General features: G+C 46.6%; 1 protein-coding gene, 3 long non-coding RNA genes and 1 pseudogene across 5 annotated transcripts in view; 4 read left to right on the top strand and 1 right to left on the bottom strand.

The window, feature by feature from the left end:
- Positions 1–43,132: 43,132 nt before the first annotated feature.
- Positions 43,133–44,154, bottom strand: LOC144134576 (uncharacterized). Its single transcript, XR_013315153.1, has 3 exons — positions 43,974–44,154; positions 43,723–43,902; positions 43,133–43,639 (listed from the first exon to the last, which is right to left on the bottom strand). It is a non-coding gene; the product is annotated as an uncharacterized LOC144134576 (long non-coding RNA).
- A 2,885-nt stretch (positions 44,155–47,039) lies between these two features.
- LOC144132297 (uncharacterized) lies at positions 47,040–133,740 on the top strand. Its single transcript, XR_013314764.1, has 3 exons — positions 47,040–48,474; positions 114,605–114,683; positions 133,359–133,740. It is a non-coding gene; the product is annotated as an uncharacterized LOC144132297 (long non-coding RNA).
- LOC144133421 (uncharacterized) lies at positions 62,959–82,705 on the top strand. The gene is made up of 4 exons (XM_077666511.1): positions 62,959–63,137; positions 63,890–63,983; positions 65,244–66,153; positions 82,687–82,705. The coding sequence occupies exons 1-4, from the start codon at positions 62,985–62,987 to the stop codon at positions 82,703–82,705; spliced, it is 1,176 nt and encodes a 391-aa protein (XP_077522637.1). The 5' UTR covers positions 62,959–62,984.
- Positions 101,242–112,013, top strand: LOC144133419 (uncharacterized; annotated as a pseudogene).
- Positions 133,741–139,471: 5,731 nt separating the features above from the next.
- LOC144132296 (uncharacterized) overlaps positions 139,472–144,179 on the top strand; it is a 4,920-nt gene continuing 212 nt past the window's right edge. The window contains exons 1-4 of one of the 2 annotated variants that reach the window (XR_013314763.1): positions 139,472–141,634; positions 142,616–142,717; positions 142,802–142,974; positions 143,106–144,179. The exon at positions 143,106–144,179 is cut by the window's right edge and continues 212 nt beyond it. This is a non-coding gene — a long non-coding RNA (uncharacterized LOC144132296). Of the gene's footprint in view, positions 141,635–142,615; positions 142,975–143,105 lie in introns of both variants that reach the window. The other variant, XR_013314762.1, reaches the window with a different exon arrangement.

The raw sequence follows: 144,179 nt of genomic DNA, 5'->3' as shown, positions 1-144,179 counted from the left end.
TGCATTTTAAATTGACAAAGAACCCGTGCCAGAGCGAATGGTTGTGCAGTGCTTCCTTAAAACCTTGTAGCTTTCTAAGCCGTTAAGCAACATCTCGGGTTATTACACTGCACATAATAAACAAGACGGACTGCAAAACAAAATTCTTTTATTTTTGCTTGAAGGTTTAGTTATCTTAAAGTTTTTTTCTGTTTTGCAACTATAGTCGGATGCAATTTAAGTCTGCAGTGAAGCTCGCCCCCATTCAGGACCGCCTCATGTGACAAAAAAGTAGCCCAGTACTAAACTTTTCTTGCTCCCTAAACAAAAGGCTAATCCCAGCTACAAAAAAAAATTAGCTCTAGAATTGCGATGTCTGGCTTGCTTATGTGGTCAAGCAATAACAAGCTGATTTCGTCAACCATTGTGACTGGCCAGTGCAGTAATACATTACGCCGTGGACAATGGCCCAGTGTTAGTAACTGCAGTTTTTTTTAAGTTTTATCCTACTGTAGTAGTTTCTCACATGGTTTAACCATGCTTTCTGAGCATTTCTTTAAATGTATTTAAAAACGTAGACTGCCACTATACTGCTAGTGGCTTGCGTGGCAATGCCAGCACTGCAGCCGACAAAAGCAGTTCCTGGTACCTGCCTTAACGTGATATTTTACTGACAGTACTCTCAAAACCGCCTTAGCATTCTCAACTCTAGTTTTAATAAAAACCTATGCATCGCGGTTAATTTCACACTCAATATTGCTACTGCATGGCACCTAGGCAGTGTGGCAGTGGTTGCATTCATAAAAGGGTTTGCAGACTGCAATCGCTAGGAAAAAGTGCTGGTTTATGATTTCTGGGGGTCTAACATGCCAAAGCGACTCAGGCTACGAGGGACGCCGCAGTGGAGGGCTCCAGAAATTTCGACAATCTGGGGTTCTTTAACGTGCACTGACATCGCACAGTACACGAGCCGTCGTGGCGGAGTGGAAGCAGAAGCATCCCTGTCTCGAACGAGAAAGTGAGACTACCGTACGGAAAAATTAGGTGTTAAATTGTTCTGATTTTTGTTTAGTGGAGAAAGTAGCCCTTGATTGCTGCTAAAAAAACGTAATCTGCAAAAGTCAGTACATTGTTCCTTTAAATCAGCTTAGCCTCGAGTCATAACAATAGGATGCACACCATAAGATAAAGAGCAAGGGAGAGGGGCAGACCTTGTCTGAAGTGACAAGATCAGCAGTTTAAGGTACAATTTAGGTAGCTTTACATGAGAAAGTAATGCCTTAATAGATATAAATTTCTCACTTCCGGGACAAAGATCAGTGGCTCCGTTACAGTTGGATTAATCTGAGTGTACTAGATATATAAGGTAAGGTTTTTTAAGGCTTACTGCATTACAGTAGCAAAATATACTTGTCACAGTAAAGCAGCAGTGATAAATTCCCAGGGGACCACAGGAAAAGCGTACACCATAAACATAAGCAAAACATACACCAAAAACACATGATGTAATTGTATTCAGGAGAGCTTTACGTAGTCGTGCTCTCTAAAAATGTGGATACATGGATCATAATTCGCGATGCGGATACGTGGACCATGTTGACATTCAAGCTGTTGTCTCACATGCTCCCCTTGAGAACATGTTCCAGCTGATGTAGAAGCGGTGGCATTGCTGCGTTTGGGCCAATACCTTGACTGCTTTTCTAGTCGCTTATTGGCGTGAGGTGGCCTATGCTGAGGTGGTTCGTCCTCTTTGTCGGTACACCCCCTGACAACCTGCGCAAGTTTGCCAAAGTATTCACGCACCAATGCCCCCACTTTTGGGTCAGTTGATGTTTTTTACTGAATTTGCGTGTAAGAGCAGCAAGCTGAATGTCAAAACCTGCAAGCACATTTGAGTCTTGTGACCGAATCATGTCACCTTCAATGCTCTCAAATAGTGCTGCAGGATCATCCACTGGGAATGAATCATTTGCAGATGTGTCCTCACTGACTGACTCGTGAACAGGAGGTTCATTCAGTGAGAATGAATGATCGTCTGCAGATGCCAAAACAGAAGATGGATCCTCAATGATCGGATTGTGAACAGTTGCATTCCTTCTCCACAGCTCCCACTGCACAACTGCATGGATATGGTGACACATTTTCATGCACAGATAAAAATACCTACAGCTGCACTGGAACCTGTGGAAACAAGTGTTACATTCAGGGCAGCTAAGAATGCACCCTTGGCACTGTGTGTCCTTCCTGACAACAGTGTTGTCAGGACGTTCTTCAGATCGCGACTGCACAGACCACTCTCCATCAGAAAGTCTGGTCACGCCAGACTTGGAGACTTCCACTCCTGCAGCATGCTTCTTGAAGCAGTCTTCTGTGCGATGATCTGCCCTGCGCTTCACTTGACAGATCAGCTGTTTCATTACCCAGTCAGTGGACAATTTCATCAAAGACATCAGCAGCCTGTGGGACCGCCAGTTCTGAAACCCTCCCAAAAAACTTTTCTTGAGCTCGTTATGCATTGACTCAAGACGGTTGTTAGTAATCAATCCGGTGTCCTGCCTGTAGAAAAGAGCCCACTGTTTTGGACGCTTAGCATATACTCTCCCAATGTACTCAACGAACTTAACGCACTCAACAAACTCCTTTAAAGTACGGAACTCTGACAGCTCCTTGTGAAAGTCCTCTTTGCTTCTGCTGGTCCACAATGCATTCAACTTCTCCTGCACAACTTCTCGGCTTTGGCTGTCAGTTACCTTGGTCATGTTGCACTTCCAGTTCCGTCTGACGTGCCACACACACAACAGGCGTTTCACAGGGTTCCCTATGACCCTCCCCATGCATTTGCATATGCTGGTGCATCATCTGACATGAATGCACCACAGCTAACTCGTTTGTCAAGCCTCTCCCTGATAGCAGCAAAAAATCTTATCATGACATCCTCAGACACACTACAAGAGAGGAGGAAGGCACACGGAATGCCTGACCCATCATTTCCTATCACCATCACAGTTGTAAGTTGGTGCTTATAGCGATTTGTGCCATGAGTTGAATCAACACACACTGCTCTCTGACTATGCTTTAGCAGCATGTCACCCTGGGTAGTGTTCATCATTGCCATCACAAACTCGCCAATGCCTTCTTCTGTCAGTTTGTCTGCCTCTGCGTACAACAAAGCACCATGATCCTGTAGCTCGACGATCCATTTCTGTGTACTGACATAGTCATCATGATCTTTCTCCACTTCACTGCCAATATTAAACTTCATCTTTATGTTTTGAACCTCTGATGAGGTCAAAAGGTGAAGCCTGTCCAGTGGAGCTCTGGCAGGCGAACGTGCATCTGAAAGAATAACCCTACGAGGGACCTGCAGCTTCAGCTTGCATGCAATGTCTTTCTGGTCAGCAATTGACAAGGGCTTGCAACGTAGCTCTTTCTCATGGCCGTATTGTTCAGCTTGATAGTCTACTACCACATTTCCATTTTGTTCAATGACATCCATTGTCGCCAAGCAGTTCCTCTCACATTTCACACTACCATAAACCTTTTATTTGCGCTTACTTCTTCCTGTCTTCACATATAACCCTGAGCGATGACAAACCAGATACTTCTTTGTCCCTCCAGATGCCAGATGTTTTGTACCACCTGACAAAACAAAGTGGACAAGCTGTCTTTTCCTCATGATCCTTCCAGCTTTCAAAATCTGCGAAAAAGGAACAGGCATCAATATGAGTTAAGCTACAGCAAGCAATCCCCAGAACTGCAAGTAAATTACTGCAAATTGATTGCAGCAATGTTACCTCCTGGCACTGAATGATGTTTCACTTTTTTTTCATATGCGTGCATTCCTTATTCTGGAAGGCTTATTCTCAGCTGACACATATCCCAAATAATGCAGACAGGTTTTCCTTGTTGCCATATTTACTTCCAGCCACCTGAAGGTGCTCCCATACCTATCTCGGTTCATTTCGCAACTGTTTAACGATATAAGCCATGTGTATGCACACCTTATAACATGTCACAGCGTAAAACAGAAAGTGCGCGTAATCTGGCCCGAACTGCTACACAAAAAGGGTGAAGTGCTTCAAAAGGCTGTTGTGCCACGAACCAACATTAATTCGATAGAGGCAAAATCCTAGAGGCTCGTGTGCTGTGTAATGTCAGTGCACATGAAAGAATCCCTGGTGGTCGAAATTTCCAGAGTCTTTCACTACGGCGTATCTGATAGCCTGAGTCGCTTTGGGACGTTAAACCCCATAAACTAAACTAAACTTATAAGCAGGCTATTTCATTACGGTAATCTTTTGATTCTGGTTCATTGCAGACAGAAGGCTTGCATGCCCTGGCATCAAAAAACGAAATAAGGTGCCTGAAGTTACGGAACACTCAATGACATAACTGCTGCTACAGTTCTGTTCAAACACAGCACTTCAGCATTGCAGTTCCATCCTTAACAGACCCTGCATTCCTTTCCGGAGCAACCCCTGGCATCAAATTTTTCCATCATGTTTTAATCGCAATAACACCTGTAGAAACTAGTGAAATTTGATGGTTATCGCCCCTGTTCCACCTAACACGAACCAATAAATTTTTTCTGTCATGATGGGCACTTGGTGCGCAACAAAAGTGATTACAGGATATAGAAAACTTGCAGTGCACACTTAGGCTCCGCCTTAAGAGTGTGATGCAATAGCTGCGATGTGTACCATATGTGCGGAATTCATCATTCTTGACTTCACATTCATCCGTGGACTTCATACCACACCTGGCACAGTGGTGCAGCATTTAAGCGATGTGCCACTGACCTGCGATGGCAGGTGCTGTCACAGGTGAGGTGGCGGGCCTTGTGCACCGGTGGGGGTTGCCCTTCCTGAGCAACTCCTCACAATCAATAATTTACCCCGCCACAGTAACACTGTTGCATTAAAGGCATTGGCTAGCTACGTTCATATCGTGGTTGCATCCTTCTTTCGAATAAAAATATCGTGTTAGGTCGGTTAATCCAAGCTGATAAAGCCTAAACAGATCACCTCCAAATCGCAGTAGCCTGTACATATAATATCACAGCACGTACTGTCGGGGCCAAAATTGCCCAGGACATGCGATTGTTATCAAAAGCATATAGCTTTGTTTTAGCCAGTGGTTGGAAATCACGCTTGTGGAGATGAAACTAGGTGTTGGAATGTATAATGTGTGTTAGTGAAATAAGGCAAACAATAGCACACTTCACACCTATAAGCCGAAATCATCAGTCGCGCGTCCTGGAAAATTTTGTCCTCAACAGCACAACAGTATATTGGTGAGTAGTGTGTTTTGAAGCACTTTTCATGTAAAGCAGTTAGGCTTGTTTTCATTAGTTTACGATAGGTTACAGAACTCAAGTGGCAGTTGTTCTTCCTGGACATAACTCCAAGAGCAGCTAATTCTTTTCAAAATGCCTAGCTCCACCCAGGCGGAACAAAATAGTTCTGCCATATGTACTAGCGCATAGCATCACAAAACATCCAAATGCAGAGAAAGTTTCCGAGATGCGTTATTTCAACTTGTGTGGCTTCCCTATAGGAGGTGTTCACATGACGCCATCCGCAAGGGGCACTAGCGGCCGGCGTGGCATTTGCCATGTTGGTGGTCGCACGCGCGGCAGCCACAGCATTTACCTCGCTTGTGATGTGTGAAATGTGAGTGTATTTAGCGTCTCGCCGCAGATCATCTCTGTCCGCCCCGTAACACTGGGTGCCTTAGTGAATACGCCGTGAACTGTGCGAAGCAGAAAAGAGCGGGCACACTGAAAAGGTTAGACTTCATGAAAACGTCGACCCGTAGGAATCTGCAGGCGCCGGCGTGGTGTGTTACGTACTACAGGACAGCTGTCGTGCGTTGAATTCACCGATAATGAGGCCCGCCTTGTGCACGGCGTAAGTTTGCCGACATGCCAACGAATAAAGCATGCAAATCTATGAGACGGTGAAATTGCTTGACAAGTGGGCGAGCCGAAGATCCGTGCTTAGGGTGCCGACGGCCGAAGTGCCGTTTTTGGAGAGGTGAGTAGTTAAACGTGTTTGTTCGTTTAGCTAGCCTAACTTTTCATCTCTGTCTGCTGAAAGTGACATGTTACTACTGAATGTAGCGGAATTGCTGCGCATCGCGCTGCTGCGAACCGTCCTATAGATTCCATGTCTTGTGCACTGGAAGCAACGCTACGTTTCTCCATTCAAACCTGCAAAACATTCTCGCTATGTCTGCCATTCGTGCTGCGACTGCATGACAGTATTTTCTCGACCATTTTGTCGCGTAAATAAAGCAGCTATGACGCAATTTGCCTTTCTGCTGAAACAATGAGGCTTCGGCAGTTCGTGGACTACAGCCGCTGGCAATGAGTTTCTGCAGCGTCTGTTTTGGAATATGGGTGATTAATCATGTGCTGTGTTATCCACGATGTGTCCTGCACGAGTAGCTGACTGTTATGAACTTATATTAAAAGCTGCAAGTCGTGTACGTTCTTGCGTGCAATGCAGCCGGCCACTATTGCTGTCGAGTCGCGGCAGGCAGCTCGGTAAAATCACGGTACAGAATTCTGCTGCAAACTTTATGCACAATAAGCGTCCCGCAAAGAAGAGTGGACGTTGACGCATTTAACAACGTGCAAAGATGTTACGGATCACTAACAATTCAGGCCGGATATCTCAAGGCGTACCGTGACACTGCGCGAGCTGGCGCTAAACGACCACAAGCATGGCGCGTTCGCCGCGGCGACGCACGCGCCGTCTGGTAGTGCGGCCTCAGTGAATACCTCCTATACTGCAACCCCATGACAGAAAACGGTGCCTGCATAATATGCGGATCTCGTTTATACTTCACCTGTTAAGGAAGAGAACTCAAGCCTGATGCGCCTCGGCACAAACCCGTGGACCTCTTCGTGGTGCCGCAAGAGGCCACCAAGGTGGGGAAACGCAACATTACACCAAACATCACATTCAAACAAAGCACTGCAATTGGGAACCAACGAGTCGGTGACAACAGGGTGCTGTTTTCGTACGTGCCGCCTCCGTGCACTTTCAAATGTGAACGCAGCATTGCACACCGGACACAGATTCTTATCTCGTTCAGCGGATCCCGCAGCAAGGCATTCCGCGCTGCTTGAACTTTGGTTTTCCATCTTGGCGATGGAAACAGCAACCGGGTAAGAGAAAATCTGCTCAGGGAGATCGTTCGGTGACCAGCTAGGATCAATGGCGATGAGCCAAGGCCTTGACAAGGCAATTGAGCATGGTCACGTGATAAACGCATTTACCACCGCGCTGTTGCAAATGGGTTGCAAGCCCCAAGGGTAGCGTTGGCCTGGCGGCCTGGGGCACAGCTGGAAACATCCGAAGGTCCCGGCAAAGGATGAGTCGACTGGCAACAGAACAACTTCTTTATTCTGGCTTCGCAAAAGAGCAGCCGGTCAGGGCGACCACGTTACTCGAAGGAAGAAATCGAAGTCTCTCTTTGGCGTCCGGGGCAGCGGCTTTTATACCCTCGGAGTCGAGGGCAAGAAGGAACGGCTTGGGATGAGTCGCACGAGACGGCGACGCACGGACATGTTGAGACGTAAAGTGACGCGTCCGCCGGGCCGGCGCCGGTCAGACCTCCTCGCCTCCCAGTTGGGGAGCTCCTCTCCCCGGCTGCCGCGCTTTGACAAGCGTGGGAACCAACATGCACACACACACACACGCACACACGACGACACGTGGCATTGAAACCTGCCTGGACGCGCTTGGCGGGAGGCGTTACGGCAGCACTGAACGGGCCCAAAATGACCGCCCCTTTGAACGAAGCCCCGGCGTCCGTTGCATCCGCGCCGGCTATACCGCGCGTCGTAGGCGAAACGTAACAGACCGCCCCGCCGGGAGAAGGAGATCCCGATGGTCAGGGGACTGCATCCGCTGTCCAGAGGGATGTCGCTCGATGATGCTCGTAATCGAAACCGGTCGTCCCTCGACGTTGCTTGAGCGCAGCGCACAGAGAAGGCCTCGTTCTGTTCAGGATCACACAGGACACTGCAAAGTGACTTCGGGAGAGTTGCCATTTTTGTGCTCGTTCCCAGCAAGCGTTAGAACTACGCCGAAACGCAACCGCTCAGTCAGCAAGCACGAGACAACCCTCACTAAGCTATGCCAGGCTCTTTCCCCTTTTATACTACTGCCTACTTCCTTACAGTAGTCAAGCAGCACTCAGAACGCGTGCACAAATTGGAAAATTGCACTAGAAAGCACATAATCACTTTGAAACACTAAACAAAAGCAATATGTTAAAAATACTGCCTCAGGAAGAAAACATCAGTAACAAGCAACTTTGAGGCGGATTCCTACGTTAGGGGCTTCGACTTAAGCCATCGGCGTTACCGTTGAGACTCCCCTTTTTGTAACGCACCTCAAAGGAATATTGTTGCAAAGCGAGGCTCCAGCGCAGGAGGCGGCCATTTTTGGGAGAGATGGTCTGCAGCCATTGGAGAGGGCAGTGATCCGTCTCAATGATAAACCTCGAGCCGGCTAGGTAGCATGACAATTTCTGAACGGCCCACACGAGACACGCACACTCTTTCTCGGTGGCGCTGTACGCCTGCTCACGACAGGTCAGCTTACGACTAGCATAAAGGACGGGGTGTTCCACTTCTCCATTTGCCCGTTGGCACAGTACAACGCCCATGCCTCGCTCACTAGCATCGCACTGAACAACGAACCCTTTTGTGTAGTCTGGCGATCGTAGCACAGGCTGGCTTGTTAGGGCGCTCTTTAGGGCGCTAAAAGCTCTTTCCTTTGTCTCGCTCCAGACGACTGTTTGGGGCTCTGTTTTTCTTAGAGCATCCGTCAGGGGAGCCGCGATATCGGAGTACCTGGGGATGTACCTCTGATAGTAGCCGGCGACACCTAAGAACGACCGAATATCGGTCTTCGTGCGCGGTTGCGGGAAGTCTCGCACAGCGGCCACCTTTATTTCAGAGGGGCAGCGACGACCCTGTCCAATCACGTGACCGAGGTAGACAACCTCGGCCTGTGCTAATTGGCACTTGGGAGCCTTGACTGTCAAGCCCGCTTCGCGCAGGCGGGTTAGCACTGCCCGCAAGTGTGCCATATGCTCAGACCAGGATGCGGAGAATATCGCTACTTCGTCTAAATACGGTAAAGCGAATTCTTCCTGTCCCCGCAACACTTTGTCCATGAGGCTTGAAAAGCAGTATGGCGCGTTCTTCAAACCAAAACTCAAAACTTTAGGACGGAATGTTCCCATTGGTGAAATGAACGCCGCATATCTACTAGCCTCTTCTATAAGTGGAACCTGCCAATAACCCCTGACAAGATCTAGGGTGGAAATAAACTGAGCGCTACTAACTTTCTCAAGGCGCTCCTCGATGTTAGGGATCGGATAAATTTGATCCTTAGTGATGGAATTAAGCCTGCGGTAGTCGACGCAAGGACGAGGTTCCTTGCCCGGTACCTCAACTAAAATCAAAGGAGAGGTATAATCACTCTCACCCGCCTCAATAACACCGAGCTGTAGCATTTTCTTTACCTCAGCCTCCATAATATCGCGCTGGCGGGGTGACACCCGGTACGCCTTGGATCGTACTGGCTCTGGGGAGGTAAGTTCTATATCATGAGTAAGGACAGAAGTCCTACCAGGCCTCTCAGAGAACTGACCTTGAAACTCTTGTAAGAGTTGGTGTAGTTCGGTTTTCTGCTCAGCCGACAGCGGTGCTTTAATGATTAAGTCACTAATGACCTGATCAGTGTCTTCCCTGTTCGTCACTGAGCTTAGTCCCGGAAGCTCGACCGGAAGCTCTTCTAACTTTCCCGTGTCGGGCATTTCCTTTCCAGTACCTGGTGCCTTCAACGCTACAGGCTCAATTTTATCCAGTTCGGACGTGCTCTGAGTATCAGCTTGCTGCGCCTCCGACCCTTTCTCATTGTTCGACAACGTCGGCCCCGCAACTACCGCCTTTGCAGCGAGCTCCCGAACTCTCGATCTGGTTAAGGCCTGAACGCTACCCTCACCAAACAAAAGCCCCTTCTCGCGCAGGAGGTGATCGGACCTGTTCGAAAATAGGTACGGGTACTGACTGGGGGGGCAGCATAGATGACACCGCGGCCTCCGTCTCAAGTGCTCCGAAAGGTCCTTCAATAAGCACTTTTGCTACGGGCAGACACACGCTATGAGCTTCCACGGCTTGCTTGATCCATGCGCACTCGCCCGTGAACATATCGGGTTCTACGTAAGAGGGGTGAACTACATCCAATGTAGCTGCGGAATCACGAAGCACTCGGCACTCTTTCCCGTTCACGAGGAAGTCTCGCATGTAAGGCTCGAGAAGCTTCATGTTCTCGTCAGTGCTACATAATGACAAACACACGACTTCTCTTTTTGTTTCTGGACACTGCGCCGAAAAGTGACCCGGCTTCTGGCAAGTATAACGCACGCGCGCTTGCCTCCTCTCGAACCGCTTTCTGCGTTCGGCTTCGGCTGCCGCCGTCTCCTTACGTTCGGTAGGACTGCTTTCACTCGCATCCGCACTACGTGTGTACCCCCTTGCTCTCATGGGTGTGAACTTCGGCCTCTCAGACTTGGAGCCAAATTCACCCTTTTGACCGTCCTTAGCTCCGCGAGCCCGACGCGTCACAAACTCCTCGGCTAGCTCGGCGGCTTTAGCCACTGTACTAACGTCTGGCCTATCCAAGACCCAGTACCGCACGTTCTCAGGTAACCGACTATAAAACTGTTCCAGCCCGAAACACTGCAGAATTTTCTCGTGGTCACCAAACGCTTTCTCTTCTTTGAGCCACTCCTGCATGTTTGACATAAGCCTGTAGGCAAACTCTGTATATGACTCGCTCCTGCCTTTTTCATTTTCCCGAAACTTCCGACGGAACGCCTCCGCTGACAGCCTGTACTTTTTTAGCAGACTCGATTTCACTTGGTCGAAATCCTCTGCCTCCTCTCTCTTCAAGCGAGCGACTACGTCGGCCACCTCGCCGGGTAACAAAGTGAGCAAGCGCTGTGGCCACGTTTCCCGAGAGAACCCCTGCTTCTCGCACGTTCGCTCAAAGTTAACCAGGAACAAACCAATGTCCTCTCCAAGCTTAAACGGCCGCATCAGGTCAGTCATTTTGAACGATACCCGCTCTCCTGCACCGTGTGCCTGACTTCCATTACGAGCGCGTTCCATCTCTACCTCGAGACGCTTCATTTCCAAAGCGTGTTGACGGTCGCGCTCTTTCTCTTCTTGCTCTTTACGTTCGCGCTCCTCTTTTTGCTCTTTACGTTCGCGCTCGTCTTTCTGCTCCCTCTCCTCAATGGTCTCAAGGCATTCCGACAGCTCGTCATCCTCAGCCTCCAACTCAAGAATAGCCCTTAGCAGTTCTGGTTTTCTGAGTTTGTCTGAGACATCCAGACCCAACTCTCTTGCAAGCTCCAGCAATTTCGGTTTGCGCAACGACTTCAAATCCATGGCTGCTCCGAATGCTGCTTTCTCTACTGCCTACTATTGTGTTGCCGCAAACTAACCCGGCAGCAACGACAACCACAATTACCAGCTCTGTTTCTGACACTAACAAAAGCCTGGCAAAACTCAGAAGAAGAAAGTCCCGCACTCACCAAACCTCGCAGCCAAGAATTCAGCGCAGTCGTTCCGCTGCAGGCAACCAGTCATCACACAGGGCTCGTTGCACTGCTCCCGGATGGTCGTTGTGCTGCTCAGCATACAGTTGACCGCATATCTTCGCTGCTGGCCTCCGTTGTCGCGATCCCACCGCTGGCAACCAGTTGTTGCAAATGGGTTGCAAGCCCCAAGGGTAGCGTTGGCCTGGCGGCCTGGGGCACAGCTGGAAACATCCGAAGGTCCCGGCAAAGGATGAGTCGACTGGCAACAGAACAACTTGTTTATTCTGGCTTCGCAAAAGAGCAGCCGGTCAGGGCGACCACGTTACTCGATGGAAGAAATCGAAGTCTCTCTTTGGCGTCCGGGGCAGCGGCTTTTATACCCTCGGAGTCGAGGGCAAGAAGGAACGGCTTGGGATGAGTCGCACGAGACGGCGACGCACGGACATGTTGAGACGTAAAGTGACGCGTCCGCCGGGCCGGCGCCGGTCAGACCTCCTCGCCTCCCAGTTGGGGAGCTCCTCTCCCCGGCTGCCGCGCTTTGACAAGCGTGGGAACCAACATGCACACACACACACACGCACACACGACGACACGTGGCATTGAAACCTGCCTGGACGCGCTTGGCGGGAGGCGTTACGGCAGCACGGAACGGGCCCAAAATGACCGCCCCTTTGAACGAAGCCCCGGCGTCCGTTGCATCCGCGCCGGCTATACCGCGCGTCGTAGGCGAAACGTAACAGCGCCGACGGTAAATGTAATTGAATGTAAAAAAATAACTAAATGTTGAAATAAGGTTGAAATAAGGTTTAAAAGTTTATAATTAGGCACGTTTGTGGAAGCTTATTATTAAGCAAAACACAACAGGCACAAAAAAACCGGGATGGTTAGGGATATCCCCGACCGAGCCGAACCTAGGAATTCTTCAGCAGCCGTGGGGAAAGATGGCGGAGCCTCGCGGGTTCAGCTCGGTTTTTAATACGCCCCTGAGCGGCGTAAGTAATGGAAACGCTGATTGGTCAAAGAAATTGACGTCACGCATGTAACGTCATGGTCACGTGAATTTTAATGACGTCATGTCCGTTTGAGGACAGACACATTTTCTCAAGATTTTTCTCGGATTTCCCCATGTTTTTGACAGCGCGCGCGGGATAAAAAAAGCGCATCTTTACAACCCCACACCAATCCATTCCTATCTTCCCAGTTCGACCACTTTGCCGAGCGCGGTAAAGAACCCTTGCCTAAATGCTCCCGTCGCTCACATTTACCTCCCACACGACACTATCTCGAACTCGTATGTTTTGCCGCTTTTTTCTTTTTTCTTTTGTGTGTGTGTTTTCATGCACAGTGCACGTGTCTCTAGTTAAGCTTACTGCACCGCTGTTCCGCCTTGACTATTCGTGCCGAAGAGGCTACAGGGAAGTCTCCTGCCCTGTCTGCGTTTTATCTTGTTTATTAGTTTACTCGTTTTGTTCAGCGGCATGCGAGTACATGCATTATTAGAAATGGCCGCCAGCTGGTATTAGGATTGGCGCCAGCATGTCTCGAGGATTGCCACCAAGACAGAATCTCTCGCCATGTGTCTGCGGTATGCATTTACCGCGCTCACCCGGTCGTTGCTGCGTGGGACAAGCGGGAGCAGGGTTCTGCGAAAATCCCTTTAAGGAGTAGCTGTCCCGGGCCGCGAAGTTGTTCGGGCTGTCTTCCGTTTCTCCCCGACGTCTCCACCGACCCGACTACTCCTGACCTCACGGGCATAGCACCAGCGTGGGAACAGATCGCCACAGTGGCTTGTCTGCAGTCTTCGCCGGCCATGCCTAATGGCAGAACCACTGGGGATTATCTCCCGACGGAGCTGTGTCTCAGTTTCTTCAAAGTTCACCGACCGGCGGAGAGCGGGCCGACCACCTGACGTCGCCTGCCAGCCTGACGGGGTCCTGACGCACACCCCTCTCCTTCGGGCTCAACTTATGCTAGGGGCGTGTCCATGTGTGCGGAGGTGTCTGTGTGTGATAGCGAAAGATTTGTCCACACCCACCACGGCGAGGGCGTCCCCTACCTGTGGAATCTAGGGAAGGCGCAGTGTATAAAACTGGACTGCAGATGCAGTTGAAGCAGCTTACTTCAGAACTCAAAAGCTTGTAAATATGTAAAATAAACCAAGTCTTCTTCCTCCACTAACGAATCCTTCACTCAGCGGCACTCTTGTCTTGGACGGAGCGGGCGTCATCTTGGCCGAGGTTGTGTCGAGAAGCGACCCCGATCCCCACCTTCAACAGCATCCATAATCCTTATCTGTTCCGCGAATCCCGCCACCGTCTGTTTCTGTACTCGCCGCCGCTCTGCCTTGAGGGGCGCCTATTCTCCCCTCCCGCTCCTCGTTTTCCTTTTTTTCTTTCTCTTTTTTTTTCTGTCCGCTCCCCTCGGCTGCTCTGTGGACAGGGGGCGAGAGCGCGTTTTTCTTACTCTCTTTATTTCTCTTCTCCATTTCCTAGAATTTTTCTTTTGTCCCCATCTTCTTTCCAGCATCCGATTGCTTGTTGCTCTGTTCATGTGGCGGACATGTGTGCCAATTCCAACTCCTTAAGAACGGGAGGAAGATCGCTGTAACTTCAGTTTTGAGAAAAGGACAGGTCTCTCTTTTTTTCTCTCTCTCTCTCTCTCTCTATATATATATATATATATATATATATATATATATATATATATATATATATATATATATATATATATATATATATATATATATATATATATATATATATATATAAATATAAACGTATTTGGTTGCTAGAGGCAAAAATTCGAACCAAACTTGACGCTGCCTGTTCTCTGTAATCTTTTAGATGTCCCCAAGCATTGTATGTGACTGCGAGGTGCGCTTTTTTCCACGTTTTCTACGCGCGCGAACTTCAGTTGCCGCCAGTGACGATCCATCATGGCGTTACGAGGGTGCTCGTTGGCGATAGTCAGCTGAAGCGTTTGTGCAGGTCTCGTCTGCGGTTGCGTCCGTTGGTCGAGACCTGCACATTCAGCTTCAGCGGCTACGATGCCGTGCGCCTTGCAAGCGCTGTGCGGCGCATTAACCTGCTGCGCGCAGACTTCTATGTGGTGTACGTGGGAGGCAACGACATCTCTAGGCCAAACACAAGTCCGCAGGAGATTTGCGACAACATCAAGGTATGTACTACGTGGTGGTGCAACGCGTCGAACTTCTGCCGATTTCAGTAATGAGTTCTGAACTATCATTTCGCATCCTAGGCCCTCGTCCTGCAGCTGCTACGCGACGTGGCCCCTGTGGTCCCCGCGTTGAAGGTGCTGCCACGCTGGTTTATTACGGCGGACGCCGAGGTGAGCCGCCGTCACCTGCTCAACCGCAAGCTGACGGCTACGCTTAAGCGGATGCCGTCTGTGTTCATCCTGAACCCGGACGTGAGTACCGACATGCTTGTCTTGTTGTACGCCTTTGGGGTGAACAGTGCACAAAAAGGCGAGTAGAATACCAGATGAACATAGAGCTGGTGTGCAACAACATTTATTCTTAGTACAGGAAGCCTTCGTTTGTTCGTGGCGAAACAAAAAACAAACAGTTTAGGAAAAGTTGTTTGTAACTGCCGGCCTTTTCTGATAACAGAGAAAGTGAGCATACATTGACATAGTCTTTGCCCCCTGCTGCTGTCATCTCAGCTTCCATATTTTTCTGTATCAGTAGCACTTTATATTTTTTAGAGCAAAACAGTTGAGAATTGAGGCGTGCACCCACAGGTACTACAACACAGTCATCCATCATGGGCAGTTTCCACTTGTTGGCGTACTCTCAACTGCTTGCAAGCATACTAACTGCTTCCTGCATGAGAAATGATTGCATGCAGTATACAACATGTGTGCTCACTAATCGAACTCTTAGTAACAACTCTTGACAACACATAGTGACACGACTACCTTCAGTATTCAGTTGCACACATTACAACATTATGAAAAGAACATTGATTATGTATTGTTTGGATTTCTTTGAAGAGGTCTTGCCCTGACGAAATAGACAAAAGGCTTCAGCAGCTATGCATACAGGTGACATGTGCCAGTTGCCCAACTTATATTCTCATTTGCATTGAAGAAAATGTGCTGGAGCCATCACGTTTTGTGAACGCAGTTTGCTCACAGCTTTAAAAAAAAGGCAGAACACACTGATGCTGTACTTTTTTACCTTCACACTCTGCCACACAATCTCAAGAGGTTGGCCGTTGTTAAGTTTGATTTTTCAGCACCTAGAATGCTGGGCAACATACGTAAAATCATGATATCTGATAACTGAGTGAGTGTTCAGAGGAGTGCAGGGTCTTGTCTCTCACTCACGGCAAGTAGTACGTTCGATAGAGTAGCTGATGTCATTATAAAATTCTCAGTAGGCCTGCCAGCAAAGTTAAAACTGCCCATGAAGGATGCATGGCTGCACATTGCAGTACCAGTGGGTGCATATATGTCGGTTTGCAGATTCATTCTGAAAAACATGAAGGTAAATTGGAGCAGAAAACTATAGAAAATCAGAAGGCTGTACCAAGAGGTGGTGACTGCATCAGTATATGCTCGCTGTCATGATGCAGACCTCACCTAGGTAAGGGGCACATGCAGGCATTAAAGTATTTATCGTAGCATGTTCTTAGTGACCTGCCGTCAATATAAGTTCAGACATTTTATCTTCACTTTGTTTTCCTCAACTACCACCTATGGAGGTATTATATGAGGGTTGGGGTTACAGATATTTAAGAAAAGTTATGAGTACAGGCATTCGTTTGAAAAAGCATTGTCAAGGCTTCAAGAAATTAAAATGGGCATGTGATGCCGGCGACTTCATGGGGAAGGGCATTGCAGTTCACAAATGCTCGGGGGAAAAAAGATCCTGAAAATGTGTGAGCAACAGGCCGAGTTATCTGAAACGGATGCACAGCGTGGTGAGATATGTGGGTGCGATGCACAACGTAAGCTGCTTGACTGAGTGAACAGCAAAGAATTTTGTGCACCAAAGAAAGGCTGGTAATGCGGCGTCAAAGTAAGAGGCTTTCAAGGCGGTCCTTCAGAGATAAAATGCTGAAGAAATAAGGGTACGGAGCATGATGCACGAAATGGACGACGGCATGGCTTTGAATTGATTCGAGCACATTTGTTAGGTGTATCTGAGGTGGGTTCCAGATGGGACTGGCATACTGAGGTTTTGATCTGATATGTGTTTTATATGCCAGAAATTTCACGCGTTTGAGTTAATTCTGTTTTAAGCAAGTGCTATATTTGTGTGGTCTGCTTTGTTTCTGCCTGTTCATGAGTTGTTTACTTCAAAAATATGCCAGAAAGGTAAAATTTTACTGTAGCTTTATACTGTTGCGATGTCTTAAATGTTTCCCCGCGCTGGTTGCTCACGCTCACAGAGCCGGTAACAAAATGGCGCCAATTTGTGCTGTGTGATGTTGCAAATGGTCGAGGTTAATTTGGAACCCTCCACTGTAGCAGCCCTCATACCTCAAGTCAGTTTTGGACATTAACCCTAGATACCATACCATGTTTGACGTATTGCCTCAATTTGCCCTATTTCTGAACAAATTCTATTTTATTTTCAGCACCGCTTCTTGGATGCACGTAAATTACCATAGAGGCACCTTTTTGGCGCCGATGGATACCATCTGAAGGAGTGGAGGAGCTGGCGGAGATCCTCGTCAGGAGCCTGGAAAAGGTGTATGGACCAAGCATCCTTGCTCCTTTCTCAAGGGTGCCAACCAGGCACATCATTAACGCGTGCCATTACTGCGGTACAAAGGGCCATGTGAATGGGGACTGCTACGTGTACTGCAGGCCGTAGGACCTGCACTACTATCTGCAGTGCTCATAGCAGTGGGTACTGTAGTGACAGTGAGACATATTTCTGATGTGCTTCTGAGCTACATCTGCTCCTTGGAATCTGTTGACATTATCTGGGTTTTTTGACATGCACTGACACCGCACAGCTTGCAGGCTTTCTAGCATTTAATCTTCATGACTTGCCACCGCTGCGGTTGAAATTAATCTGGAGCTCTCCACTGTTATTTAGTAAGACTTTCTGACAGGCCATTTGGTACATATTCATTTCTGGAGGCTGTGCGCTAAAAAAGATGTTCACAGGAAAAAGGAAACCACAGGAAAGAAGCGCCTGTTGCGTCGCTCATAGTCTGTATGACATTCAACCGCGCATGACAAGGATTATTCACATCCACTAATATTGTGCTGGCCTGCTTGGCAAGCTGGAAATCTTTGATGGGAAGAAGAATTGGGAAAGTGTGGAATTCTACTTCCCCGCAAGCTATGTCCCTGAGAATGGCAAGCCGTTTTATAAACATGTGGTGCAGCTACGTCTTCGTTGCGTTGGAATAACGGCACCCCACAACTATGTAGTGCTGCACGTTGCCACTAGTCTAATACTTTTCATGCAGTCAAAGCACTTGCAGAACTTTGCAGTGCCCCTTCACCAATGTCGTCGCCTGCAGTACCTGGTTCCATATTTCCCACAAATACAAGCGACCATGTATCATACAGCTTGCCACTGTTCACAGACTGTCACAAGCAAACTGTTCAGCTCTGAATCGAAGACATTTAATGTATGCTGCAGTTTGCTTTGTGGTTTGCATTGCCAGCAGTAAACTTCGAGGAACAGCCAACAACCGGTATCAGACGAGGTAGCAGGAACCTGTCTTGGGACCCATGGAGCTGAGCAATCATGAATACATTCATCAACGACAAAGACAATGGCAATCCCAGCTCATTACAAGGTCCAACCCAATTGTCTGCTGGTCTGCAATTATGCTTTCACCAAGCTGGTAGTTACTGACAGATGTCCAACACACGTGTTGGACAATAGGAGTATAGCCACACCGTGGTGATCATCAGTCATCATCTTTCTTCCAGTCTGCACAGACCCTGACCTGGCTCTGCATTATGTACAGACTTGGCCAACCCAGGCCTTGTGCTCAATTGAACCGTTGCCGTCACAGCCGTGTGAATGCCCTTTCCAGGCTCCCTTGTTCAGGCTGATCAAGCGTGAAGCTGTTCGTTCAACGAAATAGTAGACATAAACTGCTGCCTCCGCTGCAGCTCTCTAGCCCACCACATCATCTTTGCAAGTGGGGTCTGCCTCCTGCTGCAAAATAAGCCTGGTACGGCGCCCTCTTGCAATGCTGTGGCGCACATGTCTTTCATCCAGGCCTGTCATTGACTGACACTGTTTGAATGAAGTGCGGTGGATAGCGTTACCTACTATTTAGATGCCTAATGAAAAAGCATAAGTGCCTCCGGCAGTCAGGTGCAACAGCACCACTTCCTTACTCTTTGGCTCCTTGCACTGCATAGCCTTTCAGAAAATCTGCAGGGCTCACAGCTGTGTTGTACAATTTTCTCTCTCAACGTTTAAAGCTACAGAACAGTCGGTACTGGACCCACCTCTAAGAACCGCTGTGTTGTACAATTTTCTCTCTCAACGTTTAAAGCTACAGAACAGTCGGTACTGGACCCACCTCCAAGAGCATGTCTATTCTTATCTTGGTACCCCCGTTGTCTTGAGATTCATAAGAATCTATGTCTGCAAAACTAGGACCACCTTTTAATTGGCGAGCCCAGGATACAAGAATTTATCGAGGTTGAAATGAATCAAGTTCACAAGCATTGCCTCCGTGTTCATTCTGCTGTTGTGCCTTTCATGTCACTGCCTGGGGGGAGAAGGAGGCTGGTATTGCACTTCTGTTTTTAAAGAAGGGAAGGAGGGGTCACTTCAGTCATTGTGACATGTTGCGATGTGATGTGTACTGAGTGAACTTGGGGAATGACTTCATGTTTCCAACTGTTGTGTGTGTATTGCAACTGTAGAAACTGCTTCAAGAGTACAAGTGTAATAGTGTGCAGGTGTTACCTTTATACAATAATTTTAGCTCTACACATTTCTTGACCCAGTTCCTCCCCTCATGTTTTCTTTGTATTGCAGAAGAGTACAATACCACGGTACAAGTAATGCTTATGGAATGTCAATATGGGTAGCGTTGGTTGAATGGTCATACCTGTTCTGTGTACATGGCAATGTTTGTCCATCAAAAAATATGACACTCAGTGTTTATTCTGCATGTTGAGTGTGTTTCTGCGACTGCAGTTTCTGAGTTGCTCTGGCTTCTTGGAGAGTGGTATCGCAAACTGGTGCTGAGGAAGGATTTTCTCACATCCAACCATATCTTGCCTATTAGTCAGCCCTGTAACATTCCCACTGCTTCTTCTCATGCGTTTTTGAGTGCGATCTGCATTAGAATGTCATGCAGCCATTTGCTGTGCATTAGAGTTTACACTGACCACGTAGCTCAGAGCGGCTCAGAGCGGTGTTCCTAAAAGCCTTGCACCCGGTCACACAAAAGTGTGCTTATGGTGTGGAATGGTAAGTGCTCTGTGTGTGTGCAAGCCTATAAAGCAGAGAGAAGGCTTCAAAGGGGAAACTCAAGACGCACTTTATGCCTGAGTGAACAACAAGCAAAAAACAGCGCACTACACACGCACACCAAGATAACACAACAGAAAACACCGCGTTCCTATCACACTATTGGTCCTCGCGCATAAACCACAAAGTCGCACTCATACAGTCTTGCTACCAAATGCAAGTGGTTTGTACGCTCTCTCGGACGCGGAGTACGGACATAAACCCAGGTGGTACCTTGTTTCAAGAGACGCCGCTGTTCTATGAGAAGAGTGTTGAGGAGGATCAGGTGAAAGTGTAGCAGCAGCGGCGGCCTTACGCAGCAGGAGCAGCACCAACTGCTGAAGATGATGACGCCGAAGTGCAGCCGAATTGACCTCCCTCCGCGTGCCGGCGTCACGCGCCCTTCGGCTGCACGCCATCTTACGTTCTAACACTTCAGCCAGTAAATCAATCATTTCCTTTATCGTGCCGGCCTCATACTGATTGGCGCAACCACGGGAGTCGGTGCTGCCACGTCGCCTTAGCTGGATGTCAACGTTGGAGCATCTTCGTACTGATGACGAGGTCTGGCAGATAGCAACAGCCGCAGGCTAAGCGTCAATCCGGAGGCGTTGACACAGGGCCCGCATTCTGAAGACGGGGTCAGCGTCGTGATTCACAGGTCCGGAGCATCAGCCGGTGGGGACCACGCCAGGTCAGTAGGCCTCGAAATCTAACACCTCCTGCTGCAGCTGATGGCCATGCGCCAACGTCCGCACCTAGAACGTTCCTCCCGTCTACATCGCCATCCCTCCTTTTATACTTTCACTTCATTTTCCTTTACTTCCACCTTGTTTTCAGTTTCGTCGTCGTCTTCTCCATCTCTTCCAAAAATACGACTGCACTCTCTTCCCTCTTCTCTTTCTTTCAAAGCGCCACATGCCAATTAACATGCCTTTCCTTACGTCCAGTGTTTTACTCATCCCTCATTTCTTTTTCGCTCGTGACACACCCATACATCTGTGGATTTCAAAACTCTGTTAGCAATTCAACAGTCCAGTAAGGTTTTTTTTGTTGTTGACTTTTGTTGTGCTGCTTTTTATCCTCTTAAGCTAACTTGTGAGAAATGTGACTAGTTAGCATGAAGCATAACAGATGAGAGCATGGTGTAGTCTCCGTGTCATTCTCATAATTTAATATATTTGCATATTAGCATAGGCTCATTTCAGCTCTGAAATGAATTCCCTTTTAAGTGCCTGACGTTTCCAGTGCCCTTCCAGTCATGCTCCAATTATCATTGTAATGATGCTATGGCAATGACTGTGCTTGTTTTTACCTGCCCACATTGTGGTATGTTTTCATTGTAGTCCTTCCCAAATCACATGGTGCCTGTCGATGCAGGCACACAACGGTCTTGGGCATTGCCCATGCTTTCTGCAGATAGTGTTTGCAAGAGTCCTGGGGCCGTATTACAGAACTGTCAAATAGCAATGTTGCCAAAACTTGTCGAAAACGGTCAGTTAGCCTCAATCCTATTGGTCGGTCGCGGCTGGCGGCCATATTGCTTTTTTGCATCATGGGTGGCTGCAGATTACGTCACGGATGTGGCAGAAGTGATGGCTTGCACACCTAATTACGCAGGTGCAAATTGATTTTTTTTGTGATCGCTTCGAGGCGGTCAATTTGACTGTTGCGTTTGGGACAGAAAATGGCGGCGGTGAACGTGGCGATACAACTGAGGTGGTTGCGCCGGTGCGAGCAACGGCGAAGGAGAGCGCATGAAGACGCGTTTGACCTGCCGGACGAGCTGTTTTAACGCCTTTTTTCGACTGTAGAAGCAGACTGTGGAATGGCTGTACGACGAAGTCTCCGATGAACTGCTAGGTTCGTGTGCGAGCGCGTTATCGGTTCGGCGGCAGGTGCTATGTGCACTGCGGTTAATTGCCACGGGCAGCTTTCAAGCTGCCGTTGGTAACAAGGCACACATTGGCATCGCACAACCGAAGGTAAGCGAATGCCAATCTGCTAACTTAGCGCGCAAAAGGGGTGGGTTTCCGTGGTCACCTCAGTGCAACCGCTACACATAAACAACACAGGCTTATGCTGGCAAAGCACTTCATTTTTCTCAGCAAATCGCACTTCGTGGTCGTCTTCTATTTCCCCAAGGGAAAAGAAACAGACGGCCACACATTACATACTGCAACATTCACCCTTTGGCGTTTTCAAACGTAGGCACCGAACAAGACAAGTTTTTTTCATTCATTTCTTACCAATCGCTCCTTGCAAGTTTGCTCGGCAGGCACGTAGCCTTCATTGCCTTCGTTCAAATTTTTCTGTGCACTTAGGTCAACCGCAAAGTAGCTTGATTTTTAGATGCCGCGTAAAAAACAATAACATTGGGTGGAATTGGCTGCTTCGGCAGCTTTCGTGCCATGGAGGAAGGACTCCATGTTTCGTACAAAGCGGCTCGTTGACATTTTACCGTTGTGAGTGCATCCCCTCGGCGCCAATAGTCACCCTCCAGAAAATTGAATAACACATTTTCTTATGGTTTTTGTGTTGCCTAATATGTTCTAACCCTAAACGCAATGTTTTGGCAAAATTAAATATTATTTTGATCACTGTGTATTTCTGAATGCTTTTTACAAAAATTTAGCAGACGGTCTCTCGCCATGCAAATAAATGCTCTCGGGGTGGCACCCTGATGTAATTGGCTGATTCCTCGTTACATCAAGCGGTGACGTCTCATCGTTTCGCCATTTTGACGTCACTGTCATTAACTTTTGACAGAATTTATGACAGTTACGTGACACGGCCTCCGCTCTCTAAATCATGTTGATGAGTACACAACGGTTCCTGAGGTCATTGTGACTGAAAGAAGTAAAGTTAAAAATTAGGAGTACATTTAAGCTTTGCCTTAAAGTGTCCCTGAAATGATTTTGATGGGTGTATTCTAGACCAACAAGTGTGTAGAGGTGGCCTTTGTGTGTATTCAAGTCAACTTTGAAACCTCTGCATGAACGGTATAATTTAGAAGTAATTGTTAAAAACTGCTCCTCACAGTAGCTCGCAACCGAATAGGGTAATGCACCTCACTGCGCATTCCCTATCCCTATGATATGTGGGCAGACTGGGCGAGCTTGAAGGCTGGCACTTTTGCTCACTGACGTGTGATGTGTGAGGTGTGTCGCTCTAATCAGTTGCGAGCTGCAGCGGTCCACTCGGAGCATTCAAATTTGACTTGAATACCCGCATAGCCCACCTCTACATATTAGTTGCAGTAGAATATGCCCATGTAAATAATTTCAGGGTCCCTTTAAGCTAAGATGCGATAACGAATTTGCCTTCTTTTTAATTTTTTAATTACTATAACAGTTCCATAATACAACATTTTGGGCGAGTTGGTTACCTACATTCATTATTACAGCGCAAAGACGGCACAGAACAAGAAGGGGACACAACAGCGCTGACTGTCAACGCTCAACACTCAACTGACGCTGACTGTCAACAGTCAGCGCTGTTGTGTCCCCTTCTTGTTCTGCGCCGTCTTTGCGCTGTAATAATGAATACTATAACAGTGCACATCCCCAAGACGCCTTACTGCCATACACCACGTGTTCACTTGGTGCCCCTCTGACACGCTTGAACCAACAACTTTTGTGGCGTATTTGCTAAGTGCCTGCCTGGCACACAATGGACCTAGGTTCGAACCCCAATGGCAGCGAATTTCTTTTCGTTTGAAACTTCTGGGAATATTTTCACCAAGTTTGTGAGGCCTTGCTGTCAATCCTAGGTCACAGCAATGGCTTTTTAACCGAACGAGCTGTATACGCTATTGTGTAAAATTGAGTGCGATGTCACTGCACTGCTGTGCAATGGTGAGTGCAGTGTGAAACAGTTAAAAGCAAATATTTTTCGGGACTGTAGGACTGTGTGAATGAAGTATTTCACGTTTTGTCACAGGCACCAGATGGAGTCCAGGGCATAGCTTCTGCATTGAAAGTGGCGATCACTAGATTAGAACGTGGAGGTTTCAGTCGTGGTTCTGGTCTCAAGCATGGCAGATGCTATGATGTCAGCGCAGTCAATGTGTTAACGGCCCGGCGTCATACGAAATGTATATGTCCAGCTTTCTTAGGTGATTCCTATGTAGCTAGGCCAGTTCTGGAGTTTTGCACACAATCTGTTTCTGTGCCCGAAAAAAATTGTTTCCATTAAACTTGTTGTACATGTGCACCTGTGGTAATAGTTGGCCACATGTGGTCCTGGTTTGTTTCACAAAATCACATGTTCTTTTAGTCAACTGCACTACGCTAAGAAATGGAAAGCCATTGTGCTGCAGTTAATCGCCATGCATGATAGCAGTCTTGGTACTCATGGGTTGACTATATCGCACTATTTCTGCACTAGTTCTTTCCACAAAAATTATGGTTGGAGCAGATACATGGAAAGATTTGTACTTTGCTATGTGACTATTTATTAAAAGATAAGAAATATCTCCCTCCGATCAACAACTTCTTGGATTGCAAAAGCATAAAACAAAACGTAATGCTCCTACACTTTTTATGTTTCCGCACTCATAGGAGACAACACAAATGTAGAACCCATTAGTTTTCAAGACTTGCACAGCCAAGGTCGTTAGACATCGGCATCAGTGCTGTTCAAGAGAGTCCAACCACTGGTATGTCTAGACACTGCACCTTTGGGTTCAAACTGAAAAAGACCAGTAACAGTATGCACAATTAATTGTTAAAAATTTGGTTTCCACCAAGAAAAGTCTGTATCCTTGAGATGTCTGCACTGCTTGCTGGCTATGGACTATGAGACCAGTCCAAAAAGAAAACAGTATGTGAACCAGGATCGTGTGAGGTAGTTTGATTGGCGGCCTAAGTAATGCTATTGGCCACTTTCAGATATTAATCTGCTATCTACCTCATTAGAGCAATTACTTTGTCGAGGTTGTTGTTGCACTGCATGTAAGGACACTGACAACACTTGCAATCGTAACAAATCACTGTCATTGTAAACCATGCACAAATGTCACAAAGAAGTGTTGCAACTTGACTTCCATGGTGGTTCAATCATCACTGCATTTCTCCTTGTAGTGGATGTCTTTTTTTTCAACACAAAAGTTTACTTTTGTGAAGCATTTCCTCCTTTCACATTTCGTTCCATGAGTGAACAATTCAGCACTGAGTGGGAAGCAAGAAAAAGTTATGAACTGATAACAACCAGATAAACTGATCAGGAAGGGGAGGCGACTAGACAAAGAAAAACGTTGCACTTGCACATGTGTGGCAACTGTACATGTGCATAGTTTGCCTATTGCTTTCACTCATTGTTTTTTCCACCCCGAAGACTTTAGAAACTAAGTTGGATTTATCGTTTCGCATCAAGGCCTGATCGCTTGACTCTTGAACTGCTGCATATCCTATGATGATAGCATTTCATTTTGTAAGCACTGCTGTATAAATGAATACTGGGAAATGTGCATTAATTACATTTAAATCAACAACTGGCACTAACAAAGAAGCCAAGATGAACTGCACGTCAGTAGTGACTGCACATTTAGATCACCAAAAAAACTGACAGTTCTTTCAGAAGTAGCATTCTCAACAAAAAGGAAAAGGTTCTGAAATTAGCACCGGAAAACGTTTACTGAATGTTTAAATACAAACCTCAAGGTTTAGTACCCAAATATAACTGTCTTTGTGCGGAAAGAGAATAGAAGTGAATATTGTTGTGGTTGACCCGATAGCTTTTCTCAAGTATCGAAGACAGACAGTACATGAACAGCATTCATAGACTTGCTTTTGGCAATCTATGTTATGGTCTACATGCTAACATTGTATTCTGCATGCTCCTTTTTTTGTGGACAGTTCTGTGATGTTATTGCTATCCTTGATGACCGTGTCAACGTTTAAAATGACTGAAATGCCACATTTATATGGTGGGATGCTTGGCAAATGGCTCGTTACACACCTAATTGTAAACCAGTTTTCTTTTTCCATGAGTGCTCGAAGTTGATTTCCCATACACTGTTGTAACACCAGGGTAGCAAGACAAGGATCCTTATAACTATTTAGATGTGTTTCTCATGCATCGTTCCTTGTTTATATTGGCTCAGTTCACAGCCATGATTGCTCCATGACATTGCTCTCAACTGGTGCTTATGATAATGGCAATACTGAAGCAAGTTCCGCTGTGGGCTGCCTTTTGTGTCGCAAGTTGCAGGCTATCAAACAGGCCACTACACACAACTGCACATAACATTGTTGTGCAGGTGGTATACATTACTCCACATAATATAAACGTCTGTGAAACGGTGTCAAGAGCATTACACTATACGCAAAATTTACGCGAATCACCCTCATTAACTTTTCTACCAACATGTGATATTGACCTCATCACTACAGCTACTCCCTCAAGAATTCAAGAATGCCTGAGATATTTCACTGAATGAATGCAATACAAGACTGCCCACTTTAAGCACTGTTCGCAATGGGTACCCAGCACAACAGAATTACACATGACATTCCTGTAGAGTCATTTGATATTTTTGTCAACAGTTTAGCTTGCTTCATTATCATAACTCTTCAAGCCCACCACTACTACCACTGGAAGCATCCTTATACATGTCTAACTTGAAATTATGTTCAGTGCAGCTTTATGCGCTGAACAAATTTAAAATGATCTTTTTATGCAATCGCTTGCGGGTCTCATTGTAAAGGCTTTCACACTTCTCTATGTTCAGCGAAACTGATGGTGACCATTTGGAAGCACATATTGATATGTGTGGCGATGTGTTCATTTATATTTTGTCTGTACTGCCACATGTTGGGAGTGTGTAGCTGTGCCCCCAGTTCTTGGTTGTATGTGTGCTTTTGTAACAGTTATAAGTGTTTAATTCAGAAACCATATGTTGTATTCATTTCTGCTACATTGCTTTTCATTTGTACAATTCGTCATGCAGCCCCTGCCAGGTGCAATAAATGAAATCTAACGGGGCACTACAGAAAAATGGTGCAAATGAAAATTGTTGTTTCATAAACAATTTTTAATGTACTGAGCATGCAATGTCTTCAGGACTACATTTTTCACTCATCACTTCCAGAGTGGCTCTATCGAGGCATTCATGAGGTGGCTCTTTTTTTCGACTGAACACCATTACCGTCCTTTTAATTTGCCTGATAAGGAAAGGCTCCTCGATTTATCAGGCTAAAGGTTTTGAAGTGCCTGCTTTTCTCTGCGCCAGTGTGCAGAGTGCAGTGCAGTCTGGCGTTAGTTGCAGGAAAATGAAACGGCCTACTAAATGTTGCGTAAATGCAGACCTACACTCATTTATTGTTCATCGTGAAATTTGGCAGTGAATGTCAGGTTAATACACAGGAATGGGAGTGTAGATATTTTCCAAAACAACAGATGAAGGGAAAGGTTTAACTGGGGATGACCTTGCAGATATGCGTGCATCCTCCACAGCCAGGTTGGAAGAGAAACCAGGAATAGGAAAAGGTAATGAGAAGGAGGAAGAATTTCAAGGCAAAGTGCTACGCACTATTAAATGCCTGAGGAGGTCAGAACCAGTTATTTAGAAGGAGGTCAATCAGGACTGCATGCTTAAATCAGTGCCTGCACAATAAAACGAAATAACTTCACTGTGTAACACAACTGTAGTGCCGAGACAACTGCCGATATTGATGACAACACCACTGAGTATAAATATAATGGAGGCTACTCATTTTTTTTTATGCACATATATCACTCACGCAAAGTGAAGTAAACTGTCCATATGCATAAAATTGAGCACGACACAGGTATGCCACACGTATGGCTGGAGCCATTTTAAACGTTACATTTGTTGCCAGGGTTTCAAACTACGGACCCAGATTTCGTTCAGCATACATTACACCACATCGAAGGACTACCCTTGGCGATGTGGCAGCAAACATTGAACCATTTGCTACGAAAACAAAGTTCTGAAGGAGCATGGACATTAAACCTTCAGTTGAGTGTTTTCTTGTTTGTAACGGTGCTTAATTAGCACACAAGTAGATATGGAATACCACTTTCGTCCATGCCTACTAAAAATCTTGTAATTCTAATTGGTTTTCTAAGCGTACATAATGCGTACATAATTGCACTAGTCCACTTTGCTATTAGGATGCTAGACAGCGGAACGAGAATAAGAAATTCATTGCAAATATTTACTAGACGTAATCATATTCTACATGGCAGTTTATATTCACTTGTCTCGTGCTTACACAGAACGTACAGCCGAAATGTGTCTGTACTGCTTTGATGGCAATTTGTGCACCTTAGGCCGGTCTTTGGTAATGTATACATGGTTTTGTCGAGCATTTTTCGCTCTGTCGACACCGCCATTTAGCTCCAGAGCACTTCCTTTTGAATAATTTGGAAGGGCGCCTTTCGCGAGCAAGGGGAAAAGAGAAGCATCGAAAGATGGCGCCTCACCGGCGCCGTGTCGAACACTGCGCATTTCGCTTGCCGCGCTGAATCATCTCTGTTAGCACTTTTTCAAATGCTGCGCGGCACCCGTCGTCTGCACTGGCCCAAACACGGCGCAAACGTTTTCAAACGCCGCGCCATTTATGCCAAATAGCATTTTTCTGGGCCAGTTGGTATGAATCCATGATTTCGGCCAGCATGAACTTTGGGACACAAACGAAGAGAGACACGTGGAACACGGAACACACTGCTGAGTCATGAACACACAGCAGTGTGTTCCGTGTTCCACGTGTCTCTCTTCGTTTGTGTCCCAAAGTTTATGCTGGCCCAAATCATGCATTTATGCCAAAAGCGCTGTTTGGCTAGTATCATCATCAGCAGCCAAATTTGTTTACGAACTTACAAACGCGAAAACCATTTATTTAGTAGTGAAATCTTGGCTACTTGGTGTGTGTACGTTATTAAGTGTTGCCAAAACTAAAATGCGAGGATGTAATAGTGCTGGCATGCATTTCGACATGATTTTTTTGTTTTCTTTTCAAATGAGCTTGCTATGGCAGTGCTTGCGTCGACCGCTAGGGGACCAAAAAGCGTAGACAAGATGGCACAAGCGATTGCGGGTCGGTAGGCTGAAAACGCTGATTGGCCCAAAAAAAGTGACGTCACGCCTGTAACGTCATGGTCACGTGATTTTTAATGACGTCATGTTTGGTTGGGGACAGACACATTTTCCCTAGAGTTTTCTCGGAATTCCCCGCGTTTGTGACAGCGTGCGCGGGATAAAGAAGCGCATCTTTACCTCCACCTCACCCAGTTCGACCACTTTGCCGAGCGGGGTGCAGGTGAAGAACCCTTGCCTAAATGCTCCCGCCATTCACGTTAACCCCCCCTCCCCCCCCCCCCCGACACTTTCCCGAACTCGGATGTTTTGTCGCCTTTTTTATTTTTATTTTTTTATGTTTGTGTTTGCATGCACAGTGCACGTGTCTCTACTTAAGCTAACTGCGCCGCTGATTCCGCATTGACTATTCCGGCCGAAGAGGCTCCAGGGAAGTGTCCTGCCATGTCTGCGCTTTATTCTTTTTTTTTTACTCGTTTTGGCCAAGGGGCACGCGAGTACACGCATCTCCGCGAATCCGCCACCGTCTGTTTCTGTACTCGCCGCTCTGCCTTGAGGGGCGACCATTCTCCCCTACCGCTCCTCGTTTTCCTTTTTTTCTTTCTCTTTTTTTTTCTGCACGCTCCCAGCGGCTTTTCGGTGGACAGGGTGCGACAGCGCGTTTTCTTTTTCTATTTATTACTCTTTCTCCCTTTTCGAGTATTTTTCTTTTCTGTCCATCTTCTTTCCAGCACCCGATTGCTTGTTGCTATTTTCATGTGGCGGACATATGTGCCAGTTACAATTCCTCAAGAACGGGAGGAAGATCGCTGTAACTTCAGTCTTGAGAAAGGACAGGCTCTGTCCGAAACGTCGACTCAAACTAAATCTGTCTAAATGAAGCGTCTCTCAACTTTGCACATATATATTTAGTTACCCTTGATGTAGTGTCTCTGTACACAAACATACCGCATGATGATGGCATCCGAGCTCTGATCGCATCCTATGGAAAACACAAAAACGCTGATGCTCCTAGCCAAAGTACCATCGCTGCACTTACTGATCTGGTCCTCAAGCTCCACTTTTTTGAATTCAACAACTCCTTTTACCTACAAACGAGTGGTACAGCTATAGAAACGAAAATGGCGCCAAACTATGCCAACATATATATGCATAGCATTGAATAGGAGTTTATCCGCTCATACCCAACAAAAACGGCTTTTTACAAACGCTTCCTAGACAACAACATATTCATGGTATGGACGAAAACAGAGGACCAATTCATCCAGTTTATTTCAGCCTTTAACAACATACATCCAAACATCTGTTTCACACACCCTTACTCCACAAGTCAAATTAATTTCTTGGACGTCTCAATTCGAATGGAGAAGGGTACCTTAATCACCAGTGTCTATAGAAAGCCCACGGATAGGCAACAGTACCTTCATTAGAAGAGCTGCCACCCACGCCACTGCAAAACTTCAATTCCATATTCCCAAGCCATCATATTCAAACGGATCTGCTCACGACCAGAAGACTTCGAAGAAAATTCTAGCCGTATGCGGGAGGTTCTGAGGGACCAATGCTATCCGGCCTCCATTATTGATGATGCCGTTACGAAAGCGGAAGCAACAGATCGTAATGAAATGTTTGGGGATCCCCCATCAGCAACCGCAAATGAACACCGCTCTAATCTCGTCTTAACCTTCGCAAACGACCTTCCTAATGTCAACAAAACTGTAAAGAAAATATTTCAACATAATCGAATAAAACGATCGACTGTCAAAAATTTTTCCAACAGTTCTACAGGTTACCTAAAGACTACCAAAAAACATGCAGAATTATGTAGTTCACTCTACTGCCAATAAGTAAAAGCCTGTGGTTTGCCTACCTTGCAGGAAGAATCGCTGTCAAGTTTGCCAGCACATGCGGACAACAACACTAGCTCAAAGCACACACTCTAACTTCAAACACTCCATCCGTGAAAACTTGAACTGTGACAGTAGTAACGTAGTATGCATGCTCGAGTGTGGCGATTGTCAGATGCTGTGATGACCCCCCATAATGCGCAGGTCCACACGGGACGGAGAGGCAAAGAGACACCGTATGGCTCAGTTTAAACAAACTGATATATTTAATAATTACACATGATTAAGATTATACATCAGAGGCTGGGGCGTCCGAGCTTACGTGCCGACGACTTCATGGGGACGATGGAGGGGCTCCGGAGTTGAGCTCGAACGGTTGCTGGCAGAAGCTGCACGCCGTCGGGCTTCGGCGCTGAAGGCCCCCTTGGCGAACGATGTCGTCCTGAGCGTTCCGTCTTCGGTACTCCTTGTCGATTTTTATATCCTCTTATCCCCACACTCCCTAGGGTGAGGACGCCCACGCCGGAGTGGGAGGGGGAGGGCCTAGGGCTTTCACTTGGGCGCACAAACACACCACCGCACTTATGGTCTCGCCCCCCTCACGTGTTGAGTCCGAGGGAAAGAAGGTTGCCGTCGAGGTAGCGCATAGCGTCGGCTGTGGTAAGGCGCGCTCTGGCCCGTTGTCGGTTCCCGCGGGGCACCGGCCTCCGTTCTCCATCAAATGACACAATGACACTCGCCCCTCAAGGCCGGAACGCGAGGTCACTAAAAGGCCGGGAAAGTGGTCCCTTGTCCTGGGATGTGCTCGGGAGGGTTGACTGATGATGCCCGCCGTCTTGCCACGGGGCCAGGCCCGCCGAAACGGGGCCCCCCCTGGAACGGCCACGGCAATTGGGGAAGATAACGCCCGTCTCCCCGCGGCGGCGGCGGCGGCGGCGTTCGTCTCGTGCCGACACTATGGAAAGGGGGTCCGGTTGTGCTTAAACCCCTTCGTTCTGGTCGTCTCCGTGCGGTCCACGGCGGCAGGCCCGAAAGCAATCCCACTCAAGTTGCTTGCAGCCCTATACAGTAGAAACATGAAAGGGGGTCCGGTTGTGCTTTCGCCGCCACTGGGGGCTCCGTCTACGACGCGCCGTCGAACGCGGACGCTCGTAGCACACACAAGGAACGTCACAATGCAATACATTGGCCAAACAGAGAATTCCTTCCGAATTAGATTCAACAACCCCCGCGCGCACACCAGATCTCTTTCTCTCCTCCCCCTGTCGAAACATCTTTCCCAGGAAGGTCACGAGTTTCACAAACTAAAAGTTACGCTGCTACAGATCGGTTTCCAAAATACCCGTAAGCGTGAGCAACGACAGTCATACTTTATATATCAGTTTAATACGGTACAGGCCGGTATAAATGGAAACCCTGGTACTCTCTCCACACTTCAGAGATCATAGTCCTAGCCCTACTGAAATTCACAGCACCCCGACTGCATCGCCTGAGGTCATGCCAATTTGCGTGCTTGCTTCCACATGCCGCCCTTCTCCTCCCCCTGCCATTCTTTCTTGCTCATGACCAGAGAAAACAGTTCTGAGAGCAAAGCATATTGCCTATTCCCCCCTCAACTTTTTATATTTTTATATATTTTATTTATTTCTTTTTTCCTGCTTTGCAGATAATAGAGCGTGATGCTCCATATAGGGCAGTAACCCATTGCAATAACGCACACTTGGGCGATTTCGCGCCTTCGTTCCCCATTTTCTTTCTGTTACTCTCCCCTCTCTCGCAGTTTTTAGGAAGGAGCCCTCTTTTTGTCTCCGCGACGGAAGGCGGGCGGAGGGACCTTCGACGCATCTTCGCGTTTCGTAACTTTACTTAGTTGAGGTCTCCTTCGTTTTAAAATTCCGCTCGTGGCGGGAGGCTTTCCGGAACGACGCTGACCTCCGACGCCGCGCGAATGCAGAAGCATCTATAGCTTTTCGCCGGGATGCAGGAAACTCAGGCGCCAGACGCCTCTAAGCAGGTAGAAAACAGTGCTTTCCACTGGTTCCATGGTATTTGTGGCTAGCCCGGGGTTTGCAGGAATGTACGAGGGGGCGTAAGATCCCGTGAAACTCATAGTAAAGGTTTACCTCGTCGTTACGTTGTTGTATTGTAGATGCAAGATCGAACGACACACCGGAGCGAGCGATGTCATGCTGACGCCAAGTTTCCTCCGACCCCCCCCCCCCCTCTACTTTTCCTGCGTCACGTATACGCGGTGTCAAGCAACATGCATGTCACTGAAACTGAAACTCTGAAGAGAAACTGAAAGTAAGAGAATTGAATTTGAAAATAAGAGAAGAGAAACTGAAACTGCCGCACAGTTCATTACCTGATGGACACAACAGTATCACGTATTACTTAATGTCTTCCTAAAACCACTGTTTGTTCGTCTATAACATTAGCAGCATTAGCATATGTTTGCTATTAATGACACCCAGGTAATGAACATGATTTACCAACTTATGTAGTGTTGGTTCTGGTGTAACGCACGAATAATTTATAGACATGCCTTTGTGTATACGCCAGAAATTAAATTGTGAAGCAAGCCTTGAAACTGCCTACCTGATGGACACAACAGTATCACGTATTACTTAACGTCTACATAAAACCGCTGTTTGTTCGTCTATAACATTAGCAGCATTAGCATATGTTTGCTATTAATGACACACAGGTAATGAACATGATTTACCAACTTAAGTAGTGCTGGTTCTGGTGTAACGCACGAATAATTTAAAGACATGCCTTTGTGTATACGCCAGAAATTAAATTGTGAAGCAAGCCTTGAAACTGCCTTGCATTTCTCATAAAAAAGGAAAAAAATTATCTTGCTTTCATAGCATGCGTGTCATCTATATCAGATGTGATTGTAATCTTGAGCTATAACTTGAAATGACCCATGCTGGCTGCCATGAAAAATCACTTTTTAATTGTTCAACAAACCTCATAACTCATTTATGTCACGAAAGGAATGAAATGCTTCACTTATGTCTCATTGCTTTGGTACAGTCATGGTTCAATATGCAATGTAAAATCTGATTCAGGAATATTTTTGTTACTTGTTCCACAGTTTGTTCCTGAAATTCAGCACATCCGCCAGTGTTGCGTTCCCGCGTGGTTTTCTTTTTTGTTAATTGAGTACAGGTGAATAGCCACTGGATTCTTCGCCGATCGCCCAGTGTGGGTATGTGCCACCTTTTGATAGGCTTACAACAACAGCAACATTGGCCACGCTATCAGCTTCCGCAAGTTAGGTTCACGCAAGCTCCGCTTCAGGTTGATCTGATCTCCTTGCAACGAGTTGCTGATACGCAGGCTGACCCCGTCTTCTATTACGACCATATTTACCCGTTTCATGCGAAACATATGCCCGCAAATATCCTAAATGAGCTTCTTTCTGAACACCTACACAATTTTCCTCATCATACTGTTCTCTCCACTGATGCCTCCGGCAGCTGTGAGAAGGAGGCGATTGGGATATATTCGCAGGATCTGGCTTGGATCTATTCCGTTGTATCCCTGATTATACTTCTAAATTCTTCGTAGAGTTTTTGGCTATTGGTTTAGTTCTTCTCAAAATTCCCAGACATGTAGCACGGGTTATTATTCTTACAGACTGCCTTTCAGTTTTAGGCTCTCTCCAAAACTCCGGAAAATCTTTATTGAATCGGCCGCTTAGGTTTTTTGTTCCGTGCACAGTGCGTGAGATCCGCTTTGTCCGGGTACCTGCAGGCATTCGGGTGTCTATTTTAACGAGGTGGTTGATTTATTGGCAAGGTCAGCTCTCAGCGCTCCTGTAATCTTAATCTATCCCGTCCCTCACCTCATTCTGTTGGAAACTTCACGTTCCCAGTGGTTCCAACATATTTCAGCCAGCTTGAGTGATCCGTCGCTCAATACCGTGGATTTTCACCACTTAAAGTACCCATGGGATGTCCGGTGGTGTAAATCAAGGCGTTTTGAGGTGTCAATGACGCTTCTGCGATGCAGAATCCCTCACTTAAATTTGTACTTACGCAGATACGGCTTCCCTGCGACAAGCCTTTGTGTCTCATGTGGGCAAGTTGAAACGTTAGACCATTTTCTCCTCTCTTGCCGGCGGTTGTTCAAGGAAATCAGTATTTGGAGGTCCCTCTTCCAGTCTCTTCCAGTTCTTCTCTCGTTCGGTGCGAGCGCCAAGGAATTCCCGTTAAGCAGTGTTTGTGGCTACCTTCATGATTACATAAGTGCAACTGATCGGTTACCTTGTTAGCTGTATACAAACTTCTGTCTCATGTCCGAAATGCTTGGTTCTATTCCTGGTAATTCATATTTTATAAATTTAATTGATTTTTCCTATCTTTATCTTGATTCAGTCTTCTACGCCGCCGCCTCACGTCTTTTTCCCGTGCAAATACTTCATTGGCAAATCTCCATTGTACCTTGGCCAATCCCCCCGCGTGGGTATGTGCCATATTTACTGAGGTGAAGAAGAAGAGTGTGGACTACAAACACTATCTGTACTTGTGCCCTATGTGTTTTTTTTGTCTGTTTGCAATGTAAGACACTACTAGGTGGAAAGGCATGCACGTAATGGGCATACCCTGTGCACATGAATGCGGAAAGCTGGCCATGGTTGTCCAAGCATTGCCAACAAAGCAACGGGACCTTCAAGAAACAGGATAGGGTTGTGACCACTCACTTGCAATTATTTTCATACAATTTGAAAATGTGGCAAGTTATAGCAGTCCCGTGGTTATATTGTTGCAAAACAAGCCAGCTCATTTAGGCGGAAACATTTTTAGAGGCTGCCAAAAAAGAACATGTCAAAAAGTTCACATAGCATCCTGTTTCATTGATGATGTTTATATGTGTGGTAAACGATATGAACAAGCATCTGTTTGTTGGTTAACTGCTCTGTTTCTTCCAGTTCTTCTCTCGTTCGGTGCGAGCGCCAAGGAATTCCCGTTAAGCAGTGTTTGTGGCTACCGTCATGATTACACAAGTGCGATTGATCGATTACCTTGTTAGCTGTATACAAAATTTTGTCGCATGTCCAAAATGCTTGATTCTATTCCTGGTAATTCATATTTGTTATACTTCATTGAATTTTCCTATTTTTATCTTGATTCAGTCTTCTACACCGCCGCCTGACGTCTTTTTTTTTCCCGTGCAAATACTTCATTGGCAATCTCCACTGTACCTTGGCCAGCCTCCGGCGTGGGTATGTGCCATATTTACTGAGGTGAAGAAGAAGAAGAGAGTGTGGACTACAAACACTATCTGTACTTGTGCTCTGTGTGTTTTTTTGTCTGTTTGAATTGTGAGCCATTAATAGGTAGAAAGGCATGCACTTAATCGGCATACCCTGTGCACATGAAAGCGGAAAGCTGGTCATGGTTGTCCAAGCATTGCCAACAAAGCAACGGGACCTTCAAGAATGAGGATATGGTTGTGACCCCTCACATGCAATGATTTTCACACAATTTGAAAATGTGGCAAGTTAAAGCAGTCCCGTGGTTATATTGCTGCAAAACAGCTAGCTCATTTATGCGGAAACATTTTTAGAGGCTGCCAAAAAGGAGCATGTCAAAATTTACACATAGCATCCTGTTTCATTGATGATGTTTATATATGTGGTAAACGATATGAACAAGCATCTCTTTGTTAACTGCTCTGCAATCCACGCACTGTCATGCAGTACATACACAATCACAGTCCAGTGACTGCAGAGCGGTCTGCAACCAGTAACTTGCAACTATACTATGCAGCAAGCTTCTTTGCACGGTATTTGTTACATTTATCGAACGATGACATAGAATTGGTATGGCTATTTCTACACAGTGCATTTCCTAAAGACTCCTTTCTGCCATACTGTACTTTTTACCCAAAAAGCTTCCTATAGAGTCATTTAAATTGCTACGTATAAAGATTTTTGTAGCAGGTGTGTGAGCCCGAACAAAAAAAAAATGTTTTAATTTTCCTTAATTCTTCAGTATTCCTGATTATCACGACATGGGCATCTATATGTTGGTAAACTTTTTTCAGGCATCACAACTGATGCACCGATGTGTTTGGTACTAATTCATCGTCGGACCTTTCATGTTTGTTGGGTAAAAAAAAATACGAAATAATAGTTGGCTGCATTAGTTTTCACTGAGATAACTAGCATCACACAACATGCTCTTGAAATTCCTCTAGCTGTCAGTAATTGGCTTCATTGTATAGCTTCATACTTGTTTAATTTAAACTCTGCACACTGCTCTTTTCACCGCACATGGCGACATGGCACGCGGAGCCCCGTGGGAATGGGCGAGGAGGATTCAGAGGTCGGCTGCTACTTCCCTGGAATTCAAACACAGCTATAGGCACCTGCAAGTCACGGTTAATTTCGGAAAGGCAGCTTTCCCTGCTTCCTTTCGTCGTCTTGTCCGTCGCGCGTCGCGTGTCGCGGCGAACCCGACAAAGGGGAGGCCATCAACCCCCCTTTCCCCTCCCCCTCTCCTCCTGAAGCAGAGGAAAGATCCCGCAAATAGTTTCCTAGAGAGGTCCCTTTTTTTCCGTGCGGTTAACGAGGGGTCAAACGACAGGCCCAAGCAGTGTGAGGCAACGTTCTCTGTTCATTCTAGAGACGCAAGCTTACACTGCCAAATGAAACCTTGTCTTTCTCTTCCAAATGCAATTTCATTTCATTTTTACAAAATGAAGTTACATACTAGAAAGAAGCAAGGGCTAAAAGCTGCTAAAAAGCAGCTAGACTGGGCCCAAGCGCCTCTGAAATGGCAGTACACGACAAACGCACTTCAAGCAAAAAAAATGTTTATATATGCGTATAAAAAAAGAATTAAAAAATGTTTACGCGCTCTTAACGCAGCGCTATCCACGTTGTTTTATTGATGGCGCCATAAGCAGAGCTTCAAATCTGAACCGTAGTCAAATACTCCAGGGGCACCGAAGAGATAACCGAAATGATTACACTACAAACCTTATTCTCACATTCAACAGTAATGCACCGAACACAAACAGAATTCTTAATAAGCACTTTAATATTCTCCAGCAAAGTCAACGACTATCGAAAATATTTACATGCGCACCCCGCGTGATTTACAGGCGTGCCAAAAACATTCAGAACCATCTAGTCCACTCCAGGGAACACAAAACCCCAAAATATGGATGCCAGCCCTGTGGTAAAGGTCGCTGCAAAGTTTGCAAACACATGAAAACTACGTGTTCCGCAACTAGTACGAGGTCAGTTTTCCAGCACTCAATCAACGGCAAGTTTGACTGCGCCTCATCAAACATTGTTTACCTTCTTGAATGCACTGTGTGTAACCAGCAATAGATAGGAGAGACAAACGCTGCATTCCGCATTCGATTTAACAACCACCGAGCACACACCAAGTCTCTCCCCAATCTTCCCCTATCCAAGCATGTAAACTCAGAAGGACACCCATTTGACCAACTAAAAGTAACAATTATTCAAGGGGGCTTCAAAAACAGGCGAGAACGTGAACAACGTGAATTCTATTTTATCCGCTAGCTTAATACTATTCAAGAATGTCTTAACGAAAACCCTGGTATCCTTTCTTTTATTCACGACCTCCAAACAAAATAATACTGCACCTCTCGTTAATTGGCTAACTCAGATATACCCTTTATAACCCCTAGTGTATATCCCAGGCAATCATACCCCTCCTTACTTACACTATCCTGCCTCGCGCAGTATTGATAAGCTTTGACGTCCTTTCCTTACTTTTTTCCGACAATTTGATATCTTTGTACACTGCTAGCCCAGCCCTCCTCCACTACAACCAAGTATTCCCGACGAAGTCGGTTCAACGATTCAGTGAAACCCAGACCCCCTGAGTAAGTTCTTACACATGTGCTCGTTAACGTAGCCCACTCCTTCCTTAACGTTCTAGCCCTCGGCTCACCGGAAATTAGTGAGACCCCCCAAAAGGCGCCTGGTTTGGCCTGTTCGTCGCTGCCAGTGTCATTTGCGCAGCGGCGCCTCTTTAGCCACGCATCTGCAGCGGCGCCCATGTTTGTGTTTGTGCATTTTGTTTGTGTCTTGTTTGCACGTTTTGCTTTCGTACGCCTGTGGTTGCCGCGCTGCCCATGTCCCCCGCACCGTCTTCCTCTCCCTTTCTCTCGTTTCGCCATCTCCTTTTTTTACCCCGTCCTTCCTTAATATAATAGTTCCCCCACTTTTTTTCTTTTCTTTTTATTTTTTGCTTCCTCCCCAATCTTGTCCCTGTCTGCTTAAAACTTAAAACGTCCATTTGACGCGAGACCACTACAGTCCTGAAGAAGACCGCACCGCGGTCGAAACGTTGATAAATAAATGTGTCGCTGTAGAAGTGCCCACTTCTCTTAAATCTCTCTCTCTCTCTCTCTCTCTCTATATATATATATATATATATATATATATATATATATATATATATATATATATATATATATATATATATATATATATATATATATATATATATATATATATAGATTGCGATAGATATAGATTGCGAGTATGTTTTTGCAGGCTAGTTGGTGCCTAAGCATTCTGAGTTTTTTGCGCAAAAGGCACGACACAAAAGAAACGAGGTAGACAAGACAAGCGCTTACTAACAACTCAGGTGTTTATTGATGGAACATTTGCTTAAATACAGCAGCTGCTTTTATCAAACAAGAAGAGGGAAAGAAGAGCCTTCGCATACATATATATCAGATCAGCACAGATCCCATCATCGCACGAGAGAAGGCATGTGTCGAGCTGTAATTCTGCGCAAGATAACTGATTTCTTTTTTTGAGAGCACAATTGAAGGATTGCTGACACACGAGTTACCCGATTTTCCTATCTCATTAGCCTCAATTATCTCTCTTCCAAGTTGTGTCTTGCACCGGCGCAGTACTGACGTTTTTTCGAGCGCGGGAGTGCAGGTGCGGCAATTCCGAATATGGTCAATCATTTTGCTACCTGACTTGTTCTTGACATCTCTTGCGTGCTCCCTCAGGCTTTCATTAAGGCACCTGCCAGTTTGGCCAATGTACTGCTTACCACAGGCAAGTGGTATCGAGTACACAACGCTCTTTTTACAGGCCACGAATCGCTGCTGGTGCCGCTTCGAACAAGCGACGGCCGCATCCTCCGCATTCACTCCCTTGCAAATCCTGGAGAGTTTTTTTTTAAATGCAATGAAAAGAATGAGCATATATGTTCACTAACAATAGTTTACAGACGCATGAAAACAAAGAGAAGACCCGAGAAAAATAAAGAGAAAAGAAACACTCAATAGGCATACATGGCACCGGCAGACAAAAGAGGAACATAAAATGCAACCTGGCTATATATTAACAAAATACATTTTTAACTCGCTTGGTTTAACACTAGCCAAAACTTTGTACTTATTAGGAGTGGTCGGTAAATTGCGTTCAAGCGTTTGTAGTGTATAATTAATTCGAAAATATGGAATATACCAGAGATCGGTGTTTCAGGTGTAGAGTCGATTCGAAGCGGTCCTTAAATGTGTAGTACGTATTAAGATATCTCTATAAGCAGCAGAAGAATGGTAAAAGAACCTCAAAATGCGAAAAACATATATATGTTCAAAACGAATTATGTTATAATTTCTAAAAGCAGTTTGCGTTGGAGAGACAGATAAGGAAGGTTTGCAGTGTAGCGGATCATTTTCTTCTGCAGAACCTGTATTTTTATCACATTTGTTTTTGTGGTGGTTGCCCAAACAGAGTTACGGAACCGAAAAGAGCATGATAAATTTGAATTTTCGCGTGAGAGGGAAGGAGCCATCGACATCGTGTTAGAACACCTGCTACTGAAGAGAGCTTTCTGCAAATATTTTCCACATGTCGATCCCACCTGAGATGCGACGAGAAAGTAACTTCAAGGATTTTGTGGCTGTCTACAATTTGAATTTCTTGACCTGCGTATTTAGGAGTGCGATGTAGTTCGACTAGCTTGTTCCTTGCACGGAAAATTATTACCTTAGTCTTTGTAGGGTTTATTTGGAGGCAATTAGAAGAGGACCAGTTCTCTAGTTTCGTAAGGATTACGTTGCACTCTTCAATTAACTTGTTTATGTCGTGACCAGGGATTGGTAAACTGCTATCATCGGCGTATATAATAAATTTCGCTTTGTCATAAATATGCACAATGTCATTTATATAGATGTTAAAAAGCATCGGGCCCAGAATGCTGCCTTGAGGCACACCATTTCGTACCGCCAGAAAAGAAGACTGATGGTTGTGGATATAGACAGATTGTTTTCGATTTTGCAGGTATGATTTCATGAGGTCTAAAGGTGTTCCACGAACTCCGTTTTGAGAAAGTTTATGAGTTAAAATTTGATGGTTTAGGGAATCGAAAGCCTTACTAAAATCAATGAAGAGTCCGACAGTGAGAATACCTGCTTCAGTGTTTTGCAGGATGCATTCCTTAAGTGATAACAAAGCCGTTTCCGTCGACTTTCCCCTTCGGAAGCCAAATTGAGCCTCAGACAGGATTTGTTTTGCATTAAAAAAGTTCACTACACGGGAAAAGGTTACTTTTTCCAAGCCCTTTGAAAAGAGTGGAATCACAGATATTGGTCTATAATTGGACACTACATGTTTATCTACCCCTTTAAACACAACTGTCACTCTTGCTTTCTTCATTTCTTCCGGGTAAACTCCCGTTTCAATTAACAAATTGAAGATGTATGCAGGCACAGGTGCAATAAAAGATAATACATATTTGACTGGTTTTATCTGAATATTGTCAACATCTAAGGCTTTGCTATTATTCAAATTCATAAAGGTCTCACTGGTGGGCTCAAGGAAAAGGCTTTCGAAAGGGCTACAAGATGAAGGAAGTTCAGGTAGATGCATCATAGGTAAATGGCTAGTTAAAAAATTGCTGTTGAAATGGCCAGCAAGAGCCTGACCGGATAATTTAGAGTCCTTATAGATTATTCGTTGAGCTGGCGCATTTTTCGTATTGCGACGTGACAAGTTATCTACAACTTTCCACACAGTGTCTGAATTTTTCATTCTAACATCAGAGAACAGTTTTTGATGATACACAATCTTAGCACGCCTAAGCTCAGCATTTAGATTATTTCTTGTTTTTTTTTTAAAATAAGAGATGCTAGAGAGCGATTATTCAAAAAGGCATGGTACTTGTTTTTGCTCTTTATCATTCTTCTGAGCTCTGGCGTGATCCATGGTTCTCTTATTCGTTTAGACTGCTTAATGTTCTTTATATATTTCTACAAAAACCTTGATAAACGCTGAATATGCATTATTTGAGTCTTATATAGAATAACTAAGACTCCCGCCCAAAACCATTTCAGCTTATCTGGGTACCTCCAAACTTTTTTATTTGCGTGTAACTCCAGCCCCTCTTCATCTTTGTTATTGTAGCCGCAATTGTTTCTCAAGTACCATATTAATATTAGCAGTTCCGAATTCAAGCCTTCTGCAGGGTTTGAAGGACCTATTTAATTGGAAATGAGGAGAACACGTGCACAGGGTGGAAAGCGTGTGATCTGCCAGGAAACACTGAGGCGGCCCCGAGAAGGGCCTTTATTAAGGTTGACAGCCGTTTTGTGCCTCTTCGCTTGGCAGCGACGACACAGCGTGTGCGGTCTCCATGGTTTTGCCCCAGCTGTCGAAGCAATCCTCGGGCACGACCTTCGACATCTGATGTTTTTATTTAAAAAACACATGGACCAAAGTCGTGCTGTATGCAGTGCGATCGCCATGTGGTTCCACTGACGGCGAACAATCATCCACCTAGCCCAGCTCTTTGGTCAGATTCAGGAAACGACTGAAAAGAACAAAAGTAACGAGCAAACAAGTTAGAACGCAAACAAACGAAGGCGCTCTGCGCTAATGCTGTAGCGAGGTCTAATATGTAAAATTTCACGGCTGGCGTCGATTTCTACAAAGCGCGGGTGGTCGCTACGGAAATAAACAAAGGCGCACTGGAGCTGGGTAAGTCTGCAGCTACAAGCACGAGTTTTTTGTCCCTACCGCCGATTTCCACACCGCGCGATCGTCATAACTTTTCTTGGACTTGCTGTTGAAGCTGACAGCGAACATAAAAATTAAGGCCGCCGACTGTAGCGACAGAGGCTTGCCATTGAATGGAACAAAGCCGTGCACTTTGTCAACCAGGCAACGAGGCCTAGCGCGAGTTTTAGAGCCGACTTGGACAAAGCGCGAGACGGCGCGCGCTTCTAACGTTTGCCGACGCAAAGAAACAAAGGCGCGCTGCGCTGGGATAAAGCCGTAGCGAGGTCTAATATGTAAATTTTCACGGCTACCGTCGATTTCGACAAAGCGCGAGAAGTCTCTAAGGAATTAAACAAAGCTGCACTGCACTGGGTGAATGCTGGACACTTAGGCCAGGCGCGATTTCCACAATGCGCAAACTTCTGGCCTTACCGTTGCAGCTGATAGCGATCCTAAAGGGCAGATTGTAGTGGCAGAATTATCGTGGCTACTTTTACCCTGGACTTGCCACTGCAAAGGAACAAAGGCGCACTGGGGTCGATGCCCCGGCGTCTCGCCACGTGGTATCGGTCCGCGGCAAATAAGGACAGCATCGGCTCGCCAGAAGCATCCAGGAAACGATGCTGCAAAAAAAGTTACGTTACAAGCGCCGCAATTTGGCGAGTTCTGCATGAGAAAACTTGCGAAAACGTTGTTCAACCCTTACTTCGTGATTGAGAACGCGCACGCCCGACAAGCGCTTCATCGTGGCTGTCAGACGGCGGTTCAGATGGCGACGCCGGCGGTCCTCAAACCGCACCTTATGTGGGTCGTCGTAATGGAGTTGCAAAAATTTGAACACCAGCACGACACTAGCCACGTGCTCCTGCAGCAGGAAAACGAGGTCCTGGAATGCGCAAGGAATATAGGTAAGCGGTACAGCACTTCCTGAAGCGAAATTTGAGATAAAATGCGTACCTTTATGTCGCTGGCGATTTCTCGCGGGTCAGCGCATTTTGGGGGTCGTCGCAATGTCGTGGAAGCAAGAACTGTACAGAAATTTCAGCTGGCTGTCGCCGACGAGCGCACCACGCAAAAAAAAAGCCCTACGTGGACAGCTCCCGAAACGCGCGCGTCGCCGCCTACGCTCACGAAGAGAATGCCCGCAGATTACGCACGCCCGGCGGCCGGCCGGCCGGCCCTAGCGATTCCCTAGGCACTCTAGGGACAAGCCGAGAGAGGCTCGGCCACCCCACATCCGGTTGAGAACGAGGGCGAAGCGAAAAAACGTCACGCAGACACGCAACCCACCGACCAATCGGCGTTTCCAGCCTACCGACCCGCAAACGCTTCTAAGATGGCCGCCTCCATTGCGCTTGCGTTACATTTCAAAACATCGCGAATAGTTCGCAAGACGCCAGCATACGAAAGGCAAGTGAACGTTTCAGGTATACCAAGTGATTCAATGCGTGCTATTGTTGGAAATGTGCCACAGAAGTTTCGTAGCTGGCCTTGCGTGACAAGCAAGTGCGTGAGCAACGAGCGCAAGAGCGGAGGAAAGCTTTGCTTTTACTTGCATTAAGTACCAGCAGGCTGTTTTTGAAATGGTGGAAGATGAGCAGCGCACGAAATGCAAGCCTTTGACGGCACTGGTGCTCATTAATTTCAAACTTCAGATCCGGTAAGTTACACCAAGCATTGGATGTTTCAGTTCAGTGTGTGAATTGAACTGCAGTGATCCTTTCGTGTTGCCTGCCGCGTCTGCATGCTACTTTGCACTGAAAGTTGTGTCAGTTAAAGAACTGTGCAGTGAGTCTTTCGCCTTGCCTGTCACGCGTGCCTGCTACTTTGCACTGGAAGTTGTGTGGATGTGAATTCCCGGCGTTCAGTTCCGCTTCAATCTATAATAGTGCCGCAGCGAAACTGTAGGATAGTTCACCAGTACGCAGCGTGAACGATCACGCCAGGATATCGCGGAGAGTTCGGGATATTGGTAGGCCTGCTAGTTTTCAGGTTTAAATAAGGCATTTTTTGTTTTCAATACTGCACAGAGCATGGTCTTTGACAGCCAAGTCAAAGGCAGCAAGCCTTAGCCTAACGAGGCCCCACTGCCCATGTAATTCTCGTCGGCAATTAAAAGTTAAAAGCGCTACGAACCAAAGTACACAGCTAGGTATCACCTTACGCTTATGATGTCTGTATACACTTACCGCAGCACCTTTCTGTCTCAGACATTCCTAGATGGCATCATGGGCTCAGTCAACATGGTTTTGCAAAGACATTAATGGGCTGTTTTGGGCTACTGTTTATGAGGTGCCAATATTTAAGTGTACCAAGAAGTTCTACTGTCATATCGACTGCACAGCGAAGTTTTCACTCTTTCACGCATTGCTATGCGTGGGGATCACATACGTTGTCATTTGAAAAATGCACAATTATAACTGTGCTAATACAACCGTAGGTGTTTCCACCACCTTCCAACGCGTAATCTGGGACTGTTTTATTGGTTAGACCGCAAAAGGATCGGGGCTGATGTTGCTTGTACTGCCTCGCCATTTATTTCCTCATGCATGGAACTTCTATGCTGTAACTGTGCTATAAATTGCTGTGCACCTAGCCAAAGCAATCGTTGCCCTTCCCCGGCCGCTGCGGTGGCTGAGTGGTTATGGCGCTCAGCTGCTGGCCCGAAAGACGCGGGTTCGACCCCGGCCACGGCGGTCGAATTTCGATGGAGGTGAAATTCTGGAGGCCGATGTGCTATGCGATGTCAGTGCACGTTAAAGAACCCCAGGTGGTCGAAATTTCCGGAGCCCTTCACTACGACGTCTCTCATAGCTTGAGTCGCTTTGGGACGTTAAACCCCCATAAACCAAACCATTGCCTTTCCCTGATGAATTCTCAACAGGAGATTCATTTAGTCAAAACACTCACAGGTTTCAAATAGGAGTATTTCGTGAGGAGGGCATATACAGAAGGCGAAGGACAGAAAAAGGCGCATACATGTAGGACATCACTTTTTTAGAGAGAAGCTCTTGAGCGCATGTTCCTGCATTCAGCGTCTTTGGCACAGTCTGCATAACTGATTGCCCAATCCTCCACCCTTGGCATGGCAGGTAGTAGCGGAGCGAAACGCCACCTGCGAGGGAGAGAGTGGAGGAATGGGCAACCGGAAGGTGGCTAGCAGCATAACACGTCGCCTGCCATCAGTGTCAAGTGGCGTTTGAAGAGCTGCACTCAAATTTCACATTACCCACTTTTGCAATCATATGTCCATATTTTTTTTTCAAACTTCTGAAGCTTCACCATAAATGGAGTACACAATATGCAAGTGTGTAGGGAAAGAAGTTACAGAACTGCACATGGCACAGAAAACCATATGTAGTACAATATAAGGCTTTGGAGAATAGTACACAAGACATTATATTTCTGCTGTTTATAGGAGCATTTAAAACATGACTAACAAAGTACAGAACAGCACATAATAAACCAAGAAAAGCATAGCAGCTCTTTAAGACTGCAGGGTCATGAATCGGTGTGATCAGAAATATCATTCCAGAAACTTATGGCTTGCGGGAGGTCAGTCAAATTAACAGCTGTGGTTCAGCCGAGTAAGTGCCTAAAGCCGCGGTCTTTATAAAGACGACGGGATGCACAATGTGGTTCAGCTAGGGGAAGGTTAGTATGATGCATGACAAAGTAGAATGCCGTTTTGCCATGCAAGCAAGACTCCAGCTGTTCCACTCAGGTATGTGATTGTGTGCAGAGAAGTAGAGTCAAGGGAAGGGGCCGTTGCATCTTTTAAACAGAGCTTATCTTCCTCTGTAATGGCAGATGTTCCTGGTGTTGAAGCTGTGTGGTGCAAGCTGCATCTGCAAGAATGTCTCTTACATGTGGATACCATCTACACAATTTAGAATTTTGGAGGACCATATCTTGGCTCTAATATATGCTCAAGCACGTTTGGAAGTAAAATTATCATGGCTGGTGACCTGAACCTTGCTGGTATAAACTGGAACACACTGAATACCGGAAGTAGAGAAACAAATTGCATATAAGATTTTATGTTCACCTTTAGCCTCAAACAGCGTAATGAGTTAATTCTCATATATACAGAAGGTCATTCTCTACATTCATAGATCCCTGGGAGTCGTCATACCGCTCCTGGCGCAGTGGTGCAGCGATGCGCCACTGCCCTGCGATGGCAGGTTCCCCCAGTGGTGGGCCTTCTGCGGCCCCACTTGCTCTTCCCGAGCGACTAATCATTCATTTAACTGCCACCTGCTACGGTGGGCAGTCTGCTCGCTATCAGGTGGGCAGGTAGTAATGACATCGCATGGTCACGTGGCCCACTTGCCTCCTAGGTTGCTATGTAGAGACCACCTGCTAGAGCCATGCCTGTTTTTTTTTTGCTCACAATGCTGGCACCAGATGTTCTGGAGAAGGGAGCCATTAACGCTATCACTTTAATATAAAGGTAGATAGCAGTAGACAGTCATGTTCATTTGAGTGCATTGTTTGCACAAAAGGTACAGAAAAATGAAGGGGTCAAGACTATGGCTGGAGGTAACATTTAAGACTGGCTTCAAATTTATCATGATCAATGGCACATGTAATGGTACCAGGCAGCTGATTCCATTGACGAATGGGGTGGAAGAGAGGTGAATGGAAAAAGCAATTAGATTAAGGAAAGGTACATTCCTCTTTCAGTTGATCAATGCAGGTAAAAACATGACAGGTCGGCGTGATATGGCACCTAGCAAAGGAAGAATAAATATGCTATTGTTTGTGGAAAAAGGACAGAATGGAAAATATTAGCCGTCTTTCGAGCAGAGGTAAGTTCAGATATTTGTTTCATTTCTTTTACACTCAGTAATTCTTAGATATAAATTGGGCAGGCTCATTCTGTAGGCTCCAGTTTTGTTACTAAGTATCTGTGATGTCTGTTCCAAATCAAGCAGGTATATTCCACTTCGAGCACACTAATGATTTGTATGTTAAAAGCATTGTGTCTGGGTTTGCTAAACAAAGGTTGCATGTAAGGAATCCAGATATGTTTGATGGCTTGTTAAAGGGGTCATGGTACCATTTTTCAGACTCAAATTGTTTATTGCATGTTGTTTGCTAAGCATCTCTGAACAAGTAGGCAATGTATGAGCTGATATGGTGCAGCAAGTAATTTGTAATTTATTTTTTTAAAGTTACCCTGAATCATGCAGGAGTCGGGTAATACTGTCGTACCCTCGATCTGTGATGACATAAACCAATGGTCGCCTGAACTGCGCATAGTGAGGGTAGGGCAGTGGGTTGCATATTTTTCAGGCTAGGGGTGTGGAGGGGCGATGCTGGCGAAAGAATGAGGAGCCCACACCCCACAACAGGTGGACAAAGGCAACAAAGGCCTGTGTCCTTCTGTTTTGTGCCTATCTTCTGCCGGATCTTGGAGACTTCACCACAGTGTGCCACGGCGGGACTTGAGTAGGTGAGTGTTGTGCTCCACACCGACTGTGCGTGGCAGTTTTGGAGTTGATAGTGCTATCGATTTATGACAACACTCAGGCTGCATCAATATGGCCGTCACTGCCAGAGGGGAAGGGCTTAGAGCCGATAACTTCTAATTGCAATTTCTAGCTGAAATGTGCGCATAGGACCGTACGCCTTTTTTTACGTATAGTCAATAATTCCGCGGCTAGTGGCTCTAACGTAAAATCATTTGTTGGTAGAACATGTCACGACCCTTTTAATAACCGCGCCTATTTGACAGTTCCAAAGAAGGTCTGATGTTATGTGAACCCCTAAATACTTGATGGTGGTTACTGATTCTATGGGAACATTGTTCAGAGTGTAATGGCATGGTACGGGGCTATATTGCAAAATCGACGGGCGTCAAAATCAGACGCAAGCACAGCTTTTAAATTTCAGAACTTGTGTCAGGCCTCGAGATATTGAACATGAGAATAGGTTCTGAGAACTCAATTCGCTTTTCCCACATTGCATATTGAAAATGGGCGGCTTTAGAACATAAGTGATGTAGGCGCAATTCCTGTAACGATGCCACGTGCAATGCCCTTTTATGAACATGTAGTGCGGGAAAGGCAATTTTTACGAGTTGCCAAATGGATGTTTTCTATGGTCTATATCACAAATTACGACACTGTTTTAGAAGTGTTTTAAACTGAATTTGCCTGCTATGTTGAAGGTCTTCAATTTGTCAGTATAATCTTGTGCTCTGAAAACAAAATGTTAAGAAGTTCAGTTTATATCCGGTAATCATTTCGTTGTTTTAATATGCACGTAATATCTGCCTTGCTGTATAATCAACCTGCATAGATGTACGTACCTTTCGTAGCTTCTCAAATAAAAATCTGTTTGCAATAATTTGAAACACCATGTTGTGTGTATGCATATATAAGCGCATGTGTGTAGAAAAAGTTTCTACAAAAATACCTGGTGCAGTCATTTCATCCGTTTGCACGATGAGGTGTTCCTGTTTCTTCAAACACTTTTGTCGCCATTTAGGCCTCAAAATAAAAATAAGGTGGCCACTAACTCACTACAACATGACAGAGTTTCTCTTCTGTGTGTTGCAACAAAGAGAGTTCAAATAAAGGTAAAAGAATAACTGCAGAACTGCTTGCTGGTCATCAAAATGACAGCACAATAGTATATCTGCAAGAAAAACACCTGTGCATATGTGCTCCATTCACACCTGTAATGCAGGGTTGCAGTGTGCAGAAGTATTCTTGTGAAGTGATCATGTGGTTGCGAAGTACGATTCTGTTCTCACAATAATCCCACCCAGTTGTAACGGGAGCAACTTTATGAGAACAGGCGACAGAATACTTGATGCTGTTGGTCCTGCGGGACGGCATGTTTGCTGTCTACATGAATTACCGGCTCGCAATTCTCCCTCAGCTTGTGTTTTCATTAAGTTTATACTAACACTTCTCAGCCGAAATCAGTGAAAAGCGCAGCCGAACTGGAGATTGGGGTACTGTGCTGCTAAGGAAACAGAATTGTGCTCCTGTCTTCTCTGTCCTATTGTGGACATCCAAACCTGGATTTGTGCAAATAAATAATACAACAAAAATACGTGGTCATGTCTTCCTTTATTTGATACTACCAAAAACAGGTTCCTGACAGGGAGGTCCTGGCAAGGCAGTCATGTTGTAAGCACTCTGCAAAGAAGCGACTATCATGTATTCGGCACAGATAACTGCACAATGAAACTACAGTTGGGTTAAAATAAAACAGTGTATGCAGAAATGTATAATATATCCACAGAAAGGGAAAAACATGAAGCAGTAATATCACATAGCGGCTACAAAACACCATGCAAGACCAAGTATGCAGCCACAAAATTACCATAGCCAAAAGGAGAAAAGAATAGAAAGATAAAACACGATAAAACAGCAGGAAGAAGTTTTGGAATCCTCTGAAACAACACGGAAACCAACATGCAAAGAAAACAAGGCTGTAAAAAGTTTTAATCGGTACCAAGACATATAAAAAACACGAACTGGTTTGACTGAGGCATTCGTTTGTGCCAGAGCCGTACCTTGGTTGCCTACAGGGTACCCCTGATTATGCAAATGGAAGAAAAATGTGCTTATAAAAAGGAACAACTCTAAGGGAAAAAAAGCTTGGAGATGAAGAAAAAAACAATATGTGATGCCAGGCATTACACATCTGGTTATTACGCAGTTACCACAAGCTACAGAATTATCCAAAACAGTTCTGCACTTAGATGAAGCAAAAGAAACGAAGCATACATTTAGGGCATATGCAAAAGTGAGAAATTCCCTCAGTCCAACTACCACTCAGGCAAAAGGGGAAAGCACGCTTTGTTGTTTTAGTGTTAGGTGTGATAGACCCACCACCACCCGCAGACATGAGAAATGTCTGCGTCGTCACATCATGTTACACCTGTTCACACCATGCAAGTGGCAACAGCACTAGCAGCACCTCTCTCGCATCACATCCTGGCCTCTTTGTGCCACTTCCCTAGACTATGAATACATTAAGAGCTTTTTGATATGTTGCCAGTTGATACGCTCAAAATCGCGAACAGCAGAAATGTCTCCTCCTAGAATTACAAATACAACACCATGCGACACGTTTCCCCAGCTGCTAAAGTTACAATTCTGACGAATTCTGGTTCGTATAATGTTTAATGGCTAACCGTAGGTGCGCAAACATTTAAACGGGCCAAACATGGCAGCACGCAACATGAAAAACTAGGATGCAGCAGCAGTCACTTACTGCGGTGTGGTGTGCGCGATGTTGGCACATGCTATAAAAACCCCGGGCGGTCTAAACTAATCCGAAGCCCTCCAATACGGCGTCCCTCGCAACCCATGTGTCAATTCACGACTTTAAACTGCTTTGATTCAATTACTGCTACGATGCGCTTACATACGAGCGGCCGAAGTGCGGAGAAGGCAGCATGAAAAGCAAGGCACTCACTAAGACAGTCAGCTGCCACATTGCTTCCTTGCACTGCTCAAGTGCAAGGAGGGCGAAGCATTTGAAGGTGACCAGGAAGAGATTTTGGCTGCTTTTACTACTGACAGACCGAATGCCTAGCGAATTTCGTTCCGCACTTGAAACAATGCACATGTGGACTGATTTCTGCGAGCTCGAGAAGCCATTGAAAGCTTATGCAAAGAAACGCCAGTCGACACTTGAGCTCTCAGCTGCCAGATCTGCTTTTCCGCACTGCAAATGTGCAAGGGGGTGAAGCATCTGAGGATGACCGGAAAGAGATTCCTTGGCTGGTTTTACTATCGACAGACCGGATGTCATCAAATATTCGCCTGGATAATGTGGACAACCACCCGCAGACATGAGAAATGTCTGCGTCGTCACAGCATATTACAACTGTTCACACCATGCAAGTGGCACAAGCACTAGCAGCACCTCTCGCATCACATCATGGCATTCATGCCACACAAGAGCAACTTGAGCACAAGTGGCGCCAGCACTGGGGGCACCTCTCTCTCACGTACCACCCAGGCGAGTTAGTGCCACTTGGCTGCAGACCACAACTGTACACACTGAGCACACCACTGGAAAGCAGGACCACCACTCTAAGCAACTTTTACATTGCAGCATTCATGGCACACAAAAGCAACTTGAGCACAAGTGGCGCCAGCACTGGGGGCACCTCTCACTGGTGTACCACCCAGGCCAGTTAGTGCCACTGCCTACATAATATCACAGGTCAGCACACTCACTCACGAGTGCACTCGTATCGCATGCATGTGACACAAGTGTGATAACGTGAGTGTGAGTGGGTGGTCGCGTGTGTGAGCGAGTGGCTGTCAGTACGAGTGGTCATGAGTGTGAGTGCAATTGAGTGGATGTGAGTGAGAGCGTGACTGAGCTGCCTTCCATGACGATGAGGTGCGCATAATATAAGGACAGTTACACGCCTAACTTTTAAAAGGCCTTAGACCAGGTCTGCACACATAGTGAACAGCAACATTTTCAATATGTGGCAGTTTCATGAACTGAGAGTTGAAATGTAAACCTGTACTGAGTTTTCAAATTCTAGAAAGCATACTGAACTCTTAACTGTGTCTAATTATCTGCCGTTTTCTCAACATATCAGCAGGCTCATATTAATGAAAAACTATTCCATACCTCCAATTACACAAAGCAAATTTAATTTTCAACTGCTGCCTGACTTGACAGCTGTCAAACATATTCCCAGCCTAAGTTTAAATGACAGCTTTGTTTAGTGTATTTTTCCTTTCATATATCAGTGCTGACCACCAAAAGATGAGCTACCAAACAAATGCCACACTCCACAAGTGTGCATTTTATAGTGTCCTGCCTCCAATAACGCTTTCCTTATGCCCACAGCATGAAGGTAACTGGTGATCCCCCATAGCTGCTGTACCCTTCTTTTAGATTTCTATGCATTTGCATACTTGTTACACGAAAACAAATAGTCTAAAATTTAGGGGTGTGCACATGATAGAAAGTTGAATAGTTAGCGAAGCTGCTGCGGTTGCTCATTGTAATTGTATTCAGGAGAGCTTTACGTAGTCGCGCTCTCTCAGAATGTGGATACATGGATCATAATTCGCGATGCGGGTAGGTGGACCCTGTTGACATTCAAGCTGTTGTCTCACATGCTCCCCTTGAGAACATGTTCCAGCTGATGTAGAAGCGGTGGCATTGCTGCGTTTGGGCCAATACCTTCACTGCTTTTCTTGTCGCTTATTGGCAGGAGGTGGCCAAGGCTGAGGTGGTTCCTCCTCTTTGTCGGTACACCCCCTGACAACCTGCGCAAGTTTGCCAATGTATTCACGCACCAATGCTCCCGTTCTTGGGTCAGTTGATGTTTTTTACTGAATTTGCGTGTAAGAGCAGCAAGCTCAATGTCAAAACCTGCAAGCACATTTGAGTCTTGTGACTGAATCATGTCACCTTGAATGCTCTCAAATAGTGCTGCAGGATCATCCACTGGGAATGAATCATTTGCAGATGTGTCCTCACTGACTGACTCGTGAACAGGAGGTTCTCCAGTGAGAATGAATGATTGTCTGCAGATGCCAAAACAGAAGATGGATCCTCAATCATTGAATCGTGAACAGTTGCATCCCTTCTCCACAGCTCCCACTGAACAACTGCATGGATATGGTGGCACATTTTCATGCATAGATAAAAATACCTACAGCTGCACTGGAACCTGTGGAAACAAGTGTTACATTCAGGGCAGCTAAGCATGCACCCTTGGCACTGTGTGTCCTTCCTGACAACAGTGTTGTCAGGACGTTCTTCAGATCGCGACTGCACAGACCACTTTCCATCAGAAAGGTCTGGTCATGCCAGACTTGGAGACTTCCACTCCTGCAGCATGCTTCTTGAAGCAGTCTGCTGTGCGATGGTCTGCCCTGCGCTTCACTTGACAGATCACCTGTTTCATTACCCAGTCAGTGGACAATTTCATCAAAGACACCAGCAACCTGTCGGACCGCCAGTTCTGAAACCCTCGCAAATAACTTTTCTTGAGCTCGTTATGCATTGACTCAAGATGGTTGTTAGTAATCAATCCGGTGTCATGCCTGTAGAAAAGGGCCCACTGTTCTGGGCGCTTAGCATATACTCTCCCAAAGTACTTAACAAACTTAACGCACTGAACAAACTCCTTTAAAGTACGGAACTCTGACAGCTGCTTGTGAAAGTCCTCTTCGCTTCTGCTGGTCCACAATGCATTCAACTTCTCCTGCACAAGTTCTCGGCTTTGGCTGTCAGTTACCTTGGTCATGTTGCACTTCCAGTTCCGTCTGACGTGCCACACACACAACAGGCGTTTCACAGGGTTCCCCATGACCCTCGCCCATGCATTTGCTGGTGCATCATCTGACATGAATGCACCACAGCTAACTCGTTTGCCAAGCCTGTCCCTGATAGCAGCAAAAAATCTTAACATGACATCCTCAGACACACTACAAGAGAGGAGGAAGGCACACGGAATGCCTGACCCATCATTTCCTATCACCATCACAGTTGTAAGGTGGTGCTTATAGCGATTTGTGCCATGAGTTGAATCAACACACACTGCTCTTTGACTATGCTTTAGCAGCATGTCACCCTGGGTAGTGTTCATCATTGCCATCACAAACTCACCAATGCCTTCTTCTCAGTTTGTCTGCCTCTGCATACAACAAAGCACCATGATCCTGTAGCTCGACGATCCATTTCTGTGTACTGACGTAGTCATCATGATCTTTCTCCACTTCACTGCCAATATTAAACTTCATCTTTATGTTTTGAACCTCTGATGAGGTCAAAAGGTGAAGCCTGTCCAGTGGAGCTCTGGCAGGCGAACGTGCATCTGAAAGAATAACCCTACGAGGGACCTGCAGCTTCAGCTTGCATGCCTTGTCTTTCTGGTCAGCAATTGACAAGGGCTGGCAACGTAGCTCTTTCTCATGGCCGTGGTGTTCAGCTTGATAGTCTACTACCACATTTCCATTTTTTTTAATAACATCCATTGTCGCCAAGCAGTTCCTCACATTTCACACTACCATGAACCTTTGATTGGCGCTTACTTCTTCCTGTCTGCACATATAACCCTGAGCGATGACAAACCAGATACTTCTTTGTCCCTCCAGACGCCAGATGTTTTGTACCCCCTGACAGAACAAAGTGGACAAGCTCAGTCTTTCCCTCATGATCCTTCCAGCCTTCAAAATCTGCAAAAAAGGAACATGCATCAAAATGAGTTAAGCTACAGCAAGCAATCCCCAGAACTGCAAGTAAATTACTGCAAATTGATTGCAGCAATGTTACCTCCTGGCACTGAATGATGCTTCATTTTTTTTTCATATGCATGCATTCCTTTTTCTGGAAGGCTTATTCTCACCTGACACATATCCCAAATAATGCAGACAAGTTTTTCTTGTTGCCATATTTATTTCCAGCCACCTGAATGTGCTCCCATACCTATCTCGGTTCATTTTGCAACTGTTTAACGATATAAGCCATGTGTATGCACACCTTATAACATGCCACAGCGTAAAACAGAAAGTGCGCATAATCTGGCCCGAACTACTACACAAAAAGGGTGAAGTGCTTCAAAAGGCTGTTGTGCCACGAACCAACATTAATTCGATAGAGGCGAAATTCTAGAGGCTCGTGTGCTGTGTAATGTCAGTGCACATGAAAGAATCCCTGGTGGTCAAAATTTCCAGAGCCTTTCGCTACGGCGTATCTGATAGCCTGAGTCGCTTTGGGGCGTTAAACCCCATAAACTAAAGTAAACTTATAAGCAGGCTATTTCATTACGGTAATGTTTCGATTCTGGTTCATTGCAGACAAGGCTTGCATGCACTAGCATCAAAAAATGAAATAAGGTGCCTGAAGTTACAGAACACGGAATGACATGACTGCTGCTACAGTTCTGTTAAAGCACAGCACTTCAGCATTGCAGTTCCATCCTTAAGAGACCCTGCATTCCTTTCTGGAGCTACACCTGGCATCAAATTTTTTCATCATGTTTTAATCGCAATAACGCCTTTAGAAACTAGTGAAATTTGAAGGTTATCACACCTGTTCCACCTAACTCGAACCAATAAATTTTTCCTGTCATGATGGGCACTTGGTGCGCAACAAAAGTGATTACAGGATATAGAAAAATTGCAGTGCACACTTAGGCTCCGCCTTAAGAGTGTGACGCAATAGCTGTAATGTGTACCATATGTGTGGAATTCATCATTCTTGACATCTCATTCATCCGTGGACTTCATACCACACCTGGCACAGTAGTGCAGCAGTTAAGCGATGTGCCACTGACCTGCGATGGCAGGTGCTGTCACAGGTGAGGTGGCGGGCCTTGTGCACCGGTGGGGGTTGCCCTTCTGAGCAACTTCTCACAATCAATAATTTACCTTGCACAGACGCGAGATTTTCTGTTGAACGGGAGCCTTAACACTGTTGCATTAAAAGCTACGTTCATATCGTGGTTGCAACCTTCTTTCGAATAAAAATATCGTGTTAGGTCTGTTAATCCAAGCTGATAAAGCCTATACAGATCACCTTCAAATTGCAGTAGGCTGTACATATAATATCACAGCACGTTCTGTCGGGGCCAAAATTGCCCAGGACACGCGATTATTATCAAAAGCACATAGCTTTGTCATCAGCCAGTGGTTGGAAATCACGCTTGTGGAGATGAAACTAGGCCTTGTAATGTAAAATGTGTGTTAGTGAAATAAGGCAAACAATAGCACACTTCACACCTATAAGCCGAAATCATCAGTCGCGCGTCCTGGAAAATTTTGTCCTCAACAGTATATTGGTGAGTAGTTTGTTTTGAAGCACTTTGCATGTAAAGCAGTTAGGCTTGTTTTAATTAGTTTACGTTAGGTTACAGAACTCAAGTGGCAGTTGTTCTTCCTGGACATAACTCCAAGAGCAGCTGATTCTTTTCAAAATGCCTAGCTCCATCCAGGCGGAACAATAGTTCTGCCCATATGTACTAGCGCATAGCATCACAAAACATCCAAATGCAGAGAAAGTTTCCGAGATGCGTTATTTCAACTTGTGTGGCTTAACCCCATGACAGAAAACGGTGCCTGCACAATATGGAGATCTCGTTTATACTTCACCTGTTAAGGAAGAGAACTCAAGCCTGATGCGCCTCGGCACAAACCCGTGGACCTTTTCGTGGTGCTGCAAGAGGCCACCACGGTGGGGAAACGAAACATTACAGCAAACATCACATTCAAACAAAGCACTACAATTGGGAACCGACGAGTCGGCGACATCAGGGTGCTGTTTTCGCACGTGCCGCCTCCGTGCACTTTCAAATGTGAACGCAGCATTGCACACCGGACACAGATACTTATCTTGTTCAGCGGAGCCCGCAGCAAGGCATTCCGCGCTGCTTGAACTTTGGTTTTCCATCTTGGCGATGGAAACAGCAGCCGGGTAAGAGAAAATCTGCTCACGGAGATCGTTCGGTGACCAGCTAGGATCAATGGCGATGAGCCAAGGCCTTGACAAGGCAATTGAGCATGGTCACGTGGTAAACGCATTTACCACCGCGCCGACGGTAAATGTAATTGAACTATAGTCTAAAAAAATAACCTAATGTTGAAATAAGGTTTAAAAGTTTATAATTAGGCACGTTTGTGGAAGCTTATTATTAAGCAAAACACAACAGGCACAAAAAAACAGGGGCGGCTAGGGATATCCCCGACCGAGCCGAACCTTGGTATTCTTCAGCAGCCGTGGGGAAAGATGGCGGAGCCTCGCGGGTTCAGCTCGGTTTTTAATACGCCCCATGCAGGCGAAGCGGCTCACTTCAGAACTCAAAAGCTTGTAAATATGTAAAATAAACCAAGACTTCTTCCTCCACTAACGAATCCTTCACTCAGCGGCACTCCTGTCCTGGACGGAGCGGGCGTCATCTTGACCGAGGTTGTGTCGAGAAACGACCCCGATCCCCACCTTCAACAGTATCCATAATCCTTATCTGTTCCGCGAATCCCGCCACCGTCTGTTTCTGTACTCGCCGCCGCTCTGCCTTGAGGGGCGCCTATTCTCCCCTCCCGCTCCTCGTTTTCCTTTTTTTTCTTTCTCTTTTTTTTCTGTCCGCTCCCCGCGGCTGCTCGGTGGACAGGGGGCGACAGCGCGTTTTTCTTTCTCTCTTTATTTCTCTTCTTCATTTTCTAGAATTTTTCTTTTGTCCCCATCTTCTTTCCAGCATCCGATTGCTTGTTGTTCTGTTCATGTGGCGGACATGTGTGCCAATTCCAACTCCTTAAGAACGGAAGGAAAAGCAACCTTGTAGAGTGGCTTAAGGGGGCAGGCGTGTACGAAAGCAGGGACAAGGTAGTTGAGTGCGTCTGTCTGGAGCAGTTTTTCCGCAGCATTCCACCGTCCGTAAAATTATGGGTGCAGTACAAAGAAAAGGTAGAGACAGTAGAGCGAGCAGCTCAACTCGCAGACGAATTCTCGACGCGGACAAAGGCCATTCAGAAAGAGGAACTACCACAAGAAAGTACTTTTCTTCTAGACGGCCGGCTCTAAATGGAAACGTGGGGCAGGGTGTAACACAAAAAAAAGTCACCGAAAAGGCTCCAGAGAAGAGCGGCAGTCAAACGAAGGACGAAGGGGTAGAAAAGGCGGGGAAAAAGGAGTTCGAGGCCAGGCAACCGTTGCGGTGTTATAACTGCCAAGAAACAGGGCACATCGCTGCATGATGTAGAAACCAGCGATTGGTGTTCTCGTACGTAAACGGTAGTGATGAAAACCTAGAACTGCTTCGCCCCTACCTTCATGAGTTAGAGGTAAATGGCAAGCCTTGTAAGGTGCTCAGGGACAGTGCGGCTACGATGGATGTAGTGCACCCATCCTATGTTACGTCTGAGGATTTCACGGGAGGAGTAACGTGAATTAAACAGGTGTTGGAGGAGCACAGTGTTTGCTTACCTATGGCAAGGGTTGAAATTTCAGGTCGTTTGGAAAACTGGTGACGGAGGCAGCCGTCTCGAAAACAGTTCCGCTGGAATATCTTTATCTGTTCTCAAACTGGTCTGACCGGCTGTTGCGTGAGCGAGGGCAGATCTTTGGAGAAGGAAAAGTGCAGGCACTAACGCGCTCTAAAACCCGCCAGCTCGCCGCTCAGTTAACACAGGACCTGGGACAGGGAGAAGCAGAAATCGGAGCAGAACCTGAAATCATGGAGCCAAACCTATTGGCTGAACAAGGGGTCGAGGTTGTCGCTAGATCAGGCGACATCGACGCAGCTGTGGCGCCAAGCGAACCGCAGGAAATAGAGCCCGTCGGAGCGTCAATATTGGCCCCGACTTTGCGCAGTTTTGAGCGGCTATTGGAAGTAGACGGGGATATGCTGAAAGCAGAGCAAAAGAATGACCCTAGTTTGAGGCGCCTGCATGCTACCGCGGAAAAGGGCATAGCGAGGCGTAACATCACGATACTCGGAACAGGCGGACTGCTGTACAGGCACTACAGAGATCGCAAAGACTAGACGTTTGATCAGCTGCTGATTCCGGAAAAATACCTGGCGGACCTTCTGAGATTGTGTCATGGGAACAGCTGGTCGGAACACTTGGGGATCAAGAAAACGAAAGTGCGACTTTTAATGGAGTAGTACTGGCCAGGGTGCTTCAAAGACGTGGAGCGGTACGTGAATTCGTGTGACGCATGTCAACGAGTCGAGAAACCAGGAGACAAATGGAAGGCTCCCCTGAAATTGGTTCCACTGATCACAGAGCCTTTTCGGCGGTTAGTGATTGACACGGTAGGACCACTGCCGCAGTCTAAATCGGGATACAAATATCTCCTTACCATGCTGTGTCCAGCAACGAAATTCCCCGAAGCAGTCCCCCTCAAAGAAATAAGCTCTACAGAGATATAAGACGCTTTGCTCAGCACCTTTGCACGAATCGGTTTTCCCGCGAAGATTCAGGCGGATCAGGGAACCGTGTTCACCAGCGCCTTAACCACCACCTTTTTGAAGAGGTGCGGTATAAAGTTAATACACAGTTCGGTATATCATCCTCAGTCGAACAGTGTCGAGAAAATGCACTCCGTGCTCAAAAGGGTTCTGCGCGCGTTGTGCTATATGAACGGAAAAAAGACTGGGAGAGCTGTTTGCCGGCAACGCTGTTTGCGCTCAGCACAGTTCCCCATGAAGCGACCGGATTCACCCCGGCTGAACTTGTGTGTGGGAGAGCCCTACGTTCTCCTATCCGGATTTTGCGAGAATTCTGGGAGGGAACAGGAGAAAGCCAAACTGTCGTGAGTTACGTGTTAGAATTGCTCGACCGACTAAGTTCTACGCGTACCCTAGTGGAAGAAAACTTGAAAGCGGCACAGCAGGGGGCAAAAGTCTATTACGATAGAAACGCAAGGCAACGAACATTTCAGACGGGCGATAAGGTTATGATTTTGCGACAATCCAGGAAAAACAATGGAAGTGCAGTGGGAGGGTCCGGTGGAAGTTCAGCACAGGCTGTCAGAAACAAACTACGTCCTGAAAAAACCCGGCAAGAGAAATGAGGTTACCATCTACCACTGCAATTTGATGAAACCTTATGTAGGCAGGGAGGAGGTGGTAAATATGATGTTAAACGCACCCGAGGAAGTACAGGCTGATCTACCTGAGTTACCAACAGACCGCGATGCGGACTGCAGCGTCCAGGACATTCTTGCGCGCTCTGCGAGGGCTAATGTTCTGAAAGAGGAACAGGTGGATGAACTTAAGGGTCTTTTGGAGGAAATCAAAGCGTTGTTTAGCAGTCGGTCAGGGAAAACTGACCTGATCACTCACGAAATCGAGCTGACCTCCTCCGAACCAATCAGGTCAAAAGCTTATCGAGTGTCACCACGTCAACGGCAGATCTTGGAGACGGAGATTAAGCGAATGCTCGAAATCGGTGTAATCGAACCAACTGAAAGTGATTACACTTCCCCTATGATTCTCGTCGAAGTGCCAGGTAAAGAGCCTCGTCCATGCGTGGACTATCGAAAACTCAATGCAATCACCAGAGACCAGCTCTATCCGATTCCCAATATTGAAGAGAGAGTGGAGCGGGTAAGTGGGGCACAGTTCATCTCTACGTTAGATCTGGTGAGGGGATATTGGCAGGTTCCTCTCTCAGACACCTCGAGCCGCTATGCCGCCTTCATTTCACCCATTGGGACATTCAGACCTCTAGGTTTAAGCTTCGGCCTCAAGAACGCACCGTATAGTTTCTCCAAATTAATGCATATTGTACTTAAAGACATGCAGAGCTATGCAGTCCCCTGCTTGGACGACATAGCAATTTTTTCGAACAGCTGGGAGGAGCATGTCGCGCATCTGAGAAGCGTGTTGGCAAGGTTGCGGGACGCTGGGCTCACACTGAAGTCTGAAAAGTGTAACTTCTGTTATTCACAAGTGACCTACCTGGGACACATTGTAGGTCGTGGAACTAGGCAGCCTTCGGAACTTAAAATTAAGCCCATAGCGGACTTTCCAACGCCTCGAACAAAGAAAGACATCCGCTCTTTTCTGGGGCTTGTTGGGTATTATCAGAGGTACATTCCTCGCTATTCTCAACGAGCGAGTCCATTGACAGATGCGCTACGAAAGGGAGAGCCCGAAAGGGTTTTTTGGGATGAAGCAAAGGAGAGCGCCTTTCAAGAGCTCAAGAAAGTACTCATTTCACGGCCCGTATTGCGGACGCCTGACTACACAAAAGAGTTTGTAGTTCAGTGCGATGCGAGTGATAGGGGGATGGGCGTTGTATTGAGTCAGGTTGGAAAAGACAACGAAGAGCATCCCATCCTGTACGCAAGCCGGGAACTGACGTTAAGGGAGGAAGCTTACAGCGCCTCAGAAAAAGAATGCGCATGCTTAGTCTGGGCAGCACAAAAACTGTCATGCTACCTATACGGATCAAAATTCGTTTTTGAGACGGATCACTGCCCACTCACGTGGCTGAGGCAGATGTCTCAAAAGAACGGACGCTTGCTGCGGTGGAGCCTCATCCTTCAGGAGTACAACTTCTCTGTGAGGTATAGGAAAGGAAAATGAATGGCAATGCCGATGGTTTAAGCAGGCTATTCTGAAGTGCTTGAGGTGAAAAGGGTCCTCCAGCTTTTATGCGCGCGCGCCTGTGTGTGTGTGTGTGTGTGTGTGTGTGTGTGTGTGTGCGCGCGTGCGTGCGTGCGTGTGTGTGTGTGTGTGTGTGTGTGTGTGTGTGTGTGTGTGTGTGTGTGTGTGTGTGTGTGTGTGTGTGTGTGTGTGTGTGTGTGTGTGTGTGTGTGTGTGTGTGTGTGTGTGTGTGTGTGTGTGTGTGTGTGTGTGTGATGAACCAGTTTCTTAAAATGGCCCTTGGTCCACACTGGGCATGAGGAGATTGATGCACAGACTCCAAAATGATTTTGAAGTGATTTAATTAAAGCATCTGGCTCGATGCCGCTTACGGGACAGAAGCTGGGCTCGTCGTCGCCGGGGCTGAGTCAGCGTGGTGTGGCACGGGCTCGATGAATGGCTGGTTGTCTGCAGCGGCCGGGCTGGGAGTTCCTCGTGGCTGTGCTGCCCTCGTTCTCGGCTGGTCGTTGGATGAGCTGCCAGGCGTGGAGGCGCGTTGGCGAAGGTCGAACGTTATCGACGGCTAGACCCCGGGCTCAGGTCAATGCGCAGCCCCAGACTTCTGCCTCGCTCCGTCTCCGGCACTCTCGTCCACTCGCCCCTAGGGAGCCTATATGTCGCGCCCCCTCCCGGCTTAGGGTGGTGACTTCCTTTGACACAGCACATGCCGCCTCCCGCTAAGACCCATGTTGCCAGCGCGTGTGTTGTCATGGTTACGGGAAGACGCCGCGCCATCTTGTTCCCCGCCGTGCATAGGCGCGCATTAGCTGCTGCAGCAGTTGCGTCTTCATCGCCGTTCATCGTTGAGTGGGACAGTCATATGTTGTCGGTTGTTGCACTAAGTGCGCCAGGAAGCTTACGCAGCAGCAATGCCCGGGTGTTGCGTTCCGCAGTGCTCGAACCACTGCAGGAAGGGCACACGGATGTTTCGTTTCCCGGCTGACTCCAACCGAAGAAAACGTTGGCTGGCACAAGTAAAGCGAGACTGCTGGGAACCCACTGCTGCTTCTCGCATATGTTCTGTGAGTACCGTACCTTTTTCTCTTTTGTTACCTGCTCGCTTGTTATGTTTGGTGTACTGTGCTTCACGTTTACGATAATTAAACCACGGCCGCCTCGAACGGCGTGCGCGGCGTGGGTTTGATAACAGGCTACGCATTGCGGGCGTGGGTGCAATCTTCTCGTTAGTTTTTAGATGCGCTGGCGGCGTGTCTCGAGCACCAAGGGCGAGAAGCAACGGTTCGCATTCGCCCTCGCTGACTGTAATTCTCACGCGAGTGCACTCACGATATATTGGCGCCCGCTTCCTTGTTTGCGCTGTAATACATGCGCCAAGACTCATGTCAGAGAACATGACTGAGGTAGTGAAAATAAATTTCTACATCTCTCTGACATTGTACGCGTTCGCTGTTTCGTGAGCGCTGTGGTCGGAGGAACTTATTTTCAGACAGGTCTGGTTATCTAGGCACCGTTCTGCTGTACGACGCTATTCGGTAGAAAAAGATTGGAAACCCAAGATCAGACTAAAAGAACACATTTTGTATATGCCCGGTTACTGGCATGCATATGAAGCCTTTAGGAAGCCCTTATCCAGTTTTTTTAGCTTGGCACTATAGCCTGGTAAAAGACAGCATGTGAAAACATTACAGCAGGTAGAAACAGCTCTGTAGTTGTAACGCTAGTCATGTTCCGGTTTGCAGCATTTGTCACAGTTATGTGCAGGTATGAATATACTTCTTGATGCTTATGAAGTACTTGCTGCCATTCATTTCAGGCACATTTTGAAGAAACAAGTTTCGAGCAAAACAGACAGGATGGCTTAAAGAAGCTAAGGCCAGATGCGGTTCCCACACTTTTTACTTATCGAGGTAAGCTTCTAATTTTGATCCATCTCTTAAATACAACTCTGCCTCATTCATATGAAATGTTTGCAAAGAAATTTGTCTACACGTATACGGTAGTGCTGTGGTTGCTTTGTGCAAGCTCAAAAATGTGCGCTCATCTGCTTTTAGAAGGCTGCTAAGAAAGGTTCATCACCATCAGCATTTCAAGGTCCATAGCAGGACGAAGCCTATCCTACTGACTTCCCTTTAACCGGTTCCTGTGCCATCTGTGGCCACATTATCCACACAAACTTCTTGGTCTATTGATATGGCTTTTATATCCAAGCATTCCTACAGCGCATGTTTGCATCAGCATCTAGATCCCTAGCTAGAAATTTGTTGGGATCCATGCAATTCATTTCTTGTAAAACTAAATCGCGGGCATAAAAAAATATGTATATTGCACGTTATTGTAGGATCATGCATTCGAACAGCACCTTCAAACATAAAATCACCTTAAGCCGTGTTTTAACGGCTTCTGCATTACCTCTGGCTCATTTTTCACTGTAGATTGAAAAAAAAATGAATGAATGACAATTGAAATCTTCCGTGTAAGCCATAAAGGTATAAAGTATGGCACTAAACAAAACTTTTGCCACCTAACTTTCTGCCTACCCCTACTATATTTGCTTTTCTTGAACACCCACTGCTTCCCTAAGGGACTACTGTTTATCTTCTCTACACATTGAATGCACTCATATATATGATACTAAGATCCAAAACGTAACACACAGATATAGCCTTGTATTCAAAGAGCACAAGGCCACCTATAGTGTGTTTATACTTTGTATAGCATCGTTTTTTCTTTATAATTCACCCGACGCCTGCGAGAAAGGGGGCGTCTAGAATCAAACAAATATCCTAAAGCAGACTGCATACTGTGCTGTCTCATTTGTTCTATGTCACCTGGCACAGAAGCTAAAATTGCAAAATTCAGGACGATTAGTAATTCTAGTTGCATCAATGGTACCTCAGCTGCTAACACAACCTGCTGTTGAGCACAATTTTGCACGACTGAATCATTGCCAGTTGTAGCATGCTTTCCGACGCTGTTAAATATGCACTGGCGGTAAGAAATCTAAAGCCCCCCAGTACAGCTTTGGGATCTTAAAACCCAACTGATATTACTACTCCTGAAGTTTATTTGTAAGTTTTATGCAGGTACTAGGTTGCTCTTCTGTAAATGCAGAATTTCTGCAGTTCTTGAGTGTAGTGCTACCCTATTGACTGAATTTTTTATTTCAGCCATCCCGAAATACCGGAAGCCTCCGAAGAAACGGTCTTGCTTTCGTCCGGCCACGCCAACACAAAGCCCAGTACTTGACCCCACCGGAAATGAACCATGTGGTAGTGCTGCTCTAGAGCCTGTCTTCGCATCAACAGCCGAACAAACACAAGACTCGGCTCTGAGTGACAGCATGAGTTCCCAGGACACTGTCAGTCCACTACAATGTGCTCAGGTACCAGGGTATGATCTACCTTTAACAACCACCTTGCTGCCGCCCAAAGCTGTCGACACTGTTATCTATGCAGACAGCGTTGCCCATTCCTTTCTGAGAACAGATAAGGCCAGTGGGGAAGATTCCACTGATGCAAGTCGACTTCCTCTGCCCGCAGCTTCACCCATGGAGGCCGAATCCTTAAGCACTGAAAGGTCACAGCATAGTAATGAGCGATCAAGTAAAGAAATACCTCAAGCTGCATTCACACTTGGTTCAAGTACGGCTTCAACTGACTTGTCTCTTCAAAGACAGAATGCTGAGCTGAGAAAGAGAAATAAGGACTTGGCCCAAAAGTACAGAAACCTACAGAGGCTTCACGAGCAAACAAAGAGAAAACTGCGCAGTCTTGTAAAGAAGTCACAGTCGCCACAACAAAAAATGATAACCTTGGAACAATTACCGTTCCTCAAACACGACCAGAGAAGGGCTTTGACGGTGAAAACTACGAAGGGCCTTAAGTGGTCTGAGAAGACTATTCGAGAGGCCCTTCAAATAAAGCGCGCATGTGGAACAGCAGGCTATGAATTATTAAGATCATTATCATATCCACTGCCATGCAATAGGACATTAATACGAAGGCTTCAAAATATTAAATTTTTGCCTGGAGTTCTTCATGAAGTTTTTAATGTCCTGAAATCCAAAGTAGCCACAATGCAAGACATAGAAAAAGACTGTGTGCTCTTCATGGATGAGATGGAAATCTCCCAAGGATTTGACCACGATCGCTCGCTTGATTGCTTTTTTGGGAGCACTACATTGCCGGAGTCCGCTACAGATGTTGCCAACCATGCTCTTGTGTTCATGGTTGGTGGCGTGAACACGAGATGGAAACAGGTTATCGCCTATCACTTCACTGGAAGGTCGATAGATGGCTCTATTTTGAAGGACATTGTGTTCCACTTGATTGAGCTTTGTTTTCAAATCTCGCTTAGAGTGCTTGTTGTCACAAGTGACATGGGAGGTGCCAACCGTGCAGTTTGGCGCCTGCTTGGCTTGTCCAACCACAGAAACTCACAGACTGTCTGCTGTATTCCGCACCCGCACCTCCGTGGCAGGCAACTATTCTTTATGGCTGACCCCGCCCACGTCTTGAAGAACATCCGTGCCCAACTACTCCGAGTGGGAGAATTCACTCTGGGTGAAGAAACTGTTAAGGAACAAAGTCTTCCTTCTGGCACTGTCAAGGTGGAGCATGTTGAAGCAGTGTTGAAGTACGACTGTCAAAGTGAGCTGAAGATTGCAAATAGGCTGTCGGAAATCCACATCAGCAGTGGGCATTTCACTACCATGAAAGTGAACATTGCTGTGCAATTGTTCCGTGAGGCTCCTGCTGCTATCCGATATTTAATCCAACAAAAAATTTTGCCCCCCAAAGCAGAGGCTACAGCGTGGTTTTTTAACCTCGTGAGCAGGTGGTACACCCTTATGTCGGCCAGACATCCGGTTGTTGCTCTGAGCGATATAGATCCTTCAAAGCATAAAGAGGCCACTGCGCTTTTGGAACTGACGTGCAGCACTTTCCGTCAAATGAAAATGGGAGCAACGGCACATTGGAAGCCTTCACAAGCTGGCCTTCTGGCATCGACCACTGTTGCTCTCAGCCTGTCGCAAGACCTCTTGGACAACCAAAGCTACAAGTATGTGCTTCTTGGCCGGCTCGTACAAGATTGTCTCGAAAACATATTCTCTGTGTTGAGACTCAAGAAGCCGGTCCCTAGTGCATACGACGTTAAGTGTGCACTGAAGCTGATTTGTGTTGGACAGTTCATGCACACACCTACAAATTCTAGCTACGAGGTTGATGACAGCTTGCATCTAGCTGACCTCCTTGACCCAACTATCCAGAGACATGAAGGACAAAACCAAGAGCCTGAAAAGCTAGAAAACCTGTTTGTGTGTGCTCTCACAGAAGCAGAATGTGACATTCTTGCTTATCTAGGAGGATTCCTGGTCAAGTCTGTCATGAAGTCCATTGGTAACTGTAGTGACTGCAAAAATGCCCTTGTTGGAGATGCTACAAATCAGTATAGCAATCTTATTAAGCTTAAAGAGTACGTGAAAAATTCTGAGAACCTCATTTATCCAACGCAAGCAGTGATTAATGTCCTTATAGAATGTGAGGAGCAGTTTAAGACTTTTGCAGATATGAAGGAAATCATGGTGCTCAAAACCCCATTTGCTAGCATTCTGAATGCCCTGTGCAAGGCTGTCAAGTTGAACTTAGGTTGCTGTGAAACACATCATGCTCAGGCAGGGAAGGTCCTCCTGACAAAATATGTGAGGACAAGACTGAGGATCCATCTACGACAGCAGCATGCACAGAGGGTGGATGGAATGTCTAGCAAAACATGTGCCGCAACAAACCTGGTCTGAACTCTGAGAAGGATGGTAACATCATATGCTTAGATGCTTGCAGTCAGCTAGTTAATGATTTGGCCTTGCTTTCGTTGTTTTTCTATAGTTTGACACAACTCAAGAAAATAGGGGAGATGTCCTTAAAGAATTCTATCCAGCCAATGGCGCCAACCGATTTTCATGACACCATGTTTAATGCTGGGAAGTTGCATCGCTGGGAGTGGCAGATGAACGGCAGTTAACCGTGGCTTAATCGGATTGACCGCGTTGTCATGAAAATCGGTCACTGCTATTGGCTGGAGGGAAACGGTCGGGGGGCATCTGCCACTACTTCCTTGGGTTGTACCCGAATATAGCACTCTGACACTTTCACTGTGTATGTCGTGTGTACTTTGCTCGCCTGTAAATTTTTCACGTCTTTCAGCATATTTTTATGTCACCTCTCTGTAGCAAGCTGTTGCTTGCAGATTGTGTGCACTAACCAATGAAGCTGCTTTGCTTCAGTCAGCATTTGGAAATAGCAAACTGATTTACAGTGCGTGCCACTAGTGTGTTCATCAAAGGTGAAGTTTTTAGGAGCAAGTGTTGGAACTGGATGCAAATGTGTAAACCACTGTTTCAAGTCTTTTGTGAAGTGCGTAACAGTCTTATTTTTGTGGCTGGAGCATCACTACCATGCCTTGCATTATTTAGGGGCTGTAAAACATACGCTCCCACAGAGTTGCCGTGGTGTTTCTCATTATCATTTGAGTTGTTTGCATTACTAGTCCTGCTAATTTAGCCCATTTATTGTGTCCTCTGTACTGCACTCATGCAATTTGTTCATGGCTATCAGTATATTTTGTTTTATGTAGAAGTGTTCATTGAGCAACGAAGCTGCTTTACTTCGGTCAATGTTTAAAAATAATAAGCCTGTTTGCAATTACACCATCAGTGTGCACACCAGATATGTTTTACAGGAGTGACTGATATGTGTACAAAAATTTCACTGGTTTCACAGATGCTGATAATGGAAGAATGTAATTTCATATGCACTTTAGCTGGCTGCGGATGCTTATATATTCTGTCAGTTTGCTTGAGAAAGAATATGAGCACCTCCCCTTTAATTGACAGTTGCCAGAAGTGTGTCGGCAATAAAAGAAGCTTCTTGAATGTTTACACGAAGGCGTCTGAAAATGTCATTTGGTTTCTTGATTTTAGGTTTTCTCACTTGTCCCATTGTTTGTATTGCTCCTCTTTCTCTGATTCCATTCCAGCAAGTCTCATGTTACACTCTGAACATTTGAGCCTCCTACTGAACACCCTGTGTAAGTTAGTTTCTCAGCACACGTGGAAAAATGGTAGGCAATGTGAAATGAAGCACTGCTTTAATGTTAACTCAATGGCAATCTGTACAAAACTAAGACGCTTACAACACTCGATCTTAATTTGTTAACATCAGCCTCAAGATTCCCTAAATTTTTTTAAGTATGTTTATACCTTTTGCTGAAGCTACAGTGTGCTAGTATGGGGTTGCATAGCTCATTGCGTAGAGCATGTGTAATTGCTCACAGAAGAGCAAAATGCACAAACTAATGGTACATTGCACACGCAAATGCCATTGTGATGTCGGTAATAGAACTACTGGGGCACTTAAGTCTCTTCCCGTGCTGTGAATGCATAAGCATTTGGTGCTACTGTTTTGCTTCTGTTGCGTGGTTTTATTTTGAACCTACATAGACCAGCGTTAGCTCGGTTTACCGTTACATTTTCGATTCTACTCATCGAGACCTTTCAACGATATATGACGATGCTATAGCATTAGGTTCAATTTTAAATCAAATAAATAATGGTAATTAAGACCTGCAATTACTCCGGTGGAATTATACTCGACATAAGCTATCCAACGATATATAGCTTGATGATGGAGCATAACGATTGATTTTTAATCACGGTTATCTAATTAATGGTCGGTAAGACAAGATTAGTTCAGTGCAATTGTACTCAACATAAGCTATCCAGCGACTTAGTGATGTAGCGTAAATTTCAATTACATTACAATTAACTAATTACCGGTAATTAATTGAGACCTACAATTAGTCCGTTGCAATTATACTCGACATAAGCTATCCAACGATAGAACACTTGCGGCGATTATGCCCGACATAAGCTACACAGCCACTACGGCCACATTCTGTACAGGCCGCGCATGAACCAAGTAATTGATAAGCATTAAAAAGTGGGCCTGCGTACTCTTTTGATTACCGTCATAACATTAAATTCTGAACGCCCAACACCTAAGCTCGGTTAGTGCTCATCGTGAGGAGGAACCCTTTTTACGTAATTGATAAGCGCTGCCTTTTGGCGCGATGACGCGCGCAGAGGAGAGACCCGTTCGGAGTGTAATGCACCGTCGCTGAGAACTGCTCTATGTCGTCGGAACGGCGTCATCTGTTGGTACTAACTTCGAAAGAAACGCCGATAAACTAGAATATAAACTAATGTTGTAGATCGCCCCAGCGACCACGCCACTGAAAGCCGGGGATGCTCTCTTCAAGGGGAACAACATGGCTGCCCGTCATGTTTAGCGGCCGTTTTCGGCAACACTGGGAGAGATGTCACCACCCTAAGCCAGGCGGCAGGCGGCATGTATGTAGGCTCCCTACTCGCCCCGATCGTTCTCCCCTTCCTCCCGTCGGCTTCCGCTTTTAAAGCCTTTGCTTCTTTCTTCAGCCGTGGCCGCGCCTTTGTCCACTCCCCCGTGGCTCTCGAGGGGTGCATAATGACGGGTACACTCAAGCGTCGTTCGACAGGGCCGTCGACGGTTACCATATATGGTCATGTTTCTCCGCCACAACCAAATATGTTCATGTCTCTCCGCTGCGTCCCGACGCCAGGACGGCGCGGCCAACCGTCTCCAGGAAAAGTCACTGACCGGCTCGCCGTGGCACCGGTGCATGTGCACGAATCGTCACATCCGCTCCTTCTTAAAAGGAATGTTCATTGAACATTAGGAATTCGTCATACACACACACGCGCACACACACACGCCGCGCTGTTGGGGCCAGTATCACGCACAAGTCGCTCCTTTCTTCCCCACGAGCACCGAGCCAGAGCGGAGTTTCAGAACAATTCTTCACCGTAGATACCACTCGAGTGCACAATATAAGACCATAATTAACAGTATGTACAACATCTCAAACAAGAGAACGAACAAAAAATGAAACTAAACGAAGCGCACTTGTAATGTACAAAACAAGGAAATGTAGTCTTAGCGAGGTGCCTCCCTGTCCACTACACGGTTACGGAGGTAGTACCTAGCGGCTGGAATACGTCTGCCAGACTGGAATGCCTCCTCCTCGAGAAGGGCGCCTCCGAGCTGCGACTGCATGAAGTGTTCCAGTTCATCACATGGACTGAAATTTTTGTGCCGGCCGCTCTGACCGCTTTTCTTTCAATGCAGGGTTATTTACAATGGCGGGCTCCGTGCGAAGGTTATCCTCCCCCTCCTGTTCCCTTGAGGCAGCCGTTTCAGAAAGAGGCGAGCATGTTGGTGCTTGCTTTAACCGGTTAGCATGGACCACAGCGGTTGAGGCCCCTGCGATCTCCCGAATCCGAAAATTAACCGGCGATAGCTGCTCTACTATGCGGTAAGGTCCTTTCCATTTGGGCGTTAACTTACGGGCAAGCCCTGCCTTGACCTGCACACACTCAAGGTATACGCGGTCTCCCACCCTGAAAGGAACCGCCCCAGCCCTAGTGTCGAACCGCCTTTTTCTTTTGTCGGCTGCTTCCCGTAATGTTTCGGCTGTTACGTCATGGGCCACTTGCAATCGAGACGTCAGTTCGGCTCGATAATCATCTAGTGACCCGTATGGCACCCGTCTCTGTCCATCAACCACAGCATTCGGTGTGTCTGGGTCGCGACCGTACAAGAGGTAGAAAGGGGAGTCACCGGAGCTCTCGTGCACCGCCGTGTTGTAAGAAAAAACAGCAAACGGTATCCAGAGGTCCCAATCCTGTTGGTCTCGCGAAACATAATGGGATAACAGTTTGCTTGCTGTTTGATTAAGCCTCTCCACAGCACCGTTACAAGCCGGGTGGTAAGGGGTGGTCTGTCTTTTGTCAATTCCCAGAAGGTTATACACATCTTTCATCAACCTCGACACAAATTTTGACCCTTGATCCGTTAACAACTGCCGCGGAACGCCGTGCCGCAGAACCACTGTTTCTACAAAGGCACGTGCCACAGTTCCTGCTTTTTGGTCGGGCAGTGCTGTTATCTCAGCATACTTCGTTAGGTCGTCAACGCACACCAGTACATATTTGTTTCCTGTTGTCGTAGTCGGAAGTGGGCCTAGGATATCCATGCCAACCCTCTCAAAAGGCGTCGAGACTTCCTCGAATTCCTGAAGGGGGGCCGGCCTGCGGTTTTTCGGAGTTTTTCTTTCCAGGCAAGAACGGCAGTTAGCGCAGTACTCTTTAACATCTGAACGCATGCCCTGCCAATAGTAGTACCGCTCCAACCTCGTTTGCGTCTTCATTACTCCAAAATGGCCCGCGTATGGGGCATCGTGAAAAACCCTCAAGACGTGCGGCACCATTGACTTTGGTACCACCACTCTTTCCCACACCTGGCTAGCCTTCCTTCCTGACCGCGTAGGCCGGGTGCGCTTTCGTAGGGTTCCTTCGTTGTCAACAAAGTAACAATTGTCGGGATCCCGGGCGATCCCCCCAGAAATGGCATGAAATGTTTTCTCTAGCCCTTTGTCCTTTCGCTGCTCGGTGCGGAGATCGTTTGTATCTATGGCCGGACAAAACTCATTCACGGTGCGTACCAGGTTAGCTCGACTTAATGCGTCCGCGTTAGTGTGCACCTTGCCTGGCTTGTGTTCTATCTCGAAATCGTATTCCTGAAGTTGCAGATTCCAGCGCGCGAGGCGCGAGCTCGGATCCTTCACGTTTAGAAGCCACTTAAGGGGTTGGCAGTCGGTCACTAGCCTGAATCTGTGGCCATAGAGGTAGCACCGAAAGTGCCGCACGGCCCAAACCACTGCAAGACACTCCCGCTCAGTGGCACTGTACCGCTGCTCGACTGGACTGAATTGCCGGCTCGCGAACGCGATAGGGTGCTCCTTGCCGTCAGAATTCTGAGACAGCACTGCACCCGCTGCAAACTTCGAGGCGTCAGTCGCTACAATGAAAGGCTGGCTGAAGTTTGGATATCCTAGAAAGGGAGCGGTTATTAATTTTTCCTTTAGTTCTTCGAACGACACCTCTGCCTCCTCCGACCATACGAACTCTATGTTTTTTGCTGTTAGTGCAGTCAGTGGCTTTGCGATTCGGGCGAAATCTCGCACATGCCTTCGGTAGTATCCGACTAAGCCAAGAAACTCGCGAACGCCTCGAACTCCAGTTGGTCTAGGGAAGTCGCGGACGCTACTTAACTTTCCCGCTTCAGGTTCTACGCCGTCTGCGGAAACGATATGTCCAAGGTATTTGACCTGCCGCTGTAGAAGTTGGCACTTTGAAGGTTTCAATTTTAAGCCAGCAGCTCGCAATCTGACCAGCACTTCCTCAATGGCCTCCAAGTGTTCGGCAAAGGTGCTGCTGTAAATTATTATATCGTCCATGTAGACGAAGCACCTCTTTCCCAGCAAACCGGCCAAGATTACGTCCGCAGTTCTCTGCCAGACTGCAGGGCTGTTAACAAGTCCCATCGGCATGCGTCTCCACTGAAAGTGGCCAGACGGGGTGTTAAATGCGGTTTTGTCGACATCGTTTGGATCCATTTCGATCTGCCAGAACCCCGATGCGAGGTCGACAACTGTAAAATACTTGGCTGACCCAAGCTGCGCGAGGGTTTCCTGCACCTGTGGCAGCGGGTAGGGATCTATCCTTGTAATGGAATTCAATCGCCGGTAGTCTATTACCAGTCGAAATGAACCATCGGGTTTCTCAACTAGAAGTGCCGGTGCCCCCCACGGCGACTTGGAATGCTCAACAATGCCTTTGTCGATTAGCTCTTGGACCTGCCTATCCATTTCCTCTCTTTGTGAGTAGGGAATTCTATAGGCCCGTTGGTACACTGGTGACGAGTCGCCAGTCGTAATGCGGTGTTTAATCACTCCGCACTTTCCCAGGTCTAGCTTCGATGCAGCGAACACATCCGAGTAGCGCTGTAGGAGACCCTCAACTCTTCCTCGCTCTTTGCAGTCGATGTGAGAGAGGTCAAACTGCAGGTTCCCTTCTTTTCCTTTCCTTTCATTGACGAGGCCCGTAGTGCAAATCGGGGTACCCTGCTCATCTACCTCAGCCGTGGAGAATGTAGCTATGTTTTTGTTTTTCGGCAGGTGAAGCTCTTGTTGCGAGTAGTTACATAAGCGGACAGGAACCCTTTTCTTTGAGTCAACCGTGACCAAGCAGCCCGCCACACTCAGTCCTATTGCGAGCCCCTCTATAGGTTCAACGACTCCTATGTGTCCCTCATCAATCTGAGCTGACATCGCTCCCACACAGATTATCCCTGACCGAGGCGGCACCACTGTTTCTCTCGTCCTAACACTAACGCCCGCGTGTGTTAGCTAGCCCTGTTTCGCGCTCTGTTCCCCATAGTCCACTCGTGCAACGTACTCGGCCTCTCGATTTGCTAATGGGACCAAAGCCCCGCGACAGGAAAGGCAGTTCTGGCTTAATATGAGATCGATGCCATGCTGCCGTAACAGGTCCTGACCTACGAGGCCCGATATACCATCCGGCAACGACACAGCATCGGAACAAATGTAGCTGAGATGGTCAAAACTTTCGTTCCCGATTGTGAAGCGCAAAAGGTACAGTCCTCCCGTGCCGAGGTCAGCTCCTGTGATGCCCACGAATCTTACTTTCGGAGATTCTCGGGCCTCATGCACCTGCCTGTCTCCCTTCCTTGTCAGCAGATCAAAAAACTTTTGCTTAAGGAGCGTTATCCGGGAGCCAGTGTCAACCAACAGACTGCAAGTGACCCCGTTTTACCACGAATTTGGCAATCGGGCAGGATTCTCCAAAAACGCTTACAATAGCACAGCTATTACTGCTCTCCCCCCCCCCCCCCCCCAACGGCTCGGCTGCGGGGGACTCTACGCGTTTTTTTGGCACAATATATCTTTGTTCCATCCCCGTGTTGGTCGGAGCGCGCTGCTGCCCATTTGGCGTACCAGATTCGCGGTTTAGCTCGGGACAGTATCTGGCAACGTGTCCGTACCCTCTGCAAGCATAACAGCGAACCTGCCTCCTTTCACGGTTCCGGAAATTGCCCGTGTTATTTAACTGTAGGCCTTCCGCGAGGAGCGTCTCCAGCCGGTCTAGCCTATCGGTCAACTGAGTAACATTCGCGTCGGCGCTTGCACTTTTTGGCTCTGTTACAAGCCGCACCTTCTCCTCACTGGAGACAAGCAACTCATTACGCTCCTCGTCTACAGCTGCCTCTACCGCTCCTTCAATAGTAGACGGCGCCTTAGACAGAACAAACCTGCGCACCGGATCCCTCAAGCCAGTGATGAACTGGGACGTCATCTGCTCCAGAAGCAGCTCTCTGGCGTGCTTTTGCTTCGAACTATCAGGCCCCTGTTCTCGCGCTAGGGTTTCGTTCCCAAGGAAGCGAAGGCGGGAGGCAAACGCGCGTGCGTCTTCCCCCGGCTTCTGCCGAGCGTCGAGGAACCGCCTGAGCTTTACGCTAGAAGGTTCACTGTCAAAATATTTAAACGCTAGCTTATTAAATTCAGCCAACGTGCCCGCCTTCCTTACTCCCTCATCTCTCCAGGCAAAATCATGTGCTGCCCCTGACATGCGACATTTCGCCATTCCCAGCTGTTGTGCATCCGTTAACCCGCCCATTTTGCACACCTGCTCCAACATGTCAAAAAATTCAACAATAGACGGCCCCTGACCGTCGCCAGTGAATCTCTCCACCATGTTTGCTAATGCAAGTACGCTTGCCCCAAAGGGCTGTGCACTCGAGTGGGCTTCTTCCATATTAGACCAAATATAGTCAGTGCCTCAAGCTCCTCTCGCCGGGGGTGCAGTCCAGCTTTTGCCCAATGATTTAAGTGTGGACCCCACTTCTGACACCAATGTGATGAACCAGTTTCTTAAAATGGCCCTGGGTCCACACTGGGCATGAGGAGATTGATGCACAGACTCCAAAATGATTTTGAAGTGATTTAATTAAAGCATCTGGCTCGATGCCGCTTACGGGACAGAAGCTGGGCTCGTCGTCGCCGGGGCTGAGTCAGTGTGGTGTGGCACGGGCTCGATGAATGGCTGGTTGTCTGCAGCGGCCGGGCTGGGAGTTCCTCGTGGCTGTGCTGCCCTCGTTCTCGGCTGGTCATTGGATGAGCTGCCAGGCGTGGAGGCGCGTTGGCGAAGGTCGAACGTTAGCGACGGCTAGACCCCGGGCTCAGGTCAATGCGCAGCCCCAGTCTTCTGCCTCGCTCCGTATCCGGCCCTCTCGTCCACTCGCCCCGATTGCTCTCCCCCTTCCTCCCGTCGGCTTCCGCTTTTAAAGCCTTTGCTTCTTTCTTCAGCCGTGGCCGCGCCTTTGTCCACTCCCCCGTGGCTCTCGAGGGGTGCATAATGACGGGGACACTCAAGCGTCGTTCGACAGGGCCGTCGACGGTTACCATATATGGTCATGTTTCTCCGCCACAACCAAATATGGTCATGTCTCTCCGCTGCGACCCGACGCCAGGACGGCGCGGCCAACCGTCTCCAGGAAAAGTCACTGACCGGCTCGCCGTGGCACCGGTGCATGTGCACGAATCGTCACATGTGTGTGTGTGTGTGTGTGTGTGTGTGTGTGTGTGTGTGTGTGTGTGTGTGTGTGTGTGTGTGTGTGTGTGTGTGTGTGTGTGTGTGTGTGTGTGTGTGTGTGTGTGTGTGTGTGTGTGTGTGTGTGTGTGTGTGTGTGTGTGTGTGTGTGTGTGTGTGTGTGTGTGTGTGTGTGTGTGTGTGTGTGTGTGTGTGTGTGTGTGTGTGTGTTACTAGCGGACCTATGTATGTTTTTTTTCCAAGTTTAGTTATCTACTTCGATCCATTTCATGCACGGCTCTGACTTTGTTGTGGCCGCCCAAATATCCATGATATGTTGACTTAGATGGCGGAACCACTCGGAGTCGGAATTTGTTATGTTATTACCTTATCTGTTGGGATAAGCCTGGTAGATCAGGAGCACATGCTGGGTGCTTTCGCGTCGTGTGGAGCCTTGTTGCTGGGGCCGAACCGGCCGCTGTTTGCCATCGTGGGAGGTTTGGGGGTTGTTTTGGTGCTCGCAGAAGATAACCGGTCATCCCATTCCCAAGACCAGCCCATCTCTCATCGGCAAGGGATTGATACCACTGGCCGAAAGAGATTATCCTGGCCACGGAGGAGTTATTAGAAATGGCCGCCAGGTGGTATTAGGATTGGCGCCAGCATGTCTCGAGGATTGCCACCAAGACAGAATCTCTCGCCATGTGTCTGCGGTATGCATTTACCGCGCTCGCCTGGTCGGTGCTGCGTGGGACAAGCGGGAGCAAGGTTCTGCGAAAATCCCTTTAAGGAGTAGCTGTCCCGGGCCGCGAAGTTGTTCGGGCTGTCTTCCGTTTTTCCCCGACGTCTCCACCGACCCGACTACTCCTGACCTCACGGGCACAGCACCAGCGTGGGAACAGATCGCCACAGTGGCTTGTCTGCAGGCTTCGCCGGCCATGCCTAATGGCAGAACCACTGGGGATTATCTCCGGACGGGGCTGCGCCTCGGTTTCTTCGAAGTTCACCGACCGGTGGAGAGCGGGCCGACCACCTGACGTCGCCTGCCAGCCTGACGGGGTCCTGACGCACACCCCCCTCCTTCGGGCTCAACTTATGCTAGGGGCGTGTCCATGTGTGCGGAGGTGTCTGTGTGTGATAGCGAAAGTTTTGTCCACACCCACCATGGCGAGGGCGTCCCCTACCTGGGGAATCTAGGGAAGACGCAGTGTATAAAACTGGACTGCAGATGCAGTTGAAGCAGCTCACTTCAGAACTCAAAAGCTTGTAAATATGTAAAATAAACCAAGTCTTCTTCCTCCACTAACGAATCCTTCACTCAGCTTCACTACTGTCCTTGACGGAGCGGGCGTCATCTTGACCGAGGTTGTGTCGAGAAGCGACCCCGATCCCCACCTTCAACAGCATCCATAATCCTTATCTGTTCCGTGAATCCCGCCAACGTCTGTTTCTGTACTCGCCGCCACTCTGCCTTGAAGGGCGCTTATTCTCCCCTCCCGCTCCTTGGTTTCCTTTTTTTCTGTCCGCTCCCCGCGGCTGCTCGGTGGACAGGGGGCGACAGCGCGTTTTTCTTTCTCTCTTTATTTCTCTTCTCCATTTTCTAGAATTTTTCTTTTGTCTCCATCTTCTTTCCAGCATCCGATTGCTTGTTGCTCTGTTCATGTGGCGGACATGTGCGCCAATTCCAACTCCTTAAGAACTGGAGGAAGATCGCTGTAACTTCAGTTTTGAGAAAAGGACAGGTCTCTCTCTCTTTCTCTCTCTCTCTGTTTATATATATATATATATATATATATATATATATATATATATATATATATATATATATATACTTTGAATTTTTGCCTCTAGCAACCCAATACGTTTATATATATATATATATATATATATATATATATATATATATATATATATATATATATATATATAGAAAGATAAACGTATTTGGTTGCTAGAGCCAAAAATTCAAAGTTGAAAACATCTATGGCTACACGAAGCGTTTTCAACTTTAAATTTATATATATATATATATATATATATATATATATATATATATATATATATATATATATATATATATATTTGCATGCTACGATGAAAAACTCCCTCAACTGCTGATATCATAAGAAAAGAGTTGAAGTACACTTGAAGAAACTTTTATTTACCAACGGTTTCGAACGGTGGACCGTTCTTCATCAGGGTAAGATAATTGTGAAACACAAAGGTCCGCGTTTTCGGAGCACGGAATGCACGTGGAGAGGAGAAAAACGCTCTCATTTGAGTAAACAAACAGATCACACAAGAGACAAGCAGCGAGCGACAAGCCACCTGTCTTCGACTGAGGGAAAGGAGGAGGGTGGTCAAAGGAACAGACGAAAAAAGGGGGGGAGGGGAAAGGAGAAAGTGATGGTTAGAGACAGCGGGGGCGGAGAGGGGTGAGTTGTCCGCAAGGAAAAAAAAGGGGGGGGGGGGGCGCCGACAACACTTATTATTGAGGGAAGCTTCCTTCGGTGGAAGCGAGAGGTTCGAACACGAGGAAAGAATATTTCATAAACAAGAAAACAGAAAGAAAAAACAAAGAAATGGAAAACAACACTGCGCGCATATGCCTCAGAGCGCGATGCGCTCCCCATGGGTGCGGCTGTTAACAGTTAAAATCTAAGTTTTATAATGAACTGCACATCTCCAAGCAAAAATTTTAACTTTAACCCAACGTCTCGAAGCCGACTCGGTTCCTTCATCAGGGGTGACTGAGGGCAGTAGCTAGCGTCGTTAGGGCAGTAGCTAGCGAAGCCGACTCGGCTTCGAAACGTTGGGTTAAATTTAAAATTTTTGGTTGGAGATGTGCAGTTCATTAGAAGTCTTCAAACCCAACAGACAGGCAAATCTGTCAAAATCTTTAATTTTCAAAATCTACGTTACGGCGGCGGTGCGGCCGGCCAAACACCCCGCAGAGACCCGATCCCGCAGCCGGGCGCCGCTGCCTCACGTCAGAAGGGCGCCTCCGCCCCACGTTCCGTCGCGGAGACAAAAAGAGGGCTCCTTCCTAGAAACTGAGAGGACAGTAACAAAAGGAAAACGGGAAACGAAGGCGCGAAACCACCCAAGTGTCCATTATTGCAATGGGTTACTGTCCTATGGACCTCCTGCATGTTTGTAAACAAACGAGGTGGCGCTGCAGTCGCTAGCGAGCTCGTGGTAGGCAAAAGGTCGGGGAGTGGCGTCACGGATAGGTGTTGTGCGCGGGTTTTCAAGGCTTGTAGGCGCGTTTCTAGTTTCTGCGAATCACAGCAATGGTCGATGCTTCCAACTTAGTAATTTGTCGAAGTACACGAGCTCGCGTTGTCCACGTGCGGCCTATAAAGAGAAATAGTTTGCCACTGTGTATTGTATATATGGTTAGTAGTAAACATGTAGAAAGCGTTCCTGCCGTTTATTTATGCGCTAGGCATTGAATAAAACAAGTTTTGACACTCTGCACTAGCCGGAATGATTTTACTTCGGGACAGTAGTGAGGGGAAGTGCTGGCGTTGTTTCGCCGGAACAGACATGCGCTCATCGTCTGCTGACATACGTACGTATCGCGCTGCGCGAAAAGTGGGGACAGAGTCGTGTCCCCGATCTCCTGTCTCGCTTAGCGCTGTTTTTAGCCGCATGACCACGCACCAGCCAGGCCGACTTGTCCTCTTGTTAAGCTGGTCGATTTGGTGAAAATTTTTGATTTCTAGAATTATTTCCTTTCCTAGCCCTGAAGTCTAGTTTCGTGACGAAAAATTATAGCAAAATATTGAGTACAAATTTATAAATTACGCTTTTTAGAAGTGTGGTCGTCAAAAATTGTGAGGTAATTTCTTTGATTTCAGTGCCGCATTTCTTTGACCAAAGCGAAAGCGAAGATGCAATAAACGAAGGAATAAACTTTAAGGTTCGTTTCCTGACCTCTCACATTTTCTGCGACTGGATCACTCACCTTCGTAATTCGCATGAAAATCAAATGATTCCATTTGTCGCAAACTATTCCTGAGACGTTGAGGAGCGTAATAAATCTCTCGATTTTTTTCCCTACACGTGCAGTATTGTCTTAGTTATTTTTTGTAAGAAACGTTTTCATGTAACTATGCATGCATAAGTACTGATCATATAGAAAAACAACTAATCGCGTCATCATACAGAACAGGGCTTTATGCACATGCTGGCATGAAAAAAACTGCGCACTATCTACTCAATTAGAGACCTAGCTTGGGGGGACTTGACGACGGTGTTAATTATAATTACCCAGAACTGCGCCAGGTATAGCGTAGGAAATTCATATTTGCACCAAGTTTAGTTACAACGAAAACACTTTTCATGCCGCGTCCCCTCTCAATCTCGCCACGTGTCTGTTAGTAGCACGCCTGCGGCTGCTTCTTTCCAAACAAGCTTCGCGATCATGTATTACCTCATGAAACATGACACATGCATGATGCAATAAAAAAGCATATGGCGTTTAGCACACTTAAGGTACGCTATTCTAAGCACACCAACGCGACCGCGCAAGATTGACACAACTTACCAGACTTCTTTCTACTCGAATGAAATAATTACGTCGTCATATCAGGAAACAGTTTCAAGTAACTATTAAATGTCACAGAACGCGCCATTTAAACATGGTGTGCTATTAACAAAATAACGCATTCCTTGGGGGCGAGTGAACCTGTCGGCGCCCCGTGCACTCCGGCTCAAGGTGATAAGTACGTGTGCAGCTACATATGTCTTTTTTTCCTTGAGAAATTATGAGCCTACTATCCTGAAGTTCAGGTGAATGAACGCAGTAACTTGCATGCATTAAGTGCATTGAGTGGCAGTGCCTATCGACTCCCAGACTTCGCGCTTTACTACCGTGGCCCAATGCCTGTTAGCCAGTTTCCGAATGCGGCATTTATGCGCGAGAAACCTATCGAGGCTAATTTAATATTTTTATGCTACTACGCGGATCCAGCAGTGACGCAGCTGGTCAATATATGCTGCTTCTGCAGTGCACAGGCTTGAAGCAGCCGCCGGTAACTGGGCAGCTGCGGTAGGCACGGGCAAGCGGAACCTGTTTTGCCTACCATGCGAAAGTCGCTGCTAACATCAGCGCCACCGCATCTTCGTGACGTCGCGGGGTGAAGGAGGTCCATATGGAGCATCACGCTCTACTATCTGCAAAGCGGGAAAAAATAAAAAAAATAAAATAAAAGCTTCCAGGGTGAGGTAAATAGACTGCGTAAAGCAGGGTTCCCTACCCACGTCTTGGCTGCCGTGACCGAGGCACTGCTGCAGAAACTTAACGAGTAGGGCAAAGAGGCAATGCCGGAAAGAAGATTTCGGCAAAGCCAAACCAGTGGTAATACCATATATTCACAAGGTGTCCCACAATCTAAAATGAGTTGGCAACAAGTACGGAGTTCCTATGGTCTTCTCCGCCCCCTGCAAATTGGTCACGATGTGCCTCAAGCTTAGCCGCGGTGCTAAAGAAACATTCAGCTGTGGAAAAAAACACTCGAAGCCCTACATAAGGTGTGCCACAGGAGTAGTCTACGAGATCCCCCTTACATGTGGCAAGGTGTACGTCGGCCAGACTGGACGCTGCGTAAACGAGCGTGCTGGGGAACACAAAAGGTCGTTAGGGAACGCATCATATTCTTTCGAAAACCTACCTGTCCATTGCCGCTCTTGCATTAATAAAAATGGGAAAAACTGAACCACAATTTGGGGAGATCAATTCTAGCTGGAAGTAAAGATAGATTAGCTCACGAACTGGGTGAAGCCTTCTTTATCAAAGAGAGAGGTAACAAGTGCGTAAGTAGCACTTCTGTCTCCCTGCAAGCAAGTGAACATAGATTGTTTAAAAATACTCAATAATGAGTAGTTTCACTGTGTGGTGTTTTTGATTTTTTTGCCTTATGGGAAATGTGCATGCGTTCACCTTCTTCGGGCTATATATATGCTACATGTGCCCTTCAATAAACACAGTTGGAGTCAACGCCCGTCCTGTCCGTCTTTCTGTGGGGTGTGTTAAATTCAGTGCTGTTTTTGGCTTTTGTTAGGCAATGCTCCACCATCTAGCCCCGGAAGACTAATAAACTGCACATCTCCAACCAAAAACTTTAATTTTAACCCAACGTTTCGAGGCCGGCTCGGCTCCTTCATAAGGGGCGACTGGGGGCAGTAGCTAGCGTCTTTTAAGTATGGAGGGGAGGAGGGGTCAAAGGAACGAAAGCTGTGATGTGAAAGGCGTGGGGGAGGGGGGAGGGAGGGCGGTTAAGGATTGTTGCAAATGGGTCGCAAGCCCCAAGGGTAGCGTTGGCCTGGCGGCCTGGGGCACAGCTGGAAACATCCGAAGGTCCTGGCAAAGGATGAGTCGACTGCCAACAGAACAACTTGTTTATTCTAGCATCGCAAAAGAGCAGCCGGTCAGGGCGACCCCGTTACTCGACGGAAGAAATCGAAGTCTCTTCTTGGCGTCCGGGGCAGCTGCCTTTATACCTTCGGAGTCGAGGGCAAGAAGGAACGGCTCGGGATGAGGCGCACGAGACGGCGACGCACGGACATGTTGAGACGTGACGTGACGCGTCCGCCGGGCCGGCGCCGGTCAGACCTCCTCGCCTCCCAGTTGGGGAGCTCCTCTCCCCGGCTGCCGCGCTTTGACAAGCGTGGGCACCAACATGCACACACACACACACGTACACACGAAGACACGTGGCATTGAAACCTGCCTGGACGCGCTTGGCGGGAGGCGTTGCGGCAGCGCTGAACGGGTCAAAATGACCGCCACTTTGAACGAAGCCCCGGCGTCCGTTGCATCCGCGCCGGCTATACCGCGCGTCGTAGGGCGAAACGTAACAGACCGCCCCGCCGGCAGAAGGAGATCCCGATGGTCAGGGGACTGCATCCGCTGTCCAGAGGGATGTCGCTCGATGATGCTCGTAATCGAAATCGGTCGTCCCTTGGCGTTGCTTGAGCGCAGCGCACAGAGAAGGCCTCGTTCTCAGGTTCAGGTTCACACAGGACACTGCAAAGTGACTTCGGGAGAGTTGCCATTTTTGTTCTCGTTCCCAGCAAGCGTTAGAACTACGCCGAAACGCAACCGCTCAGTCAGCAAGCACGACACAACCCACTAAGCTCTGCCAGGCTCTTTCCCCTTTTATACTACTGCCTAGTTCCTTACAGTAGTCAAGCAGCACTCAGAACGCGTCCACAAATGGGAAAATTGCACTAGAAAGCACGTCATCACATTGAAACACTAAACAAAAGCAATATGTTAAAAATCCTGCCTCAGGAAGAAAACATCAGTAACAAACAACTTTGAGGCGGATTCCTACGTTAGGGGCCTCGATTTAAGCCATCGGCTCCAGCGCAGGAGGCGGCCATTTTTGGGAGAGATGGTCTGCAGCCATTGGAGAGGGCAGTGATCCGTCTCAATGATAAACCTCGAGCCGGATAGGTAGCATGACAATTTCTGAACGGCCCACACGAGACACGCACACTCTTACTCGGTGGCGCTGTACGCCTGCTCACGACAGGTCAGCTTACGACTAGCATACAGGACGGGGTGTTCCACTTCTCCATTTTCCCGTTGGCACAGTACAACGCCCATGCCTCGCTCACTAGCATCGCACTGAACAACGAACCCTTTTGTGTAGTCAGGCGATCATAGCACAGGCTGGCTTGTTAGGGCGCTCTTTAGGGCGCCAAAAGCTCTTTCCTTTGTCTCGCCCCAGACGACTGTTTGGGGCTCTGTTTTTCTTAGAGCATCCGTCAGGGGAGCCGCGATATCGGAGTACCTGGGGATGTACCTCTGATAGTAGCCGGCGACACCTAAGAACGACCGAATATCGGTCTTCGTGCGCGGTTGCGGGAAGTCTCGCACAGCGGCCACCTTTATTTCAGAGGGGCAGCGACGACCCTGTCCAATCACGTGACCGAGGTAGACAACCTCGGCCTGTGCTAATTGGCACTTGGGAGCCTTGACTGTCAAGCCCGCTTCGCGCAGGCGGGTTAGCACTGCCCGCAAGTGTGCCATATGCTCAGACCAGGATGCGGAGAATATCGCTACTTCGTCTAAATACGGTAAGGCGAATTCTTCCTGTCCCCGCAACACTTTGTCCATGAGGCTTGAAAAGCAGTATGGCGCGTTCTTCAAACCAAAACTCAAAACTTTAGGACGGAATGTTCCCATTGGTGAAATGAACGCCGCATACCTACTAGCCTCTTCTGTAAGTGGAACCTGCCAATAACACTCTTGCAAGAGATGGTCCTTAGTCTTCTTAACTCCTAGGTGTCCGGACCACGAACCGCCATGCGACAAGCGCAACAGATCCTGACGGTAGCACTGAGGCACGATCAGCTGATCGAACTCCACTCCTCTGCGGTCTAGATACTTCCGGTACAGACCCCCACCTCTTTCCACAAAACGAGCATTTTTCTTGGCGATACCTTCCTTGACATTGCAGCGCATGTTTTCTAGGCTGCCATCCTTTTTTTGCTCGGCTATCAAAGCCGACCGGCTGACTTTTAGCAACCTATTAAGTCCATCGGACGTAGGCGCGATGAGCAAATCTGCAGATAGCTCTTCTAACTTTCCCGTGTCGGGCATTTCCTCTCCAGTACCTGGTGCCTTCAACGCTACAGGCTCAATTTTATTCAGTTCGGACGTGCTCTGAATATCAGCTTGCTGCGCCTCCGACCCTTTCTCATTGTTCGACAACGTCGGCCCCGCAACTACCGCCTTTGCAGCGAGCTCCCGAACTCTCGATCTGGTTAAGGTCTGAACGCTAGCCTCACCAAACAAAAGCCCTTCTCGCGCAGGAGGTGATCGGACCTGTTCGAAAATAGGTACGGGTACAGGGGGGGCAGCATAGATGACACTGCGGCCTCCGTCTCAATTGCTCCGAAAGGTCCTTCAATAAGCACTTTTGCTACGGGCAGACACACGCTATGAGCTTCCACGGCTTGCTTGATCCATGCACACTCGCCCGTGAACATATCGGGTTCTACGTAAGAGGGGTGAACTACATCCATTGTAGCTGCGGAATCACGAAGCACTCGGCACTCTTTCCCGTTCACGAGGAAGTCTCGCATGTAAGGCTCGAGAAGCTTCATGTTCTCGTCAGTGCTGCATAATGAAAAAACACGACTTTTGTTTTTGTTTCTGGACACTGCGCCGAAAAGTGACCCGGCTTCTGGCACGTATAACACACGCGCGCTTGCCTCGTCTCGAACCGCTTTCTGCGTTCGGCTTCGGCTGCCGCCGTCTCCTTACGTTCGGTCGGACTGCTTTCACTCGCATCCGCACTACGTGTGTCCCCCCTTGCTCTCATGGGTGTGAACTTCGGCCTCTCAGACTTGGAGCCAAATTCACCCTTTTGACCGTCCCTAGCTCCGCGAGCCTGACACGTCACAAACTCCTCGGCTAGCTCGGCGGCTTTAGCCACTGTACTAACGTCTGGCCTATCCAAGACCCAGTACCGCACGTTCTCAGGTAACCGACTATAAAACTGTTCCAGCCCGAAACACTGCAGAATTTTCTCGTGGTCACCAAACGGTTTCTCTTCTTTGAGCCACTCCTGCATGTTTGACATAAGCCTGTAGGCAAACTCTGTATATGACTCACTTCTGCCTTTTTCATTTTCCCGAAACTTCCGACGGAACGCCTCCGCTGACAGCCTGTACTTTTTTAGCAGACTCGATTTCACTTGGTCGAAATCCTCTGCCTCCTCTCTCTTCAAGCGAGCGACTACGTCGGCCGCCTCGCCGGGTAACAAAGTGAGCAAGCGCTGTGGCCACGTTTCCCGAGAGAACCCCTGCTTCTCGCACGTTCGCTCAAAGTTAACCAGGAACAAACCAATGTCCTCTCCAAGCTTAAACGGCCGCATCAGGTCAGTCATTTTGAACGATACTCGTTCTCCTGCACCGTGTGCCTGACTTCCATTACGAGCGCGTTCCATCTCTACCTCGAGACGCTTCATTTCCAAAGCGTGTTGACGGTCGCGCTCTTCTTTCTCTTTCTCTTTTTGTTCTTTACGTTCGCGCTCGTCTTTCTCTTTTTGCACCCACTCCTCAATGGTCTCAAGGCATTCCGACAGCTCGTCATCCTCAGCCTCCAACTCAAGAATAGCCCTTAGCAGTTCTGGTTTTCTGAGTTTGTCTGAGACATCCAGACCCAACTCTCTTGCAAGCTCCAGCAATTTCGGTTTGCGCAACGACTTCAAATCCATGGCTGCTCCGAATGCTGCTTTCTCTACTGCCTACTATTGTCTTGCCGCAAACTAACCCGGCAGCAACGACAACCACAATTACCAGCTCTGTTTCTGACACTAACAAAAGCCTGGCAAAACTCAGAAGAAGAAAGTCCCGCACTCACCAAACCTCGCAGCCAAGAATTCAGCGCAGTCGTTCCGCTGCAGGCAACCAGTCATCACACAGGGCTCGTTGCACTGCTCCCGGATGGTCGTTGTGCTGCTCAGCATACAGTCGACCGCATATCTTCGATGCTGGCCTCCGTTGTCGAGATCTCACCGCTGGCAACCAGTTGTTGCAAATGGGTCGCAAGCCCCAAGGGTAGCGTTGGCCTGGCGGCCTGGGGCACAGCTGGAAACGTCCGAAGGTCCTGGCAAAGGATGGGTCGACTGCCAACAGAACAACTTGTTTATTCCAGCATCGCAAACGAGCAGCCGGTCAGGGCGACCACGTTACTCGACGGAAGAAATCGAAGTCTCTTCTTGGCGTCCGGGGCAGCTGCCTTTATACCCTCGGAGTCGAGGGCAAGAGGGAACGGCTCGGGATGAGGCGCACGAGACGGCGACGCACGGACATGTTGAGACGTGACGTGACGCGTCCGCCGAGCCGGCGCCGGTCAGACCTCCTCGCCTCCCAGTTGGGGAGCTCCTCTCCCCGGCTGCCGCGCTTTGACAAGCGTGGGCACCAACATGCACACACACACACGCACACACGAAGACACGTGGCATTGAAACCTGCCTGGACGCGCTTGGCGGGAGGCGTTGCGGCAGCGCTGAACGAGCCCAAAATGACCGCACTTTGAACGAAGCCCCGGCGTCCGTTGCATCCGCGCCGGCTATACCGCGCGTCGTAGGCGAAACGTAACAGGATATTAGTCACGTCGCACTGTGGGGAGGCGGTCAATGGCGACTTTTTTTCGTTGACTGCCTCCCAGACAGGCAAATCTGTCAAAATGTTTAGTTTGTAAGCCCAGGAAGATCTACTGTTAAATTAAACCTGTAACCTGGTTTTTCCAGCAGAATGGCTTTGCTGCTGCATTACCACAGAGGCCCATTCACATTTGTTGAAGCTTCATTCAATGGGATGAATGAAATGAACATGGCAAGGAACTCATGCCTGAGAAGGTGAACATAGAAGAGCAAAAGTAGTAAAAGGAGAGTACTTAACTTGATGTCCATATAGCAATGATTGTATAACGAAGCTACTCGCACCACTACGAAGTAGTGTATTACAGTGCTCAGAACAAAGCTTGAAACTGTGAAGCACTCTACGTGATGCTGCTTTGGTGCGTAAAAATCGAATCCTACTTTTAATTAATATTGCTCAGGAATCCTTTCAAATACCTATACCATAAATATTCTTAAACTTTTAGCTGCTTTATAAAAACAGAAAGTTAAGCGACTTCAATAGTTCTTTCAGAACTGACTTGAGAGTTGCAAGGTGCATTGACAAACGCATGAAATGGGTGCATTCAGGATTAAACACTTGTCAATGTTGTGTTCATAGGCAGCCTGCAGTGCCCAGGCAGCACTGCAATCTGCCTGTTCCACATGGCCGCTCTGTACATTCGCATCTCACCTCCTTGAGCTTCACAGGTTGAAAACAAACCTCCAGCTTTTGCTGTGCTAGTGCAGTTCACGTTATCGACAGGCACAAGCAACGCACGGTGGTTCTTTTCACTTCACAGGTGCAGTTGGCACCTTGTAGAATTTGGTCACGCCCATGTCACCAATGTGCGTTTGTTTTCAAACAATTTTTCTGGGTGGCAGACGAGTTATCACGCCTTCCCTGTAAGATAATGCCTCCTGTGAAAAAAATATATATATATTGTTCAAATGTGCGTCTAAAAACTGCTGCTGTCTGCTGCTTTGGCAGTGACAAATGCAACACGACATTAGGAATGATTATGAAAGTGTACATTTGGCTGATAACATCCCTTGCCTAGGTGCCCCCATCGTACCCCACTTAGCTGACACACATCACATGTGGCTTCGACAGGGCACACATGCTTATGCCTATAAAAGCAGGCAGGTGGCATGGAAAAGCACCATGGTTGCAACTATAAAATGCATGCTCTCTTGCTAGGCTGTGTTGCAGCACCGCAATCGACACAGCAGACTTCATCACAGGTTGCCTATAAGGAATTGAAATATAATGTAACTTCTTAGCTCTTAAGTGAACTCTGAACACACCCCTTAGCAGACCCTACACTACCTGCAACTCACATCTGGAGATGTCAGTCCTCCTGTTATGGCATTTGTCACCAGCTGTTCATGCTGTTATGAGCCAAACTTTTTTATTTTGAGCTCGCATTGCTCTAAAATTGCACTGTTTTGTGCGTTTACTATAACTTGTGCTTGTACTGAAAGATGGGATAGCTACAGCTGTTTAGATGACAGCTTGTATGAGTACCCCATATGCCCTTTAACAAGAAAAGTTTTTGCTATCAGTACATTTTATAGTTTCGTTACGAAATGTCAATAATGTTCTCAATGAGCACTTCAAGAGAATCCAGTGCGTGTTAACTTGCTTGAAGTAAGGCTGGTATACTAACATTTATTTCGTCGAACGCGTAGTGTGCCAGTGTTAGAAAAACAACAATAGGAAGGGGCATATGCAATAGGCCTCATTTTGACTTGTTTACTGAAAGGCAAAAATGTCAAGTAGCATACAGGATTATAAATTGGGTATAAACAACCAGAACAGGCTTACATTGCATACTGTGTGCCCACAGCACAGCAAAAATGCGACTCAGCCAAAGGGCACGTTCTTCTGTACAAGGTAACCAAAGCATCTTGCGGTTCTTCGGCAGTTTGAAGTCGGCACAAATATCTCACTACAATGCACATGCTAGGCACTTGAGCACGTCCTGACAATCTAACAAGGCCAAAATTTGTTCCACCTCGACAACGGTCCATCAAATTTCATCTTATTTGGCGTCACAGCTTTTCACCACATGACGGTAGTGCCTTGCGGTGGATACCCAATGAGGGATAATGAGAAGGCACAAAATACCAGAAGTGGAGCACACAACAGATTTGCTACTGGAGTAAGAAAAAAATAAAGCAATGAGAGACCAGCAGCGGCGGACTGTGCCGCTGAAATCACAAGGCCTTCCGAGATGCACAAAATCCGTGCGATGAAGTGCCTGCAGAACGAATGCATTTTCGGAGGTTGATTTCACACATTAAGAGGGAACGCCTCGTCATATTACAAAGGTAAACTACACCACAACTGCTAAAAAATCACTGCTGAAAAGCTGTAAAGATGCAGGCAAGCAATCTGCAGCAAAATTTTAGTAATAATAATTGGTTTTTGGGGAAAGGAAATGGCGCAGTATCTGTCCAATACCACCTAGACTAGCTCAAGGCCTCCGCACGCGTCCGTGACGTCACACACAGCAGATGTGCCTGGAAGTCAGCTTCACCCCACGCGGTTTTTCCGGTTGCCCGTCGGGCACCCATTTCTCAAAATACTGCGTGTTTTGTACCAGCGTAATATTAGTATTTAACGGTTTCTGATTAGAATATGTATTCTTCAGGAACAGGCGGGTACGCGAAATAATCGACGCCTTCGCTATGCATGTTGCTCCAGATAAGCAATGCGTCAGCTCCGCTTCGGTGCTGTTAGGGAGAACTGAATAAAACTACCTCAAGATAAGTAATCTTCGGCTGTTGTAAAGGCATGTGTTGTTCGTTTCTATTCTATTTTATTTCTTTCTTCATATCGCTCTTGTCAGTGCGGTGCGGTCTTCCCTCTTCTGCGCATGATTTGACGTTAACATGTGTATATATATTCATGGTCCTTCATAGAATAAACAGCTGCTAGAAAGCGCTTTGTCCTGTTTGTTCGTCCCTTCTCGTATTTTGTCAGCGCTTATCATCATCATCATCCCCTTCAAGAATGCATTTCCAACTAGCCCCAGTTGTAGCTCCTTTGACTTTTTTTTAATTCTTCCTAGTCAGTTGTCTTGCATCCATAAAATGATTACACTATTCACTTCCCACTCATAACCACTTCAGTAAAAATCGAACATTCCCCTATGCTTTCCTTGGTTGCATTGACTGTCAGCTTCCTTCATATGTTATTCTATACTACTTCACGTTGCACGGATGTTTCACAACAAACCAGCAAGATTTGTAAAAAAATTTGCAACGAATACAGTGAATAAAGAGTTTATTTAAGCACTTTACACTCACACACACATACACAAAGAATATAGCTGTCACCAAGTTGTGTGATTTGGTGAGATGCGCACACAAGAATCCAGTACAATTTGTTCAGTGCCATACTGTATGAAACAGGAACAAACATACCCATTTGCATTTACATGTCCATCATACAGAAAGGAAAAAATTTGGTACACAAGTTACCACTCAATACAGTTCTATCAAATGTTCTATAGCTGCAGTTGCTAAGTATGAAAAGAACATGTACAGATTATAAAATGCCTTAATACAAAGCTATCTTTATAATGTAATCAGGTGTGCAAGAAAGGTCCGCTATCTCAGAAACACTTGCCATTAAACGATACAGTCATCAATCCTCAACTCTTTAGAGTTTGCATTTTTCGCTGCCCCTTCGACACTGTTGTGTTGTTTTTCGTTTTGCACAGATTATTTAACAGCGTGTTGGCAGCAGCACTCAAAATATGGTGCATGACTTTTTCTGGCGAATGACCAGAATCACACGTATCAAGGTCTCCAGAACCGTGGAGAATGGTTGACACAAGAGAAACAAGGGCCTCCTTCTGATTTGGAAGAGCCAGAAATTTGGATGCATACTGCTCACTCCTCAATTTGTCAAGGACTATTTCTGTATAAAGTACAGCGTTCACTACGACATCTCGTGGAAACTTTAATCCTCCTCTTGTCATGCCTGAAATGAGCAGTGTGTCATCATGGTCCAAACTGGTGTTATCCAGGACGAGATTGTCCTTGCACGACATACACGAGCTTTTTCAGTGTTGCATGGGCACAGTATCCCGCAACATACGTAACAGCGGGAATCATCGACGATTTTTTTGCTACATCAGCATTGGTCACTGCTATACTGAACTGTGCACAAAGTGATTCAACACTTATGACGGAGATCGGTTCTGCAATAATGTCAAGATCAGGCATGTCCAGTACTTTTTGAAGCCTTAGCTTGTTCTCAGATTCATAAATCTGCCTGATCGAGACATGGTATTGGGCTCCGGATAGCTGGCGATACTTCCCGAATCTATCCTCAAGGCAATCTGTTTGAAATTTTCCAAGGAGCACATACCGAAATCCCAGCTCTTCCAGGCAGTATAAAGCGATCTCATGCAGAGCGTGGCTCGTGTGGCCAAAAGCCATGTGAGTTTCTTTCGTCAGGTGGCCAGCATCGTGTGCTAGCCCAGTAGTCTAGCCACTCTGGTATTTTCCTCAAAAATTCAAGCTGTGGACATGTTGTTGACGCAATCGGAGACTGCATTTCATCACGCAGGCGTTCACCTTTTCTTGGCGTCTTTACATTCACTATTCGCCACCATGTCAAAATGGTGTTTATGAAATCTGCTGTTCCTTTAACATGTTGTACAGCGGAACATTGCAGTGCAGCTGCTGTCGATTCATTAAAAATCCTGAGAGCAAGCTTAACGTTCTGGCGCTCCATAGTTGATGGGTTCAGTGCTTTCAGTGAGAGTGTTGGTGCCAGCTTTAAAAGGTTATTTTGCTCAGCCTCATGCAGATCACACAAAGATTTAAATGATGCCGTAAGAATAGGTGGCTTTGGGTCATTGCTGCTTGGATCAGGGTAATATATACACTTTCCACTGTTTCTCTGGATTAGCCAATTGTTCCTAATTGACTTCAAAAGGTGCACAGGGTCCAAAATGAAAAACAGTGGACGAGAGGAATCAGCTGGGTGTGTGTAAACTATACTGGCTTTGGGGGGGCTAGGAAAAAATGTCATGGCTTTCCGATTGATAGCATTGTTGTCTGAAACAACAGCTAGTACCTTAAATCCAAGTGACTCAAGGTCAGTAATGAGCTTGTGCAAAAATAGATGCAGTGCTTTTGCATCTATCTGTGCGACTGGCAAAATGTGAACAACATCCTTGTTGCTTGACAAAAGGCTTTGTAGCATGAACACATATGCTGTTTTAGCCGGATCGGAACTATTGGCTGCGGCACCTGTAACGAAGCCTGCTTTGTACTCAAAATAGGTTTGAAGATGGATCTCATCCATCATTAATGTCACAGTGCGCTCATGCTCGGCCATTCCTTGCAATACAGTTTTAGCATAGTTCAAGAAACAAGGATATTGCTGTTCAAGCGCTGGATTCATGTGATATGACGAACACAGTCGTTGAATAGTGTCTGGGTGCGGCAGCTTAATTTTAAGCGAGCTTCTGATGAACCTGTATGCATGTGGAGAAATGGTATACAGCAGACCTGAAAACACGAGCACATCTGGTGGATATCGAGGCACATTTTTCAAAACAAGCTCGACTTGGCTTCGCACAAATTTCAGTACCTGTAAGTTCCATCCATGATGTTCTTGGAGCTCATAATCCTTGTTCACCTCATTCAGGAGCATTAGCACAGTTGCGAGAAGCTGGTGTTCCTTTTCGCTGCCACTAGCACAACTCTGCAGCTTTTCAACAGACTGCAGCACTTTATCAAGCTCCCTTAAATCCTTCATTTGTGACGGCACACATTCGTCTCCAAGATTGTGGAGACGGGACCCTCCGAGAAACACCTGAACAGACAGGTCGTCTAAAACCACCACTGCTGAACGCACTGTGGGAGCTTGGTCGAGGGAGAGCTCCAGGAACAAAACCTTTGCCTGCGTAGTGACCACAGTCCAGAAGTCTTAAGCTTCGGAAGGGCAGAACACAGCTCCCCAAAACTGCAAATTTTGTTCCTGCGATCTTCTTCCTCTTGAGCAGCAACAGAAAGCTCTATCGCTTTTCGCAGTAACGCTGCCTCGAGTCGGGCCTTCTTTTCTGCAGGAGCTTCTCGCGAAGATGGTGGCTGAGAGAGATATTTCGGGCAGCCGGGAAACACACTCGGGACAGCAGCTGGCTTCAGGCGGACACGCTGCAGCGGAACTTCGATAACGTTTCCAGTGTTCTCGTCCGTGTACGTTGCAAACCTGACGAAGTCACTCGTTTGAAAGTGTTTTTCACACACCTGAAAACAAAGTAAAACCACAAGTCCATTAGGCTTGGGCGACAGGCTTACAAAATTCGGCAAGCGAAATAACTGGGAAATAAAACTCCAGAAGCGAAGTAATAAGAAAGTGAAGAAAAAGTCCCCTCTCCGAAGCAAGCCATAAAAAAATGTCCTGTGAAGCACAAAACCAAGGAAAAGGAGCAGCGCAAAAGCATGCAACCACAAGAGAAGAAAGGACAAGACACGGCAAAAAACGCGAAAACAGCGCTCGTGCCTTGTCCTTTCTTGCGTGGTTGCATGCTTTTGCGCTGCTCCTTTTCCTTGGTTCAAAATGCACTAACCAGGCTAAAAAGAAGTTTTACTGAAGCAAAAAGTTTAAGGCAAGCATCCTGAAAAACAGCACCAAAAGCGACGCTTACCACAGTGTGCTTCGTTGGCACAAGATCTTCGTGAGAAATAGCCTTTGTCCATGCTGCCCTTTGCGTCTCGTCGGCAGGAAACTTGTAGACGCGGACACTCGGACCACCATCATAATTTAATCTGCAGCCTGGGGCGCAGCAGCAGCCAGGCATTTCAGAACTGAGGCTACGCAGCCAGGTTCAAACACGCAAACGAAGCCTCTGCAGATAAAAAAGCTTGCACAGTTCTTGAGCTCTTCCGTGAAAACGCGACACATTCACGTCAACTAGGACCATGACCATGTTATGGTGGCTAGAAGGAGAGGTGTCAGCATCGTTGCGGTCGCGCCGTGTTCGGAGGCGCGCTGGTATTTCATGCCGCCGCGGGGCGGCGCGCACGTCGCTACCGAGATCCGTCGGGAGCACCCGCCAGCCGCCGTCGCCGCACGTTTCGTCGCCTACAGGCAGGTACAGGCACGTGTTCCCGCAGCGTCTGCGGTGTGCTGGTTTTAAATTGTTTGGGATTGCTACGCACCGACGTGGCCATGCCACAGTGATGTCCAAACAACAAAGACACTGTTTCGCACCTGGATGCAAAGCGGGGTATGTTTCGGCCCGCAAACAAGGGAAGAAGGCGTCTCTCTTCGCTGTTCCCGTCGACGATGAACGACGCAGGGCCAGGGAGCGCGCAATTCTTCGTGCTGACAAGCCATTGGAGAAGAACTGCGTTGTGTGCGAGGCTCATTTCGACGAGAGATTCATCGTCCGTAGCTTCAAGCATGTCGTCAACGGCGAGTCTATGGAAATCCCTCGTGATCGCCCTACACTGACAGACGATGCGATTCCCACGATATTTCCAAATGTGCCTGATTACCTCACAAAAAAGCTGCCTCCAGAAAGAAAGACGGTGTCGTCCAATGGAGGTGCAACTTCAAAGCGAAGAAAGGTTGACTCCATTCACGACCAACCGCTGAGTGCTGAAACCGACGTTCCGTCAAGTTCGAACTGTAGCGGCGGCTACAATATCTTGGAGGGTATGACGCAAGACGACCTTCCAAGTAAGTACTGGGCGAAACACGTAATCCCAAACGATACGGACGTTGTGGCGTTCTCAGTGTGTGCTTCAAGTGGTGGAACTCTGTGCTTTGAAAAGTTACTTTTGTGTTCAAGTAATGCCTCAACCTTTCATTGCTCGGCATATGTACAGGGTGTTCTTGTAAAAACAGTGGATGTCGACAGCATTAGTGATGTTAAGGACCTCCTGTTCGAAATGGATGCCATGATTCCTTGCGAGGGGTTTGAAATGGAAACAGGAATGCAAAGTGGGCAAATAAAAACAAAGCACAGACTCCATGGAGGGAAACTGCACAGCCTCACGTGTTGTGGGACAGTGCAAAATAGAAGCCGATGCTTGCAGTGCAAATACCTTCGTAAGCTGTTGATAAATCAGGCATACTATAAGCGTACAAGAGCGAGAAAGGCAAGAGGTAACCTCACACAGAAGCTAACGCGAAAAAATGCGCAGCTGCGACGGCAAAAGCGCAGCATTGCAAGGTTGAGTGAGACCATGGAAAAGATGAAGCAGGACAACGAAGCTATAAGCAGCTCTAGTTTTGAAGAGAAGTTGCAAAGCCTGCCAAAAGAGCAGCAAGTGCAGGTACGTGAATGCTTTGAAGCATCTAAAAGGAGAAAAACCAATGGAATGGTATTTCAGCAAGAGTGGATCCTTGAATGCATTGTGATGAATATGAAAAGCCCCCGTCTTTACGAGCACATTCGTAAGCTCAAGATCATGGTTGTGCCAAGCCCTTCGTGCCTGCGTACTTATGTCCGTAAATATAGAAGTGGTTTTGGCTTTAATGAAGAAGTGCTCACGGCTGTTGCAGAGAAAGCACGCACTATTGATCCGTATCACCGATACGGCGGCATACTCGTGGATGAAATGAAACTGTCTGAAAACTTGACTGTAGGCAGCAAAGGGCAAGTCCAAGGGTTCGTTGACCTCGGCAAGTACACCTCACCAGGGCAAGAAGGTGCTCAATGTGACCATGGCCTTGTAATTTTCTTTCAGCCATTCACAGGCCATTCACAGGCCATTCACAGTGACGAATCAAATCATTCGCTTCTTCACATTGACAAGGATGCATTTTCTTGTTGCTGGAGAAAATGCGTGCAACCAAAAAAAGAGAGAAAAGATGAAGTTCTTGAAGTTGAGACGTACTACATAACTTTCATAATGTTAACACAGCCAACAAGGTTTTCTTTTTTCATGGTGTTGTACATTACCCACATTGTGTCATCTGTTGTGACTTTTTAGTAATGTCTTATTCGCATTGTTACAAAGGTCCCATTAGTAAATTTGATGTCACAGTTTGGCTGTGTTTGACACAGGTAGAAATCAATTTTTGTAAGCTGGTTTATGACTGCATCGTGTTTGCCAATCAAATCTCAATGCCATGTGTGTATGCCTATTTTAGCATTGCATATTGACTTCTTTTTACTTGCCTTGTTTACTTTTTAGCTCAGTTTTTGTATAACTTGCAGTTCTCACCTACATTGATGCGTATTTTCTGTTCATTTTCTTTTGATGGTGTTTTTGACGTTTAATTGTGTGTCAAAATAAATGTCTTGCTAGACCTTGCTTTTCGATGAAGTCATCAAAATAAAGCGTTCAAGTATGGTTTCTAATGCTTCTACTTGAATTGAGACGTCATGGATAACACTGCAGCATCAAATCGAAACTGCACGGACGTTGTTTTGGTGACAAACTCATGGCAAGTCATTCGATTCGCCATCTTCCAGCACTTCGGGGTGCCCGCGGCGCACGCAGCGAATATACAGGGAAGCAAGTTCAAACATGGTTTTCAGTGCCTATACACGCTTTGCTTCGAGCCGTCAGAAAAGTGTGCCAACTAGCCTTTGTTGTAATCCGCGCGGTATCCTGAAATAGCTGCGACAGAAAGCGGCTGCTACGGGCGCGCGCGGGGAGCGTCTCGGAGCCGACAGCAGCGCCGCCGCGTCTGGATGAATTCTCGCTCCTTCTCCGGCTAGCCGATGCTGACACCTCTCCCTTCTAGCCACCATAACCATGTGCGTCATGGGCAGCATTTTAAAACTTTCGAAAGCGCTGCTACAGGGGACACCAAGACAGTCTAGCCACCCTAACCAAGAGAAAGAAAACGAAGGACACCGGAAGAAAACCGGGATATGTTTGGGCAGCCTATCCCGGAAGTCAGCCTTTGGCAGTGCATGAAATCGGACCTCAGCACGGTTTTTCTCTTTTTGTTTTCGTTTTCCACTTAGCACCTTGTCTTTTCGATGTCCTCGTCTTTTTTTCATGACAATGCCTACCTGTTGCGCCGTCAACTGCATGAGGAGAGCAGCAAAGTCCTCGGGAAAGACGTTTCAAAAATAAGGGTCCATTGCATCGCTATGGGACGACACTAGCAGACGTCAGAACGTCGCTGCACACAGTACGTACGGAGCCTCGTGTGCAGCTCTGTGTCGTCCCGTTGCGTTCGCGTCGCCAACTCTGCTCTTTGCTGTGATGCACGTTGTTGCGCTCTAAGCCCAAGTTATACCATCAATGGGGTATAAATTTAAGAAAGAATAGGTGGAAACCTTCATTAGGCAGCCGACTTGGCATTGACCATTTTACCGAATTTTGTGTTTAGACCGAACAGGAGTGGGGGCGAGGCCACAATCTGGTGGGGTGCCGTCGGTGTTCTGCTGGTACACATTCGACGGAGCTAGTGTATCAAGTACTGTTTCGTACTGTAGCAAATTATGCCTGAATGGGCTGTTATTCGTGATGCTTGGTGCAGTTGACTTCTAACAGCGTTTGTCACATGCGCTGCAGCATTCGTCTTTCTCGTCAGACGTTTCTCTCGCGCTGTGGAGATGAAACATGGCTGTGCTATTGAGTTAGATTAAAAGCACGTCTGGAAGGTAAATGACACCCTAAAGCGATAAACATCAGTTGCCGTCGATGAGAAGAGACATCGTCCGCCACCAAACCGAAACTGAGACAGCGGCAGTTCGAATGTCAGGATTTCCGCGCCATTGCCTTTTCTTTGCGACACGAAAATTTGTTTTTAAGATGGCCTAGACTGATCGCCATTCCACTACTTACCCTAAGTACGCTCGTAAGGCAAGAACCAGATCAGAAAATAGTGTTTAATGCACGTACCCCTTTGCCGCGGAGTGGTGGGACCTGCATGCCTGTTTTCTTCGGTTTCTCTGAAATTACAAGGTTCCCTAAGCAATGCACACATTTTTCTCGTTGAGCTTGCGTATTCCTTTGATATTACAGCAGATGTTACACGAAAACAACGCGAAAAATTGAGAACGGAAGGGCGAAACACGCGACTTTTTGCATTGAAATACACAGCAGACACCGAACTTCCGGGACATGTCCTCTTCTGGTGGCTTCACTTGCGCCCACTTCGGAAAGCGGGAATGCGGTATCACACTGGTCAGCATGGAGGAAGTAAAGAACTCAACAAAAATTCAACATATATACTGTATCATCTTGAGGCGTTTGCATCTCTCGATGAAAGGTGCTCATGGCTTCTGCCGTCAATGGCTCAGTGCTTTCTCCCAGAGAACACTGGCAAAAAATAAAACACAATATCAAATATCTTTTCTTCTAGCCTAAAGGGGAAGACATTCTGTTGCTCAGTTTCAATAGGAGGAGTAAGAAAGCTGTTCCAATTTTCAGCGCTTGCCTAAGAATAAACGTACAATGTGTACGTTTGTCATCAAGAAAAGCCAATAGAAACGGTCACTTAATATTATATATTAAAATCGCATTTTTATTTTTAAAAAATGCAGCCACAAATCAGCGGCTGCCTCTCAGCCTTACCATTGCAAAAAATAATAATAATAATAATAATAAACTCTTTTGCATCTGGTTATTCTTGAATGCAATTAGGAAAATTAAACCAAGTACACAGCAAAGTATACTTGCAGTCTTACAACACAGAGGATGGCCTTTTTGTTTTGTCTGGCGCACGAATAAAACCAGTGTGTATATTCCAGGGCATTAGGAGTACAGATGCTCAAGCGGCAGTAAATAACGGCATTTTTCGAAAAAGATATATGTTACAAACGCCATCCTTGTCGAGTTGCAAGTGCAATGGTTCCCGCTTTGAACTCCGCCACGTTACTCAGCCAGCTTGGTAATTTCGTTTCCGATGGCTGTTTGACGTGTTATCTTCATATTTCACAGACTTGTTTATCTCTCAGAATGGAGGAACTCTAGAACGCAAAGGCAAACAGCTAGTCCAGCAAAAAGCAGAGGATCGGAGTGTATGTGCTCAGCCGAGACGTGGAACCTGAGACTGCGCGCACTTTTACTCCCTCGAAAACCACCACCTTAAAAGTCAAACGTGACCTCGATACATATGTGTAAAGCAACAAAAATGCGCCCTACGTGCGCCTAGCTTTGACGTCGCCTGGCGAAGCACTAGTTGCAGCAAATAATCGTGGGCACAAGTGAAGACGAAAACGATAACGTACATTCCACAAACCTGTGAAATTGACGGCACGGCTCTTTGTTTCAGCCGACCTGAAACCATAAAATCCTCAGATTTGAAGTGAATAGAGCAGACACAGCTCCATTTCGATGGCGTCCAAGTTACGTCGCGTTCCAGCGCTTCTCTCCAAAAAGTTTTCAGTTTAGGATCTTTTGGAAACCTGTTGTGAAAGGTGCAGCACGTATCAAGATATGTAAAATTGAACCGGCATTCAGATTAAGTAACGTAATTTTTGTCCTAAGTCCCACTAAAACGATTTTCGTATTCAATATTACACATGGGCATGCCCTAGTCGGCAATAGTTTCGTTTTTGAAGGAATGGGCGAAGCGTATTTACTCACCGATGGAACGAAACCACAGGACGGCATTCTTCCGTGCGCTCCGGCATCCCGGCGCGCAGCATTTCATTGCGCAGCTCAGACGACCTAGCCGCACTTCATGAAACACACGGGCGCACTGAGGCACTGGCCTCTCGGCACATACAATTCTCCAAGCTCCATGACCTGTGTGCGCTTCTCAAATTTCGAGCGCAGCCGTGTTGATCGTCTGACGCAACACAGCGAGAGAACGAAACTGAAACCGAAATCCGGCTAAGAGCTACCGCTGCCTTGTCACGTGAGGGCCTATTTCCCAAGATTCTTCCCATTATATTTGTTATGACTAGGCTTCAAGAGTATGACGTCACGCTCCCTCCTAGTTTTTCTTCCTCCATGCTGGTCAGTGCTTTCACCTTCTGGAGCGCAAACCAACGTTGGCGCAAACTATGCGGTGGCGCTGATGTCATGGTAGGCAAAACAGGTTCCGCCTGCCTGTGGCTACCAATATATTATGTTTTCTATAATTCAGTGCTGGTTCACGGCAGCAATCCTGAAAAAAAAGCCGCTGATGCCAGCGCCGTGCAGAACCAGGGGTGCGTTCGGTAGTGCATGCTGTCGAAATAACGCAAGCGTTATTTCAATCCATGACGTCAGAAAAGACGTCACGTCTGGCATTTTTTTTGCGGGTTGAGCATTACTTTCTGAATGCTTTCAAGCCTGCGCCCATGGAGGAGAAAAAAAAGTTTTTTCTTCCTCCATGCCTGCGCCCAAAATTTTGACGTCACATTCGGCAGGCTGACACTTGCAGAAGCCGCATCGCCAGCGACATTATTTTTATCCCTGCTGTTTCTTTCACGCTCCCTGCGCCATGCGGGCCGGTTGGTTGCAGCGGCGTGGTCGCGTTTGTCGTCTCTCGTCGTTGTTTTGCAGAAATTTTGTTTCCGAGTGCGATGTGCAGTGGATACTAAAATGCCGAACAAGTGTTGTGTGCCGGGGTGCATCGGCATTTACGATACGGGCAAGAAGATACAAGTGTTTTCTTTCCCAAAAGACGACGACACTTTCAAGAAGTGGTTACGCGCCATTCCAAGGAAGGACCTCGTGCCCACTTCGTACACTAATACCCGTGTTACACGGGCGTTTTCAACGACAGTTCAGTTCACCGCCAGTTGAGGATTTCAACTGCCGTTGAACTCAACTGGAATCGCCAGCTGTTACACGAGCACTTCGCGTTCAGTTCAGTTAGCACTCTAAACCACATGTCCTCGCGTCTAGAGCGAAGTTTAAATAAGAAAAAAAGCATTGTGTGCATTTTTTCTTGTTGTAAATGATCGTAGTGTATATATTCTTTACTATAGTGACAATTATTTTTGTGTACTTTTTGCTTTGCGGCAGAAATTTGCGGGTTCGAAGCACACTGAGCCAAGACAATCCAGTAAGAGGACAAGTTTTTCGGTCTGTAGGTCGCCATCTTGTCAGTTGCCCGTTCAACTGGGATCCCCGATCTCAGTCGAACTCAACTGCCGTTGAGATTTCAACGCTAACTGCCGTGTAACACCGCTAACTGCCGTTCAGTTCAACTGAAAATCAACTGAACTGCCGTTGAAAACGCCCGTGTAACAGGGGTATAAGGTAAGTAATGTTTATGGTGCTGTTATGGGCTCCTGGTTGCTTTTACTTAATCAGCATGTTTATTGTGATACTTCCGAAGCCCAGATAGATTGATTGTGGCCACATTTCTTTGCTGCAAACAGGCTTATAGACAAAGGGGCTAGCATTAGGCTATTTCAATAGACTCGGTCTGTGCGCACGACGTCGTGATCTTGAACAGGAAAAGGTATGCATGGATGGATGGATGGATGGATACGGCTGAACCCTTTACATCGGGCGGTGGCTCGAGCCACCTATCCATGTCTTGTGAAATTTTACTCCTGTCTTGCTTTTAGCCACCAATCAGATAACCTTCGCTTGGTTACTTCTAACCTCTTAAAATCCACTTTCCCTTCACTGTCCCTAAACCCCAATGCCTTGGGTAAGTCAGCCCCGCTGCCTTCCACTGTACGGTGAAGCCCTTTACAGAAAAGTATCAAGTGTTCAGCCGTTTCCTCCTCCTCTCCGCACGCAATGCACAAAGTGTATATCTCCTGGTACCTGACTCTATACGTCTTAGTCCGCAAAACACCAGTCCTGGCCTCAAACAACAAAGAACTTCCCCTACAATTATCATAGATATTTTCTTTGACAATTTCCTGTTTAAAGGTCCGGTATGTTTCCAGTGCCCATTTCATCAGCATCCCTGTTTTCCACAAAGCTCTCTCTGTTCCTTTAACCTTTTTCTTAACCGATAATTTCTGATTTGCCCCCTTACTGCTGTCCAGATATTTGCTTGTCAATTTTCTAGTTCGCTTTCTCTATTTCGTGTCAACATTCTTTATATACAGGTATCTGAAAACTTTCCTAGACCACCGCTTTTCCTCCATCCTTCTCAATCGTTCCTCAAATGCTATCTTACTGCTAGCCTCTCTGCTCTCGAAAGACGCCCTTCCCATATCACCCTGTACCCCCTGATTTGGTGTATTGCCATGTGCTCCCAAAGCTAACCTCCCTACTCCCCGTTGCCTAATTTCCAGCCTTGCTTGAACATCTGGCCTCATACACAGGACCGCATTCCCGAAGGTCAGGCTAGGGACCATCACCCCTTTCCAGATTCCTCTTACCACCTCATACCTATTGTAATTCCACAGTGCCCTATTTTTCATGACAGCTGCATTCCTACTAGCTTTATTCATTACATATTTTTCATGCTCTGTCAGATACTCAACACTGTTATTTATCCACACCCCCAGATACTTGTACTCATTCGCTACTTTTAGCACGAACTCCTGTATTCTATGCTCGCCGCCCTCTTCATTAAATATCATGACTGCAGATTTTTCCTTACTATACTTGAAGCCTAATCTATCTCCCTCTGTACTGCATATGTCTAACAACTTCTGCAGGTCTTCCTTGTTGTCAGCCATTATCACTATATCGTCCGCGTATATTAGTCCCGGTAATGTCTGTTTAATCAATTCCCCTTGCTTGAAAAAAGATAGGTTGAAGCCTAGTCAGTTCCCCTCTAGCTTGGCCTCCAAACCTTGCAGGTACAAAATGAACAACAAAGGGGACAGAGGACATCCTTGTCTAAGCCCCCGCTGTATCTCTACAGGCCCTGATACATTTTTTTCCCATTTTATGAGCACTCTGTTACCTCTGTATATATCTTTTAAAAGATTAATTACTCCATTTTCCACATCCAATGTGCCCAATATGTCCCACAAATGCTCCTGAGTAACGTTGTCATAGGCTCCCCTAATATCCAGAAATGCTAGCAATAAGGGCCTATGTTCTTTTTCCGCAATTTCTATACACTGTGTCAATGAAAATAGATTGTCCTCCAACCTCCTTTGTTTCCGGAACCCATTCTGTAGTTCCCCTAACACCCCCTCGTTCTCCACCCAAGCCTGCAGTCTATCCTTTATAATTTGCATCACCACCCTGTAAACCACAGATGTCACTGTTATGGGGCGATAGTTACTTACGTCTGCTTTGTCCCCCTTTCCCTCATATATAATGTTCATTCTACTTAATTGCCATTCATCGGGGACTTTCTCATCCACTATCATTTTGTTCACTACCTGTATTAATGTTTGCTTGGATTTTGGTCCTAACTTCTTTATCAAGATAATCGGGATACCATCTGGTCCTGTTGATGTGCCACTAGGAACCTTCTTCTCTGCCCTTTCCCACTCTCCTTGCTCAAGTGAAGCTATTGCTGTAACCGGTCTATCCTCCTTCGATAAATTATATACCACGTGCTTTGCTGAAACTTTTTCCATCATCCTTGTTCGTATGTGTTTTATTGCTTCATCCCCTTCTAGTCGAATACCCTGATCTGTAACAATAAACCTTTGTTCTAGCCTAGTTTTATTACTCATTAGATGTTTCCAGAATTTTTGGGCTGCTTTTATATCCTTTTTATTTACTTTTAACATCCATTGGGCACCCTTTCTTCTAATTTTCTCATTAATCAAATAGGATGCGTCCCTTCTACACTTTATGAAGGTATCCCGTTTTCTGTCTACTTCGGGTTTTGGTTCCCCCCTCTTCTTGGAATATCTGTGTTCCCTGGATGCTTCCTTGCGCTTTTCTATTGCCCTCTTGACCTCCTCATCCCACCAACTCTTGGGTTTGCATCTTTTCCCTTTTAGCTTTACTCGCACCTTAGCTAGCTCTAGCTCCAGTAATCGAGTTAATTTGGTATAAGTCCATTCTGTTTCACTATCCTCAAAAATTACTTTCTCGACTTGTTTGGCTGCTACTTCCAATTGCTTTTCTGAGTAAAAATTTCCCCCTGATTGTTCATCTTGCTTCAGTCCTACATTGCTTTTTCTTCTGAAGCTCAACTTGACACGCTTGTGGTCACTACCTAGACTTCTGGAAACATCTTCACCTATGCTCATTACCCCTAATCTGTTATACATCCTCTGTGACATTCTGTTATACATCCTCCCATGTTATGAGCCCTTCACACTTCTCGGTGCTGTTGCATACAACTAAATCATGCCTGTCACACATGTCCTGCAGCATTGTTCCTGTCGAATCCGTATACCCATCCAGGTCTTCTATGTGTGCATTCATGTCGCCTAATATAATTATCTCGCCCTGTCCTCCTAGCTCATCAATGTCGCTTGCAATACATTCTAACATTTTCCTGTTTTCCTCTTTGGCATTAACCCCTGTCCACAGGTATACAAAGCCAAGGAGTGTTTGCTTGCCTGCCACTATTCCTTTTAGCCATAAATGTTCCCTGCATCCCAGTCTAACCCTTTGAAAATTCATACTTTTATGAATGAGTGCCCCAATTCCACCTCCCTTTCTGCTGCCCTCTGTTCTATTGCAATATTCCCATGCGTAGTCTGGGTTACTGGGTGGTTGCTCCATGTCTCTAAGATGTGTTTCCGCTAAACCATATACCATTAATTCCTCCTGTCTTAACTGTTCTTCTATTTCCTCCCATTTCAGTCTATTCCTGCCACCTTGCATGTTAATGAAACCTATATCTGAATTAACTTGGCCCTGGCGCTTGCGTCTCTTTCTTCCCCTATGGTTCCATTGTCCGTTTGATCTTAATTCTTCCTTCTCTACACTGGTTCTTTCAGAGCTCTGGGTCCCCCCAAAAAAGCTGTTGGCTGGCGACCTATCCTACTACCCACCTTCTTGCCAGTGGCACCACCGTAGTGGATGCCATCCTGTGCAAAAGGGTGGGGCCTAACCTCGTACACTTCCCTGTTGATTCATTTTAAACCAGCCAGAAGACGCGACACAAAGGAAGAAGCAAACAAGACGAGGCTGGACTAACAACTGAAGTTTTATTGAGAGGAAGAAAACAACGAAGACTCGCACTGAGATGCGCGCGCACATAAGCCGTATCAGTGAAAGGGCACACAAAAAAATTTTCAATGTCAGGGTCATACTAACAAGTTATCTAAAAAGGCAAATTCCTTAGCGTGAAGGTTTACCGACGGCTTAGCCACACACGTGTCCTTAGCCTTAGCAATGTAGAAGGCTTCAACTATCTCGCGACAGATTTGTTTTTCATTTGTATAAACTACAGTAGTGTCGCTGAAGTCAGGCGTGCAAAGAGACAGATCATCGTCCGATTTGCATTCTCGAGATTGCACGTGCAACGCCAGATTAGAGTTCGCCTTCCCACCCAGAGGGTTAGAATGCTTAGAACCCCTTGCAGAAAGAATGTGGTGTATCGCGTTCCGCTGCCTTGTGGTCGATGCTACTACGGGCAGACGGGCAGATGTCTAAATGTGCGCCTGACGGAGCATTCTAACTCTCTGGGTGGGAAGGCGAACTCTAATCTGGCGTTGCACGTGCAATCTCGAGAATGCAAATCGGACGATGATCTGTCTCTTTGCACGCCTGACTTCAGCGACACTACTGTAGTTTATAGAAATGAAAAACAAATCTGTCGCGAGATAGTTGAAGCCTTCTACATTGCTAAGGCTAAGGACACGTGTGTGGCTAAGCCGTCGGTAAACCTTCACGCTAAGGAATTTGCCTTTTTAGATAACTTGTTAGTAAGACCCTGACATTGAAAATTTTTTTTGTGTGCCCTTTCACTGATACGGCTTATGTGCGCGCGCATCTCAGTGCGAGTCTTCGTTGTTTTCTTCCTTTCAATAAAACTTCAGTTGTTAGTCCAGCCTCGTCTTGTTTGCTTCTTCCTTTGTGTCGCATCTTCTGCCTGGTTTAAAATGAATACTTACCAACTCGCCCAGTCCTCAACCTTGTTGGACTTCCCTGTTGACCTCCATCACCTCGTATCTTAGTCGTCAACTCAATAGCCTAATTACCCGATTAGTCTCCACGACCCTCCTTTCCGTTTCGTGAGCCTGCCTCTGGACCTCTGGGATTGTGCATATGGTCACTTGCACACTCTGAGGCCTCTCTAAGCCTAGGCATCCCCACCTCCAACTGCGTCTCAAGATTCTGGCTCCTCCCCTGCAGTACATCATTGAGACCAGCATGGATGGCCACAAGGTGTTCGCCATCCATGCTGCCCACCACCACCTCCCGGGCTCTGGCCATTGCATCTACCATGCACTTTCCCGACTGAGCCTCCACCTGCACCCGCCTGTCTGCCTTCACTGCCGTCAGAACGCCTCCCTCAACCCTCGCTACATTCGAGTCCCCGACCACCAGAACTCTCCTGCGCCCCAAACGTTCGCTTCCTAATTCCATCTGTTGGCCTCCGGATCGCTCTAGCTGACTCTCCTGCCGCTGTACGCTATTGTCGCGAGTTTCCATGCCCGCTTTAACCTTTATCATTTCATTCTCATTTTTCTCACTCAATGCTCGCTGCACTACAGCACTGTACGATCGACGAGCCTCGTCCCCCACCTGACACTTCTCCGAACTGGGGTGCCCAGCCGGCCGCGACCTGAGCGCTTCAACCTGTTTTTCTAGCTGGGTCCGCTTTTCCCGCTCTTCTTTAATCTCGCCCACCATTCGCTTCAACAGGGCGGCATTATTCTCCTCCTTTTTAATCAAATCGGCGACCTGAGCTTCCAGCTTAATCCGTGCCTCTCGTTCGACCTGCCGGTCCGCATTAAGTGCATTCAACCCAGCTTCCCATTCCCCTTTTAACGCATGAACGGCGTCCCCAAACCGCTTGCACATCTTACACACGAAGCTGGCCTCATCCGCCTCGGCTAAGCTCCCGAACCCAGTCTCATCTAAGTAACACCAACGGTCGCACTCCTGGCACTGTACTAACTCCCCGTCCTCGTCCTCCTTAACTTTCCTAGCTTGTCGACCCATCGTCCGGCCGACTACGCCTTGTGAAAGCCTGCCAAAATTCCTATGCCGATAGCCCTCGACCCTGCGCAACGTAAAAACCCGCCAAAAATTATTCTCACACACCTCCGCTGGCCTCCCTACACTTAACTCGGTCTAAAACTACCGCCCGACAGCGACCTTAGCGCCCTCAGCGGCGGTGGCGGCAGCGACGGATTTAAGCCCGTTTCACATGCAAGCGAACCGCTCGCGAACTCCGCCGCCGCGGCGCATACACCCTCTCGCGAGCTTTCGTTTCACATGCATCGCCGCTGCGCGTTTCCCACCGCTGCGAAAACCAACGTTGCTGGCAAAAGATATGCGCCTGCAACCGGTTTTGGTGGCCTGCAACCAGTTTTGTTGGCCTGCAAACACAAAAAAAGCGTAATATAAAAGCATTATTTTGTCAATTCTTTTCACAGATTCTTTAAATAAATATAATTCTTGCGTTTTAAGCATTAAACAGCACTTTATACAATTTATTTTTTAAACAAAAGTTCGTACGTGCGGCGTACAAACTCGCGTGGCAACGCTGGGCCGTCATTGGTTGAGATGCGGTGCTGCCGCGTCGCCGCCGCGAAAATTTCCAACTTGCCCGAACCTCACCGCTCCAGCCGCTGGGGCTTTCTCCGCCGCTTGAGAGAGGGTGTACTCGCCGCCGCGGCGGAGTTCGCGAGCGATTCGCTTGCATGTGAAACAGGCATCAAGCGGCGGAGGAAGCCCCAGCGGCTGGAGCGGCGAGGTTCGGGCAAGTTGGAAATTTTCGCGGCGGCGACGCGGCAGCACCGCATCTCAACCAATGACCGCCCGGCAAGGGTGGCTAGACTGGCCCGGCGTTGCCACGCGAGTTTGTACGCCGCACGTACGAACTTTTGTTTAGGAAAGAAATTGTATAAAGCGCTGTTTAATGCTTAAAACGCAATAATTATATTTATTTAAATAAACTATGAAAAGAAATGACAAAACGATGCTTTTATATTATGCTTTTTTGTGTTTGCAGGCCACCAAAACCGGTTGCAGGCGCATATCTTTTGCCCGCAACATTGGTTTTCGCAGCGGTGGGAAACGCGCAGCGGCGATGCATGTGAAACGAAAGCTCGCGAACCGCTTCGCAGCGCCGTGCCGCTGTTCGCTCTGTTCGCCAATTCGCTTGCATGTGAACCGCCCTTAATGTTCGGCTCAGCCGCCGGCCACCGCGACTACTCAAATCGGCGGCCGGACGTACTACAGTTGAATCCCGCTACAACGAAATCGACGGGACGCGCGAGAAATTTCGTTGTCGCGAAATTTCTCGCGCGTCCTGTCGAAATTACGACGAATAAACGACTCCCAACCAAATTTTTAAATAAATAATACATTAAAATGTATTAGACATACATTCCGTGCATTATTTAGCTGCTCCAAGCCACTGGTTTAGCAGGGAATAATCTCGTACAACACCCAACTTTTGAATAAAGGCGGGCCACTGACCGGTGAAGGCTCCCGAAAAATTCGTAGAAGCGAATGAGTGCTCACAAAGTAATTCGTTTTCGAGGGAATTTTAATACATTAACTCCTATGGGGATTTCGTTGAAGCGGCATTCGTTATGCCGGGATTCAACTGTTCTGCTTGGCGCGGCGTCGTGAGCTGCTGCTGGCGTTGCAGTCTGTAAATAAAGCGATGTGCGATGGCAATTCTTTTCCGCTTTTACGGGGGTACCCGAATTGCTGGCAGCGAGATTCGTGACAGTTGCGCTGAAAAGCACAACGCCGTGCTCGTGCCGTATTGCCCCGAATCAGAATTAACTGACATCCCTTTACTGTTGAAGAATGTTTGGCTCGGCCGCCGCAACGCCGTGCTCGTGCCGTATTGCTCAAAATCAGAACTGACACGCCTTAGAACAGTAATATACCCCGACCCTAATCGTCGTCGGGCTGACTCGAGCGCGGGACTCGATCTTAGGTTGGTGCACCTTATCACATTTACCAGCAGTCATAGACTGTACGACAGCAGCTTATAACTGGTTTTCTAGCAGTGCTACATTCTCTGTTCGGCGAAGTGGCTGCCTGCCTGGAATCGTGGAGCCGTGTGAAGTACTGCTACTTTAAGTTTTGAAGACTGTCACATAAGTTCTACTAGTTCACAATGAAAAAGCATAGGCATGCGAGGAAACAGTGGTAAAGTAGAACTACAATTTTCGGGCAATTTATCAGAAGGAACAATAATAATTATTTCTTTCCATTAAGTAAAAGTGCAGTGTGCGGCATAATAAGTCGTAACCAAAACTCCTGTACGTGCCCGGCGGGTCCAAACTCAATTTGCATGTATCCGGCTTTCGTAAGTCCGCTGCTGATGCGGCCGAATATGTTTCCAAAGGAAAATTCGATGTGCACAAGGAAGCGGGCGAGCATCACGGCGCTGACCGCACCTGCGATCGATCAGTATATATCGCCAGCATGGGCAGCGGTAGCGGCACACAACGCCGAGCCGTCCGGCCGCCAATTTGAGTAACGTGACTACGACAAGAAAGCAGTCTCCGCGACCATCTGCGAGCCATGTTTGGCGCCGGAGTAGGGGGGCACGGGCTCGACAGCCGGCAGCCGAACCCAAACAGTCTTCGTCGAGCACGCGCCGCCACCGCCGCTGAGGGCGCTAAGGTCGCGTCGTGTGCATACCTTTTCCAGTTCAAGATCACGACGTCGTGCGCACAGACCGAGTCATTTTAATAAGTGGATTCTGAGATGTTTACGAAACGCTTGTACATTTGTGCAGGTTTGCACCGATCATTTCGACGCTTCATGCATCGAGACGACGACATCGTACATGGATCCAAGAACAGGAAATTTTCTTGCAGTTCGATTGCCAGTACCACGGTTGCGCCGTGGATCAGTGCCTACCGTATTTCCCAACTGCCCTTCGTACCTTTCAGCACCAGACAACAGCAAGAGAGAAGCACCTGATGCTAAGAGGAGCCGACTAGAAGCTTCCCAATTCGCCCGTGAGGTCAAAGGATCACTGGCGTCATATGAAGCGGAGCAGGAGAGAGACCAATTTTCGTCACTCTAAGAACTACAGGCGCGCCTGCAAGTGGCCTCAGTGTCAGTGCAGTGGACTGTGATTCATAAAGAAAAGTGTACGATGTTTTTGAACATCACCATTGATCATGAACCTTGGTTGAAGGCGTCATTCACAGTGTTCGAAAACCTCCAAGTCTCAGCCTGCTACCAAGGATCCGCGATCAAGAATCTTGGTAGCGCTGTTGTACGAGACTCGGTTTGCAAAGTAAGCTCCTTGTGGGAAATTTTGAACAACCTGTGCATACTGTCTGACGAGTCTGGCGAGCGTTGTAGGCCACCTGTCGTTTGCAGTAAATTCCCTTCTAGACAAATTGGAAGCAAGCATTAATGAAAACAAGAAATGGGCTGTGAAATTTTTAAAGGAACAGCTAACACTGCTCTCTGCAGAGCGTATTCATTACAGCACACAGGTAATGGTGTTTGCATGCATTCTCCACACAATATCGCCGCATGCCTACAAGTATTTGAGAAAAACAAGTACACTAGCCTAGCCCCATCCGATCACCATTAGGAAAGTGTGCTCATCTGTACAAATGTGCCCAGAAATTGATTCTTGTGATGCAACTTTTCTTCAGTATGTTTCCCAGAGATTTACACATCTGCAGCCACATGAAAAGACAGTGATGTTGATGCTTGATGAAATTCATATCAAGCCTTATTTTGATTATAAGGGGGGCAGCATATGTGGTGCTCCAGTGAATTCCAGCGAGGCAGCCACTTCTGTACACGTTTATGACACAAAGTCTGCTGAGCTCATTCAAGGAGGTAGCACACATTCTTCCGAGAAAAACCATACAGGGCGACCAACTCATGCCATACTGAAGAAGGCGATCATACGCTTAGAAGAGATTGGGTACAGGGTCATAGCCGTTGTTTGTGACAATAACTCTCTAAACAGAAAGGTAATGAAGATGTTTCTGCCAAAGCCAATGCTTCGTCATGTTTATCCACATCCGGCAGATCCAGATCGGCCATTGTTTTATGTGGTAGATGCTGTACATCTTTTGAAGTGTGTCAGAAACAATTGGCTGAATCAGAAAAATGCGGGGACTTGCTTTTTCTACCCACGCTTTGAGCTTTCAAGCAATGATGTTTGTCCTAAATGCAAAATGACTTCCTCATTTAAGAATTTGGGAGATTTACATAAAGAGGAGTCATCTCTACTGATAAAGTCTTAGGTATGGCTTGACGTCCAAGGCACTTAATCCGAGCAACTTGGAACAGCAAAATGTGAAGCTGGTACTGCAGGTTTTTAATTCGGATGTAGCCACAACCCTGGCAGCTTGCAGTGGTGAAGCTGATTTCCAACATGCGGCAGCAACAGCAGATTTTATCAAAATCATTCTTCGCTGGTGGAGTATTGCCAATGTAAAAACGCCAAATAAAGGCTTCTATCATCGTACTGTTTACGAAGAACCCATGTCTTGCAGTACATATGACCCAAAAGCCCTAAGGCTACCTGCCCAATCCTTACTGCCATTGGCAAAGTACTGCATAAGTGAACTTGATTTTAAGTACGGCCTACTAGGGAAAGTTCAAACGGATCCTCTCGGGAGTCGTTTTGGACAGTACCGGCAAATGGCTGGTGGGCAGTACCACATATCTCTTCGACAGCTTTGTGAGACAGAGGGCAGGATTCGCCTTCAGAATGCCTTGCCAAAGATGAGCACTGATGGCTTCAGAAACATCGAAGAGACAAACAGTGTCAGCGATGTAGGAACCTCCTTTAGTGTTCAAGTTGTAGACGCTGACCTTGATGCACTAAGAGAACGAATGCCAGTTATTGGTTGTGTTGGCGGGTATTGTGCGCATGCTACAATGAAAGTTTTAAAGTGCGAAAGTTGCCGAGGATACTTGGTTGTTACCGGAAGTGAGACGAAAATGGAAGAAGACACCCATTCCTTAATCGCACAACTGGACCAAGGTGGACTCAAGTTTTCCTCTGCCGTTGTGATTACTATAGTCATATACACGGAGGTTGTAGTTACAAAGCTTGTAACACAAAGTGCCTGCACACAATTTCTCCATGGGCCCAACCAAAGGAATGTCGTTCGGCAACTGACGCTCAACTCTCTACCGAGGCTCTGAAAGATGGATGAAATAATATTTTCTTCTAACCTACAGTTAAGATGAAGATGCGAGTATGGTTTTCGTTTTCTACCTCTTGGCATTGCAATGTGCTATGTTCTGCTTCCTCTCATTCATCTGAAACTTGTACCGTACCACAGGTCCAACTTTAATATACAGATTGGTATCGTAACTGTGTGTATCTCTTGTCGGTGCAACAACATGTTTCGGCTGTCAGTTGTTTACGATTTTATAGCACGCAGTATAGAAGGCAACATCCGTCTACATCACAGCGCAGTATCGTTTTCTGTCTTTCATGTATTTTGGCCGCGAACGATGTGCAGTCATAAATATCTGTAAATATGCATACAGACAAAGCCTGCTGTGATAAATAAATATGTATAATTCTGTCCGTAATCTTAATTATTTTTCTTTGCCCTGATAAATCGCGCGGACCTGGCGGTCGACGAGCCTGTCTGTGGCATCAGTTCCCGTGAGGCGAGCGGGCGGCAATCGCTCGCGGCCCTCAGCCGGCGCGCAGTGACGTCGTTGACGTCGCGTCACGTGACACAGGCCTGAAAGCTGTTCAGGGGGTAATGGTTTGAGCCATAAAGTTTCTTTAACTGGAGGGAAATCTGGCGCCTCGCCTATGGGAGTTTGCATGGAGCTTCCTCGAGAGCACCTGTACCACCATGGGCGCTCTAAAGGCGGAGAGCTACCGACTGCAGAACTACAACTTTTGCCCAAAAAATAATGAAAAACAAGCGTTGTACAATAATCAAGAATGTCATATCATTCAATATTCTGTCTATAAATTGTAAAAAACGAGCAGAAAAGCATGTAAATGCAAATTTTGCTCACAATAAGCGATGGCTTGCTCTCCTATATGCCAAGCACTGCAGACCACAAAAGCCAATATTTTGTGCTTAACAGGCGCACATTAAAAAAATGTTTTTGAAAAAAATGTCGCTTCAACATTTTAGAAGGTTTCTCCTACACATTTCGGGAAACAAAAACCTTTTATTGGTGTCGTGTGCTGTTGCGTTTTCGCTACTATGGTTTTTGCACAATACTTTTGTGCTGAAGTCGTCTGTGCATGGAGCGCACCGTGGATACGGAATGGGACATCCTAGTAACGTCACTCTATGTTCCTGAAAAAAAATGAATGAATGAATGAATGAATGAATGAATGAATGAATGAATGGGGCGATGAGCACCAAGTAGCTCATCGCCCCATGATGCTTTGCGCGCCCATGGTGGTTAGAGTGCCTCAATGCCAGCGCCGCCGCTCCCGGGTGGAGACAACTTAAGCGACGCCGCCATATTGAATCACACGGGATCAGCGGCGCTAGCGTTTGTAACAGCGCCGTTCATGCTCTCGGCGCGCTTCAAAGTGTTTTAACTTGAACGGCCTCTTGCAGCGAGAGCTACACTGGGCTACCAGTCGAGCGTTTCGCGGTCCATGGGAGAGGCCAGTTGTGGTTCAATATGGCGGCGTCGCTTAAGTTGTCTTTACACGGGAACGGCGGCGCTGGCATCGAGGCACCCTAATGGTGGTACAGGTGCAGCACCGCCAGCTTTCCCTCTAGTTAATAGCAAGCAACTCTGTGGTTTGAGCCATGTTTGAGCCGAGCCGAGCGTTGCTCTCAGTAGCACTATGGCCGGTTCGCGGAACGAGCGTGCGATCGTGTTGCACGTTAGTAATTTGTTCTTTCTTTTTTTCTATCTTTTGGTATGCACATACTGAGTGATTGCCTATTATCTGACACTTGGCATTCCGTTGTCAACTTTCCTGCGCCCGAATATTTTGTGTTTGCAGATAACCCAGGACTAGCACTGAGCCCGCTTGTGCGGCAGTGGACCCAAACGCCCGGAAGGAAAGACTCATCTGCTTTATTGTAAGTTTTGCTCAAAAGCTCTGTGCAGGTCTACAGAAAAGAGCATGCGCTGAGCGTGTTTTTATATCTTTCTCAACCCAGCGCAATGTAACTCACGGTCATGTAAAACGCGCATAATTACCAGCTTTTGCGTGCTCCCGAAAAAAGGCGGGAAACTTTTGACAACAGTCCAGTTGAACCACGACCGGCTTTATTACTAATAAAGCCGGTCGTGAGTTGAACTAACCGTTTGTGCGATGAGTTTTGTACGCGGTCCGATTTTTTGTGGCCCCGCGGCTGAGAAAGTCTGTAGAGTGTTGACTTAATGCTGCACTTTACAGTTGTGTCCTGCTGTTGTTTATTTATTTCGTTTACCCTCAGGGCCAGAGGCATTACAGAGGGGGGTGGTTACAAAAAATAAAAATAAACAACATATAAAGCAGCAAAGAAATTAGTAATACAGAAATGATGGCTCCTAGTCATACAATATTATCTAATGGGTTATTGATGTGCTGATTATTAGAATATAATATAGTACATACAGTGCATCAATACGGTGAAAAAAAAAGAGATTTTGATAGTGCAACGAAGAGTTTCAGATGGCCAACTTATACAATGTTATACAGTATAAGGCAGAACATACATTGCAGCAATAGAGTGAAAAAAAAATGGCAGTACAACAAGTAAAAAGAATAAAAGAATCAGATGCTCCTACTTATACAGTAAAAGCTCGTTAATTCAAACTTCACAGGACCGGGAAAAAAGTTTGAATTATCCGATGTTCGAATTATCGAATGACCTTGAAAAAACTGACAAGAACCATTTGCATTACGGTACATGTACCGTACTTACTCGCGTAACAAACCCACTCGCATAATGAACACACCAACCCCCGATTTTGGCCTAAGAATTTGAAGGAAAAAAAATCTGTCCCTCTGTTTCGCACCCATCGGTCCACAACGCATTTCTTGGCAGTGCGCCAAGATGCGCAGGGTAACATCACGGTGTGTTTACCTTTTGACATTAGCTCTATTAGGGGGTGGGATGGGGGGGGGGGAGCGAACTTGGCAGAGTGCCAGCGCTTGTCCGGTTGTACTAGTAGTAGTAAGTGGTTTTTTATTAAAATAATCATAAAAAGGAAGGAAAAGAGAGTTGGTAGCCCCGGCATCTGCCATCGATACTGAAGCACCTGAGCTGGGGCAGCGGAAATAAAGGATAGCAGGCAGAATGGAGAAATGAAATGAAAGAGGTGAAGGGACAGGAAGAGAGGATAGGGGAAGAGGTAATACACTCAAACTATTTACACAGTAAGAAATGTGTCCAGGTTGTGCGCGTGATTAGTTCATGATGGAGCAATAAAAAATGGCCTGGCTTAGCTTATGGTTAAGCCTAGGATGCGAAGCATACGTCGCTTGGCAAGCCGTACTTCTCGTTCTTCTCCCGTTTCCGTTGCTCTTTGTAACTTGCGCTTTGCGGTCTGGCGAGCCGCCCTCTCCCTGGCCGACATCTCGCTGCTCAACTGACTCAACGAGTGCGTCGCCTTTTATACAATTGCGTGACGTCAGTATCTCCTAGCGGTAGGAGCGGGAGTTAGGCCGCCGGCGGAGGCTGCGCGTCCGCAAGCGAGCGCACGAGTTGAGCCCCAGCTTTCACAGCTGTTGTGTTGTCATATCACGTGGTGCGCCGATGTAGGTCAAGTGGTAGCTACGCGGCCGCGCGCGGCGCAGCAAGGAAGAGCTCGTTTGTGGGGCTAGTATGCTTCGCATAAAAACATGCACGTTCGGTCACTGCGTGTAACTACCTGGTGGAGAACAGACGGTCGTGCAAGCCTCGTTTTCATTACGTTCGCCTTGTCGTGCCATGGGTGAATGGGGCGGACGCCATCTACTGCCACTCAGTCATTGGAATGTGCGATAGCAGCAAACGATGCTAAAAGCCGGCGTCATGATCGCGGCTGACCGCGTGCGTCCGTTGGCGACTTTCGCGAGTTTTTCGCAGATAATTTGTAGCGCCCGTCCGAAGTCATAGACTTTCATGGGCGTTGGCCGGGACCGCGCAGACAGTACTTATCCGTATTTCCGAATTAAGGGCTCGAATTAAACCCGACCGCGGCGGCTGCGTTTCGATGGAGGCAAAACGGTAAGGCGCCCGTGTGCTGTGCGATGTCAGTGCACGTTAAAGATCCCCAGGTGGTCGAAAATTATTCCGGAGCCCTCCACTACGGCTCCTCAGGAAGGCCAGGAACGGTGTCTCTTGGAAGGTCTAGAATGTTTTGCCAAGAATGTAAAAGTGACTGGACCTAATCGGGCAGAGGTTCGTTTGCAGGAAGTGGTGAAATTCTTCAAGCAAAATGATCTCTGTCTGTTGCAGGCAGATAAGATGGGAGGATTTGTGACCTTGCCAAGGACCATGTACAATGAAAAAGCTACATTGGCCGTTAACAAGAACTTCACTCGTGTGAAAAGGGGGCAAACTAGAATTAAGACTAAAGCAATCGAGTTGTGCAAGCGTTTAGATCTTCAGAGGCTTGCAAGACATATTACTGTTAGTGAAAGTGGGGCATTGAATGTTTTCTTCAGTGTTAAGACTCACAAATAGGATACTCCGTTTCGTACCATTGTGAACGAAGGTGGCACATGGCAGCACTGTGTTAGTAAATTTCTTTTAAATGTTTTGAATGTCCTCGATATAAGTGACCCCTTCTTGGTAAAGAATTCAACTGACATTGTTCGTTTTTTTTCAAGATCATAGTGATGTAGATTATGCGTTCTCTATCGATGTGGTAGAGCTCTTTTATGCTGTGCCTCATCCTGAACTCTTCGCTGCCGTCAAAGACTGCATAGATGAAAATGGTGTTGTTGCTTTCCAGAATGCAGCAGGCATGACAATGGATAACTTTTTAACCCTTTTAGAGTTTTGTCTTTGTTGCACTTTTATCAAATTTGACGACCAGTTTTATCTGCAAAAGAAAGGTATCTGTATAGGTTCATGCATTGCACCGGTTTTGTGCAACATCTTTTTATCATACATTGATCGCTGTTACACGATCGTTTTAATCATTTTAACAGTGACAAAGTCCTTAAAGTTTTTCGTTATATCGACGACTTTTTAATTGCATTAAACAAGCAATGTTCCATTTCAAATGAGCAAACACAGATGTCTGTTCTCGATGATTTTAAACTTCTGGGAAAAGGACTAACTTTTACTTATGAGCTTCCGCAGGAAGGCATTCTTCAGTTCTTAGACCTACGGTTAATACTCAAGGAGGGGCATGTTTGCTGGGCGTATTCCCCTTGGGCACAAAAAGAGCTCTTGCTATACAGTTCTGCCCATTCTAAATTAGTTAAGAGAGGCATGGTAACTCTATGCCTGGAATCCGCGCTGCGGAGATCGTGTGTTCTTGAGATGCAAGCAAGTTTCGATCATCAATTGGGTAGGCTGTTTTCAGCTGGCTACCCTGGGTCGGTCTTGGCGTCGGCGGCGGAAACGTTGCTGAAGAAAATGAAGCCCGGAACGCGCACGAAGCCCCTGAAGAGTGAACGGGAACCGGAAGTGGTTCCCTACATCCACAAGATCACCCACAACTTAAAAAAGGTGGAAAATCGGTTTGACGTGCCGGTGGTTTTTTCAGCACCCAGGAAACTCGCGCAACTTTGCAGCCGCATCACATGCGAAGACAAAAAAGGGGGCTGTCAAAAGAACCACGAAAAACGTTTTGTTAAGTGCGCCATGAACGTTGTTTGTAAGATTCCCCTGTCTTGTGGCAAAGTGTACATCGGCCAGACGGGGCGATGCGTTAATGACCGACTCGGGGAGCATAAAAGACCTGGCTAATAGGGAGCGCACGAATCTTGTTGACCACTGCATTGCTTGCAGAGCTTGTGAACCACGTTTCCGTTGCGTGTCAGTCCTTGGCAGAAGTAAGCAAAAAGCCGCTCGTGAAACCTTGGAGACATTTTTTATAAGGAAATCTGGATCAGATTGCGTGAGTGACACTTCAGTTGCCTTGTATAACGCTGAAGTCAATTTCCTATCTCGTCTAGTGCGATGACTTTTCCCTTGGCAATTTCCAAGTGTCTTGTTAGGCTGCGCCTGCGCAGGCCTGTGGTTTTATATATGCCGTCGTGGTTCCCTCAATAAATCAGTTGCAAGTTAGCGCTCGTATTTGTCTCTGTTCTCTGTGTCCCTGTCGTGGTTGCGCTAAAAATATGTGTAATTTTCCACTACGGCACCTATTTCTTCCTTTCTTCTTTCACTCCCTCCTTTATCCCTTCCCTTACGGCGTGGTTCAAGTGTCCAATGATATGAGACTGATATTGCGCCATTTCCTTTCCCCAAAAACCAATTTTAAAAAATTTTAAAAAATTAACGAGTATTTAGTTGCGAGTTTCGGAGGCTGCGCGGAAAAGAGGGTAGGCAGCCGCCACCGCGGCCGCTAACCCCTACCCTCCGGCGCCGCCGGCCGCTGCACCGGTGATGGCGCCATTTAGGCTTTACCCACTCTTCCACAGTTTTATCTGGTTCCATCTTCTGACCCCATTTAGGACGTGCGCAGCCTTTAGCTATGCAGAGGTGCTTTTTTTTTTGGCCACGTGCTGTGTGCCGAGCCGCCCAGACGTGGCGGCACGTAGTTCAAATTATCCTTAGCAGAACCAACTCGCTTTCAAATTAATAGGCTTTTTTACACACAAATCTCTATGGAGCTTGGCCGGACCAAGTAGTGTAGTTCGAATTATCCGAAAATTCGAATTATCGAGGTTCGAATTAACGAGCTTTCACTGTACAGTGTTCTCTAATGCGGTCTTGAAGTGTTTGTTGTCAGCAATGGTAGCGGTTGATGCGGGAACGTCATTGCACTCAATTGCTGTGTGTGGGAAGAATGACTGAAACATGGCATTGGTTTTGCATGATGGAATTCTGACTTTGTTACTGTGATCTAACCTTGATGAAATGTATTGGGGAGGGGAGATCAGTTCGTCGCGAAGGGAGGGATGATGAAATATCCGGTGAAAAAGTGAAAGCCTAAGGTCTTTACAACGAGATGCTAACGATGGCAAGCTAAGATTTAGTTTCATTGCACAAATGCTTGCAGTTTGGTTATAATTGCAAAGAATAAAACGAGCGGAATTGTTTTGTACCATTTCTAATGAGTGAGTTAGGTTTTGTTGAAAGGGATCCCAAACTGCTGCAACATACTCGAGCTTTGAGCGGATCAGTGACTTATATAACAATAGTTTTAAGGAAGAAGGTGCCTTAGAGAAATTACGTTTTAGATATTCCAGCATGCGATTAGCATTATTAATTACGAAAGAAATGTGAATGGACCAAGTGAGGTTGCTAGTAATATGAACACCAAGGTACTTGTAAGATGAAACAGGATCTAGAGGGACATTATTACCGTGGTAGGAAGGTAGCTGACTAGAAGTTGTTGACACACGTAGAAATTTACATTTTTTAATGTTTAATTCCAGCGACCATGATTGGCACCAAATAGAGATAGCGCTAAGGTCTCCTTGAAGAGAAGATATGTCATTGTCACTTATTATTTCACTGAAGATCATGCAATCATCTGAGAATAAGTGAATATTAGAGGAAACACAATAGGGTAGATCATTAATGAAAATTAAAAAAGAAGAGGACCAAGTACAGACCCTTGAGGTACGCCAGAATGTACTCTACTAGGCTGCGAAGTAGAGTCATTAGCATAAACAAATTTTGAACGGTTAAAAAGAAAGCACTCGAGTCAAGCAAGCAGTTTGGGATCGATGTTAAGTCGATTCAACTTAAACATTAGAAGATTATGGCATACTTTATCAAACGCTTTCGAAAAATCTAAAAATATACAGTCGGCAAGTGAAGAGTTGTCATGAATGATGTTCAGCTTATGCATTAATGATACTAGTTGTGTTTCACATGAATATGTCTTGCAGAAACCATGTTGCGATGATGAAAAAAATGAATTAGTTTCGAGAAAGCTAGCAAGATTTGAGGCAAGTACATGTTCTAGAATTTTACATGGAGTGCAAGTGAGCGAAATAGGACGGCAATTATAAGGACAATGCTTATCACCTGATTTATGGAGTGAGATCACCTTCCCGACCTTCCATTCAGCAGGCAAGGAACCTTTTTCGAGCGACTGCTGGAAAATTATTGTTAAAACAATTGAAGAATAACTGCTCGTGGTTTTCAAAAATTTCACATTGATGAAATCGTGTCCAGGAGCGGAAGATGGTTTTAGAGAGAGATGAAATAATTGATTCAACGCCTGCTGCTTCAATGGTTATGGGAAACATTGCTGGGTAATCGTTGACGTCCGTGGATTGGAGAGTAATATTGGTGGTTGGCAAAAAGTTGCGCAGGAAAGCTTCGTTAAATACGGACGCACATTCGTTAATTGGAGTAACATTTGAAGAGCTGTCATTCAGGGTTATCATGTCATCAGCTTTGGGGTTAATGACACGCCAGAATTTTTTGATGCTGGTTTTAAGCGTGGATGGCAAGGTGTTAAGAAGAAGGTTATCCTTGGCTTGTTTAAGTGCGGTCACATACTCGTGGGCTACCAGTTTGTGTCTAGCCCACCGCGTTATGTCAGAAGAACCTTTGGCTGATTTATAGAGACGCTTTTTTTTATTAGACAAGCGCTTGAGACAGATGTACCACGGAGCGTTATGTTTTGATGCGAGCGTGCAAAGGGGGATGTATTTGTTTGTAAGTTCAGCAATTTTAGAAGCAAGCATATCCCAGTTGGACTGAACACTACGACGGTCAAAGTCTGTCAAAAATACGTCAAGAAAGGTGGATAATTCAGAGTTAATGGCTTTAATATTTGCTTTTGCGTAATTTTGGAACGGTTTGAATTTTTAAACGGCTTTTGGTCACAAAATATTCGAGCTGAATGAAAGTGCCGAGTGGTCGCTTAAGCCGGGTAAGTACATGATGTCGGAAACAAGATCAGGCCGTGATGTTAATGCAAGGTCAAGTGTGTTTGCAACGGATTCCATAATCCTTGTAGGTTTCGTAACAAGTTGTGAAAACGAGAAAACAGAGCACATATCTAAGAAATCAGTTGTTAATTACAAAAAAGGCTGTAAAGTTGGAGATTCAGTGCTCCATACTACATTCGGTAGATTAAAATCGCCAAGCAGAAATAAAGGTAATGTGGGATAACGGTTTGTAACGATGTTAATGACATCATGTGCCTCATTTACGAAGGTAGATGGATTATATGGGGAGCGGTAACAAACACCAATGATTATCTTCTTATGGTTTAGTTCAACGACGGCCCAGACTGTTTCTAGGTCGGTAGAGACGTGAATACATTGGGATGGGAAATCTTTCGAAATGGCTAAGAGCGCGCCACCACCCTGTCGCTTTGTTGGGTCACAACGAAACAGTGAAAAACGGTGAGCAGTTTGAAAAATCTCATGATCGCGAACCTGTGAATGCAGCCACGTTTCAGTAAGCACTAAAATATCGGTATTGCAACCATCTAAGACAGATGTTAAGGAAGCACGCTTATTCATGATGTTTTAAAGAAAACTGATACGTCGGACGCGTCTCGTCCACTTCCCCTCACATTTTCCTAACTTGAGACGTGTTCAGAATCAACTTGCTGGCCACTATTTCGTGGTTCGTACGCAGCCCGTGACCCGAAAGACGCGGGTTCGATGCTTGCCGCGGCGGCCGAATTTCGATGGAGGCGAAATTCTAGAGGCCCGTGTACTGTGATTTCAGTGCATGGTAAAGAACCCCAGGTGGTCGAAATTTCCAGAGCCCTTCACTATGGCATCCCTCATAGCGTGAGGCACTTTGGGACGTTAAACCCCCACAAACCATAAACCTTTCAACAAAGAACTGTCATCATTTCATTAAATAACTAGTGCCATACCTTCTCCGCTTATTCGACCTACACATGGGCACAGCCATATTGCTGCACCGCAGCTGCGCTTCCATTTCGGCGAGTGCAAGCCAGCCTAGAACTCATGCTGCACTTCTAGAACTAGTGCAGAAAGTGCAGCCAAACGGAAGAGACCTTATGATTATGTGGCTATTTCCTTTGCATTGCGTGGGCGACAGTTTTTGTCCTAGTCATTACATAAAAATAGGAAACAAAAAGGAAACGTGGAAACATTCACTATTAAGACAACAGCTTTCACCTGCAGACCCCAAATGAACAAAGCCTGCCTGTATAGTGAACAAAGCAACTAGGCTGTCACGGATCTAGCAAATTATAATTTTGAAAGTGGGCCTCCTGCTATGAAACTGGTGACGTTTGTGCCCCTAGAGGCAAGCATAGGCAAGCAGCCACAGACGAATGTTGGTAGGACAGGTAGCTGAACGAGGAAGTAGTTCCTATAATTGAAGAATACATGGAAAGACAAGGACGAGACATGTTTATGTTTTTCTTTCTATGTTTGTCGTTTTGTTTTCACAAGTAAGGAGTAGATGTTTGTTGTAGTTTCACTTTTTTAGGAAAATGGGGAGGGGGTTGTTCACGTTGAGACATGCAGCCCAAAAGACAGCACAGGAGTGACTCACACAACATTGGTGTTTTGTTTTGTTCCTACTGTTCTGTGTCCTTGCACCTTTTGCCCCCAAGTGAGGCATTGACATAATCTTACGTGGTGCTATGCTGGTAAAGGATGTGCGGTGCATGCATATGGGCGTGTGGCATTCAGATTCAAGCACCAACACACGGCTTCTAGTGCAGTAGGAATTACGGGAGGAAAACTCAAGGATGTAAATAAATAGTTTAGCTCTTCAGTTTGCCTTTCCTGAAAAATTCTGCGGCAGGAGGTTTTAATACATGTCAGCCCACCCCTCATGTCATATTCCCTTGTGGGCCTTTGAGGTACAAATAAATAAAAAACGTAGTGCCCTTTCAAACAGTAGAATTTGCAGCTTTGGTGCAAGATTTCCGGTGGCCCCTTCAGGGAGCGTTTGCCCAGAGCTTGTAGTGATTGCTTAATGGCACTTTGTCCCAAGAACCAGACAGTTAACCAATTGCCCTTGTGCCTCTTGGTGAGAAAATCTGAGAGGTCAAAATGACAATTTACCGTAGCTGTGAACAGTAATGAGCTGGATGTATTGCCGAAGAGAACCGAGGTCATCTACTTGACAGTGGTAAGAATTTTGGATTGATTAGAGCATAGATGGCTTAACAAACACCATCTTCCATATCTTAAAGGGACTATGCAATGAATAAAAAGTCGCTTGTAAATGTTTTCAATGCTTAGAAATGATGCTAAGAAGCATTCACACCAAGTATGAGTCTTGGGAACTGAGCTGGCAATTTATTATGAATTTTTAAAAACAGTGTTTTTTAAAATTTGCGGGCTGATTGGTGTGCTCGTAGTGACCAATTTTGAAACTAAAATCGTGAAAAAAGACGTCACTATACCCATGACGTCAGCAGGCTACCACACGCTGTCATTCGCTGGAGCCATGACGTCGCGGGCACACTTCCGGTAGCCCTAAAAATCGCCTGCTCGTGCCGCCGCGCGACCCTCTCGGGCAAGCGCGAGCCAGGGCATTGCCTTTGCACTTATGGTTTCAATTTTCCTCTGCCGCCTCCTTCTGTCGGGAGTTCCGGAGCCACTCGCAGTGGCTCGCCGAGTCGCACCTGTCGTCGCTGGCGTTCAGCCGGTACGGCGTGAACGCATAGGGCTCGATGCCCATCGCGGCCGTTAAGAGCGAGCAGTTGCGCCTCGAGGTCCGGGTCCATTACTCCTAACTACAACAGACGACAAGCAAAGAAACCCGACGCGCGCCGCAATCGCGCCGACGCTGCTGCTGGGGTGCTAGGAGCGACAACCGGAAGCTGCAAAAGGAACGTAAGTTGATGACGTAATCATGGGCGGGGCCCAGTCCCATAGCTGTTTTCTTTATTTTTGTCTGGTGCCCCACGTGTAAGAGTTGAGGGGGGAGAGGAGGAGCATAATTTTTAATTGTCTATATCTTTGTTGTTATTGATGCTAGCTTAAAATTTAAATTCTTGCGTTGGGGTGACGAGTGATGAAATGCCTATCTCTCGTCTGTTTCACGTAATCTCAATTAATTTATTGCATTGTCCCTTTAATAGATATGGCATTGTTGGCATGTGTAATTAAAAATATGTTTTGATGTGTGTGGCTGGTGAGCTGTCAGCTTGGGCATGAGCTTTGAGCGAGGCCACTGCACTATGTCTTTGTTGTACATTGGCTTTCGTGGTGCTCCAACTTCCTCCTTCCCCCACCTGTGTTAGGAATGTCGCCATAGGGCCGAGCGAAAGTGGTGTGGTGTAATTAGAGCAATGGCATGGCTGTAAGGTCCATCCGAACAGCACTGCGTAAGACTTGTTTGCTGGATTGGCCCTGCAGTCAGAATTGAGGTGAGTTATGAGTGGGCCACTGGAAAAAGACAGTAGTAGAGCAGTGGAAAACATGCCACGAATGGTGGAGAGCTACAGTTTGGAGGCAACCTTTGATGCCTGTGTTGCCACTGTGGTCAAATTATCTGTTCTGAACGCATCGCATAGCAATAGATCAGAACTTCAATTTTATAGTTGGCTCATGGGCCTTACTTCAGGAGGTGTATGAATCGGTTCAGATTTCACATTGAGACGCATCAAATTCAGCAACCTTAGTACTCACAGGTACAGTAAAACCTCGTTAAGGCGTACCTCGTGGCACTGCGGAAAAACTGTGTGCAAAGCAGCAATATTGTCACGAAGACGACGAAGCTGGCAGTGGTGCGGGAACGGAAAGGTCGCGTTATAGGCGAGCGACCATTAAAATCATCTCACTGCCATCATTCATCGCCGCTTATTATGCGGCTGGTCGGCACGTAACATTTGGTGTGAGATGCGGGGGAACCATCCCCATCCTGGTCCTGGAGCTTCGGAGTCCTCCGGCTGCCGTTATCGCCGGCCGTGTGCACCTGGTTCGCCTCGCTCGGCTGTGCCCCAGCCCGCTGAACCTGTACCGACCTCGCCGCTCACTCCAGCCTTGTCCCTCACCCTGACCACAAGACACGTTGACATGACAACCCTGCTGCAGCCCTAGACGCTGCCCACACATGAGGACACCGCCCCCCTGCCCATGCAGTTCAGTGCAATTCAAGGGCTTCGGCCGTCGGCTCCTGGCGACCTGTGACCCGGAAGCTTCGTCAACCAGGATTCATTCACACATATTTTTCATCATGGCAGCCAGCACTTCCCCCCATGCCATTTCTGCTCTACCGTCCTCTGAGCGCGTCTCTCCATCAGTGTCTTCTGCTATTCACTATTGGGACGATCACTCGGCAACCTTGGGTAGTGTCACGAAAACGACGAAGCTGGCAGTGGTGCGGGAACAGAAAGGTCGCGCTATAGACGAGCGGCCATTAAAATCAGCTCACTGCCATCGTTCATCGCCGCTTATTATTTGGCTGGTCGCCACGTAACAATATGCCCAAACTGAAAGCAGCCTGAGTATATCCGTTGACCTGGTAAGAGATGATACCTGAGGCATTTCAAAGAATGCACAGGTGAAACCTTTTAACTACATAGCTACTAGTGCAGCCTCAAAGGCATGTAAGCCAGGTCCTCGTGTCCCCGCTGCTCTATTAGGCCGTATTTGAGTGAACAAGCAAGTGTCTAGCACGCATGCAGTTTTTCCAACTGTACAGGTTTAGCTGTCTTCAGCTTCCATGTAGGCGTTACTTTCATTGGATGGTGTTCTGCCAATGATGGAAGCAACAGTGTCAATACCAAACTGTGCTAAAGAAGTCTTGGCTGCAGTGTGTAATACATCACCAATCATGCAAAAAAATGAGTCTCCTTAATTAAGCCTCCTCTGCAACAAAATACCTCCTGTAAACAGGTATTTAGGAATACCTGCTCTATTCCGAGGCCTGGATTGGGAACAGGTGGGGATAAGAGTTAATGGAGAACACCTTAGTAATCTGCAATTCGCAGGTGATATCGCTAAGTTGCTCAGGATAACTGCAAAGCAAGATCAGTGAGCAGAATGGTGGGTCTAAAGAATTAGAGTATAGACACCTAACTTTTGGGTTCGTGTTTTTTGTTTGTAATGATGCGTAAGGCGTTGTTATAAATGAATTACCACCTGGTATTCTCCTATAGCCACTAAATAATTTATAATAGCATTTTTTTCTCGTGTTTCGGTCTCAATTTCAACAGGTCACGTGTGGCATGAAAAAACAGCAATATAATCGCTGCGTCTACATTAGTTGTCATTCTGGCTCTTGAGGAAGGCTGGCTTCAGCACTGCAGTAAATTATACCGATGAAGCAGCGATTATATGGGCGTTTTTCCATGCCTCACGTGACACAAAAGCACTCCTTGATGTCACAGCAATTGTCCGGCTGTTGAAGCTGAAACAGCGTGACAGAAAAAATTCAGTTATAAATTATTTAGCGGCCCTGAGCAAATATCGCATGGTGATTCATGCGTAGTAGTATTTTCTGCATCGTTGTAGAGAAGAAAACATGCCACCAAAATTATGTGTCTGTATTCTTTTAGCACGCAGAAAACCAAAGGGAAAATGCTCTTGGCCATTCCCTCTACTGCAAATGCTGTGTGGTGCATAATATTGTGACATGGTGGCCGTCCAAAGAGTAAGGCATGATGAACGATGGCAGAGATTTAATTTAATGGCCGTTGGCCTAGCAGGAGTGCTCTGTACCGCACCACAGCCATTTCATCGTCTTCGTCACAATACTCCTTTTTCTAATGGACATTGTCACATGTAGGAAACTGGGTGGTGTGTCATCGTTTGTGTAAGAACTTAAGGACACTGAGAAGTTCCCTAGGTAGCCGCTGACCACACAGCACACATGGCAAAATTACTTTTGAAAAGTAATTAAATTCCATTTAATTGCTTCCCTAAAAATCACAGAAGTAAATTACATTACAAATGACTGGTCTCAAGAACTAATTACATTACAATTACCTGCCTTAAGTAATGAAAATTACTTCTTAGTTTTAATGATGAAATGTTGCGCATTGGTCATAGTTTGTGCAAAATTTCTAGAGTTTTTTGTTTGCACCGCCACTGAGCTTGAAAATGGGCGTCGGAAATTTTGCCCTCTTTAGTCAATTTGAACAGCCGATTTGCTGATGTAGATGAGATCTTTGTCATATCACTCTTCAATCAGAAGTACATCGTTCAATGTGTAATATGGTCCCACCATCCTGATTTTGAAGAATTTGTCATCCGCGTAAACAGCGGGAGTGCATTGACTGCTTATCCATGCATCATCCCAGAAGTGCACAGGTGCTCGAGAAGCTGCCAATTCTGTGGTTCAATTGATTTGTTCTGGAGGCAAGTTGGTGGAAATACATTGCACATCGCTAGGACGCTGTTGCCTTTGTTGCCCTTGAGTTAGAAATAGGGCCTCAACTGAGGCCACAAAAACCCGACAACTCACGACCAATTTTCTTAGACGTGTCAGTTGAGACTTCTTGTCAGTGCGGCGACGCCGAAGTACTTGCTCAAGCACTTGCAGTGCGTCTGCGCGAAGGTGCCATATGGCATGCCTTGGTCATAGAGCTCTCCTGGTGGCCATGCAGTGCGTTTGTGTGCGAGACCGTATGCAGTGCAGGAGGATGCGCGTAGCAGTCCTGTGACTGATATGCAGACTCTTCACCAAGGCAGTGCTGACACCTGCGCGCACATCACCTCTCGTCCGCGTGCACCGCTTCCCTGGGGTGCTGGCTATTACTGCTTGCGCGCTTTTAAGGCACAAGCCTTAAGTGGCACATTAACATCGATAACCAGTGTCATTATCGATATCCAGGAAAAGTGATCCACAACCCCCAGTGACATCATCAGCAAAGAGAAAAATTTCTTCCAAAGGTGCAGAGATTGAACCAAGAGCCTTCAGATTGCGAGGTGATCACACAACCCATGGGCCACAAAACCGCGTTGCTTCTTGACAAGTAATGATTCATTTAATGTATGTGTTGCCGTATGACTGTAAGCTAATGAGTAGGTGTGTCATTAGAAAGGAAGGAAACAATATAAATTAAAAAGTGAATGTTTTTCGCCATCAAAGCATGGAAGAAGTCTCAAGTGCCCTCCGTAATTTATTCTTGCTTTGGGAGTCGCCATGGTGGCTCATTATGTATGACAGTATGGTGCTCGGCTGCTGACACGAAAGACTCTGGTTTGATCCCGACCGCGGCAGTCTCATTTCGGTGGAGGTGAATTGCTATAGGCCCGTGTATTGTGCGATGTCAGTGTACGTTAAAGAACCCTAAGTGGTCAAAATTCCCGGATCCCTTAACTATGGCGTCCCTTAAATATGGATCCCTTAACTATGGATCCCTAACTATGGCTATTGCTTTGGGACATTAAACTCCCATAAACTGGTTCTTTGCTTTGTATATGCTCATCTCCACAAACGCTAGGCCAAAGCATGGCAGACACGAGGAGAAGCATGGACTCGCTATGCAGCAAAAGTAATATCGCTAGTAATTAGTAATAATCTGTGAAATTGCTGCTTTAAAGTAGTTCATTACATTACTAAATTACCAGGCCACAAAAGTAATGAATTACATTAGAAATTACCTTGAAAAGTAATTTTATTACAGTAATTTAATTGCTGTCTAGTCTGCCACACACTGATTTCATGGTGATTGCACACTGCTTTGAATGAATGCGAAATCCTGACATGATAGTGTCTGCAAATGGTAGGAGAAAAGGCCTTTTGCATTTTTAAGGCAAACGTTTGTGCCACCTTCCCTTTTATTTTTTTGTCTCGACCTCCTCCCCCTTTTTTTGATGTTATGAAAGCAATGTTTTAGCAACAAGCTTGAATTAGCACCTACGAAAAATTTGTTTGCGGGTCTGCACGTGATTGTCTCTATGTCCAGGTTTTGCGCCATTTCCTAGTCCCTGGCATTTATTGGCACTTTCACTTCATTAAAACCTTTGCGAATGTGCTGGCACAAATTTTGAAAATTTCCTTTTCTGGCGCTTGCAAGTTTTCATATTTTCATTTTCCATGGGGCTGAAGTTTCATTGTCACGTCCAGTCCGTCAACTATTTCTTAGCGTTTCCAGATAGTTTGTCCTGTTACACTTGTGCATTGTGGAAGAGCCGCAGCTGCTCTTAAAATGCTTTGTCTCCTTGCCTTTGTGCAGAGCAGCAGCAGCATCTTCTCCGCAGTGCTCAGGTGCATTTGGGCAAAGCATCCAAAAATTGTGACTAGCTTGGCTGGCATTTACCTTGGTCTCTGAATGCATCGTATGATCAGAATTTGGCAAAATTATGGAGATGTATACCAGGGGATCGTTTCAAAAAGTTATCCAGGATTTGTATTGTGAATAAAAATAGCACAACACGCATAATTTTTCGTTTTGTGATACTGCAGATTACACGAACCAAGAACAGAACAGCAAGGTTCTACTGTATTTCTTTGAAGGGCTGTGACGGTTTTAAAGGGTGTCTAGAAACCTAGAATTGTCAGAGGAATTTCGTTTACCTGGAAAAATCGAGGAATTGTGAGGAATACCATCAAGAAAGTGGCCAAGTCTGGGAAAAGGACGGACTGAAATTAACGCAGTGGTCTGCTGAGAATTTTAACGATACTGTGAGTGTCCAGCACACGGTCCGTTCTATTGGCATGACATTTTTTGCTTCTAACGGGTATTAGGCATGGCGGCCTGTCTGTTTTAGCCGTCTTTTTCTTGTCTTCAATTCAGTGAGCATTGTATATACAGGTTGCCACACCCCTCATTAAATTTGAGCTAGTGCATATGAATAGACACAGTTACATTGTATATACAGGTTGCCACACCCCTCATTAAATTTGAGCTAGTGCATATGAATAGACACAGTTACGTTCAAAAGTATTTTCTGTGGAATAAGCCGTAGTCATAGTAATGTGCAGAATTCGTGCGCTTTCAGTATGCTGATGTGAGGTGCCACGCCACCCTAGCGTGGCATCAAAATCGATCTGTAAATCTTGCTCTCAGGCCTCGTCAATCTTGTAGGCTATTTCAGAAACAAACAAATAGAGGCTAGTTTCTCTGCGGTTCGACCTATGATGACGATGTCATCAAAAGCTGTTACTTTTTGTGGAAGTCGTTTGTTGCTTGTCCCGTGGCATTGTTGCTATCAAAAGGGATGCCAGAGTGTGCCTTCATTGGAAAGGCTGATGAGCAAACCAACCTTTGTCAGCCCTCTTGTTCAAGGGTTCCTTCTTGAAAGCCTGAAATATTTTTTTTGCGATACAATGAGCAGTGTATGAAGCCCCTGAAAGCATCCAGAGTGTTCCGTTTAGAAATTTTCCAGAATTTTGTCAAAGTAGAGTTGTTTGTTTCTTCTGTGAAAGCACATGTAATGTCAGCACATATGGCCACCACTCTTATGAACCATTAAAAGAAAGCAAAAACTTGTGAGCATAATTTTAACAAACTTCGAAACCTAAGAGTCCAGATCAGTCAGGCACTTCTCGTCCAGGGAGAAGGGAAACAGCTGCTGAAATTCCTGCACAGATTCCTAGTTGAAATGTGCCAGCATCTGTGGGTCCGTTACGGCCAGGGATTCCAGTGTGGTGAAACCCATACACGAGTTAAGCGGGCCATGTCCCGTCAAGAATGCTGCTTCTGGGGCAGCATTCCATGGCTGGAGGTTTCACAAGGAAGTGTGGAAGAGGTCGTCTTGTTAATGCTGTCACTCTTGTTTTGGCTTAAGCTGCTGTTCATCGATTTTTTGTCATTCTATGTTTCTCAACAATGCCACATCACGTCATACGCCTTTTTAGTGTCTGAACTGTGACAAGAAGAGTATTTCAACCGCAGCCGTGGCCTCGTGCTTGAGTGCTCGCCTCGGCTACGGGAGGTCGTGGGTTCGATTCCCGCAGTCTCCGGTCCACCAGCCGGTTAATCCAATGGGAACAGGCGATCCCCCTGCCTAGTGCTCGGCTCTCCAGGGGTGCACCGCGTGGGAAGGATAGCCTGCACCTCAAAATTTCCGTCAAATGCGGGCACAAAAACGACTCCACATGGTTAAAACCCGCAGTCCAGAACTCTCGCCTTGTGCCAGTTACAGAACTTACAACGTTCACTTCTCTAGCCTCACGAGAGATGTGCCATAGCACTCTCCGCTCACGAACACCCTTCGAGCAAAGTGCAGCGGTATTTGCTTGCTACAGTTGTGGCTGGTTCACACGCATCGGCAGGTGTGCACGACGGGTTACAAAAAAAATTGGTGGTGGTTTAGCTTTGCTTAAACCTCGAGTGACGCGATAGCTACAGCTGGCCGGGTGGAACTTGGCCACGTGACCAACCACGTGGCTAACGACGTGATCAGCCACGGCGCCGCGCCGCCGGCAGCTGCTCCGCACCATGTGATAGCATGACGGCGCCGCCACGCTGAAGGCTCGAAATGCTACCGTAGTGTAGCTATCGCTACAAAAAAAGATGGGCTTCTACCGCACAAGGTGGATTTGATTTAGGGTTGCTTGATGGCGGAAATTATCTCTGATCCTTCAAGTCAACGGTTTGGTAGAAGACCCTTTTCCCAAGCATCTCATTCTAGATCATGAGCCGAGCACCATCATGCCGGGGGAAATCTTGTACCCATTAAAGAACCACTGGGTACCCGGCGGCACTGGGAATCGAACACAGCACCTCCCGAATGTGAGGCGGATGCTCTACCACAAGGCCACGCTTCGGTGTTAAAATCTTCGCCAAAAGGCCAAGAAGTGAAAAGCCGAAAGATTGTTGTTCGGCAGCTTACAAAGCCGGGCTGTCATGTTTTTTCCTGAACAGAGTTGTGGCTCAGACAAATTGTACCATTCTGCATGATTTCCCCTCATTCATTGCGATGCTCAATAAGCTTTAGGATGTGATAAATGATGAGGAGGAATAAAATATTTGTGTCAAATGTTTCTTTTCGTCATTGCATTTTGTGGAAACATGTTTGCATTGTAATTTCAAATATGTGTTTTAATATTTGAACTACTCGAAAAGAAGGCATATCGCAGTACTGGCCGGCATTTCGAAAGGCCTTGGTATGCGCAGCATGTGTATGAGAGCAGACGATGCAACGGTCCCTGTGTCACTACTTTTGGAGCCCACATGACCAGGGTTGCTGCTCTTCCTCCGGAGTGACGTCACAACGCACCCTGGCACTCAGAAACCGACATCGCTCGGTATCAATAATGCAATAATATTTAATGCGCATATTTGAATCGCGGAGCATGTATCACACGCCTGGTGGGAGTATGCAATGCTTGAAACTAAGAACACTCCAACCGAAACTTTGGCGTCTTCGCCCCTTTAAGGTTTTGGGTTTAGCATATGGACCTTGTGACCTCCTGTGTGCCAGCGTCAGAAGCCTTTCAGAAACCCTTGCGTTGTTTGTCTTGACTATTTTCATTCATTCTTGGTCTCTGCCTTGTACAGACTTCTTCTTGTGTGTGGTTTCACTGGCACTTCTTGAACAATGTTCCTTTTATCCTTTTTTGAGGATTTTTCTAATGTCCATACGCAAAGCCACTACAGGAGTGCGTGGGCTGCTGCTTTAGTCTGTTAGGAGATGCCCTTATCTTTTTTTCTCTCATATGCATTCCTTTTTTGTGTATTTGTTTGTGGGTTTCTCATAGTGGTTTATTAGTTGCATTTTATTGTTCTGAGTTTGCATACTTTTTTCTCTTTTCATGGCATCCAAACCTGTGTATGACTGACACTGTATGACTGAGCAGCCGACCTTGCATGGCGCGGTATTCTCTGGTCCCAGACACCTATTCCCCGTTACAGGCTACTGGCTCAAGATTGTGCCCACAAGTCTGCACCTTGGCCAACAAGCAGAGTTGCATTAGACCCACGCTGGGCAGGACTTCCGTGCCAAATAAAGTATTCCTACCGACACGCCTTGTCAGTAATTAATGAAGTGTATGAATAAATGAGTAACAACTTCGTTGGCTCTATAGAAAAACAAAGCAGTTTTTTCTTTAAGGCCATACCCAGCCACCACATTGTTTCCTCTGAGTAACCTACTCATCTTTGCGGTAAGTGCTTGCCGTGTGTTGCATCACAGTCTGAAGTGTTGCTGCAGAACTGCATATTGCCTTCCTGTTTATGCCATTGCAGCAGAAAATGCTCCACAAAGCTAATGAGGAAAAGAAATTTTACCAACATGCTGCTTTGAGGCAACTGCTAAAAGGGTACTGAAGCCCAATGAAAATGTAAATCAGGTAATGAAGAGGATGTTTGTGGGCACTGCACGTGTATACTTTTAATGCATAGAAGGGGCCAGTTTCAACTTTTTTACAGGTGGGCAGTGCCTTTTCTAATTGCACCACCACTGAGTGGGATGCTTGTACCCATACCACCACCTCACTTGGCACTTGAGCATTGACAGTGCTAGGGAAGCTCTTGCTGAACATTGTAATCGAGGCCCCTTGTGAATTGAGTGTTCCTGGTAGGTATTTTACAAAGGCAAGGTACCTGTCCTAGCAGTGCTACCGGGATTGCAACTCGCTGCAAACGAGGTGGATTCTGTAGCACTGGACCCTTGCTGGCAATTTGTGAAATTTGTATTACCTGAAACTGCTCTGTAAAAGAGCATAAAGAAAACGATGTCTTCCACAGTGATTCATGCCACGCAACATGACATGGCCAGTTTATTCATTGCTTCAGGTTCAAGACATCAGCCAGTTTCTATACGGTAGCTTCAGACTTGCACTGGAAAACTACATTTCTCTTGACACTTTTTGAGCAGTAATTGGGTTTAGCGTGCTTTTCATGATTTATGCTTGGGGTGCACAAACTGGGTAATATCAGGCTTTAACTGCTAACAAAAGGACCTAAATATTCGCTAAATTTGATTTATAGTCTTCTCTTACTGTTGTGGCATATCTTTCCTCAAGCATAACAGTGGCCTGCGCTAGGTGTCTGAGTGATTAATTCGCATCACCTCTTAATGTCAGACTGACTTTTTTCTTGGTTCTAACTTTTCTCAGCTGCTGAGGGCCATTACTGCCAGAGAGGTATATAAGGTGCGTACTGTACACAGACAGGGAAATCGTTTTAATTCAGACCTGCGGTATTTACAAACTGGCGCTGCGCTCCCATCAAAATCGCGTATTTCGGTGCGACAAAGCTGCCGGTAATATAACCGTACGCAACAGCCATGCAGCTTATTACCTGTCCTGAACAATGAAGCATGGCAATGCCTACAGCATGCTGCATGCGACCATCGTGGAGCACCACTCGTCTACTACCCCAGTCACACGGTGCTTTCGAAGTGTAGTTTCTCTCCCCAGATGCGCTCTTGTTCCTGCCACGACATAGGGCCAGTTTATTTTAGCACATGCGGGGCCGATCGAGCGGAATCTATGAGGCGCCGCTATTAATGCTGTCAGTGCTGATGAGCGGTCGCATAAGAATGAAAAGACCCGTACCAACCCATGGTCGGGCGCTCACATTTATTTCGAACTCTGCGTAAAGAACTATTTTTCGGTCCCCTTACCCTTCTTTTCTAATCAGCATAGTTTGAACAAATTTTAGGTCGCTTAATAGTTTGAAGTATCGAAGCGTCGAATGCCTGACCACTGGTACGTGGCCATATATATATATTTCCCATCCATGGCGCGCGCACAATTTGTCCCTAAACATAATGATCCTTGGATATATTGCCTTCATCTTCAAAAGACTTGTCGCAAATCTCAAAAGCGACAAATTTATAAGAATGCTCAAAGGGAGCACGGCTACAAAACCACCGCCGCACACATGCGTCCATTCTTGGCACTCTTGATTCAGTTCCAATAGATTGACCGACAGTTTGAGCTATATAAAAGTGAAAACGAAAAAACACGAGTTTTCTGGGTGAGCGTGTGTTTGAGGAAGGATCGCGCATAAAAGGTTTTACCAAAAAACGCACTGATCATGGTGCTTGCATGTGCCACAGCGAAACGGTGATAAAGACACGAGATTGAATTCCGCAGCTGGCTCTTCCAGCCCTCGAAATGAAAAGAGGCAGGATAGATTTTTCCCTTAGCAAAACAAACATCCAGTAGAACCCCGATGTTACGTTCGCGGTTGCTGCGTTTTTCCCGGTGCTACGTTTTTTTTTGTTTTTTTTTTCATATGAGCCAGATAGCCCAGCTGCCACAGAAGCCCTTACAACAGAAACTCGGTCGCCTACATATGTTACATAATGCAATTGTTGCATAGTGCCCTTATCGTATGTCGCGAAGGTCGTCTCACGATGGTGAACTAGAACAGAAGCGTTTGAGAGCAGGTAGGCTGGAAACGCCGATTGGTCGGTGGGATGCGTGTCTCCGTGACGTTTCTTTCGCTTCGCCCTCGTTCTCAACCGGACGGACGTGTGGTCGACGCGCCTCTCTCGGTCACAAGCGTTTGCGGGTAGGTAAACTGAAAACGCTGATTGGTTAAAAAATGTGACGTCACGCCTGCAACGTCATGGTCACGTGACTGCTAATGACGTCATGTTTGATTGGGGACAGATACAATTTCTCTAGATTTTTCTCGGAATTCCCCACGTTTTTGGCAGCGCGCGCGGGATAAAAAAAGCGCAACTTTACCCCCACCCCACGCCACCCCTATCTTCCCAGTTCGACCACCTTGCCGAGCGTATAGTGCCTAGAATATACTGGCTAGTGTGCCGAGCGCCAGCGCTGCGCTATGGGAGCAGGTGGCACCGTTTGCAATGAAAGCCCACCGATGGCGGCAGAGGGCGCTGCTTGTCGGGAGGGTTAATTCAGATATAGGTTTCATTAACATGCAAGGTGGCAGGAATAGACTGAAATGGGAGGAAATAGAAGAACACTTAAGACAGGAGGAATTAATGGTATATGGTTTAGCGGAAACACATCTTAGAGACATGGAGCAACCACCCTGTAACCCCGACTACGCATGGAAATATTGCAATAGAACAGAGGGCAGCAGAAAGGGAGGTGGAATTGGGGCATTCATTCATAAAAGTATGAATTTTCAAAGGGTTAGACTGGGATGCAGGGAACATTTATGGCTAAAAGGAACAGTGGCAGGCAAGCTAACACTCCTTGGCTTTGTATACCTGTGGACAGGGGTCAATGCCAGAGAGGAAAACAGGAAAATGTTAGAATGTATTGCAAGCGACATTGATGAGCTAGGAGGACAGGGCGAGATAATTATATTAGGTGACATGAATGCACACATAGAAGACCTGGATGGGTACACGGATTCGACAGGAAGCATGCTGCAGGACATGTGTGACAGGCATGATTTAGTTGTATGCAACAGCACCGAGAAGTGTGAAGGGCTCATAACATGGGAGGCGGGGAGTCTGCACTCGACGATAGATTATGCACTAATGTCACAGAGGATGTATAACAGATTAGGGGTAATGAGCATAGATGAAGATGGTTCCAGAAGTCTAGGTAGTGACCACAAGCGTATCAAGTTGAGCTTCAGAAGAAAAAGCAATGTAGGACTGAAGCAAGATGAACAATCAGGGGGAAATTTTTACTCAGAAAAGCAATTGGAAGTAGCAGCCAAAAGAATCGAGAAAGTAATTTTTGAGGATAGTGAAACAGAATGGACTTATACCAAATTAACTCGATTACTGGAGCTAGAGCTAGCTAAGGTGCGAGTAAAGCTAAAAGGGAAAAGATGCAAACCCAAGAGTTGGTGGGATGAGGAGGTCAAGAGGGCAATAGAAAAGCGCAAGGAAGCATCCAGAGAACACAGATATTCCAAGAAGAGGGGGGAACCAAAACCCGAAGTAGACAGAAAATGGGATACCTTCATAAAGTGTAGGAGGGACGCATCCTATTTGATTAATGAGAAAATTAGAAGAAAGGGTGCCCAATGGATGTCAAAAGTAAATAAAAAGGATAGAAAAGCAGCCCAAAAATTCTGGAAACATCTAAATGCAATGAGTAATAAAACTAGGCTAGAACAAAGGTTTATTGTTACAGATGAGGGTATTCGACTAGAAGGGGATGAAGCAATAAAACACATAGGAACAAGGATGACGGAAAAATTTTCAGCAAAACACGTGGTACATAATTTATCCAAGGAGGATAGACTGGTTACAGCAATAGCTTCACTTGAGCAAGGAGAGTGGGAAAGGGCAGAGAAGAAGGTTCCTAGTGGCACATCAACAGGACCAGATGGTATCCCGATTATGTTGATAAAGAAGTTAGGACCAAAATCCAAGCAAACATTAATACAGGTAGTGAACAAAATGATAGTGGATGAGAAAGTCCCCGATGAATGGCGATTAAGTAGAATGAACATGATTATAAGGGAAAGGGGGACAAAGCAGACGTAAGTAACTATCGCCCCATAACAGTGACATCTGTGGTTTACAGGGTGGTGATGCAAATTATAAAGGATAGACTGCAGGCTTGGGTGGAGAACTAGGGGGTGTTAGGGGAACTACAGAATGGGTTCCGGAAACAAAGGAGGTTGGAGGACAATCTATTTTCATTGACACAGTGTATAGAAATTGCGGAAAAGGAACATAGGCCATTATTGCTAGCATTTCTGGATATTAGGGGAGCCTATGACAACGTTACTCAGGAGCATTTGTGGGACATATTGGGCACATTGGATGTGGAAAATGGAGTAATTAATCTTTTAAAAGATATATATAGAGGTAACAGAGTGCTCATAAAATGGGAAAAAAATGTATCAGGGCCTGTAGAGATACAGCGGGGGCTTAGACAAGGATGACCTCTGTCCCCTTTGTTGTTCATGTTGTACCTGCAAGGTTTGGAAGCCAAGCTAGAGGGGAGCGGACTAGGCTTCAACCTATCTTTTTTCAAGCAAGGGGAATTGATTAAACAGACATTACCGGGACTAATATACGCGGACGATATAGTGATAATGGCTGACAACAAGGAAGACCTGCAGAAGTTGTTAGACATATGCAGTACAGAGGGAGATAGATTAGGCTTCAAGTATAGTAAGGAAAAATCTGCAGTCATGATATTTAATGAAGAGGGCGGCGAACATAGAATACAGGAGTTCGTGCTAAAGGTAGTGAATGAGTACAAGTATCTTGGGGTGTGGATAAATAACAGTGTTGAGTATCTGACAGAGCATGAAAAATATGTAATGAATAAAGCTAGTAGGAATGCAGCTGTCATGAAAAATAGGGCACTGTGGAATTACAATAGGTATGAGGTGGTGAGAGGGATCTGGAAAGGGGTGATGGTCCCTAGCCTGACCTTCGGGAATGCGGTCCAGTGTATGAGGCCAGATGTTCAAGCAAGGCTGGAAATTAGGCAACGGGGAGTAGGGAGGTTAGCTTTGGGAGCACATGGCAATACACCAAATCAGGGGGTACAGGGGGATATGGGATTGGCGTCTTTCGAGAGCAGAGAGGCTAGCAGTAAGATAGCATTTGAGGAACGATTGAGAAGGATGGAGGAAAAGCGGTGGGCTAGGAAAATTTTCAGATACCTGTATATAAAGAATGTTGACACGAAATGGAGAAAGCGAACTAGAAAATTTACAAGCAAATATCTGGACAGCAGTAAGGGGGCAAATCAGCATTTATCGGTTAAGAAAAAGGTTAAAGGAACAGAGAGAGCTTTGTGGAAAACTGGGATGCTGACGAAATCGGCACTGGAAACATACCGGACCTTTAAACAGGAAATTGTCAAAGAAAATATCTATGATAATTGTAGGGGAAGTTCTTTGTTGTTTGAGGCCAGGACTGGAGTTTTGCGGACTAAGACGTATAGAGTCAGTTACCAGGAGATAGACACTTTGTGCATTGCGTGCGGAGAGGAGGAGGAAACGGCTGAACACTTGATACTCTTCTGTGAAGGGCTTCACCCTACAGTGGAAGGCAGCAGGGCTGACTTACCCAAGGCATTGGGGTTTAGGGATAGTGAAGGGAAAGTGGATTTTAAGAGGTTAGAAGTAACCAAGCGAAGGTTATCTGATTGGTGGCTAAAAGCAAGACAGGAGTAAAATTTCACAAGACATGGCTAGGTGGCTTGAGCCACCGCCCGATGTAAAGGGTTCAGCCGTATCCATCCATCCATCCATCCAGTAAAATTTCACAAGACATGGCTAGGTGGCTTGAGCCACCGCCCGATGTAAAGGGTTCAGCCGTATCCATCCATCCATCCATCAATCGTGCTGCCGCAGCAGACGACGCGGTTTTCTCGCTTCGGAAGGCAGCGACCTGGTCTTGTGCGTGCGCGATTAACCTGCTTGTTCACGAAATTCTGTTGACTGAGGTGCAGTGTATGTTGTCCTGTGTGGCTCCTTGCACATGAAAGTCGACGCATCCACTCCTCCGAGCAGTTCTGTGGTGATTTCGTCGGTTTTGTGCGCGCGTTCTGTGCGTGCGTGTATCCGTTCTGCGTGCTTTCACCGTGTAGTCAAATCATGCACTGAGCTCTCGATTGTTTTTTTCCCGTGTCCACCACTAAACTAGCTACATGTGACTGCACAAGAAAGATGTCAAAGCCAAAGCGACAGTGCAAAGAGAAGACTTGCTTTGTGCCAATGTGTAAAAGCGGTTACCGCTGGAACAAGGAACGTGTTTCCATGTTTACTGCACCATCTGATGCTACGCGGCTTGCAGAATGGGAAAGAAACATCAAAAGAGAGGACAGAAGGCTGACGCCAGCTGCTGTGGTTTGCGAGAAACATTTTGAGAGCAGTTGTATCGAGCGCACATTCAGTGTCAGCGTAAATGGTGTTACCAGCGAGCTTCCCCGCGATAAACCGCGCCTGAAACCCGACGCCGTGCCTTCGATATTCACGCATTACCCAGAACACATTCTGCCTAAAGTGTCAGCTAAATGAAAAACTAGAAATCTGTGCCAGCAAGAGCCTCCAGCAAAGCGTCACAGGCGTGCTGCATCGGAAGCCTCCGAGTTGTGCTCAGGCATTGATAATGCTGAATCGGTGAGCATGGAAGCATCTGACACCAACAGCGGAGCTGCAGTAACTGAAAAGTGCACCACCCCACGCTGTGTTTCTGCAGAAGGAAGCGCTGGCGAAGCGCAAAATGCTGGTGACGAACGACCACGAACAACCAACGATCGTCTCCATCCATCATTCTCCAACGTCGCTATTCCAGTGACATGGATGAAAGTGCCATCCGTGACAGTCGATTCATTAGCGTACGCCTATTGTGAGGCTGAAAAGAATAACTTCGCTAACCTCTTCATTGAAAAGATGGTAGCATTTGCAAAGCCATTACTTGATGGACAATCAGTGGTAGCCACGGTTTACCTCAGTGGAAGGGGAAAGTCAAAACACATCGTCACAACTTGCGAAGAGGCCGAAACTTTGATCAAGGAAGTTGCCTTGACAAATCTTTGTGATGGATGCGGCATAAAGCCGGCCTTAGGAAAGCACACCTCCTACAAAGGCATGATTTTTTTCTGAGAAGTGGTCATTATCTGTGAGGTCTGAAGGTGAATCCTGCGCTTTCTGCAAGTACCAAAGGATTCTGGCTCAAAACCAAGCGTGCAGAAAAAAGAAAAGCACAAGTGAAATTGCCAGAAAATCTAATGAAAAAAACAGTGCAGGAACATTTCCCGAAGCCTGTCAAGAACCAAGAAAAGATTGGCAAATGCAAGGATACAGGTGGCTCACATGAAAGAGCGAAATGAGGCTCTTAGTGAAGAGACATTTAACAGCAAAATTAAATCTCTTCCCTCAAAGCAGCAGCTGGTTGTAAAGAGTTGTTTCCTTGTTGCAAGGCGAAAATCACACAAGGGAATGCGATACGATGATGAGTGGATTTTAGAATGTATGCTGATGAGGATGCGAAGCCCGAAGTTGTATGAACATCTCCGCAGACAGTCTATTATGGTTCTGCCAGGGCGAACTTGCCTGAAAAAGTACCTACAGCGCTTCAAGGGTGGCTTTGGTCTCAGTACAAAGGTCTTCGATGCCCTAAATGAAAAAACAAAGACCATGGATGCTTACAGTCGTCACGGTGGCCTCGTCATTGACGAAATAAAGCTTTCGGAGCACCTAAATGTGAAATCAGCTGGTGAGTATAGCTGCAATGAATTCTTGGACCGTTCTGTGTATACGGTAAAAGCTCTTTGATTCAAACCCCGCAATGCGAAAATCCGCATAATTCTTACTGCCGGCGCGGTCCCGGCCAACGCTATGCAAGTCTATGGCGTTGCACGCTCGCTGTTTCGGAAGCTACGGGTCTCGCACCGGTTAATTCGAACGGGCTCCCAAAGGAGGTTGTGTACATACAGGTATCGGTTCGGCAAGCGGTCGTCCAAATAGCCCCCCTCAAAGCTGATTTTATGTGCTGCAGAATCACTCGCGCACCTCTGACTTGCGCTGAACGGCAGGCGTGATGGCGGACGAACAGCCTCATCTACAAGAGCGGACACACTGATAGTTTCGATTTTGCTTTCCTGAAACGTACGCCCAACCGCACTAGCCAGCCAGCCAAACCCACCTACGCGCCGTTTATAACGTTGGTTGGCTGTTTCGCTAATCTTCCCTATCCACATTTTTTTCTTGCCGCTTCGGAGCTGCTGAGCAATGCCGTATTCATCGCCCGTGAATCTTCCGCTCTTGCGGCGTGCGATGCACTAGCGGCAGAGCTCCACCGCTAAAAATAGTGATTGTTGCGCCGTTCTCATCTAAAATAACAAGCAACTACTGCCAAGTCTTTCACTAAATAAATTTACCGCGATGCAAGCGGTTCTTGTGTTTTTTTTTCGGGGTCATTCGATAATTCGAACTTAATTTCAGACTATGCGAACATTTTTTCCGGTCCATTGAAGCACGAATCAGCGAGATTTTACAGTATGAGAAAAATACGATGTTGTGCTAAGCACTACAATATTGCTCGAGCCGTGCAGTGCTCTGGTAATATTCGATCGTCGTCTTTTAGCACGTGTTTCTTTTTATGCTGGTTTAGCACCTTTGCCATATTCTGATCTGTGTTGAGAGATGTCTGCGCATAAAACAAGGTGTTTTTCCTGTGCTTTTTTTTACAATTCAGGTGATATTGAAGGCTTTGTTGACCTTGGAGGTCATACACCTGCTGACCAGAAGAATGTGCTGGCAGACCATGGGATGATTGTGCTGTTTCAGCCATTTACTGGTAAACTTTTTTTTTCTCTTGGTTACAGTTCGCAACTTTATACGTAAAACGCAAGTACATTTGTGAGAGATTACCTTTCCGCAGGAAAATGGACGCAAATCCTCGGTGTTTTTGCCTCAAAGGGCAATGTGAAGGCCTCAACACTGGCGAAAATCATTTTGGAAACCTTGTGGAAAAGGCTGGTCTGTTCGTGGATTGCATAACATTCGACGGCGCCAGCTGGAATAGGAGCATGTGGCGGCTGTTTGGAATACAGGGTAAGGCTGTAATTTCACGCAAAATGCAAGATTGTTTAGAGTGTGCATGGTGCTAGTGCAGATTTCATGTTTCTAATGTTTAAATATTGTGATGAAGAAACTGATCGCAAGTTGTTTTTTTTTTTTCAAAGGTTCTCCAAGCCACGTTCGGAGCAGCACCAAACACCCAGTGGATCCTAAAAGGCAGCTCTATTTTTTGTCAGATTTTCCACACCTTTTGAAGAATGTGAGAAATGGATTTGTTGGAAAAGGATACCTGACACCAGCTGGGCATATTCACATTGGTATTGTACTAGCAGCCTTCGAAGCGGATCGAGAAAATGTTACACTGAAAGTTATGCCAAGCCTGACAAATGCACACCTTAAGCCAAACTGCTTTGAAAAAATGAAAGTGGACATCGCATTTCAGCTCTTCAGCGACCAGGTCATCAAAGGACTTTTCATTTATAGAGAACACATTGAAGCCTCACATAGGACCGTGCAGCCGACAGTAGATTTCGTAAAAGAAATGAATCGCCTGATTCGTGTTATGACATCGCGAACAAGCGAGAAGGCACTCAAGCTTGACAGTCCAAATGTGCAATTTCTGAAAGGCTACCCAGAGTATCTGCAGGAATGGGAGCAAACTGCAAAACCAGCTGGTAGTGGTTTTCTTACAGAAAGCACGTCTGCTGGGCTAAGGGTTACCATCAAGAATACACTTGGCTTGTTGTCCTACCTGACGTCGACTGTGGGTTTCAAGCATCTTTTAACATCCAGATTAAGCCAGGATAAGCTTGAAAACCTTTTTGGTATAATTAGACAGTCGTCTGGCTGTAACGACCATTCGACAGTGTCACAGTTTCTGATGACTGTGAATTTACTCGCATTCCACAACCTGGCAAAGCCACCTAGAGGAGTGAACTGCACCCCAGACGTAATCAAAGCACTGCTGAGCCCAAAGGAGGTGTGTGAAACTACGAGTAAGTTCCTTTCAGACAAAATAGATGACCTTCTTGACCACGGAAACGTCAGTGAAGCTGAAGATGTAGTTCAAGCTGTCGTGTCTAGCAGTGACCATGCATCGTGCATAGAGAAGAGCCACAGTGCTTTGATCTACTACACTACAGGCTACGTGGCAAGAAAGATCATTGCTAAGAACTGTTGTCCACAGTGTGCAGGCTGCCTATGTGTAAGCAAAGCTGAAGCAAGTGCCGACGCCGCTT

The sequence above is a fragment of the Amblyomma americanum genome, chromosome 5, assembly GCF_052857255.1.
Source record: "Amblyomma americanum isolate KBUSLIRL-KWMA chromosome 5, ASM5285725v1, whole genome shotgun sequence".
Lineage (NCBI taxonomy): Eukaryota > Metazoa > Arthropoda > Arachnida > Ixodida > Ixodidae > Amblyomma > Amblyomma americanum.
The sequence above is the reverse complement of the archived record's forward strand: the minus strand, read 5'-3'. Positions and strand labels throughout refer to the sequence as shown.

Excerpts from the sequence above, each read along its gene's own strand:
- LOC144133421 (XM_077666511.1), top strand. The coding sequence starts at position 62,985 with ATGCCCGGGTGTTGCGTTCCGCAGTGCTCGAACCACTGCAGGAAGGGC. Across the intron at positions 63,138-63,889 it reads CTGCTTCTCGCATATGTTCT|GCACATTTTGAAGAAACAAG; the intron begins GTGAGTACCGTA and ends CATTCATTTCAG. Across the intron at positions 63,984-65,243 it reads CACACTTTTTACTTATCGAG|CCATCCCGAAATACCGGAAG; the intron begins GTAAGCTTCTAA and ends TTTTTATTTCAG.